Genomic DNA, 125,252 nt, shown 5'->3' with positions numbered 1-125,252 from the left:
AATCTCTTTTTCAACACTCATGCCTCTTTTTTGTATCCTTGAACCATGGAGCAGATCCTGTGAATCTGGAGAAACTGGCTGATTGGTAAAGCCTGCTTTAGTCTTCTGGGGATAGAGATGCCAGACTGTGGAAAGGAGAGGAGAGATATTAGAGCACAGGAAGAGGGAGGGAAGAAGAGAAAGATGCCAGACCATGGGAGAGGAGAGGAGAAAGATGCCAGACCATAGGAGGTGGAAAGGGGGGAAGACATAGATGTCTGAGTACGAGAGATAGAGGTGCATAAGAATGGATAGATGGGAAGGGAAGACATGGAAAAGTAGATAGATTTTGAGAAGAAAGCAGAAAAATGTAAGAAAGTTGAATGTTAAAAGTTAATGCTAAAGATGGATGTAGGGCAGAAAGTGAAGAAGGAGAGAAAAACAGGTTTAATTTTGTGGTTAACCGTTATGTGTTGTTAATAAGATTATATTGTGTGTATATATGAAAAATGAATGGAAAAATAGTATTACAATTAGTACTATTATGGGGCGTGGTCTGGAGCAGAGCTTTTGGTACCCCCCAAACAAAAAAGCGTTCCGCTGCCTTTGGGCTCGGATTGTTGTGATGATTTTTTTCGGTTCCCAAATTTGAGTGCCATTTACTGACTCTAGTCCATACTGCCTCTGATAGAATTACCCAAAGAGAACATAACAGATTTTCCTGGCACTCCTTAGGGAACTTGTTGGATTTTGTAACGCTTGAACCTGGCTGAAACCTGTCTAGTTTGGAGTTGACTTTGAAGTGTTTGCATGTCCCTGCTCGTGACAGCCACAGAGCTGCCTCCGCATACAGCAGCAGGTCATGCCTAGTAATGTCAACAAATAAGAGAACAGACAAAGATTTACATCAGCTTATAAAGTTTAATGATACATCAATAGTCCAAGTATTGCCCTCTGGTTAATCTAGAATTACAAATGCATCATGCTATCTTGGGTGATTTACAAATCCATTTCACTCATGACCTTGAGTTGCCAATTTACCCATCACATAATTTTTGAATCTGCTGATTGCCTTTCCAGTTAATGGATGGTATGATTTTACTTAATACATTTATAAATTCACAGTATTAGAATTTTATACAAATATAGTACCAAAAGTACAAAAATAAGTGCTTTCTGCACATTTTAATACTGCTGCTATCTCTTTTCTTTTGCACCTAGGCTAGCTTACATTGCATTAAAAACCTTTAAGAGGCATTGAGGGCCTGATTCTCAAAATGGCGTCCCGAATGTAGGCGGCAGTAGGCCGTCTAACACACCAATTGGGATGCATGTTTTTTTAAAAATATCGATGTGGTGAATGACACCTACAGTGTAGGCATCTGACCTCCGCCTACGGAAACACATAGGCACGCTTGTGAATTCCTAAGGTCAGCATAGGCATGGCTTATATCGGAAGTGGCCTTAGGCGTCTCTAGGTGTGCCTAGGTGCTTCCATAGGCGTGATTTACACACCTTAAATATATGCCTGTAAACAAAAAAATAGATGCGATTCTGGACGCGGCATCAACCGGTGACTGACATGCAGTAGGTGCACGTTTTGCAGATACCTACTGCGGCAGGTGCCATTTCCAAAATCAGGCCCTCTGTGTCTTCTTTTAGTTGGAACCAGTGGTGTAATAAGGGTGAGCGGTGCCCGGGGCGGTGGCACCCCTCCCCCGCCCTCTACCCCACCACCCCTTGCCACGCATGCGCTCCCTTCCCTTTCCCTGTGCCGTTTTGAACTCTCTGGCATGAGTAGCATGCCCACGGTGGTGTTGGTGCGGGTCCCAGAAGTGACGTCAGAGAGAGCGCCAATGTCAACGTGAGCAGCATATTCACACTGGGGAAGTAAAGAAGGTACAGGGGAAGGCAAGGGATGCACAGCAAGGAGATGAACGGGAGGGGAAGGGGGGAGAGAGAGGAGAAAGGGTGCTGCACCCGTAGGAAGATTGTACCCGTGGCGGACCGCCCCCCCCCCTTACTACAACACTGGCTTGAACGTATACAAATAATTTATCTTTGGCAATATTTAAAGACAGTTTTCATGTTTAGTATGTGTGCCAAAGAGGGGTTTCAAACAGGAGGGCAAACGGAGATAAATACATCAAATACACTGTAAAGAGACAGGTTAGAGTAGAATAGCTGCTGTTTTGTCTGAAGCTGTGCAAACCTGGGTGCAGAACAAGGAAAATATCCAGAGTCGCCTCACACCTCAGCAGGTGTAAAGTCACTCTCCCATGAGCCTTGGGTTCCGTGGCTCTAATTCCCTCGACTGCTCTGCTTCAACAAAACATCACCCGGAGGTTAATGAAACCAGCGGCACTCTGCTTTCAAGCGGCCTCTGTTGGTGTTAGCCCTTGCTTGTGTCTTTCACGACACGCGCGACCACGGAAGTTTAGCGGTCACAGATGGCCACAGTAATGAAACTTCACAAATGAAATAAGAACAACCCAAAATGTCTGGGCTCAGAACACTGCCTCTAAAACTTCTCTACAAAATACTGCTATGGACATCAAAGCTTTATACATATAAGGCACTACCATCTGTATGTATTGTTCTAGCTCTACAACAATCAAAGCACGCAAGGCAAGACAATAGGGGTGGGGGGGGGAACAAAGACAAAATCATTTTAAGCGATAGTCTATTTTGCTAAGCTATAAAAGATTAAAAATTGAAGACTGTTCTCATTCTGTCAATTGTGTCATGTCCTGTAAGACAGTTAATGAATTACCTCTATATTCTAGTTTAATGTACGCAGCACAACTTTATACCATAAGGATGTGTTTGGTTGTTGAGCCATAATATTAACACTAATATATGCTCTGTCTTAAATCAGGTGTCAGAATTCCTGATCATGTTTTAACAAGCATAAAGTCTTCTTTTAGGCCTTACTGGCTTTCATTTATTTTCTTTAAAAAAAAAAAAAATCATAGCTGGTAATAGGTTTTATAGGGTCACAACACATTTATCCCTATAATTCAGAACCATACATCTTCAATGTATCTTCTTACAGCAGATAAGACAAATAAGGAAGCACTTGCCTTTCTGACTAATATAAAGTTTACAGAGCTACTTGCAGTTACTAGTACCTCAAATGATGTTATTCAGCCTCGGAACTAGAAATATTAATGCTGACTCTAAAACATCTTTTTCTATTTGTTGGCCATTTTAGTTTAGGTCAATATGGTTATGTACTGGTGGGCTGAGAATGATTGGGGCCTCTGGGCATTAAGGGTCATGGGCCCTTAACCACCTATCAAAAGTGATTAAATTAAATGGAAGCTAGGGGATAGTGGGCCCCTATTGCTATGGTCCCTCAGGTGCTGCCCTATTATCCCAATCAGTCTGCCTCAGGCTCAGTTTTCCATCCCAATTTCCAGAAAAATCTTCACATATCCCCTCTTATAAACTCAAAGAAAGCTCTCTCTGTATCCCCCCTTTTCCCTGAAAAGCTCTATCCACATCCTCTTCCCATCTCAACCCATGGAAAGGTCCTCCTGGTTGCATCACTCTCCTAGTCCTGGGGCTTTCCATTTCTCACTGTCCCTAGATCCTCCTAATACTCTTCTTGCATTCTTCCACTCTCCCAATAATTATACTTTTCTCATTATTCATAATCCCCCTCCCAAACTCTCCCTGTGTTCTTTTTGACCCCCTTAGAAATCTGTGGCCACATCATTTTCCCTTCCCCAATTCCTCATGATCCTTTCTGCTCTACGGTCCTTATATATCCTGCCTTACCTGTTATCACTGCTGATTAAGAGATGCAGTATTTAATAAAACATTAACTTCCTATACATGACACTAGTCTCACTGTGTGACCCACAAGGATTCTGTGGACTTTTGAGAGTCCTACCACACAACTGGGCCTGTGCAGAGGAAATTGATGTGCTATTATGAGCTGCCTTCTTGTTATGGTGGCTATGGGGGGTGGGGGTGGGGGTGGGGGGGAGGTTGGTTTATACAGAAACAACAAGAATGAAGGGGATAAGTGCACAGTTTGTTTAGTGATCACCCAGCCTTGGTAACCAGGACTTGATACATCTTTAGTACTACTATGGCTCTTGTAAAATATTTCCACTTCCTATATTTGCAAAAAATGAATATGATCCACAATGGAGATCGCTCTGAGGAAAGGGATGTTACCAGTGGTGTGCCTCAAAGTTCTGTTCTTGGGCTTGCTCTTTTTAACATTTTTATAAGCGATATTGCTGAAGGGTTGTCGTGTAAGATTGCCTCTTTGTGGATGATACCAAAATCTGCAGTAGACACCCAAAATGGTGTGAATAACATGAAGACCTGGTGAAGCTTGAAGAATGGTCTGAAATGTGGCAGTTAAAATTTAATGCTAAGAAATGCAAGGTCATGCATTTGGGCTACAAAAAAACCGAGGGAACGGTACAGTTTAAAGGGTGAAGAACTTATGTGCACAACAGAAGAGCGGGACTTTGGTGTGATCTTAAGGTGGCCAAACAGGTTGAAAAGGTGATGGCGAAAGCTAAAAGGATGTTAGGGTACATAGGGAGGGGTATGGCCAGTAGGAAAAAGGAGGTATTGATGCCCCTGTTTAAGACTTTGGTGAGACCTTATTTAGAATATTGTATACAATTCTGGAGGCTGCATCTTCAAAAAGATATAAAAAGGATGGAGTTGGTCCAGAGGAAGGCTACTAAAATGGTGTGTAGTCTTCATGATGGCATATGGGTAAAGATTTAAATATCTCAATCTGTATACGTTGGAGGAAAGGTGGGAGAGAGAAGATATGATAGAGACGTTTAAATACTTACATAATGTAAATATGCATGACTCGAGTCTCTTTCATTTGATAGGAAGCTCTGGAATGAGAGGGTATAGGATGAAGTTAAGAGGTGATAGGCTCAGAAGGAATCTAAGGAAATACTTTTTTACAGAAAGGGTGGTAGATGCGTGGAACAGTCTCCTGGAAGAGGTGGTGGAGACAGAGACTGTGTCTGAATTCAAGAGGGCCTGGGATTGGTACGTGGGATCTCTCGGAGATAGAAAGAGAGAATGGTTACTGCGGATGGGCAGACTAGATGGGCCATTTGGCCTTTATCTGCCATCATGTTTCTATGACAATGAAACAATAGGAAAAGAATACAAATGTCTGCTGGTACTGTCTTTGTACCAAGCACTATATATAATAATAGACATAGTTTTTCTCAGTCCTTTAAGAGGCTAGTGAAAACTCTACTTTCTTCCAATAAAGTAACCACACCTATGTGAACTTTAACAGCTCATGATGAGAAAGCTCCACAGTATTTTTGGCCCACTGTTTAGACAATGTCTGACTTTTAATTATAAGGAACTGGGACTACGTCATTGACGTCAGTCCATGGATACTTCCCTCTACTAAAACCAAAGAGTGTGACACTGTAAGTTGATGAAAGTCACCTTCTTACATTTTATACTCTTGAAGAATGAGGCTTATGACATCTGGATGATTTAACACTGTACTGCACAAATATTTTTTACTCTGAGGTCTTTTCCCTCCAGTTTATGAATATTTTGTGATTTATTGCACATAGTCTTTAGTTTTAGTAGAGAGAAGTACTGTATGTGTGTTTAAAGGTTTTCTGACCTAGATAAGTTGTTATTGACGTCAGTGCCATGATACCATTAACACACCTTACAGTGACACACTGCTGGCTTTTAGGGGTAAAAGTAGGCAAGAGTTTGTGAAAAGTTTAACATGGGACTGTTTCCTGATTACTTCATAAAGCCCCCCCCCCCCACTTTTACAAAACCGTAGTGTGGTTTTTAGCGCTGGCTGCGGTGGTAACAGCTCTTCATAGAAATTCTAAGAGCGTCAGAGCTCTTACCATTGAGACTAGCACTAAAAACCATGCTATGATTCTGTAAAAGGGAGGGGGGGGGGTACGGGGGAGTATATTAAAGTCTTGCTCTTGAGTTCATCAACTAGATATTTAAATAAATTGAGCATTATCAAGAGTCATCAAGCGCTGCTCTTAATAGTTCCACTTTTTAGTACAGATTATTCTTTGTAAACGCACAAAATATTTCATACCTGAGAACTTTTTAATCTTTTTTTTTGAAAGCTAACAGGTCAGCTTTTGTTTGTTTTCTAAAACATAGATTCCTATCTGATTAGTTTTATCTTTGGTATACATCTACATTCCCATCTACTTATCAATCTAAAATGGCTTACTCTCTATAATTACCCTTACCTCTAATTTTAGCATAGAGATTAGTTCAAAATAATAAGATAACCCATCTGTGTTATAAGTGTGTTTTGAGATCTAATTGACTAAACAATGGCTTATTGTATGTAAGTCTTTAAAATGGCCCATATCCATCTCCACGTGCGGTAACAGCAAAGGCAGGGTAGGCCTCGTAAGTTGCATAAGCTGCTATATCTTGCCCCAATGTCACAGCTTGTTTCAGTTGAGTAGCTGTCACACCTGCAGCCGCATTTGTAATGGCATAGCCTGTAGGACAGGGTTGGAAAGAGAAACATTGATAAAGCATCAGCACCAGCATATCTTGTCATATGATTCAACCTCTTCTAAACCATAATATATATATTGAGGAGGTCAGTTTTGAAGACTTGCAAAGCATTTGCATATATAGGTAGCTTAATAATAATAATAATTTTATTTTTTTCTATACCGCCATAATATTGCGACTTCTAGACGGTTCACAGTGAAGAGAGCTGTACAATCAGCGAATTACAGTGTTCAAATAGGAAAGATGTCACTGAGCAGTCATTGATTACAGAGTACAAATTAGTAAATGCCAGTTTTTTAATGCCACTATTTACATATGCAATTTTTGCAGGATGCACAGATTCAAAGGGGCTTCTTCTGGAAAGTCCAAACAATTATGCATGTGTTCCCAATTTATGTGTAAATACATTTTTTTTTTTAAAGTTCCCTGTCAGCTTTTACACCTTCTATGAGGCACATGTAAGTGACAGTATACTTTTCCCTCCATATTTGCGGGGTTAGGGGCAGAGCCAACCCGCAAATATGGAAAAATCGTGAATAACTTTTAGGGCTGACGCTGACCCACCCTTGCCTCCTGGACCTCTCTATACCTTACCTGGTGGTCTAGGAGTGAAGTGGGTCTGGAGCGATCTTCCTACGCTCCTGCCCCCCGCAGAGCTGTCAACAAAAATGGCTGCTGTGAGTTACCATGGTCTCACGAGACTACATTGGGAACTCATGACAGCCATCTTTGTTGATGGCTCTGCAGGGACAGGAGCGTAGGAAGATCACTCCTGTCCCGCTTCACCGCTATTCCACCAGGTACGGCGTGGAGAGGTCCAGGAGGCGGGGATGGGTCAGGGTTTAGAAACTCATGAATAACTGAAGTTGCAAATCTTAAACATGAGAATATGGCGGGAGAAGTGTAATATGCTTATTTTGGCCAAGGCTTTACCAGAGTGATTGAGTGGGAAATTGTGCTTGACCATACCTGTAAAATGTGGAAAATTGCCTTAGAGCATGGTTCTTAAAGGGAAAGGGACTTGGGAGTTCTGATTGACAAGTCGATGAAGCCGTCCAATCAATGTGCGGCGGCGGCAAAAAGGGCGAACAGAATGCTAGGAATGATAAAGAAGGGGATCATGAACAGATTGGAGAAGGTTATCATGCCGCTGTACCGGGCCATGGTGTGCCCTCACCTGGAGTACTGTGTACAGCACTGGTTGCCGTACATGAAGAAGGACACAGCACTACTCGAAAGGGTCCAGAGAAGAGCGACTAAGATGGTTAAGGGGTTGGAGGAGCTGCCGTACAGCGAAAGATTAGAGAAACTGGGTCTCTTCTCCCTCGAACAGAGGAGATTGAGAGGGGACATGATTGAAACATTCGAGGTACTGAAGGGGATAGACTTAGTAGATAAGGACAGGTTGTTCACCATCTCCAAGGTAGGGAGAATAAGAGGGCACTCTCTAAAGTTGAAAGGGGATAGATTCCGTACAAACGTAAGGAAGTTCTTCATCACCCAGAGAGTGGTAGAAAACTGGAACGCTCTCCTGGAGTCTGTCATAGGGGAAAACACCCTCCAGGGATTCAAGATAAAGTTAGACAAGTGTCTGCTGAACAAGGACATACGCTGGTAGGGCTAGTCTCAGTTAGGGCGCTGGTCTTTGACCAAAGGGCTGCCATGTGAGCGGACTGCTGGGCATGATGGATCACTGGTCTGACCCAGCAGCGGCATTTCTTATGTTCTTATGGGTGTTTTACTGTAAGGGCTGGTACATACATGTGTAAGTATCAAAACATTGGCATGCACATGTGTAAGTGCAGAGCTTGCACATACAGGGTAATTTTATAGTCAAGTTTGTGCATGTATAATGACTCTTACAAAATAGCACCAGGCCTAAAACTATACACAATTTTATACAAATTGGGATTTTCTTTTTCAGTTTTAAGGGAAGTCAGTTTTGGGAGGGAGGGGTAGATTTTTGAACATAATTCAATTGCTTTATCTGGACCGAATGGCAGTTTTGTTAGTCAGTGGAGCAGTATCTGAGTATTTCCTTCTGGCCAGAGACACCCATTAGGGTACCCTCTTTCACTGCTTTATATTGTATTTGGAGCCACTCCTTCACTCGCTAAGGCATAATGAGGCTATTGCAGACCTCACATTTAGAAGAGAGTCTATCAGGGGTATGGTACTTGTGGATGACATATTGATATTAACCCAGCCCTAGTTATCTTGACCTTGGGCACTAGATAAGGTTGAGAATTTTGGGACAGTGGCTGGGTTGAAAATGAATGAACACGTTGGAAGCTATGGCCTTGGAAGGATCTCAGCCAAATGACTAGGGCATTGAGATGGGTGGATGCCCAACTGCATTAGTTGGAAATATATCTTATTACTAAGAAAGAAGTTCTCTATGGTGTTAATATCAATAGAATGCTTAATAAGTCAGTTGATACTCTCCAGCTTTGGGTTGGGTTACTACTTACTACCAATATATAAAATGGCAGTGTTCCCACTTATTACCATTATATAAAATGTTACCACTTATTATTATTATGTCAGTTGATACTCTCTAGCTTTGGGTTGGGTTACCACTTATTACCATTATATAAAATGGTAGTGCTCCCACAAGATAGCACTATGTTCTTCAGGTAATGTCCATGGTTTGCATAGATTTAATATGCTGCATTGTATAGGGTCCACTATAAATGCGCCTGTTTAGCTTTCAAAATCCTACATGTTATCCTCCATCCTCTTATCCCTCTTTCTTGGAATTCCTCAAACTCTAATACCACCAGATCCTCCCACAAATTAAAACTATCCTTCCCCTCGCTAAAAGGCATATCCCACACAGGAAAGCTAGGGACCTCCCTCCACTTCAAAATCACTGAGCTCTTCCCTCCCCTCTTCGGAACTTGAGCTCCCTCCAAGTTTTCCGCAAACATTTGAAAACCTGGCTTTTCACAAAAAAATGTAAATCTCCCTCCAATTTAGGAATCAAGGAAACTCTTATAATCTTCTTCACTCTTCTATCTCTAACCCTCTGTTGTAGTTCCTTCCTATTTCTTCCACTGTAAACCGCGCCGAGCTCTACGAACATGGAGATGATGCGGTATACAAACCTAAGGATTAGATTAGATATAAAGCCCTGGATATCTTTAATTCCAGTTATTGTATCCAGGTAGAAAAGTGGGGCTTTCCCTTGACATATACTGAATTGGCATACAGGATTTGCCTTTTACACCCCAAGTCCGTTAGAACAACAGCTAGTGCAGCCTATGAATTTAGCCTTGTATTGCATGCAGTGGGGGCATGATTAGGTACTTTATTAGTTCATCATAGCTTAATATGCTCCTTGCACCAAATGTATTTAGTTGATGCATTTTTGTTCGCATCTTCGGAATGTGTATCACAAAGTCTTTCTTTCTTTGCTTGTCCTTCGGTGAAAGGTTACTCACACAAAACATATGTTAGCAGGCAACTTGCTTACCAAGCAGCTCTTTGGGACCCTGAATTCCACCCCCTGCTTGTTAATTCTATTGCTTATATGCACTTTAGAAGGTTATTAAAAACTGAATTGAAAATTATGTAATTTCGCTGATATTGGTCAGTTTTTAATTTTTGTATATCGCATTGAGTTGAAAGGTACTGTGATTCAGAAATGCATTTTTATGTATGTTATGTTGTATAGGAAATTAAAACTAAGTTATTGGGTTACTACTCTGTTCCACAAACAGGAAATGTGGATTTTGTTCTATGACTGGATATGGGAGGGGTATGTTATTGGTTGGTATAAGGAATGCTCATAGTGAGACATGTAATAACTGAAGAAAGGGTTTGTAAATTTGAAGTTGAGATAGCTCAGAGAGAGAGTGACTCGGGTGGGGGGAGGGGGAACTTTCTTATTTCCAAATTACACATGATGTCAGTTCAGTGGGCAAAAATAACTTGATTTTGGAAATATTTCATGACATTTTATTTTTTAGAATGAAAAAGGCATGCTAGACTCACTCTGCCAATATTCAAAATGAGTTAACCGGCCAGAAATGGTCGCTGACTGGTTAACTCACTTGGATGTGGCAATCTGGTCATTTTCAGAGACACTTACCTGGTCATTTTCATTGAAAATGACTGGTTAGCATTGAACTTAAAGCTAGGGATATTCTGGGAGTGTTTTTATATAGTTCACTACTCTGAGGGATCTGTTCTAGGTCCAACTGTAATATTTTTCTTATGCCTCTCATTTGTCTACTGAACTAGGGGAAGAGTCCAATTAGGTCCTGATATTCAGCCACTTTAGCACATGAATAGGATCGCATAAGTAGCTGTCCTATTTTTATATGCTAACCATGGCTGGTTAAGTCTAAATATTAACTTAACTGGTCATTTGCTAGCTGGCTTAAAAAACAAACAAACCGGAAATACAATGCCAAAGCCCAAGCAGGGCCTGGAATTGAATTAATGGTTTTAACACCAGTGGCAGACTAAGTGTTTGTCCAAGTGGTCTAACTCCCTGTAGAATCTGACGGCCCTGAGCTTCTAATTAGCCATCTAGGTGTCACTCACTGCAACTCCTTCTTCTCTTGGTAAGCAGAGGCTCTATAAACATTGCCTTTGCAACATCCCCATTCTTGGACAACACCAGGAGTCAGTCATCCACTAAGCACCATTTATAGAATCGCACTGGTAGGCATTGAATCTATAGGCGCACTGCCATTTAGGCCAGGGTTTTCTTGGCCTAAATGAATGCACCTAAGTCAAACCACGCCCAAATTCTGCCCTGAATCTGTCCCAAATCCACCCCTAACCACGCCTACTTGCTGGTAGGTGCCTCAGAGTAGATGCCTACCTCGAAGACTGACCAAGAAGCCTTCTACATGGAAATTGATGTAGAGAACATCTGAGTCCTAGAAGGCACTGTTATTATCCCAAAGATAAATCCAAGGCAGTGGCATATAACAGGTCTCCAGTGCTCAGTGTTTACATTAATGCCTCACACAATATACAATTTCACATAGGCTTTGTGCTTTTGGGTTTTGACTTTCCAGCTCCTCCTTTTCCAGTGCATCCCTCAGGTTGGTGCCTCCTGACTCCCCTGGTTGGTACACCATTGATCAAACGTTCTCAGTAAATTCCTTTAAAATTTAATTTTACATAATTTGCTTATTTTAATTTTAAAAATTTTGAGGTTTTTTGCTTCCTATGCATTAAGGCCATACAAATGCCTCTGGCTATAATTAAAACAAATAGTGTCCTTATAAAGTAGGCAAAATGTTAGGCTTCTTCTTTCAACAATGCAAATAAACAAAGAAAACAATGGCAAAAGGAATATGTCTGATCTAATCTACCCAGTTTATTTCTTGATGCTGTAGACCCCCCTCTTATTGCTGATTTTGCCATCAAGGTAGGACCATGCTCATTGTACATCCTCTACTCATATAATCCTGTACTAAATAATGTGTAATGGGGATCATTTCATTTGCCCAAGATACACAGGCCATAGCCAATTTTTTAAAAATATATTAATGACAAATTTTTGGTCATGAATTTTTGAAAGTACTAAATTTGGTTAAATAAAGCCTTTACTTAAGTTTAATTCTGTTAAGGGTAGGGTTACCAGAGGTCCAGGAAAACCCAGACATGTCCTCTTTTTAGAGGACTGTCCTGGTGCCTGGAGGGATTTCCAAAACCTTGCAGTTTGTTCAGGTTTTGGAAGTCCCCGAGTTCGGAGGCCAGCTGCGCATGCACGTACGTATGTCGATATGATGACATCATATGCATTCACACCTGCATGTGACATCATCATGTCGATGTCTGCGCATGTGCAGAGGGCCTCCAGACATGGCCCTGAGCTTAGAGAAGGAGACCAGAGGTTTGTGTGGGGGCAGGGCTGGGTAGAATGGGGCAGGGCCAGGTGACCTCTTTTTTTAAGAGGAAATCTGGCAAACCTAGTTAAGAGTAAGTATAAATGTTAAACCCATTCATCAAAAGATTTCCTTAAGGATCCATGACCGTCACATACCTGTAAAGGCAGGTGCAGTAGGAGGCTCTGTACCCTCTACAGGAATGCCCTGAAGAGTCTGAAGAGTGTATTCTGCTGCATATGTTTTGGCCTCATCAGTGGTAGCACATAGTTTTGGAGGTGTAAAAGGATGACTGTGAACAAAAATAGACATTTCTTTTATATCAGCACTGAAATTTTGATAATAAACATATCTCACTTGCTTGGAAAAACATGAGATTGCTATTTTTGGTTGACTAGGGGTTCCTTTTACAAAGCTACAAATGGTGACATTTTTCTTTTTTGGTTTACCTGAGCTGGACTGTTTGTGGGGACAATGTCAAGGTTTCCAAACCCCAATTGTTTGGACTTTTTATGGGGTGGGGCACTAGTTTGTGTCCTGAAGAAAAGGACTGTGGTTTTTTTCTCCTCTCTCCTTATGATTTGTACACTGCTGTTTGCTGGCTGCAAGAGTTTCTGTTTTTACCTTGCAGTGAGGATTGTGTAAGGAGCTGAGTCTTGCCTTGATGATGGAGAGGTTTGCCACTATCTGGGTGGGCATTTTAGAGCTGATTACTGAGCTGCAACTTAAAGCAAACCTTAGGCAATTCACTCGGCCCCAGCACTGGTTTTCTTTTCCCTAGCTGTAGGCTTCTGTGTGTTCAGGTAGTTTTGGAGGGCCTGGACTACTAAAGCATATAAGGACTTACCTGGAGTCTGCATTAGGTAGGCTTGGTGCAAAGAACTCTAAAAACTGTTTAGAAAAGTAAAGTTTTTCTTTTTGCAGGAAAATCCTGAGAGCTTCACAGGATTTTTCCTTATTGTTTGTTTTGCTACATCTGAGTGCATTGAAGTGCTTTGGTCACATTCTGACATTAAAACCCTATTGGATTGCTTGCAGTGAGAACTTTATGGTTTGTGTTTTGTTTGTTTTATAACCTGCAAGGCTAACTCCCTTTTGAGTAGCACGCCTGAGTTCAGTGCTTGCTGTGGCCACCCGGGGCACTGTTGTCCTGTTCCTGGGAACCCCGGTGGCTACAAGGTGCCCCCATCCCCCCACAAAGATGGTGCCTGGGGCGAAACTCCCCCTACACTTTACTACGCCACTAGCTGCAATACCGATCAGTGGTACATTGAATGCAAAGAAGTCCACTCTATTCCCATGGGCTTCTTTACATTCAGCATGCTAGTACTCTGTAGTGCAGCTTTGTAAGAGGAGCACTATATATATTAGCAGGTCCATTCAAGATTGGCTAATGCAACATTTCTTATCTTCATCTAAATGCTGTACTGAGTGTACACCATTTAATTATTTATTTATTTTTAGCATTTATATACCACTTATAGCCTAAATGGTTTACATTCAAGTACTGAATCTGTCTTGGTATGGCTCATAATCTGACTAATGTACCTGAGACAATAGAGTGTTAAGTGACTTGCTCAGGGTCACAAAGAGCAGCGCTGAGCTTGAACTTACAGTCTCAGGGCACTGAGGCTGCAGCCCTAACCGCTAGGCCACTTCTCCACTTGCTCTGTCACACTTGCCTTCTCTTTACCTGGATACGCAGGAACCAGAATATCGAAAGGTATAAGGAGTTTTCATTCGTAGTTTCATAGGTACTTTTATTCACAATGGCCTGGATTCTATAACCAGAAAAAACAAGGAAGGCAACCAAGTCACATCAGGGTCTGTGAGGGGGAAGCTCAAAGTGTCTAACTTGGCTCACAACTTACAAACCAAATATAATATAATATGTCAAAGAACATGTCACATTATATGATGCTATAGGGCGCTCTCAGTGTGAACCCTCAGTGATAGGAGCTCAGCTCCGACACTTCACTTCTGGGTCAAGGCCATAAGCCTCCACCCGCACACCATCATCGAGCGCCCTGTGTGTGCAGAAATCAAACCAATCAACAATCAAAGTGAGTAAATGAAACTCAACACAAACAACCTGAGCGACCCCCACACAAACCCTGCCAGCCAAACCCCCTCAAAAAACTCACACAAAATCACAAACAAAGTCAAAAACCATACCAAAAAGTGAAAATCATATCCAAAAGAAACAATACTTATCCAAAACTGTCACACAATGGAAAAACCGCGCCAGAAGGAAAGGTTCAACCGCGCTGGTTTCGGGAGGAGCCCTTCTTCAGGAACCTGACCTCCAACAGAACACAAGCAGAGAGGAAGGCTGGAGGGCTCCTATCACTGAGGGTTCACACTGAGAGCGCCCTATAGCATCATATAATGTGACATGTTCTTTGACATATTACATTATATTTGGTTTGTAAGTTGTGAGCCAAGTTAGACACTTTGAGCTTCCCCCTCACAGACCCTGATGTGACTTGGTTGCCTTCCTTGTTTTTTCTAGTTTAGGATTGTTTGGCAAATTAGGAGTGTGTTGTTGTGGATTAAATAACTGGCACGGTGTCAATCACGCGACAGTGCTGAGTACAGAATCGCATCTCTGGCAGAGGTGGGCACCAGAAATGTGGCCTACATTTCTGGCACCTACCTATGACATGAATCACACTTATGGAGGTGCTTTAGGCTGCCTAATGCCACTTCTGGCATTAGCCATGCTCTTGGTGGCATTCAACGACCTAAAGTGCCTCCTTAGGTGTGATTCTGGCACCATAAAACTCAGTTAAAAACCTTGTTTGAACATAATTTTTTACTGAGTTTGGGTGCATACTGGCACCTAAAAAAAACAGCTCCTGTTCAAGAATCCAGGCCAATAGGCCCAATATGTGAGAGAAAGAAACTCTGTGTTGCTTGTTGCAGACATGAGTGGGAAGGGAGAAAGACAGTTGACTGCTTGAGAGAGATAAGATGGTAAATGGCTTTCTGCAGCATATGCAGGGAATAACATCAGTGGAACTAAATTTTGGGTGGGAATGGGTGGGACAGAGAATGTAAGTAAAGAGAGAGACCATATAAGGGTAAAATAAAATAAGAGACAGGGTCATTCTGGGAGGGGAAGAATTGGAGTAGTGGGAGATATAAATAGGGGAGGAGAGAACGGATGTTTAGGAGAAAGATGATAGGATGCGAGTCACCCCTACCCTAACCAATGGACACGTGGACAGGAGGGGTTAGAATGGGAAAATAAACTATATAATATGAAGGAAAAACATGCTGGGGTGTGCCTACTTGTTAGACACCCAGGGGCTCATAATAATAATAATAAAAAAAAACAACAACCATCTAAAAAGTGGCCTAAATTGGTACTTGGATGATCAAAAAGCCAGATAAATGCCTAGAGTGAAAAGAGGTATTTTTAGAGGAGGGGAAAAGGTGGGAGGTGGGTGGGAGGTAGGCCGACCTAGACTTAGCTGTACAGCAGGTATAACCAAAAGTTTTAACAGGTTGCCTAGTCGGCACTTATACATTTTGACTTAGACCAAGTCAAAACAGGTATAAGTGCCGAAAAGGGGCTGCTGAGCTGATCGCGGCTGCCGTGCCCACCCCCCACTGCAATGATTACAGCAGGAGAGATGCCTCATCTCCCTTGCCGCGATCCTCCCCCCGAAGTGCCGCGGGCGACCCCCCCACCCCTTAATCCGATACGGGCAGGAGGGATTCCAGGCCCTCCTGCCCACGACTCATCCCACAACCCCACAACCACCCCCAGAACCCCCGATCGACCCCCCCAATCTGCGACCCCGTAACACGTCACCCCCAACACCCCTCTTACCTAAAATCAGTTGGGTGGATGGATGGATTCCAACTGCCGTCCGCCCGGCAGTCCCACCATTCATCCTGAGGCCCTGCCCACAGAGGGGGCTTAGGCGACTGGGCCAACCAGAATTTAGCCAACCAGAATTGGCCCAGTTGCCTTAGGCCCCTCCTGTGGGTGGGGCCTTAGGCACATGGGCTGGGTTGGTCCCCTGTGCCTAAGGCCCCGCCCACAGGAGGGCCTAAGGCAACTGGGCCAATTCATAAAAATATCTGAGGACCCAATTCATAATTCACCTTTCTTTTCAAATAATGAATTCAGAACTATGTTAGCAAAAATGATTTTACAGATAAATATACCAATATTTATTAAAATATGTGCTTGGGAGTGGTCCTTTGGTTAAGTGATGATACTATGCATTGCAATGGGGAAGACCTGGGTTTGATTCCTAGACTCGGCTTTCATTCCCTAGGCTGCTGGATCTGAATAGACAGAATTCATCACCCAGGAATGGAGTAAGTCAAAGCCACCGTGGAATAGTGACACCTACTGGCTAGAACTAGGATGCAGGGAAATCGGGTTCTGGAAAGCATTGCAGTCTATGATTGTCAGCTGAGGGCTGTGACTGCAATGGCTGAGCTAAGGAAGGTTATAAAATAGGGGAACTATTTTGGATAATTAAAAATGAAAACTCATGGCATTGTTACCTAAAATATGCTGGTTCTGACTGAGCTGGAGGAGCAGGAGGAAACTGCTTAGCTAAATATGTCTATATAGCTATACAGGAATACTACTGTAAGATGGTAGATATTTTTTTATTTGAAAACATTTGTGATTGATTTTCAGTAATGTACTGCAGATTTTGCCCTAACATATCATTTCTGGTTAACAAGCTGGAAGAATTCACACAAAAAGCTTGAAGATTTCTCTAATAAAAGATAAAGACCTGAATTTCCATGGAAATAGATGAGGAAGAAATCTACAGTATCTTATTCACAGATGCTTTGGATAAATTGACATATCTGTAATGTAGGATTATTTCATAAAGTCAAACAGTTACATACATAGTGGGATTCTGGCTGGTGAGAGCTGGGATAGTGATTTTGTATAGAAATAGCTGTCGTTGGTCTTGACCAATGGCAGAGTGAAGCTGGTACACAGGTTGTCCCCAGTTATTTTTCTGACAGATGTCTTCTAAGACCTTAAAAGGAAAAAAAGTGAATTATTCCATTTAGCGTTGTATTTGTTATTGTTTTAACCTGCTGATGACTTTAACTTCTGACAATGAGCGCGTGAGACTAGTGTCAAGTGAATGATTTAATCTAACTTTGTCTTTAACCATCAACAGATATTTAAATTTCATCGAAAATGATCATTCAGTTGCCAACTTTATGCTTATTGTACCTCCACTGATTACACTTATTTTACTTCCAGAATACTGCAATCTTTGTATCTTTTATTGTAGCTGATATGACCAAATTTCTTACCTGTAGCAGGTGTTCTTCATGGACATCAGGGTACAAGTCCTCACAACATAGGTAATGTCACCGATGGAGCCGAGCACAGAAAATGCTACTTGAGCTTAGAGGATCTAGAAACTTTTGAGTAGGTTTACTGCTTCTGGACTACTGCTGTGACGGTGCACACCGACAGAAGATCCTACCATATCAAGGTAGAGATGCAAAGAAAACAGAGAAGGCGACAAGTGGTGCTCAATATTTATATTGTAGTCAAGACTCGACATGTATGTGTTTCAGCTAGAGGGCCTGCCTCAGGAGTCCTGATCTTCAGTCGCAGTTTAACTCCTCCTGGCCAGGCTGCTTTACTGTGCTGTGGGTCTTTTGAGACAGACGCTACATTAAGAGGGAGGGAAGCTTGAAGTGAGAGCAAGATTCAAGTTTTATAATAATTTGTTATACTGCCTATAGTAACTTCTAGGCAGTTTACAATAATAAAATTGTAAAAAAATTGAAAACGAACATTAAGACTTGCAGGACGGACAAACAGACAGAACATTGCTTGCGTCACATACATTTGATTACTACTGCAATTCTCTTTACCATGGTAAAACTCAAAAAGAAATCCGTAGATTACAACTGATCCAAAATACCACAATGAAGCTCATAAGGCCAAAAAATATGATCACGTTACTCCACTTTTTCGAGTTGTTACACTGGTTACCAGTCTCTCACCGAACTACATATAAAATTCTCCTTCTAACTTTTAAAATCAAGACCTCTCACCTCCCTATCTTTCTAGATAAATATCTCATTCCACATACCCCTCCCAGGGTCCTTAGATCTACGAATCAAAACTTATTGACAGTACCTTCAATCAAGGACCTATATTATACTAGAAATTCCATTATCTCAGTAATTGCACCCTCGCTCTGGAATGCAATGCCATTTTATCTTCGCAATGAAAATTCCCTAAATAAATTTAAAACAAATTTCCAAACATTTCTCTTTAAAGATGCCTACCAATAAGTGTGTGTGTGTGTGGGGGGGGGGGGAGAACTTAAGAAATGACATCCCTGTTTCCCTCTCGTTACTCCCCATCCCTCTACCCTTCCTTTTATTTTTATTTATCATTGTAATTAAAATTTCCCTATACCCCAAAACCTCTCGTTTCTAATCAGTCCTAATTCGTCATAGTTTTAGGTTTACCCTGTTTTTATTTTATCTCACCTAATTCAAAAATTATATTAGACCTTTCTAATTTTTAATATTGGAAACCGCCCAGATACATGTGATGGTCATTATATCAAGCCATGAATAAACTTGAAACTATTTCTGAATAGGAGAGGAAGACATTTAAGGTTAATGCACTAGGGAAGGGGAAGATTTCATTTGTGTTGAAGAGATGGAGATGAAATGATGCTTATATATCGAAATGATGCATATAAATCGAACGCATCCTTGAATAGAAAGGTCTTCAGATTTGATTTAAATCTGTCCATAGAAGATTCTTCACAGAGATGGGAAGGCATTGAGTTCCATAATTGTGCGGCTGTAACTGAAAATATGAAGGAACGTGTAGTATCATAAATTATTTGTTGTGGTGAGGATGTTACTAAAAGATTCTGATTTTGCGATCTAAGTGTTCTTGAAGGTGTATATGGGATTAGCAATCTGTTAATAAATTCTGTCTGTTTGGAGATCTTTGCCTTAAAGGCTAATAATAGGATTTTATAGATTATTCTATAGGAGACAGGTAACCAGTAAGATTTTATTAGTTGTGGGGTTACATGGTCATATTTTTTTGATTTTGTTAGAAGTTTTATTGTCGTGTTTTGTATTATTTGTAGTCTTCTTAATTCCTTTTGGGTTATCTATCATAATAAAACCCTTAGCACGCATGCACACTTCAAACTCCGTGATCCCTGCCTCCATGATCCGTGCTTCCATGTCACACTGTTTTCTTTGCTACTGCTCCAAACGTATCAAAAGCGACTTTGTAGCTCTGGGAGAGAAGGCAAAGCAGACAGGTGCGCAGGTGGTATTCTCGTCCATCCTCCCTGTTGAGGGTAAAGGTCAGGGGAGAGAAGCTTGCATCTTGGAGATGAATGTGTGGCTACATGGATGGTGTCGTCGAGAGCGTTTTGGCTTCCTGGACCATGAGATGATTTTCCAAGGGCTACTGAGCAGGGATGGTGTGTATCTATCAAAGAAGGGAAGAAGTGTCTTTGGCATCAGGCTGGCTAATATACTGAAGAGGGCTTTAAACTAGAAGTGATGGGACAGGGTGATCAAAGCCTGGGTGAGTATAAGCCCTCAGACAAGTAAATCACTGAATACCTCTACACCAGGGGTGTCAAAGTCCCTCCTCGAAGGCTGCAATCTAGTCGGGTTTTCAGGATTTCCCCAATGAATATGCATGAGATCTATTTGCATGCACTGCTTTCATTGTATGCTAATAAATCTCATGTATATTCATTGGGAAAATCCTGAAAACCCAACTGGATTGCGGACCTCGAGGAGGGACTTTGACACGCCTGCTCTACACGGATGGGAAAAGGGGGCAATGTCTGAAAAGCAGCATATGCTAATGCTCGACGTAATGGGAAACAAGATTCTGGATCTAAAAACTGTGATGGAAGAAGATGAGTTGGATATATTGGTGATCACAGAGACGTGGTTCACGGAGTACCATGATTGCGATGTAGTGATACCGGGCTATAATCTGTTCAGGAAAGACAGGGTAGGAAGAAAAGAAGGAAGAGTAGCATTATATGTTAAAGATCATATTAAAGCCACACAATTGCAGGATCTGCAGGGCAAGGAAGAGGCACTGTGGATCAATTTGGAAAGAGGGAATGGTGATTATATTTGCATAGGTGTGATTATACAGGCCTCATTCACAGATGGAAGAAGTGGACAGAGATTTAATAGTAGACATTCAGAATATATCTAAAAAACGGGGAAGTTTTACTAATTGGCGATTTTAACATGCCTTATATTGATTGGAGTATCCCTATTGCGAGGTCTTCTAGAAGCAGGGAGATCCTGGATTCTCTACAAGGAGAACTCTTCCAGCACTTGGTAATGGAACCCACGTGGGAAGGGGTCCTACAATGGGTGATCATCTGGCATCCAGTGATCACTGCATGGTACGGTTTAATATTAAGATAAGATAGGTAAGATAAGTATAGGTCTCATTCAAAAGCAAAGGTTCTAGACTTTTAAAAAACTAACTTGGTTTGGATGGGAGATTATGTCAAGGAATTGTTTGAATGGGAACGTCTGGAAAAAGTGGAAATGCAGTGGGCAAAACTGAAAGGAGTAATTGTAAGAGCGACAAACCTTTTTGTGAGGCAGGTACGTAAAAGTAAGAGGAAAAGAAGGCCGCTTTGATTCTCAAAAATACTAGCTGAGAAGGTAAGAAATAAGAGCGTAGCTTTTATAAGCTATAAAAAATCACATAAAGAGGAAGACAGGCAAAAATGTCTGGAAAAGTTAAGAGAGGCTGGTTGTGTAGTCGGGAAAGCAAGGATGCAAATGGAAGAAAAAAATAGCTGACATGGCAAAACAGGGAGACAAGACATTTTTTAGATATAGTAGTGATAGGAAGAAGTGCAAAAGTGGCATTGTGAGACTCAAAGGTGAAGGGGAGAAATATATAGAAGCTGATAAAGAAAAGGCTGAATTGTTTAACAAATATTTCTGTTCCTTTGTTCACGGCTGAAGCGCCGAGAGCAGGACCACAGAAGACAAACTAGCTAAAATAAAAGTAGACAAAGCGATGTGGCCTCCACTGATGGGTCATTCTATGAATTTACTATCCTTTCCATGAAGTATTTCTTCAGGTTACTTCTGAATCTATCCCCTTTCACTTTCATCCTATGCCCCCTCATTCCAGAGCATCCTTTGACTCGCTTCCTCTGCATTTATGCCACATAGATATCGGTAAGCGATAAAGTCTTTAAAACTTAAAGATCTACAATATGGACTCCATTTTAGGTCGGTTCCTCTTTAAAGTCTGGTGATTGTGTCTCATCTGTATGTTTGGATAAGAAGAAGGTTCCCGATGGGATATGTGAATAGCTCTAAACCCCTTCTGGGACCGATTGTTTTTTATCACTTGAATGTAGAAGTACATGGATGGTGAGAGACATTGAAAGTATGAATTTTGATTTATGTTTTTCCAGTTCCCCTCAACCCTGAAGAAAATTTCTTTTTGAAACATGCATGTCGGGAGAGGTGGCATTGATGAAATTTGAGACTCTACTGTTAAGCTAAGTAGCTATATTTATTACGAATAACAGATGAATAAAAGTCAAAAGGCAATGATAAATGTAATGATAGATGAAATGAAATTAAATCAAGAATGAAGCATGAACTAGTGAAGCCATGACCTTTTTTTAAAGAAAATTAATAAAAGATTGGACTGAGGAAGACTTTTTTTGTAGCTAGTAGTATGTAATGCCTAGCTGCATTCTGAAGGTCCATACAAAAAAATATATACAGTATAAGAAAAATCTCTTACTTATGTGTGGCCGCTGTCAATGAGCGGGTAGCACATAGCTTTACATAAAAAGAAATAATAAGATTTCAGGATATAGAGTTAGTGCTGATAAGTGTGGACATAGAAATTTAAAAATCTTTATCTCCCCTCTCCTGTCTTTTCTCCAAAGTATATATAGTGAGATCTTGAAGTTTGGCCTCATATGCTTTACGCATTAACAATTTTAGTAGCCGTCATCTGGGTATTAACATACCTAACATTTAGGCACTCGCATGCTAGTCATAAAGCTGGTAGAAGAGTGAGGGCCTGATTTCTCTAAATGGTGCCTAAATTAGGAGGGCCCAGATTCTGTAACTGGCACCTATGTTGGTGGCCACCTTAAAAGCGTCCACAGATCACATATCAATCACTCAAAGAGTGCTGGTTATAGAATCAGGTCTGATGCAGCCAAGATAGGCAGCTGAAATGTAGGCCCGGAAACCCCTGGCCTACATTTCAGCTGCCTATCTATACTGCTGTAGGATCCTAAAGCCAGCCCGCAGCAGCTATAAGCTGATCGCGGCAGGGGCAGTTATCCATGATTAGCTGAGCCGGCAGGGCTCCAGTCCTGCTGGCTCAGCTGATCAGGGGAAACCTCTGCTGCCACCTTCCGGTGAGCGGCTGCAGGAGGGATACCCACTCCCTCATAGAAACATAGAAATAGATGGCAGATAAGGGCCACGGCCACCCCACCCCAATGACCACTCCCCAATGCCCACCCCAATGACCCTCCCCTACCTTTCTCTGTGAATAGATCCCACGTGTCTATCCCATTTGGCCTTAAAATCAAGCACGCTGCTGGCCTCAATAACCTGAAGTGGAAGACTATTCCAGTGATCAACCACCTTTTCAGTGAAAAAGAATTTCCTGGTGTCCACGTGCAGTTTCCCGCCCCTGATTTTCCACGGATGCCCCTTTGTTGCCGCGGGACCCTTGAAAAAGAAGATATCTTCTTCCACCTCGATGCGGCCCTCCTGCTGGAACCACCAACCCTCCCCCTCAAAGTCCCACAGCAGAAGAGATGCCCACTCCCTCCTGCCGCGCTACTTGCGCTTCTATATGTGAGACAGCAGTCCGTTCTGAATCTTTGTACCTTTCGCATGAGTTTTTTTCACCTATTCCTGTGTGTTCCCTGAGGCAGGATCAAAACGTGCACGTCGGAACCCGCAAGCTGCAAGTTAAGTTTGCTCAGTTCTTTGACTAAAAAGCCTAGTAAACATAGTGCTGAACGTTAGCATTTTTTCATAACACAAAAAGCATATATGGAATGATATAACGTTTCTGTTTACTTTCCATGCGATGACTGGGCTGTGAGGTGGTTTTTCTGGGGCTCGCCCCAATTTTCCCCTCCTTGATTCTGAGCAAGTTTTTGTGAACTGAGTTATATCATCTATATTACTCTTTGAACAGGTCTATAGAGTGATTTTTTCTTTTCAATACATGCACCTTTTCACTCTTGTTACATTGGTTGTAACTTGTCCCCCTCTTCATATTTGACTACACTCCCTCCTGCTGGCAGGACCCCCCAAACCCATGACCCCACCAACCGCCAATTCCCCTGAAGCCTCCACCCCGACCGGCCTGCCTCTTCACAATGGAGGGTTTTCCCCTTCCTGGTACATCCTGGGATGCACTGGAGAGGAGCCTAAAGCCCTTCCCATAGGACGGGCCTTAGGCATCGGGGCCAATTAGGGCCTTAGACACCCTTCCAGGTGCATCCTGGGATACACTGAGAGGGGCCAAGACTCCTATTGGCCTCTCAGTGTATCCTAGGATGCACCAGGAAGGGGATCTAAGATTCTGATTGGCCCTGGTGCCTAAGGCTCCGTCTATGGGATGGGCTTTAGGTGGCTGGGCCAATCAGGGCCTTAGGCCCCTCCCTGGTAGGTCCCATGATGCACCTCAAGGCAACAGCAATGGAGACATACAAATTGGATGACAATAGATACATTTAAAATACTTTATTCCAGAAACCAATGGATGGCATTTAAAAACTTGGCACAATTCATGTTTTGACTCTAAGGCCTGAATCAGGAGTCAAAATGCTGTACTGGTCTCTCAAGATTATGTTGTGTCAGAATATAAAATGAAATCATTCAAAATGCTAACAGCAATCCATGCTGGATCTGTTTTGAACATGAAAAAGAACTGCCGTGGCTAACAGTCAAAATTCCGACACGGACTCACTAAACACTCAATAGTTCTTGTGAAGAGGGATGCACTGGGAAGGGGAAGGCTTAGGTTGGGGTGGGCTTAGGGATGCCAAGTTGGGGGCTTTGAGGGTATGGGTGGTTGGGGGGGTCATGAGTTCATGGGTCCTGCTAGAAGGAGGGAATAGGTATCCCTCCTGCCTATGTCAGGCGGTCCTTTGATGCAGCCACCTGGGACCCTCCTACCTGCTGGCAGAACAAGTATGGACCAAAGTTCCTGTTGTGAAGGGCTGCAAGAACAGAGACAGAATAGCAGCCAATGGTGTGGAACTGATTAGCACGTTTTGATTTGCTGGGAAATATAAACCTGAACTTTTAGGATAATAAGTTCCTGCTATAAACTGAGGGAACTGACTAGCTATGTGAATGGTGATAAGTTATATTTTGTGCAAGTTTTTCTTTTGTGAAGATAATATGAAGAGAAATAAAACATTTTGGTTTTGGGGAACTAGAAAAGTCTCAGAGATTGTTTGTGTTTAAAACCCTGTGTCACCCCTGGAGAGATGGACAGTGCGCATGTGGTTGGAGTTCATGCTTGCCCTTGTGGCGGGTCCTGACCACACCACAATATTAAGCAGGTAACTATGTAAAAGCCTGTTTTATTGGTATAGGATGGATTTATCTGTGGAAATACTTTTGAGAAAAAACGTCCGAATTCAAACATCTAAATTAGACTCATCTGCCAGCCACCTTCTTTTTGCCCCCTGCACACATGACATGAGGATACAAAGCTTTCTCATATCAGACATACCTGGTATGCAAGTTTAATCCCATGAGGTTTCAATGTGACAGGATTCATTGGAGTGAGCTCCATCCCAGGCAAAATATCATAGAGTTTGTCCTCTCCTCTCTTGTCTCCTTTGATCTGGAAGCCTGGATAGCCTCGCCCCAGGCCAGTGAAAGCCAGGTATCCACGTCCTCCTAGTCCTCTAACTCCTGCAGCCCCTACAGGTACACTCATGTAAATTTCTAGGAATGTAAGAAGGCAATTACACTGAATAAAATCATAGGAAAATCACCCTGATTATTCTTGTAATGAAAAAGTTAGCCCCACTTATTCTGAACTGTGTAAGGAGCATGGGAATAAACAATGGCTGTAAGAATGAGTTACTAATACCTTCTGCTCATTGCAAAGAACCACTGAGCCAGGTTTCTTAAAATGTTCTAATCTGATTAGAAACCACAGCCCCTATTGAATTAGCTGGGAGCCTCTTGGCATGATTTCCTGACTTAGACAACCTACGTATTGTGTGCTTTGAAGATGTCCAAACTAGTAATGGTGATGCAAATTGCTTATCTCGTCATTGGATTCAAATCACCTAGTCTTCCCTTTGCAAGCCCACCAGATATGCGACAGTCTTTCTTTTTTTGGTGTTTTCTTTATGGAATGCTCTTCAAGTGGATATTAGAGCAGACAGTTCCTTTAAGAAATTTAAGAAAACACTTTAAGAAAACACTCAAAAAATATTTATTTGAAGAGGCTTATTGCTGTTAGCATGGTGTTTTTATGATATCTGAAGTTGTTGTTGATAGGCACATGCAACAGTTTTATAATTTATAATTTTTGATGTTTAATTTGTAATCTTTAGTTTTTAATTTTGAATTATTAAATGGCTCTCTGGTATGATTTTTATATCTTTCCTTTGTAATTTTTGCATTCTTCTCCATTTTCTAGATTGTAAATCATAGAAACAAAGAAACATGATGGCAGATAAGAATTCTATGAACGTCGGAGTTTTTACTGCAGCAACCGGAAATTATAAACCTTAATACGGCTTGATAAAAGGGTGCCTTAATAAGCTATAAATTATGATGGAAAGAGGAGGCCCTAAGCTTTTTGGCTATATTTTTGTTTCCCAGTTAACATGGATTCTGGAGTGTTTTATCTTTTGGGGGGGCTAAAATGGAATTAGTTCTTTAATAACTATTCCCTTGTTTGGTACTTGAATTTTGCTATGTACAGGAATTAAACTGGTGTTTTAAGTGAAAGAAAAATCATAGTAACATAGTACATGATGGCAGATAAAGGCTTGAATGGTCAATCCAGTCTGCCCATTAGTAATTCTCATTAAAAATACATGATTAAATTAACTTGTCTCTTCTTTGATATTTCTGGGCTGTCTGGGCCATAGACTAAAGTCCACCTGGTATTGTCCTAGGTTCCAACTGCTGAAGTTGCCATCTAAGCTCTCTCCAAACTATCCAACCATCCCCTTGTTTGCAGGATATCTACTGTAAAGTCTGGCCAGTAACATCCTCATGTTCCAAGTTAGTGGAGTTCCCATTGATGCCTTCCCCAGGCCATCCTACACCGAATCACCTTGTATGGTCACAAACCGTACAAGTCTGTCCAATACTGGTCTTAGTTCTTTAATTTAAACTATTTGTTTTCTAATTAGAGATCCTTAGAAAGACTTTTCTGGCATATGCTCATCTTTTAGTCTTTTAGGAAACTTTATTTCACTCAGGCAATAGATTTTGACTAAAAGACACCCCTAAAAGCATAAGTCCATTATGACTGTAGAGACAAACTCTACTTTTTAGGGAAAGTTACACAGGGCTGTTAGATCTTGTCTCTCAGGGACCCAGAATAGTATATGTGAGAAAGTCTGAAAGGACAAAATATAGGAGGAATTCCTCTAAATCCCTAAGTTTGAAAATAAATGTTTTAAAAAATTTCAGTCTGCTGCCTTCTTCCTATAAACTGTTTGTGAGAAGCCATCAAAGTTACCCATCTCCTTGGTTTATTCCAGTCAGTGTGAGACTCGCCTTTCCATTACAGTCATGCTTAGATTACCTTTGATTTTTTTGCTTTGTTCTCCAAGCCTGATTTGTATGTCATGAAACCAGTTCTGGGTATCTTAAAATTGCAGCGATTACATTTTACCCCGGGTATATTCCCAAATGTTTACTTTTTCATATTAGAACTGGCTCCATTTACAAATGTTTTGTTGTAAAACTGTAGTTTTCCTGTCGAATATGTGTATTAGTTGATGAATACTTACAGTATAATAATAATAATACAAATACCATGATCCTGTGAGGGACATTAGAAGTCAGTGACTTGGAAAACACTTGGATAAAGTATCATCTTATGTTTTTATTAACCTCTGTTTCTGTGTATTGTATTGCTCTGCCAAGTATGTGGACAATCTCAAGTCTCATTCACAATCATCATTTACCATTTACTTCTGTGGAAATATGCAAACTATAAGTGAAATTTATCAGCCAGATCCATTAGTGTTGCCATGCAATGACAGCTTTGTTTTGAAAATGGAAGTGGCGTTTCTGTACTGATTATTCCAAATGTCCCGGGGGAGGGGGGATTATCAAGCCCTGTTTCAGGTTTCCTTCATTCTATAAGCCCTTAATGTGATTTAAAAGACCCTAATACAGCCAGATTTAATTTTCTGCTGCAATATTTAAGCTGCTGTGAGTTACATAGTACTTAGATGCAAAACATGCATGACGCAACTTGGCGGTGAAATACTGTAAGTCACGTTACACCTATAAAATCATGGACCTTCAGTCCATCTCAATATTGCGATGCTTATGCTCTTACAGTAAGTTCTTACATGGGAGTCTTCACCCATGTTCTGCCCATGCTCTGCCTTTGTGTATGTCCTCTTGCATTCATCTTTATGTAAGACAGGACTGCTGAAGCCCTCCTCCCCTCATCTGAAGCCCTGCCTACCTTCTAGCCCCTATGATGCAAATACCGCTCCATCCCCCACATATGCAAAACTCCTAAAGGGGTTACCTGTAATGTAATTGTTGGTTCAGGGGTTCCTCGGGTAGGAGCAATGTCCAGTTGTTCCTGTCTAGTCTGGTATGAGAACTGACAGCAGCCATTCAGTGAGTGGCTCGGGGCCAAGCAGGAGTGCGAAAAGCTTGCTCCTGCCTTGTGCACCGCTAGCCACAAGAGATGAAGAGACAGCCACCAGCGAGGGAGGGGCAGGAACATGGAAAGCTCCTGCTGATATAGTGCTAGACCACTGGAATTTAAAAAAAAGGTACTTGGGGGGGGGGCTGGCTGTCTGCCTACCTGCCTACCGGGGCTGGGGGACGGGGGCTGCCTGCCTATCTACATACCACTAGACCTGCCCTGTGCTCTGTACCTTGTCCCAGCCTACCACTAGACCACCAGAGGGTGGACAGGATACAGGGCAGGGTGGTGGAACAGGGTATAGAGCCTTTCAGGGAGAGTGGCTGACTGCATAGCCTAGTAGGGAAGGGGGGACAGGGTGCAGAGCCTGACAGGGAGTGAGGAGGACTGGGTGCAGAGCCTGGTATATTTTATTAAATAGTACAGAATGATTCAGAATGGATTTTTTAAATCTTGTTTTTCTCCTCTAAACCTAGGTGTGTCTTATGGTCAGGTGCGTCTTATAGTGCGAAAAATACGGTAATCACAAACTAAAAATAGAAATTTGTAGATAAAAGTTAAACTGAACAATCAAGAAGTCAGACTCTGTATACAATGTAATACCACAGAAACAGTGACAGATGTCCCCTAATACTGTGTAAAGTATAATTATAAAGATAGTAGATGAAAATTGAACCTTTCATTTTAATAGGCTGGTGTTTTTTGAAGTTTGTGCAGCTCCTTCTAACTATTCTTAGAGTAATCAATTACATTCTGCAGTGATATCCTTTTTAACGCTAGCTTTTCTGTATGAATACACAGGCAATGGTTCTGCCAGCAGGAACAAAATCAGGTTTGCCTAATAAAGCATCTTGGATGTGTTACTGTCACGAAGGGAAGTCACATGTGATACACGACAGACATAAGAACCAGTTGTATGGGTGCCAATGGTTGCTGACCCACCCTCAATATTGAGCAAGTTCCTTCACTGTGTCTGGCACCCCCATTCATTGGTGCCTATAATCACATAATGGTCAGTTGCCAGTTTCAGATTCACTAATTGAGAACAGGCTTTTGAAGACACCTGTGATATAAGGGAAAAAACTTACCAAGACCAGTTTTGTTTTATATTTTGTTTAGTTACTAGTTTACTGGTTTTACTTTATGTTTTTAGCCTTGTTACTATCCCCTTATGCTATACCCTTTTAATGTTTTGTAAATCGTCAAGAAGTTTGATTTGGCGGTATAACAAATTTTTTATAAACTTGGAAACTTGATTTATTCCTCTAACAAACCAATTTTAGGGATCATGAGACAATGGCACATTCTCGCACTTTTTTTAGTCAAATGAGGCCATGTGCCTCATTATAGGTTGTAATCCTTTCCTAATACATTCTGTAATAAGGAACCAGTTTTAATATGAATACTTGAGAAGTAATACATAAAATAGATTCTCTCATTTGAGCAATTTCCCCAGACTTGATGACAAAATTATTACAAAAAATAATCATTGAAATGTCATACGACAGCTTTAATTTGATAGAAGTCTGTGCTTCAATAGCATTTTAGGATTACCTCTAATAGAGGGAGGTCGTATTATTCCTCTATGGCTGACGGATCCCTTCATGGTTGGAAACGGGAGGCTTGGAATAGCAGCATAGGCCTGAGGAGCATAGAACACGGGAGCACCAAGGTATGTTGTTGCTGGGTCATACATGTGGCCAAACGTGTAAGCATATTCTCCTTGCATCACTGTGCCTCGTCCACCTGTACCTCTAGTGTATCTAATGTAATTGTCCTTATCCACCGGTTTAGCAAATGTAACTTCGATTGGTGAACCATCTATTACCTTGAAAAATAAGTAAACCAATATGAAAAAAAAAAAGTAAAACATGAACCACATATCTAAGCATTCAAAAACTAAATAGATGTACCTTATTGTCACGCATATACCGTGCACCCGTGTAAAACGCGCACACGGGTATAGCGTGCGGGAAACCAAAATTTATGTAAACAAATTAATATATAGTGCGCACATGCGTATACCGCGCATGCTGCTCCTTGAATTAAAACCTCCTTCTGCCGTCCCGACTCTCCTCTCGCAGCTCTGCCCCGAATCGCGGCCCTGCTCCTGCCTTGACGTCCCGACTCTCCTCTCGCCGCCCTGCCCTCTGCCCCGACTCTGCCTATCCCCCCTTAAAGGTCTGCCTGTCCCCCTTGAAATCCTGTCCCCATCCTGAAAGCCTGATGCCCCCTCCCGAAGGACCGCTGCCCCCCCCCCACCCTGAGGGACCGCTCACACCCCCACCCTGAAGGACCGCTCGCACCCCCCCGACGTCCGATTCATCCCCAGCCCCCCCCCCCGCACGGAGAAGCAGCCTACCGTTGGTTCCCGATGCCAGTGAGCCCTGCTGCTTCCTTTGCCGGTGGTCCCGCCCCTTCTCTGACATCAGAGGAAGCAGTGCAGGGCTCAGAGAAGGGGCAGGACCGCCGGCAGAGGAAGCAGCAGGGCTCACTGGCATCAGGAACCAACAGTAAGCTGCTTCTCCGTGCGGGGGTGGGGGGGCTTGGGGATGAATCGGACGTCGGGGTGGTGCGAGCGGTCCTTCAGGGTGGGGGTGCGAGCGGTCCTTCAGGGTGGGGCATCAGGCTTTCAGGGCTGGGGGATGAATCGGACGTCAGGGGGGAACTATGTAAAAAAAAAATTGTACAAAGCGCTCACACATATAACGCGCATGGTTATGCTCGGTTTGTAAAATCGTGTATAACGTGTGCGTTATATGCATGAAAATATGGTAGATAGGTTAAGAATAAGAATTAAAATTAGAAAGAATAGTAATTGAGCAAATGAAGATACGTTGAGCCTCTCCTGCCCAGTTAAATCACTTACCCCTCCTTTTATAATACCACGATAGCGGTTTTTAGCGCAGGCCGGCACGCTGAATGCTCTGCGCTGCTCCCAACACTCATAGGAACTCTATGAGTGTTGGGAGCAGTGCAGAGCATTCAGCGCGCTGGCCTACGCTAAAAACCGCTATTGCGGTTTTGTAAAAAAAGGGGGGGGGTTATTTATCTACTCCCTCATTTTTAAGCATAGAAATGTCTTTGAATATTAGCCTCCTAATGTCTTCTGCTTCTTGGACCTAGGAAATCCAAAAGAGATGATTCTATAGACGGTGCCTAAATTGGCTGGTGCCTAAAAAAACTGGTGCCAGCCGTGTGTCAATCACACAGGTGCCGTTTACAGAATTGCTGCTAGCGGTGCCTATGTAAAAACTTAAGGCGCCTAAGTTTTAGGAGAATTGCGCTTTGCAGTGTCTAAGTCACTCATGCTCTGCCCATAGAAATTCCCACTTAGGCATTGGGCACCGCTAAGCACCATGTGATAGGCACCTATCTTTTTTTGGAATCAGATAGGTGCCTATTGCACAATTAATAATATTTTACCATTTATTTAGGCTATTAAGGGTATTTGGCCAATTAAGTTAGGCCAATTAAGTTAGAATCAGCCCCAAAGTGCTTCATTATACACTTAGGGGCAAATTCTATAAACTGCATCCTGATTGTAGGCGGCAGTAGGTGTTGTTTTGTTTTAAAAAAATCAAAACAACACCCCAAGGCAGGCAACCTTAATTGTAGGCATTTTCGCGAACCTAGGGAGACACTTAGGCCCTCTTTTACTAAGGTGCGCTAAGCGTTTTAGCGCGTGCGCTAACCGCTAATGTGTCTTTAGCATACCTTAGTAAAAGAGGGGGTTAGGGCTGCCTAAACTCACCCAAGGCTAGAAGTGGGCATGACCTACAGGATTTGGCCAATTGGAGTTTTAGGCCACTCCCAGTGCATCCCAGAATTCACTATGAGGGAAGCCTAAGATTCCAGTTGGCCCAGGTGCCTAAGGTCTGCAGGGGGGATGCATCGGGAGGTGACGGCAGGATGAATTGGGCATTCCTCCTGCCACGTCTGTGTCGAGAGGGTTCACTGTTAAGTTAAGAGTTGATAGACTCAGGAGTAATGTAAGAAAATACTTCTTCACAGAAAGGGTGGTAGAGGCGTGGAATAGTCTTCTGATGGAGGTAGTGGAAATGAAGCCTGTATCTGAATTCAAGATAGCATGGAACAGGCATGTGGGATCTCTTAGGGAGAGGAGGAGATAGCAGATGTTGTGGATGGGCAGATTGGATGGGCCATTTGGCCTTTATCTGCCGTCATGTTTCGATGTTTCTAACAGCTCATTGGCCTCAACTGTCTGGCTGTGAAATGGAGGAATGAAGTCTATCATTTTCTATGGTGAAAGCCTCTTCAGGGAAGGCAAATATATTTTTCTTCATTTGAAAAATAAAAACAAACACAAATTAATCTGAAAATAGAGACTGCTGGCTTTAGAAAAGATACCCTCGTTAATTTTAGAAAATATTGTCATACAAACACCATATGCAAGCACCAACAGTGAGTGCATTAGCCACTTTCACTCACTGCTAGCATTTTATGAATGACAGCATGAGCTACTTCTTGGTTCATAATTGAACAGGTCACTCATAATTTGCAGAAATCAAATGATGCATCATCCACAGTTAGAATGGCCAGTGTCTTGTCTGGCTGGCTAAAGGAAAATGTAGATGGTCTCTTTTGAACATAAAAATGATGTTAAAAAAAAAAAAAAGAAAGAAAATTAAAAATACATATGCTTCCCCGGGTGAATTGAATTTGACAAATTTCCTTGAGAATTCATTGGAAATTATCACAGAGAGAGCCACCTTAATTGTGACATTGGCCTTAGAATTTGACCGCGATCTAATTCTGCGTTCTTATTACAGGCACATGAATGATACCTTCATTGGCTCAACAATTAGGTTGTTTCCTGATATGTCTAAAGAGACACAAAAATGAAGAAAATACATTTTGGTCTACAGACCATGGATCATGGCACTAGGTGCTTCTTTCATTTTGAAATTTCCCTCGAAATGTTGTGTCTCATTTTCTTTTTTTTTGAGCCTAAGTAATTACTGGAATTCATTGTGGATAAAGAAGGATGGGGGGAGTAGTTATTGGTTCATTGGCTGTACCATCAATCTAACTGACTGGCTGTTTGGGATTTAAAACAACTTCTCCTATTCTGTCCTATTAATCATTTACTTATATCTAGATTATTATTCTTTGTTCTTGGATCTTAATTATGTGGACTAAATAACTAAATAATTTTCCTTTGTATTATTCTATAAGTTATTAATTGTCTGTTTAATTTGTATCTAATCCTCATGCAAGTGATTTAACTTGTATAATTATTATTATAATTCGCAATAAATAAAATAATTAAAAAAATAGAAATGCCTTAAAAGCAATTATTTTGACGTTAACGTATTTTGCTAGTGGTCCATGAAAACATTTCTAAATGTTTAGCAATGCCTTGGTAGATAAGAGAGCCATTATTAGCTGCATAATTCTTTGTTCATCTAAATAGCAGGTACATGCCACCCATTAAAAGTTAACCAATGAAGAAAAGCCCAGACCAATCTTGTTTATCAATAAAATTACCTTTCCATTTAAAGCATTCATGGCATCAACTGCATCTTCTCGACTATTAAAATGGACAAATGCATAATCTCTGATTTTCTTCACTCGTTCAACTGCAGCTAAAAAATACAGTGAAAAATATGGATTTCAAAAAGATTTTATTGTTACAGAGTGAGGTTACTCCACCGTGTTCAAGAAAAAAACATTGCAGGAATCTGAAACAGTGATATATTCAATATTTTGGATTTTTCATCTTTTTGCGCCCTGAAAGTTAGAAAGCAATTGAACAGAAAGTAACTAACACACAGTACTTGTAGACCAGTGGTCTCAAACCCGCGGCCCACAGGCCGCATGCTGCCCTCCAGGTGCTATTTTGCGGCCCGCAGTCTGGACACGATGATCAACTGCTCCCTTGCTGCAGCTGATTGTTCCGGTCAAAGCTGCGGCCGGCGGTGGCTCCTCGCACCATCCACACCAGCATTTCTCTTCCCCCTTTCCTTCCTTGTGGAGCAGCAGCGTGTCTGGCCGGCTCCCTTGTTCAGTCGATCTTTCCGTTCAAAGCTGCGGGTGGTGGCTCCTCGTGCTATCCATTCCTGCATCGGAAGCCTCTCTGATGTCACAACATTAGAGAGGCTTCTGATGCAGGCGCGGATCTCGCGAGGAGCTGCCAACCGCGGCTATGAACGGAACGATTGACTGAGCAAGGGAGCTGGCTAGATACGCTGCTGCTCCACAAGGAAGGGGAGGGGAAAGAGAAATGCTTCTGCTGCATAGGAAAGGGGGACCCTAGGGAAATTCTGCTGCTACTGCTGCTGCACAGGAAAAGGGAGAGGGAGGGAAAGGGGAAGAGAAATGCCTCTGCTGCACAGGAAAGGGGGAAGGGAAATGCTGCTTCTGTTGCTGCTGCACCCAATTGGGGAAAGAGAGGGAAGGAAATAGAAGGAAGACAAGGGAGAGGATAGGAACAAGTTCATGGGAGGGAGGGAAGGAAAGGAGATACCAGACCGGGGAGGGAGAGATGCCAGGGCATGGGGGGGAGGGAAGGAGACAGATGCCAGACCAGGGGAAAGGAAGGAGGGAGGGAGAGAAAGGAAGGAAAGAGATGTCAGACCATGGAAATAGGACGGAAGAAGAGAGAGATAGGAAGGGAAGGTAAGACATGGAAACTTAGATTTTGAAGAGAAAGCACAAAAATTGAATATTAAGTTAATGCCAAAGATGGATGCAAGGCAGAAAGTGAAGATGGAGAGAAAAACAGTCAAAGGACAAGAAGGCCCTGGAAACATAGTTAAAAGCACAGAAAAATAAAGTCACCAGCCTGCAAAGGTAGGGAAAATGATTTTATTTTCAATATAATGATTGAAATGTGTCAGTTTTGAGAAAGAAAGATATTAAACTTTAAATGTGAGGGCTGCAGAAAAAATAGAGTACTTGGAGGGCCGCAGAAAAAATAGTTAATGTCTTATTAAAGAAATCACAATTTTGCATAAGGTAAAATTCTTTATAGTTTACTAGTCTTTAGGCCCGTTACATTAACGGGTGCTAGAATAGATGTGTGTCTTTGTGTTTCTTTTTTTCATTTTCTCTCCTTGGCTGCTTTCTGTCTGTCTTTCTTTCTGTCTCTCTCCCTCCTGCTGTCTGTCTTTCTTTCTGCGTCTCTCTTTCCTCGACTGTCCAGCCCTTCTCCCTTCATTTTACCTTCCCCCTGCCCAGCAGCACCTGTTCTTTGCTTCCCCTGTTCAGCAGTAGGGCTCCCTTCCTGTTACCCCCCCAGCCTGTTACATTAATGGGTGCTAGAGTAATGTCTGTCTGTCTGTTGTTGTTTTTTTATTTGTCTCTCTCTCCTTGGACGCTGTTTGTAATTCTTTCTGTCTTTCTCCCTGGCCCCCTGTCTGTCTATCTTTATTTCTAACTCTATCCTCTTCCCTCACATGTGCCCATTTTTCTTTCTCCTCCCCACTTCTGTTCAAGTCTGCTCCCCTTATCCCTCAGACTTCCATTCAGCAGCTGTCCCTCCTCTCCCCCACACTTTCATTCATTGTCTGTCTCCCTCTCTCTACCCCTTCTATCTACTCTATCTACTATTCACCTCTGTCTTGCCTCTTCCATTCACTGCCCTCTCTTCTCTTTCCATCCAGTGTCTGCCCTCTCTCTCTCTCTCCGTTTCATATGGCATCTCCTCTTTCCTTTGCCCCTTCCTTTTCCCTTGGTCTGGCATACCTTCCTCCTTCCATGCCCTGCCATCTCTTCTTCCCTTCCCCTCTGTTACCTTAGAAGAGTAATAAATCTTGTTTCATTGTGCTCTGGCTTGCCTCAGACCTGCAATTACCTCAAGGTGACATCACATGCTGCCGGTTACTTCAACAGCGATAGTGCAAGGTGCTTGCTTGGATTAGTAAGAAGCCAGGCCTTAACCGCAGCTGGCAGTGCTGATGGGGGTGGAGGGTTTTCAAAGGTTCAGTGGCGGCGGTGCTGGGGGGTTTTGAAAAGCCGTCGGTCGTGAAGTATGCCGCCTGCATACTTCATGGCCGTCGGCTTTTCACAACTTTAAAACTTAGCGGCGTAGTCTTTTGACTTCCCTACCTGCCTTCCTGCGTTCTGGCCGTCTCCCGCCGGCTCCTCTCACGACCGCCGCCTGCATCGGAAGCCTTCTCCAACGCAGGTGTGTCTCACCCTTACCGCGCTATCTGCCTGCCCCGGAAGTGTTATTTTTAGTTGTTTCCTTCTGCCTCCGGCTGGCCGGACCCTTCCCTTCATGCTGGGGTGGAGTTTGTTTCGGCAACAGATCTTTGGCGCTGCAGTGGAGGCACGCTGGCCTGCTCTGGTGTTGGCCGGCTAGTGCAATTGCTGATGGAGTCTTCTGCTCATCCCTGGTGACATAGTAAGCGCGCATGCGCACTCGTGCCGCCGCAACAGATCAGGGAACACGCGGCACGAGCGCGCATGCGCGCTTAGCGTTTTATTATATATGATTACCTTGTAGTTCAAGGCAGATTACATAAGAGGTTATCTGGACATTTCCAGAAGTGGTACAGAGTTGAGCGGGTTACTTCGGGGTGGGGAGGGGGGTTGAAATGCTTCCTGGGGTGCTGATTTGTCTAGATGGGTTTCATGAATAGCAAGGTTTTTATTTATTTTCTGAAAGTTTTGTAGTCTGGTGTCATGATCAGTAGATTGGATAGTTGGCAGTCTAGTTTCGCTGCCTGCGTGGCCAGAAGGCCATCGTACATTTTTGTGCGTTTGATGCCTCTGATTGGGGGGTGCGTGAATGGTGTCTAGGTTCTCCTGTGCCTGGTTGTGGTAGTTCGGATAAGGCGGTTGTTCAAGTAGGTTGGGCTGTCTCTATTCATGGCTTTAAATAGAAGACAGTTAAATTTGAATAGTATATATCTTAGAGTCATGTAAGAAACAGTAATATGGCATCTACATGTGTAAATATGGATTTGAGATTTTGCTCTCTCCTTTTTACAGTAGCAGCTGAAGGTGAGTTACATTTAGGTACAGTAAGGTTTTTTCTGACCCTAGAGATCTTACGGTCTAAGAACATAAGATTTGCCACTGCTGGGTTAGACCAGTGGTCCATCGTGCCCAGCAGTCTACTCATGCGGCGGCCCTTAGGTCAAAGACCAGTGCCCTATTTGAGTCTAGCCTTACTTGTGTATGTTCTGTTCCAGTGGGAACTTATCCAACCTTGTCTTGAATCCCTGGAGGGTGCTTTCCCCTATAACAGCCTCCGGAAGAGCATTCCAGATTTCTACCACTCTCTGGGTGAAGAAGAACTTTCTTATGTTTGTACGGAATCTTTTCCCTTCTAACTTTAGCGAGTGCCCTCTCGTTCTCTTCACCTTGGAGAGGGTGAACAATCTCTCTTTCCCTTCAATATCTTGAATGTTTCGATCATGTCCCCTCTTAGTCTTCTCTTTTCAAGGGAGAAGAGGCCCAATTTCTCTAGCCTCCCTAGTCCCTTAACCATTTTTGTCGCTCTTCTCTGGACCCTTTCAAGTAGTACTATGTCCTTTTTCATGTACGGCTACCATTGTTGGACACAGTATTTCAGGTGGGGGCATACCATGGCCTGGTATAATGGCATGATAACCTTTTCAGATCTGTTTGTGATCCCCTTCTTAATCATTCCTAGCATTCTGTTTGCCCTTTTTGCCGGATATCCTGTATTCGTGCATATGATTTTTGTTACCGACATGCATCACCTTGCACTTATCCACCTAGAACCTCATTTGCCATTTCGTGGCCCATTCCTCAAGTTGTGGTAGGCTTAAAGCACTTATTGCTTGATACACTCGGATATCCTGTGGTAAAATCCCAATGTGTATGCACAAACCACACACACATAAAAAAAAAAATCCTGAATTTTTCTTGGAGGCATATCTGGGGGCATAGAGTGAGCAAGACAGTATGAATCAGTTAGCGCAGCTACATTAACACTCAATAACTGATTAGCATGTGAGCCAGTATTGCCTACAAACTGGGTGACGGTAAGGGCTCGCACACTAATTTCTGTTAATGGTTGTGCACTAATAGCATAATTAGCACATGACCGTTAAATGGATAATTGGTTATTTTTTAGCTGCAGTAAAAATGGCCTTTACATGCAGAAAAGACCCGTGTTAGGGCACGCTGAGGCCAATTTTTTTTTTTTTTTAACCTCAGTTTAGTAAAAGGACTCTTAAGTTTGTACCTGGTTTATTTGTTTGTACCTGGCATAAAAGACATACATGTGTAAATACCAATTTTATGATGCAGTATTTACATGTGCAGATGCTCCAAGACACGGATTTTGAGGGGGCGTGTTGTGGAGGTAGTCTGAGCAATCCCAAAAACTATACCCTTGGAATATATTCCAGCTAATTTTCCTTTCATTATCATGGCAAAATCTAATAAACTGTAGTCTATAGCAATCAAATAGTATCAATTAATTGCTATTTATGATTGTGAGCCTTCGGGACAGATAGGGTAGTTTTTCTCAAGTACCTAATTTCATTTTAGTTTGATACTTTGTAAACCATTTAGGTCAGTAAAATGCAGGAGCGATATATCAAATCTTAAATAAGCATAAATACCTGCAGTATATTCAGATCTCAAGGGGTGTGATCCTGACATAGTTTGGATCGACACTATTACGAGGACTGTTAAAAACGTTCCAGGACTGATTTTATAAAAATTTATTAAACAATCTTACAACGCATTCCATTGGGTCCCCCTTCAAAATACTCCCCTTCCCTACGTATACACTTTTCCCAATGTCATTTCCACTTCTGGAAACAGTCCTTAAACGCATCTTCAGGAATCGCCAAAAGTTGCTGTGCTGAATTTTGCTTTATGTCTTCAATGGTGTAGAATCATTTTCCTTTCAGTGTGGATTTAAGTTTAGGAAACAAGAAGTCAGCAGGGGCCAATTCAGGAGAGTAAAGTGGTTGGGGAAGAACTGCCATTGCGGTTTTTGTGCAAAATGTGCAAATTTTGATGCATTCAAAACACCTTCTATGACTCATGACATGTTCCCCACAAGCCACTTTCAACCTTTCATAAGTTTCTATATTGGTCTTACCCAATTTAAAACAGAACTTTATGCTGTATTGCTACTCATGAAGGTCACATATGATGAAAAATAGCCAGTCACAAAAACATACTTACAAAAACTGCAGTAGCTTGGAAATGAAAACATATATCCAGAAACGGAAAAAAGGAGGTTGCTCGCCTAGCACATCTCAAAAGAATTTCCCATTGGCGCACAATTCAAACTGTCCTGGAACTTTTTGAACAGACCTTGTATGTAAAGAAAATACACATATATTTCATATAATTTTCCTGTTGGTATTTACATCTGCTTAGGGTCCTCATAATTGTAAGTCAATTGCAATTTTGAACTTGAAGATGAAATGAAGCAGGTGCTTCCAAGGGAAGAATGGAGTAAATGAAGAAATAATTAAAAGAAGATGGAGAAAAAGAAATACATGGAAGGAATCTTAGAAGATTGTTGGGAAAAAATAGGAAGTTTTGGTTAAATAGGACCTTTGGGAAGGTGGAAATTAGATATATGCATTAAAACTCTTGGAAAAGAACAGAATAACAACTTATGCTTTCATTGAAGAATAGTTGCTATTTTAATACATTTTAAATGTAGATGTTGTACCTGGCTTGATGTTATTGAATTCATTCTCAATTGTCTCTTCTGTGGTTGTCAGCATAAGGTTTCGCACATATAGGATCTTAACAGATGACATCGTATCTTCGTCGACTTCAACTTCAGGCTCTGCCCAGTCTACTGCAATTGGATGTCCCCATAACTGAATTCTTCCTATCAAATATGTTTAGAAATGCCAAGTTATTGGTGAGAATTGTTTTATGTTATTTATCTCTTCACTCACATTCACTGGATAATAGAGATGCGCCTTCGTCTGAAATAACACAGGAAATAGGAACACACAGCACATTTTTGTGTGGTTTAATTTTAGTGCATCTATAATGAAACAAATGAATTCTCATGCCTCATATTTACAAAATTGCAGACTCAGTCAAAAAATACTGGAGGGGTAATAAACTCTAAATAGATACCATAGAGTGACTAAAGGAAACAATTTGAAAAAAGAGAAAAAGTCACTGCTTGAAAAATTCACTGTATAAAGATCTAATCATAGGTCTTTGTGCACTAAATCCTAATGCACAGTCTGGTACAAAGAACTCTGCTCAGAGATATGAAGGCATAGTGTTCCGCCTCACCCACCAATCATTGCAGTGTTCAGTGCATAATTGATGTATCCAATTTTTTAAAGTGCTAAACTGTTGTGTTGCTAGCTGCTAAAGCTATGCTTAATTCTTAATAGCAATAGCAAAAATCAAAGAAATTTTGCACTTATCTTTGAAAAATAGCTGGTTCCGACGTGGCACTGTTTCGAGTCTGCGTCAGGGAACCGACACAACAACTAAAGTTATAGACTGGAGGTATAAGCTCTGAAACCAAAAAATATAAAGACATGCTTAATAAATATGCAAGGTGTCTATATATAACATTTCTTAAAAGCTCACTTAACACCATAAAAGCTTATGCATGGTTCTGTCTAGATAGGAGTGCTCACCATAGAATAAGAATTATAAATTTCTGAAGGTATACACAACCCGATTTCTTCCCGGTGTACAAACAGACGACTGAACGCCAAGAGAACAATTTAAAGAGCTGTGTTCGCGCCAAAAATAGCGTGATGATGTCATCGCGCAAAAAATTACACTAGAACTGTCCCGCTTAATGAGATGAAAAAAAAGAGTCAAAAATCAAACAAAAACGCCAATTCCAACGCAAATCTACACTAACTAGCTATCCTGCTCTGTGTATACATGTGCAGATTTGCGTTGGAATTGGCGTTTTTGTTTGATTTTTTTTCATCTCATTAAGCGGGACAGTTCTAGTGTAATTTTTTGCGCGATGACGTCATCATGCTATTTTTGGCGCGAACACAGCTCTTTAAATTGTTCTCTTGGCGTTCAGTCGTCTGTTTATACACCGGGAAGAAATCGGGTTGTGTATACCTTCAGAAATTTATAATTCTTATTCTATGGTGAGCACTCCTATCTAGACAGAACCATGCATAAGCTTTTATGGTGTTAAGTAAGCTTTTAAGAAATGTTATATATAGACACCTTGCATATTTATTAAGCATGTCTTTATATTTTTTGGTTTCAGAGCTTATACCTCCAGTCTATAACTTTAGTTGTTGTGTCGGTTCTCTGACGCAGACTCGAAACAGTGCCACGTCGGAACCAGCTATTTTTCAAAGATAAGTGCAAAATTTCTTTGATTTTTGCTATTGCTATTAAGAATTAAGCATAGCTTTAGCAGCTAGCAACACAACAGTTTAGCACTTTAAAAAATTGGATACATCAATTATGCACTGAACACTGCAATGATTGGTGGGTGAGGCGGAACACTATGCCTTCATATCTCTGAGCAGAGTTCTTTGTACCAGACTGTGCATTAGGATTTAGTGCGCAAAGACCTATGATTAGATCTTTATACAGTGAATTTTTCAAGCAGTGACTTTTTCTCTTTTTTCATATTTACAAAAGTCTTCCTTGAGGAGATGGAGATATGGAAGGCAAGCCTAGGGAGAACCAACTGCCACCTGACTCGGGTCAACCTGCATCATTTTGAAGTATTGCACTGGAGATTTCATTTTCTTCCTTTTGACTTGGCAAGTGAAGAAACATAGAGATGGAGGGGACTGAGGGTGGTGGCAGTGATAGGAGACAATACTAGGGGAAAGGAAGCTTTAGGAAAAGTGTAGGAATTCTTTAATTCATTTTAGGTGTGCCAGGAAATAATTATCTTTTAAAGTTGAGAAGGGACTGTAACAAGTAAAAGACTAATAATAGAACAGGTTCTTGGAGGCTGTAAAAGGGTGACTTGCAATTTATTATTAGAAGTTTATTATTAAGACTTGTTATCTGTCATATCAAGGAGATACCTGAGCAGCTACAATTCTAATGGATAACAGAGAGAGAGAGAGGGTGTATAGGTAGAAATGATAGCAGATGGGATGGGAAGAATTTGGATCTATATAATTTGACAGAAAAGAGTAAAGAGGGTTAGCTAAGGATAGGAAGGCTACATCTCTTTTTTAAAATAAATCTTTATTAATTTTCAAGTAGTAACAGTGCAATACATATGAATCTGAACATATAACAAATCAAGAAAAGCACTTTGAACTTACAGATATTCGAAAGTAATCTTTCCTCCCCCCCTTTACTTAATCAATAATATATATGCAATTATTCTTCCAATAACCCACTCTTATTTAAAGTAGTACTACATTCCCACACTGGATGTGTAAGGAAATCAGACAAAAATTAAAGAGAAATGACAACTATATAGAAGCAATAAAAGATGCCAATGGGCTCCACATCAAGTTAAATACATTACTATGCCCCAACATCTCAGCATTCATTTTTTCATATTTGTAGCTGGAGCATAAGTTCACCCACCAAAAAGGAAATTTAAGGTGATCTCGAAATCATTCTGTAGGCCCTTTAATGCTGGGAGAAGTAATGCAGTTCAGGTACGAAAAAAGGCCTCTTCAAAGAGAGAGGTTTTAAGATGAGTTTTGAATTTCTGTAAGCAAGTTAACAGATGCAAATGGAGAGTTCCAAAGGGTAGGACAGACAAAAGAAAAAAATTGAGTTACGGGTAGTCACATGTGATTTGCCTAAATGATGGAACTACCAGAAGATACTATTGTGAGGAATGAAGGGAGCTAGAGGGCTGGTAAGGTGTCAGGAGCCTTGCCAGAAAGAGTGGAAAGCCTGTGGTTTGAGTCTTAAAAACAAGATCAGGATCTTATATGGAATTCTGTGTGAAATAGGAAGCCAATGCACATGCTTTAATAAGGGGGTGACATGGAGGTGCATTTAGATAAGATGTCTAAATCCAAGCAGAAAACACACAAAAATCCAGTACCAAACATACCCCTTTTCAAAACTGCAAAACGCCAATCTTGTTTTTTCAAAAATGGATGTATTTGTGCTGTGTGCGCCTATCTTTTAGAACCATTTTCATAAAAAAACATGTAAGAAGTGATATAAAATTTATTTATTCAGTTTTCTATACTGTTCTCCCAAGGGAGCTCGGAACGGTTTACATAATTTTATTCAGGTACTCATGCATTTTTTCCCTGTCTGTCTCAGTGGGCTCACAATCTATCTAATGTACCTGGGGCAATGAATGGGGTGATTAAGTGACTTGCCTAGGGTCACAAGAAGCACTGTGGGTTTGAACCCACAACCTCAGGGTGTTGAGACTATAGCTTTAACCACTGCACCACTCTAGAAATCAAGATGTAGTAAAAGTGAGCCAAATATAGGACAATCAAGCCATTGTGACATCACTGATGAGGTTGGCTCTTAGGCACTGGTGGAACGAGGCATTGTGATCTCACAATACCAGCTCTGGTTATCAGAGGCTGAAACTTTTCACACTGTTTATTTATTCCATTTCTATACTGTTCTCCCAAGGGAGCTCAAAACTGTTTACATGAATTTATTCAGGTACTCAAGCATTTTTCTCCTGTCTGTATCGGGGCAAATGGGGAGGATTAAGTGACTTGCCCAGGGTCACATGGAGCAGTGTGGGTTAGAACCTCAGGGTGCTGAGGCTGTAGCTTTAACTACTGCGTCACACTGCACCAGGGCAGTTGCCTATAAAGATTTATGACATCAGATTCAGCCTTGATTCAAAAAAAAAAACACCTGAAAATATTAAAGGAGCAGAAGGAAAGCACCTGGTGGATAAGAAGAAAAACACACCTGGTAAAAGTTTTCTCCTTGCCATTGCTGCGGCTCGGTGACTTTCATACTCCACAAAGGCAAAGCCTCGATTCTTTGACTTATCCGATGCACTGGGGTATACGATGACATCAAGAACTCCATCCGTGACTTTCCTCATCTCTGCTATAATTTCTTCTCTCTTCTTTGACTTGGGTATCCCGCCAACAAATAGACGACAATTATCAACGCTGGCACAAACCCCCAGAAGCCTACCATTTCTGTGAGCAAACAGTTTTGTTTAGAATGGAATCAGCTTAGCTCGCTAAGAAGTGACCAACTATAAGAAAATGCAAGGGGGGAGGGGGTCAATATCCAGCAGCTCAATGCGCTATCTTTATTTGGTTAACTTTACGTGTAGATGCAACAGCATTCAAGTGCTGCTGAATAGGACCTAAAAAAGTTAACTGAATAAAGGTATCTGGCTAAATGTAGGATAGCTTATGCTAGCAACCAGATTTGTCTGGCTAAACTCTAAGGCAGTAGTTCCCAACCCTGTCCTGGAGGACCACCAGGCCAATCGGGTTTTCAGACTAGCCCTAATGAATATGCATGAGAGAGATTTGCATATAATGGAAGTGAACGGCATGCAAATCTACTCCATGCATATTCATTAGGGATAGCCTGAAAACCCGATTGGCTTGGTGGTCCTCCAGGACAGGGTTAGGAACCACTGCTCTAAGGGGCTAATTTTATAACTGTGTACCTCTATGGCAGGGCTAGGGAACTCCGGTCCTCGAGAGCCGTATTCCAGTCGGGTTTTCAGGATTTCCTCAATGAATATGCATGAGATCTATTTGCATGCACTGCTTTCAATGCATATTCATTGGGGAAATCCTGAAAACCCGACTGGAATACGGCTCTCGAGGACTGGAGTTCCCTACCCCTGCTCTATGGATAGGCACCCAGAGCGCACCTTATTATTGTATATTCTGTAGAGAAAAGTAGACGCCTACCAGGGTAACCTGGAATATATGCATTTGTAAACTTATACCAGCCATAGAGCTGGTATAAATGTGTGAATCTATTCTGTAGATTTGCATCTAGGGGGCAATTCTATAAATTAGCACCAAACATTGAATGCCACAAAATGCTACACTTAGGGCTAATTACCTAATGGTACTTAGGCGTTCCAAAATATACGTATGACCTCATATACCAATTCAAAGCAGCTGTTAAGTGTGCCATACAGTATGTGCAACTGATAGTATTTTATAAGTTGTGGCGACACACTCATGCTTCATCCATGTGAACAACCCCCCCTTGCAGTTAAATGCTAAGGGACTTACATGCCAATTTTATAGAACGCTTAACATTTGTGCATGGCATTTAGCAATTTTTGGCACACATTTGATAGGTAAGTGCCAATATTCTATAAACTTGGTGTGCAATTGGTATGTACATTTAGAATCCCCCTTCCCCATTTGCACACATATTTCCTTAAATTCTATAAAAAGTGCTAAAAATCAATACCCACAGACAATAGCACAATTCAAAAATGCTATTCATAAATATGTTCAAATGATTCACTACTTTGTTTTATGTGTTCATAGATCAGTGTGTTACAAGAGGATAACCATGCAGTCAACAGACTAGTGGTTAACTTCAGAATTCTAATCACAGCACCAAAATGTCTAAATATTTCAAAACCTCAAAGTAATTTTTCAGAATAATGCTTAAAATGCACTTACCTTATAATAAAAGGTGAACCTCGGCCTCAACACAGGCTGTTTCACAGAGCTGCTTCGGGGATGCCTGCCGGCTCAGCTGATCTGCTGCAATCAGCTGGGCATTTGTGGCAAGGGAACCCCCTACACGTATGGCAAAATAGGCAGGAAGGATGCCCATTACCTCCTGCCACAGGACCATCCATGAAGCGGTGACACCCCCCCCCCCAAAGCAGCCCAGCAGGAGGGATGCCCACTCCCTCTTGCTGCCACCCTTGCCTCCTGTTGAAGACCGACAGGAGGGATGCCCACTCCCTCCTACTTCCAACTCCCCCTAACCCCCCTGAAGTACCCATCAGGAGGGATGCCCACTCCCTCCTGCTGCTACCCCTTGGAACCCCTGCCATCCTACCAAAGCAGCCTGGTAGGATGGATGCCCACTTCCTCCTGCCGCCACTCCACAAACCGCCCAGAACCCCCAACACCTCATGAACTTTACTCCCCACACTCCTGATTTGTCCCTGATTCCCCCCCCCCCCCACCCTCCTGTACCTCTTAGAAGAAAGTCCAGCCAGAGTAATGCTTACTATCTCTTGCCGGCATGCCTGCCACTGCAAAATGGTGGGTCTTTCCCTTCCTGGGGCATTCTGGGATGCACCAGGGAGAGGCCTAAGGTCCTGATTGGCTCAGATGCCTAAGGTCCCTCTCATAGCAGGGGCATTAGGCACCTGGACCAATAAGAGTCTTAGGCCTCATTCCCGGTGCATCCTGGGAGTGACCTTAGGTATCTGGCTAATTGGAGTCTTAAGCCACTCCCAGTGCATCCCAGGATGCACCAGGAAGGAGGCCTATGATTCTGAAGGGGCCTTAGGCATCTGAGCCAGTCAGGGCCTTGGGACCCTCCCTGGTGCATCCCAGAATATACCAGGAAGATCCACCATTTTGCAGTGGTTGGGTGGCCAGAGGAAATAAGCATCCCTCTGGTCAGACTTTCTTCTACGAGTTATGGGAGTGGGGGTGGGGGGGTGTCAGGGTTGACAGGAGTGCGGGGTGGGAGTCTGCAGGTTTGGGGTGGTATTGGGGTTAAGATTCACGGGGTGTCGGAGGTTCGGGGGTGTCGGGGGGTTTGGGGGGGTCAGCGACAGGAGGGAGTGGGCATCTCTCTTGCCTGGCTGCTTTGGGGGAGGGGTGTATCAGGGGTTCTGGGCGTTGGCAGCAGGAGAGAATGGGCATCCCTCCTGCTGATTTCAATGTATGTGTCGGGGGTCCCCTTCCACAGCCGCTCAGCTGATCACAGAAGGGGTATTTTCCCCCCATCAGCTGAGCCAGCAGGCCTCCTTGAATCATGGCTGATTGGGGATTCCCTTGCCGTGATCAGCTGATGTGTAAGGGATACCTCGATCAGGCAAGTGTGATTCTCCAACCCAGGGGTAGGCAACTCCGGTCCTCGAGGGCCAGAATCCAATCAGGTTTTCAGGATTTCCCCAATGAATATGCATTGAAAGCAGTACATGCAAATAGATCTCATGCATATTCATTGGGGAAATCCTGAAAACCCGATTGGATTCCGGCCCTCAAGGACCAGAGTTGCCCATGTCTGCTCTAATCAGTACCGGTGACATGGGTGCCAGTTAAAGAATCAGGGGTTAGGTGGGGGTTAGGCATCTATCCGTTAGGTCAGACGCGATTCTGTATAGGATGCTTCTCAGCCGCTTCTTAGGCGGGTATTGAGACCGGCATCCTATGCAGAATCTGTCCTAGGTGTTATTGTATAAATGGCGCTGGAGGTCACGTGACGCTATGAGCGAGTGAGGACGTGTTCCCGCTCAGCTCCAAGACCCCATCTCTACCCTCGCGTTTGCCGCCGATATTTGGACCGCACACGGACACTACCTGCCTAGCAACGGGCGCCTGACTGCATGGAACGTTATTTAACACGTTCCCAAGAAGCGGCGCGCATGAAACCAGCGCGCAAAGACAAGGAGCGTGCAAGCCCCGGGGCGGACAAGATGGCGGCCGCATCCGGAACGGCGGTCACAGAATTTTCGGCTGGGGCACTACTGGAATTAAAGGCGGCGGTGGCACAGGTTCTGGCCCCCCAGATGGAAGCGCTAACATCTCAAATGACCAGACTCGAGCAGCTAATGTCTGACACGACGGCCAGAACGTCCGAATTGGAACACTGAGTTTCAGCAGCAGAAGACACCCTAAACTCACATGAACTAGATCTCTCGGCCCTGCAAGAAACGGTTCAACTACAAGCAGCTAAAATAGATGATTTAGAGAACCGTTCGCGCCGAGGGAATCTGCGTTTTATGGGTGTGCCTGAAATAATACCGGACAACCAACTAACTGCTGAGCTGGAGGGCTGGCTGGAGCTGGAATTTCCAGACACTGAATCCCTGGGCCCGCTGTGCCTAGAACGGGCACACCGCCTGGGCCCACGGCCGACCAAGGATTCGAGGCCTCGGGTGGTGATCGTAAAAATCCTCAACTACAGACACAAACTGGAGATCCTGCGACAGTATCGAGCTAAACGTGACACCGTGAAGTTTAGAGATTCTGCAATCCGAATAAGCCAGGATTATTCAGCAGCTCTCACTGAACGCAGGAAAGCCTTCTACCCACTGTGTTCTAAGCTGGAAGAAAACAAGCACCGTTTTCAATTCATCTATCCAGCGGTCCTAAAGATACATCATGAGGGCTCATGGCACGTGTTCACCGAGGCCTTGGCAGCCGCAGACTACATAAACAAGTCTATTCCACCCACATCCGAGCCGCCATAGGCACAGATGAAGAGGTGACGTGATCCACACCAGAAGGCGGATCCTGCTATCGTAATGTTGAATATTACGGAACTGTTATTAGGTTGAAATGATAGGGGCACTGTTAATTTATTGTTTACAAGGGTGGGGATGGGGTCTTGTGAGGCGCCATTCTCGGACCTACCACATATTCCTTCGGGGATATGGTTATCGGAATTTCTGGGGGTAAGGGGGGGAGGGTGATGAAGTGTGGGGAACAGCCTACTGATTGGTTATTGGGGATGTTGCTTATTCATATCTGCCTGATTATTAGCTGCTACGGGGACATAATGGTTCACCTGGGTGAGGCTGGGCACCTGGGTGTTGATCACTTGCGGCTGGACGGTTCAGGCTGTTGGTGCTTTGACCCTGGGTGACCACTCTCTCCGTATCCTGTCATGGAATGTGTCTGGGATAACATCACCAATTAAGCGTACAAAGCTCTTGAGACAGATAAAACATCATAGGGCTGATTTAGCATGCCTCCAGGAGACTAAATTGACCCGGGAAGAACACCAAAAACTACAAAGAGGATGGGTGGGATCAGTTTATTCAGCTTCATCTTCTGGGAAAAGAGCCGGGACATGTCTGCTAATACGCAAGGGATTACACTGCTCAGTGACGTCACTTGCTGAAGATCTTGAGGGTAGATATTTACTCTTAAAGATATCTATGCAGGGCACAGATTTCCGGCTGCTGATTGTCTATGGGCCAAACACGTACTCCCAAGTATTTTTTGATAAATTAGTATCCCTGGGTTTGCAAGACACCACCCTGCCTTTGATAATAGCTGGGGACCTTAATCAAGTGCTAGACACTTCCTTAGATCGTTCCGGTCCCCAAACGTTGACGGTGCCAAATTTAAACAAAGGTATCCCTTTCCTCTGTCAATCATTGGGTTTGGTAGATCCATGGAGACTTCTCCACCCAACAGATCGCGACTACACACACCAATCTCGGGCACACGGATCATTCTCGCGTATAGACTATACGCTAGTTCCGGAACCCTGGTTTGGTCGAGTCACAGAATCTACTATAGGCCCTATGGAGGTATCAGATCACTGTCCAGTTTGGATAGACCTGGCTTGGGGACAGCCTCCTCATGGAGCTAGCCGGTGGAGATTCCCATCCTATCTTCAAGAGGACCCTGACTTTGGGGCCCACCTTCGAACACGTTGGGAGGATTTCTTGACAAATAACGCACAACATCGTACCGAACCGGGTCTATTCTGGGATACTGCAAAATCAGTTCTCAGGGGGGAAATCATCGCTTACGTAGTGGCAAGGAATAAACGCATAGCGGCTGGTATTATAAGCTTGGAAAGAAAATGCACAGCCTTGAAGGCGGACTTTATAAGTACACCAACCGCTGCTTTGAGGGAAGAGCTCCATGTAGCCCAAGTAGCTCTCAATACATTAATACATGACCGTACCAAACGCTCTATTATTTACCGCAAATACAAATTTCATAGGTACGGAAACAAACCAGGCCGGATGCTTGCATCAATAACTAAGAACTGGCAGGACTCCAGATATATTCCCCAAATTAAACATGGTCCCACTACCTATCACACCGCACCAAAAGACATTGCGGATGCATTTTACCAACACTTTTCGACATTCTATGCGATTCCCAGACCATACACTGGCCCTGATGTTCTAGATTATCTAACCGATGCTGGCCTGCCTAGATTTACTGAACATCAACGAGAAACTCTAAATAGACCCCTGCAGGGCCAGGAGATACAAAAAGCCATTAAGACCCTGCGTTCCTGCACTGCCCCAGGCCCTGACGGGTTTTCGGCAGAATTTTACAAGATGATGTCACCCCAGCTCTGTGAGTCACTGATGTCTTACTATGAGGAGGTGACGGAGACTGGAGCTTTCCCGGCCTACGCTAATTCTGCCACTATTACACTGATCCCTAAACCGAATAAACCCAGGGAGGAGGTTGACTCCTACAGACCTATATCCCTACTTAATGTGGACATAAAAATCTTATCCCGTTTGTTGGCAAACCGTTTGACTCCGCTTTTATCACACATCATATCATATGCACAGGTGGGCTTTGTTCAGGGTCGCCACTCTGTCCTCAACGTGAGACGCACCCTTTTGGCTATGGCTAGGGCGCAAGAATCGCGCGTTGGGGGCATTTTGGTGAGCCGGGATGCGGCCAAAGCATTCGATCAGGTCCTGTGGCCCTATTTGTTTTCGGTTCTTGAATATGTAGGTATAGGCGGGCATTTTCTAGCCGCATTGCGAGCTTTATACACATCCCCCACGGCGTCCATACTGGTAAACGGAATCCATACACCATCCTTTGAGGTAGGCAGGGGGGCACGCCAGGGTTGCCCATTGTCACCATTACTATTCATACTATATCTGGAACCCCTCCTCAGAACAATACAAAGAGACGATGTTTTGGTCGGATTAATGGAGGGAACATCCCAATTACGGGTGTTGGCATTCGCTGACGATATTTTGCTGACCCTGGCTTGCCCCCAGCAATCCTTGACTAGAGCCCTCGAGCTGTTGGATGAGTTCCATTTATTCTCTGGCCTAACCTTAAACAAACAAAAATCCTTAGTCATGCCTTTGCAAGATGACGTCCGTACTTCCTGGCAGGGGCCCTTTCAATTGGAATGGGCCACGAAATCTTTACGTTACCTGGGGATTTGGATTCCGCAGGACTTAACTCAATTGTATAAGCTCAATGTTCTCCCCCGACTCCAACAAACGGGACAGAGACTTCGAGCCTGGCGCTCTTACCCTTTATCTTTATCAGGGCGAATAGCCCTGTATAATATGATGATTATCCCCCAAAGGTTGTATTTATTACAGACATTACCCTTGCTGTTACAACACCGTCACCTTAGTGTGCTTCACAAGTCGTTAAATGGGTATCTGTGGGGTGGCAGGCGTTCGCGTATACCCCTCCGTACACTATTTCTTCCTGTATCACAGGGAGGCTTAGGACTCTTACATCTGGGGAGAATGAATATGGCATGCCAACTTCGTCATCTTAATGATTGGCTATGTGGGACTTCCCATTTTTCGGTGGTCGAGGTTGAATGCCTTGCATTTACCCCCTATCATTGCAGCTATTTACTACATGCTTCCACACTGCCTATGCGTACTCAACATTATGGGGATTTCTTGCTGGTTCCGTTGAGGAAAACCTGGAAGAAACTGTGCAAACATCTGCACATTAGACCAGACGTGACACCTTATTTACCAATACATGGCAACGTTGCCTTTGCTCCTGGAATAGGTCTCAGGGCCCCTACTAGATGGGCCCGAGGGGGGGTGTTTTATCTGTCTCAGATTTTAAACGCGGATGGAACCCTTTATTCATTTCAGAAATTGTTAGATGCTCAAATCCTTTCTGCTAATGACTGGCTGAGTTATGGGCAATTGTCTTACTATGTGAATTCCTTACCTAGACAGGCATTGTCGGACATTGTTCAAGATACGTTATCTGAGGCCCTCTGCCTAACAGCTCAAGACCCCACCCCACTCAGTGTTTACCATCGTTATCTGCAGGGGTTGGCTGGAGACCTGGACTATAGAACCTTGGCTGAATCCTGGTCCTTGGACCTACAAACCACAATCACAGAGTCCATGATACAGAGGAGCTTTAAATTGAGATCAAACATCCTGGTAGCAGCAACAGAGAGGGAACGATATTATAAGTTTTTGGTTCGTGCCTATATGGCACCCATAAGAGCATATCAAGCCCACATCAGTGCTTCAGCAAGATGCCCCAGATGCGCGGCTGCCAAAGCTACTCTTGGACACATGTTTTTGCTATGCCCAGGTATTCAAGCCTACTGGCGGCACATAGGGCTCACAATACAGTCTCTATGGAATTGCTCCTGGACACAGACGTCGACTTTTCTCTTTACATTGAAATTCTCATTGGACCCGGCTAAGCCAGGGGTGAAGGCATTTGTACAAAGGGCTATTCTGGTGGGCATAAAGACTATTTTACAATGCTGGTTGTCCCCGCATACGCCTTCTGTTTCGCAGTGGCGGACTCAGATGATTTATTGGGCTGGTTATGAAAGACAAGATGTTCTAGATATACATTCTAAGAAAGGGGTTCAATTTCTGCGATGTTGGAGACCTTTTTGTTCAACATTGTCTCCCGTAGCAAAAGCTAGATTATTGGAGTGAACTTACTCAGGCGAGTTTAACAGTGGCTGTTCCCTTTGGGGGGGGGGGAATGGGAGGGGAGGTCATTCTTTTGTGTATTGCACTATGTTATGACTTGTATCTCATGTTTGTTGTTTATCGAAAATAATAAAACAAATTTAAACATAAATGGCGCTTAACTTTTCTGGTTGTTTATAGTATAGCGCTATTTTTTTTTTTGCACCAATTTTTTAGGCAGCATTTATAGAATTCAGTCCATAGTGCACACTATTAATGACAACCATTTAAAAACAAAAAATGAATATGACAATGAGAAATTTCTAGCTGCCCATCCTTAGACACAAGCACCTGGCAAGATTCCAAAAATAGTTTCCAATCTGCTTACCCACAGGGATGAGCAGTGTATTTCCCCAAGCCTACTGTACATTAGTAAGTTTATGGACCTTTCTTCCAGGAATTTAGCTGTTAATTGCTTTCATCAGCAACAAATTCCAGGCAATAATTATCTATTGAGTGAAAAAGTACTTTCTCTGATTTATTTTCAATGTATTACTTAGAAGCATGGAGGAAATTTTTGATATAATGTCTAAATTCAAGTTTAGATGTTTTGCGGAACATGCACAAAAATCCAGTAGCAAACATTGGATTGAATTAGATTGGATTAGTTACTTTATATACCACTTATCACATCCTTTTGTTTCTAAAATGGCCATTTGTTAGATGTGTTTGTCCTCAGTGTACCTATCTTCTAGAACCATTTTCAAAACAACACGTCCAAAAGAAAATCACACTGGGATCTAGGAGAGGTCAGCATTTTTAGTATACTGGCCACATAGATATCCCAGCAGAGCAGTGGGACACCCTAGAGCAGGGATCTCAAAGTCCCTCCTTGAGGGCCGCAATCCATTCGGGTTTTCAGGATTTCCCCAATGAATATGCATTGCAAGCAGTGCATGCACATAGATCAAGCATATTCATTGGGAAATCCTGAAAATCCAACTAGATTGCGGCCCTCAAGGAGGGACTTTGAGACCCCTGCCCTAGAGGGCGCTGCAAAGTCTCAGGTACACCTCTCACCATAACCCCCTTATATTGTATGGTGAGCCCTCCAAAGCCCAACCAAAACCTACTGGTCTCAGCTGTACACCATACCTATAGCCTTTTTGCTTGTAGGTGTCACCTATATGATGGTACAATGGGATTAGGTTGGGTGGTGAATGGGTGCAAGTAAATTGTGGAGTACCCCCAGGGATCGGCATTATCTGCTGTATTGTTTAATATCTATTTGCTTCCACTGTGTTGAGAGATACAGGCTCTGGGGGTTAACTATAAGCTGTACACCGATGATATCCAGTTCTTGGTCCCGGTAGAGAATATAATGCAATCTGCAATCACATGGTTAGAAAAATGTTTTGGTGTAATCAAAGAATGGATGGACACTAATTATTTGAAATTGAATATGAGTAAAACCGAGATACACTATAGGTCGCCAAAACAAGTTGAGCTATTTCCATCTGTATTAATTAAGTCTAGACAATACAATTGTTTCGGTATCCAATGAATGCAAATATCTAGGAGTGATTTTGGATTCCACTTTGTCTTTTAAGCCACAGATAAGAGCAGTGGTATCTAAAGCCTTCTTCAAACTTAGGCTACATTGTAAATTAAGAGATTTTTGGCCAGTATAGGCTTCTGTATAGTAATAAGTGAAATTCAGATTCCTACAATTGAGTATTGTAACGCCTTTTACTTAGGATTATTGAAAAATGTAATTCAAGCTTTGCAATTGATACAAAATGCAGCGGAAAGATTAATTATGGGGGCCTCAAGATTTGACCACATTATACCAGTTGTAGTTAAGCTGGTTACCAGTAGCTGCTCGAATTGAGTTTAAAGTACTTTGTATGATTTATAAGCTGAGACAGAGTAAGCAGCAAGCAGGGATGAATAAAAGGACCCCTGAGTATCTTAATTAAAAATTCAGCCCGCGACTTAGCCTATGTTTTAGATTTCTGCCCATTATGTGACTGAGTTTGACACCCCTGATGTAGGCACACCTGACCTAGCTTGATAAAGACATGGGGGAAGCCACTGCTTCCCCTGTATCAGTAGCATGGAATATTGCTACTCCTTGGGTTTTGGCCAGGTACTAATGACCTGGATTGGCCACCATGAGAATGGGCTACTGGGCTTGATGGACCATTGGTCTGACCCAGAAAGGCTATTCTTATGTTCTTATCTTTCTCGCCGATATTTGCAAAGTCGAACATTGCGCTTTGGTGAACAGCATTGCTTGGAGATTCCATCTCTGAAGCAGGTGAGATTAGTGTGTCATCGTCACTCAATGATTGCAGCGCAAGGCTCCCAGTGGTGGTTCGTCTTGCTGCTTGAAGTCAAAGAGGCTTCATCTTTATTCAATTTTAGGAAACTGATTAAGACAGTATTTATTTGAGTGATACCACTCGTGTAAATGGGAATGATGAGCTTGAAGTAATGCTGGTTTTATGTATGAAACTGATTTTAGGTTTATCTTTTATGCCATACTGATTTTAGGATTATTTGTTATGTTATAATGGTTGTATGTCTACTGAGATGTTATTGATTGTAATTGTCTATGTTACGAATAATTGGAAAAATTGGGATAAGCTGAATTATAGCTTTTGGTAGAACTCTTTGTATCACATATTCAAAATGGAAAGGATAATTGCCATGCAGCAGGGAAATTTTAAGAAATTTCAGGTTATTTGGGAGCCATTAACAAGATACTGTAAAGATTGAAATTACTGCATAGAATAAATATTAATTTTTTCCCTTTTGTTCATACATATCCAGGGTGAGTGGGGGGATGAGAATATTTTATGATTTCTTTTGCTTATGAATAACTGTTGGGTATAGGAGGGAGAGTGTAGCGCAGTGGTTAAAAGCTACAGCCTCAGCACCCTGAGGTTGTGGGTTCAAACCCACGCTGCTCCTTGTGACCTAGGGCAAGTCACTTAATCCCCCCATTGCCCCAGGTATGTTAGATAGATTGTGAGCTCGCCGGGACAGAGAGGGAAAACTGCTCGAGTACCTGAATAAATGCATGTAAACCGTTCTGAGCTCCCCTGGGAGAGCGGTATAGAAAATTGAATTAAAAAAAAAAAAAATATATATATATATAAGGGAGGGAGGATATTTGATGCGAGTTAGAATTTGATGATATATTAAGTGATGTTAAAGTATAAATGATTGTATTATATGTTACACTTATTGTGAGTTTTAAAAATGAATAAAGATTAACAAAAAAAATTGTCTATGTTTGAATTGTGCATGTTTTCTGTAACTTGCTCATAATTTTCTTGATGTGCGAGTAAGAAATTTTTAAAGTAAATAAATAAAAATTAGATGCTTGAGAAAATTAAAAAGAGCAGTAGTAACAGAAGATGGGAAGAAGCTAGGTAGAAGAAAATAAGCATGAGCATTGGACTAGTTTTTGAAACTTTTATACTGAATCACAGGAAGAGTAGGACCGAAAAAGCCAAGCTGAATAGTATGGTGAGAAAGCAAGACAGTTCAGCAGTGGAGTAGTAAGGAGGGGGCGAGGGGGGCGGTCTGCCCTGGTGCCATCTTCCTCGGGGTGCTGGCACCTCTCCTCCTCTCCACTCCCCTCTTCCCCTACCACGCACGGCCCTTCCCTTCCCCCATACCTTTAAAAATTATTGCACGCGTCGGCTTTGGCGCTTTTTCTGATGTCACTTCCCGGACCCACGCCTAGGATGTGACATAAGAACATAAGAACATAAGAACTGCCATCTCCGGATCAGACCCATGGTCCATCGAGTCCGGCGATCCGCACACGCGGAGGCCTAGTCAGGTATACACCTGATGTAGTTTTAGTCACCCATATCCCTCTATGCCTCTCGTAAGGAGATGTGCATCTAATTTGCCTTTGAATCCTAGCACAGTGGATTCCTTAATAACCTCCTTTGGGAGAGCATTCCAGGCGTCTACCACTCGCTGTGTAAAGCAGAACTTCCTGGCATTTGTCCTGGACTTGTCCCCCCTTAGCTTCAAACCATGTCCTCTTGTCCGTGTCGTGTTTGACAATGTAAATAATTTATTTTCCTGCTCTATTTTATCGATGCCTTTCAGCATTTTGAACGTCTCGATCATGTCCCCTCGCAGCCTCCTCTTCTCAAGGGAGAACAGTCCCAGTTTCTTGAGTCGTTCCTCATATTCCAAGTTCTCCATACCTCTTATTAGCTTCGTTGCTCGTCTCTGCACCCTCTCCAGCAGTTTTATATCCTTCTTTAGGTGGGGAGACCAATGTTGGACACAGTATTCCAAGTGTGGTCTGACCATTGCTCTATAAAGCGGCATTATGACTTTCTCCGATCTATTCGTGATTCCTTTCTTTATCATGCCTAACATTCTGTTTGCTTTCTTTGCCGCTGCCGCGCATTGTGCCGACGGCTTCAGGGTCCTATCAGAGAGAAGGCTGAAGCTGGCGTGGGCAGTAAGTTGGTGGCTGTTCACGCCCAAGTTAAAAAGGTATGGGGAAAGGATGTGTTTGCGTGGTGGGGGAAGAGGGCAGGGGAGGAGCGCCACCACCCCTGGCGCTGCTCACTCTCTCTACGTTACTGCAGTTCAGTGTGAAAAATCAGCAGGAGAGGGAGCAAGTTTCTTAGATATAGATATCTTGAAGGCAGTTGTGCATGATATAAGGAACTTGAATAACAGAGTGCTAGTGAGGAGGAAAAAATAAGCTCTTGGCCCTCACCATCTCTAAAATTGCAAAGAAAAGCCTATTTTACATTTAAACATGTGAATCTTCATGAGCTAATCGGCACTATATTTTAGAATTCTATATCATTGGCAGAAGAATGTTAACATGGTTGGTTACGCTGAAGAGCGGCATTTATATATTCATAGTTTTCAAACTCTCGGGAATATAGAAATCACACTTACCTGATTTCATAATTATTAAGTTGCTTGATGGCACTTTTGGCCTCCTGTTTATTACCGAATGTTACAAATGCATATCCTCTGTTATTGCCATTGAAGTCCATCATCATTCTCATTTCATAGATTTTCCCAATCTGTAAAATATAGGGATAATGACCCAAAGAACAGGATGTGTGTTCACTTTGAAACGATGCTTAGGGTTTCCATATCAGACCTGAGTCGTTCCTTATTGTGTGTTGTGCATTGTTCTGCTATCAAGGGTAGGGAACTCCGGTCCTTGACAGCCGTATTCCAGTTGGGTTTTCAGGATTTCCCCAATGAATATGCATTGAAAGCAGTGCATGCAAATAGATCTCATGCATATTCATTGGGGAAATCCTGAAAACCCGACTGGAATATGGCTCTCGAGGACCAGAGTTCCCTACCCCTGTGCTATAGGATGCTGTCGGTGCTTCTGAAGTGCACTTCATTATTCACTAGATTTTCTAACTTAGATTTATTTTCTGACCCATGAACCAATTGAAAATAAATAAAAAAGACAAAGTGCTTAAGAGATACTTCTGCCTGAATCAACAAGGTAAATGACCCACGTTAATATTATCTGATATAGTAAAACAGCAATTATATGTACCACAAGAACTTTACAGAACATTTGTCAGGGAGCGCAGTGATTTACACTGGATGATAGAAAAGTGCCTTTGCACCTCTTCATATCCCTCATATATCATAGTAAATAGCACAGTTTTTGGTGGAAATGGCTTTTATGTTTTTTTTGACATGTACAGTTAACTTCAGTAGCCTTAGCTTACCCCCTTTCTATAATTCAGATAAATTGTTGAAACCATGTCCTTACTGTATATCAAGGTAAATCCAGTTATGTGGTGGTGCCTGTGTGGGCTCATGTTGAAGCACTACAGAAATACTAGACATTGCAATGGTAACAAGGTGTCATCATAGCTTATTATAATAAAAGGATACTTGACACCTTGTGGTCGCAGCTGGTACTGCAGCCTCAGAGCATTCCCTAGATAGGCATCTTGAGTACAGTATTTGCACTAGTTGCAGAAGAAGAGGGAACAGTAATGTGGGATGGGGGAATGATGAGGACAATTTGCAGAAGCACCGGGCATTATGAAATAAAAGAGTCCATATCATGATCAAGGTGTACCTGTGCTATCGTAGATGGGGAGCAAACTTGATGGAACAGGTTTGCTGGTAATAGAACAGTGATGGCAGTGCTACTAACACACTGCTCCTGCTACTGGAATCTCTCTCTCCTGTGTAGGTTCAATAATCAGCAATTTCAATCACATCATGTACCTATCTGATCTGTGAAACACATGAGAGAGATGGTCCAGAGGAAGAAGGAGTAGATGAGAAGTGCCCAATTGCCAGTTTTATTCTTTTGCCTAGTGGATCAGGCCAAGAAAGTGAGAGAGATAAATGACCTTGTTAGGTAGGAGAAACAGGAGAGGGCTGATTTGAAGCTACAAGGAAAGGAGAATAGGAACTTAAGGACTGTATAGATTCGAAGACTAGATGAGAAAATAGGTTGGGAATGAGAATGGTGTTTCTGGCATTGGATGGATAGTAGAAGCAAAAGAAACTTGGGGATAGGGGACATAGATTTAGAAAAGTGAGGACTCAGGGCCAGATTCTCAAAACTTAAGGTTGCCTTTAATGTGGTCGCTAAACCGGTTCCAGCCGATTTAGCTTACATGCGTTTTAGCGGTGGATTATAGCGTCATTGCATCACGTCCGCACATGCGTAGATGCCATCTGGGGCGGGGCTTGTGGCGGAACAGGGCATGATAAAGGGAGAACTGATTGGTCCTGGGGGTGTAGCCATGGGTCCGGATTTTCCTAATATTAATACTTATATGCATAAGCTCATAAATGCAATGGGATGTACAGCAGAGGTGTAGCTAGCCTTCTGATTTTAACTGGGCTCAGAGGTAGACCGAGGGAGCAATGTATTCCTTCCCCCATACCAAAGCACCTATCAGTCAAAAAAATTCCCTGCTGAGCTATTCCCCCCCACCCCTGCCCACATACACTTTGTGCTGCAGCAAATAACCTAGAAGTCAGTGGGGTGCCTCGGCCACCTCTGGGACTCCCTGAGCACGCTCAGTTCTTGCATGCAGGTGCAGGTTCTTGCATGGAAGTGCAGATTTGGAGAGGGCCTGAACTCAAATTGGGGGTCCTAGACCAGAGGAGTAATAAGGGAGGAGGCAGAGGGCACCCCGCCCCGGGTGCTGTCTTCACAGGAAGTGCCAGCACCTCTCCTCCTCTCCGGACCCCATGGCATGAGCAGCATCTGGAATATGGGTACCTAATTCTATTATAGAAGTATAATCCAGTATAGGCACACCTTAAATTTACTCACCCTTGAAGGAACAGTGGAAAACAATTCTTCAATTCTGGGGACTTAGAAAATATTCAGGGGACTTAGAAAATATTCAGGGGTCTTAGAAAAAATTCTGAATAAAATTCAGGGGACTTAGAAAAAATTCAGGGGTCAGAAAAAATTCTGAATAAAATTCAGGGGTCTTAGAAACAAATTCTGGGGACTTAGAAAATATTCAGGGGACTTAGAAAATATTCTAAATAAAAAATTCAGGGGTCTTAGAAGAAATTCTGAATAAAATTCAGGGGACTTAGAAAAAATTCAGGGGTCTTAGAAAAAATTCTGAATAAAATTCAGGGGTCTTAGAAACAAATTCTGGGGACTTAGAAAATATTCAGGGGACTTAGAAAATATTCTGAATAAAAAATTCAGGGGTCTTAGAAGAAATTCTGGGGACTTAGGAAATATTCAGGGGACTTAGTAAATATTCTGAATAAAATTCAGGGGACTTAGAAAAAATTCAGAGGTCTTAGAAAAAATTCTGAATAAAATTCAGGGGTCTTAGAAAAAAATTCAGGGGTCTTAGAAAAAATATACTGGAAAAAATTCAGGGGACTTAGAAACAAATTCTGGGGACTTAGGAAATATTCAGGGGACTTAGTAAATATTCTGAATAAAATTCAGGGGACTTAGAAAAAATTCAGGGGTCAGAAAAAATTCTGAATAAAATTCAGGGGTCTTAGAAAAAATTCAGGGGTCTTAGAAAATATTCAGGGGATTTAGAAAATATGCTGAATAAAATTCAGGGGACTTAGAAAAAATTAGTCAGCAAGATTAGTTAGCGAGTGGGAAGCTGAGACAATGTTTACTGGCTTGTAATTTCCCTTGACTTAAATTTAGATTATACATTTACTCACCTTTTCCAAGTTGTAGATGAAGGTGAGTTACAAGCAAATACACCCTTTTGGATTTTGCCTAATGATTGCAGAGTTTAGCTCCTCAAAGTCATTCAAGAAATGTATACAGTTAGTCCAATGACATTTTTTTGCTTATAGACCTTCATTTCAGCACATTCAAGTGGACTAACATGGCACCCGTACTATTTTAGAACTTAATCAAGTGGATGCTGATCACCTTCAATCACTCTTGAAACTATCAAACTCAGCATTGATAACTGTGAATCAAAGTTTTTAATGATGGCCGTTATATTCTAAATATGTGTATTGTGCTGTATGCACTTAAATGAAAGAAAAAGGGACCTCAGAGAACCGTCCTGCAGACTAAACTTCTTTGTCTTTCAGTGCTAGGTCCCAAAAATCCTTTATTTTTTAAATTTTGCTTAACTCATATTTAAACTTCATTCAGAAAGTACCTAACTTATAAATCAAAAGTTTCATTTAAAGAATTACTTAACTTTTAAGTCAGAAGTGATTTCAGAGGGGAGCAGGGCTGGTGCGAGCAGCAGGCCGGGAGAAGTTGCTTGTGCTGGTGAAAATTTAAAAAGGGGAGAGCGCGAGCATGGCGTGGGAGGCAAAGAGGTGCCGGTGCCCCCACCAAAACAGCGCCTGGGGAGGTCAGCCACTCCTGCCCCTCCCGCCCCTTACTACGTCACTGAGTCTTTGTGACTTTGGCCTCTTGGGGGTTATAGAGTAATACCTAGTGGATAAAAATACTTTACTTTTTCACATAAAGGTATAAGTTCATCCTCAAAAAGATCACGGGGTAATTTGCCAATGAAAATTTCAGAGCCCCTCTCGGGAGGTGGAGCATCCCAGTCTGGAGGAGGACCTCCATACTTCCTCTGTCCATTTTCCTGAATGAAAACACAAAAAACTAATAATATTGACAAATGAGGGGGAGGGTCACATTATAAAGTCATTTTCACAAGATTGCGGCTGTATATGCACATAAATAGTCTGCTGGAAAATTTGCACCGAAGAGGTGGTTTTTGTCCTTCTGTTGGAAAATACTGACTGGAATAAAAATACACATATTTTCGTGATGCTACATACTTTACTGGTAGATGTATACATGGGGTAAATTCTATATATGGTTCCTAAAAAAATCAGTGCCAAAAAAATTGCTATTCCATATACTGCACTTAAAATTATGCATAGTTTAGAGAATGCTGTTACACCTGGGATCTATGCCTAATTTGGGGCGCTGTCATTTGCACCAATGACAATGTGGCACAAATGCCCACACCTAAAGTTAATGTATCACCAGGCACCGTTAATGCAAATCTTGTTTGAAGTATATATTCATACAACCAATACTACAACCTTAAGAAGTTATCTTACTGTTGTGATTAACTTCAATCTATTCAATTCAATATCATTCATAGGTCCTCAGCGGGCCACCACATACTCAAACATTTTCATTGTATGTTCCGACGTAATGGTGGAGTGAGCTGAACGAGTGTGTGAGTGAATTCTACTGTTATATACTTTTATGGTTAAATAGGTTAAAAGTTTTATAGGGAAGAATATATGCTGGGTTATGTCACTTTTACACATTATATATTTATGTAGGAGAGGGAGCCTTGATAAAGCCCTGGGAATTGACCGGGCGAAACATGTTGGCGACATCTGTTCCCTCCTGACTAACGTCGAACATATTAAGCTAAGTATTCTTAGCATATATTTAAAATCCATTTATACAAAGAAAATTAAAAAATTAGAAATGAGTATATGGTCCGATGAGGATTTGGAGCGTAAAGCCACATACAATGAAAATGTTTGAGTATGTGGTGGCCCGCTGAGGACCTATGAATGATATTGAATTGAATAGATTGAAGTAAATCACAACAGTAAGATAACTTCTTAAGGTTGTAGTATTGGTCACACCTAAAGTTAGGCACAAATGCCCTTATTCTATAACTGCATACTTAAAGGAATGCCCCTGAGCCATCCGTGACCCATCCATTTTTGCACCATTCAGGGTCATGTGCAAAAGTGGGGCCACTTGAGAGGAAATTTTGGGAAGCATTGCTTTATAAAATAGGTATCTATTTGACCTGCCAACCTAAATCACCTGCTATAAAGTTACTCTCCCAGTCACCGCAATGGCACTATCATTTTAGTTTAGATCTGTAATTAAGCTGTGATATACTGAAATGACTAACGTTTCTGCCAGATAATATTAACCCTGCCAAAATTATGTGTATCAAATAGCAGGTACAAATTAATTCAAATAGATTTATTGCTGTCATTTTTAAATTAAAATATGCGCATACTTTCTCTTTGAAAATCCAGCAAAAGCTCTACAGTGAAAAGTCTATGGGCCTCTTCTATCAAACTGCGCTAGCAGTTTTTAGGGCAGAGTGCCGCGCTGAATGGTCCGCGTTGCTCCCAACGCTCATAGGAATTCTGAGTATCCGGAGCAGCACGGGACATTCAGCGTGGCTCACCGCACTACAAACTGCTAGCGCAGTTTGAAAGAAGAGGCCCTATGTGTAGTTTTCATTACCACTATGGAGAAGAGGTTTAGGTAATATTGAACGTGGAGGGGCATTTTCGATAGGATGTCTAAGTCTGAGTTTGGACATTTTGGGAAAGACGTCCAGAAATCCAGTAGAGAAAACATCTATTCTCAAAACTGCAAGATGTCTTTTTTTTTTAAATGACCTATGTAGGCCTTTTGGTCTTTAGTACGTCTATCTTTTTTGGTCATTCTCAATTGTAAAGATGTCCACAACGCACAAAAGCAAGTTTTTTTGGATGTTCATGCAAATATTATTCTTAGGAAACTGTTTACAAACAGCTGAGCATTCCTTAGCACAGAAGGATGACTGCAGAGAATGTCATATTAAAAGTCCCAGGTACAGATATCACTTTAACTTGCTTCTATTGTAGGGTGAAACCTCCAAAACACATTCAAAACTTACTGTACTCGCCTGTATTCCACAACAATAGCCTTTATGCCTGCAGGTGTCATCTCAATGTAGGTACATTAGGTTTTGGAGGGCTCACCATACAATATAAGCAAGTTAAAGGGTTCATAGACAACCCCGCGAAAGACAAAGGCGCGCGCCGACAACTGAACGCAAGACGGAGGCGTGCGCTGAAGAAAATTACAGTTTTTAGGGGCTCCGACGGGGTTTTTTGTTGGGGAGCCCCCCCAGTTTACTTAATAGAGATCGCGCCGGCGTTGTGGGGGGTTTGGGGGGTTGTAACCCCCCACATTTTACTGTAAACTTAACTTTTTCCCTAAAAACAGGGAAAAAGTGAAGTTTTCAGTAAAATGTGGGGGGTTACAACCCCCTAAACCCCCCACAACACCCCCACAACGCGGTGCGATCTCTATTAAGTAAAGTGGGGGGGGGGGTTCCCCCCCCACACCCCCCTGTTGGAGCCCTAAAAACAGTAATTTTCTGCGGCGCGCACCTCCGCGCTGCGCTCAATTGTCTGCGCATGCATTTGTCCCGGTGCGCTTTTGACCTGACACCAAGTTAAAGTGACATCTGCATCTAGATCTTTTAATGAGAAATCCACTGCAGTAACCCTTCGAATGCCCTTCTGCTCTCTCAGCTCAAATGTCTCTGTTAACATCTGAAGCTGCTTGGGCTGAGAACTTTTCAAGAACCCCCTCGTAATACAAGCTAGAATGTAGGGGTTTTTTTTAAACATCTTTGGGCGGGATGGGGGGGTCAGTGACCACTGGGGGATTAATAGGAAGTCATCCCTCCAGTGGTCCTCTTGTTAGTTTGGGAATCTTTTTAGCATTTAGATGCTTTTCAAATAGGTCTAACTCCAAAAGTCCTAAAAAAAAAAAGCCCATGCAACAGTGCCGATAGACAAATCCCCAAGCGCACACAGAGAATTGCCCCACCAATTTAAATAAATGGCGCTTATTGCCTTTATCGTTTATTTAAATTGGTGGGACAATTCTCCGGCTGCTGTGTGTGTGTTTGGAGATTTGTCTATTGGCACTGCTGCCTGTTCTTCTGGCTTTTAAGCATCCTGTTGCAGCATTTTTTGAGATTTAACTTTTGTTAAGAAAAAGCCCAGGACATTATGGGCTCCTTTTACTAAGCTGCGCTAGCGGTTTTAGCGTGCGCTTATCACGCGCCGTATTGCCGCACGTGCTAGACACTAACACCAGCATTGAGCTGGTTTTAGTTCTTGGTGCGTAGCGTGGGGTTAGCACGTGCGGCAATGCAGCGCACGCTAAAAATGCTAGTGCACCTTAGTAAAAGGAGCTCGATGTTACAGGTTTGATTATGTCTGATGAGCATCTAAATCCTAAGCCCACCCTAAGCCTGCACATAACACATCTCTAACATGCCCCCTTAAGATTTGGACATACTAGAGACAAAACAACCAGAAAGATATCTAGAAAATCTGATCTGAGAATGCCCACTTGGACGTTTTTGACTAGTAAGATGTCCAAGTGCTGGTTTATGCTGTCTTTTGGACGTCTTTTTTGAAAATGTCCCTAATAGTAACACAGTAGATGACAGCTGATAAGGACCTGAACAGTCCATCCAGTCTGCCCAACAGTCACACTCATTATCAATTCATGATTAAACCAACAATGAAAGTGGTATAATGAATGTTATATAAAATATTTAATCATTGTATTTTTTTGGCATTTCTGAGATATAGACTATGGAAGTCCACCCAGCACTGTCCTTAGGTTTCAACTACTAGAGCTATCATTGAAGCCCACTCCAACCTATCTCAATCTCTTGTTAGGGTTACCAGTTGTCTGGGTTTCCTCGGACAGGTTTTCTTTGGAAGGAGTAGGGGCGGCTTTTTAATTTTAAAACTTCTGTCCAGGGAAACTGGACATCTAGTACCCCCTAAGCAGCTCACACACCAGTCCTCCTCCCCCCCCTCCCCCCGGAACCTATCTGGAGCTGTCCCTCCCCCCACTCACAGGATCTGGTGCTTGCTCACACGGCGTTGCTATAACTCTTTGGGCCATCAGCAGCGTGACTGAAGTAAACATGCTGCCTTCAATGACCCGGAAGCTCCTCCTCTGCTACTGCATCCTATCCCTGCATAGGCAGAAAGCAGTAGCAGAAAGAAAGCTTCTTGGTCACCGAAGGCAGTGTTTACTTCAGTCGTGCTGCCAATGGCCCGAACTTACAGCAGCACCGGCTGAGTAAGCACTGGATCCCAAGGGGATGGGGCAGAGGGGATAGCATGGGGAGGGTAAGAGAGATACTGGATTGTTGGGATGGGAAGAAAAGGGAAGGAAAGATGCCAGATCTCCAGGGGAGGGAATAGAAAGGCCAGGTTAGACCATGGGAGGGGGGGTGGGGAAGGGAAGGAGAGAGATGTCAGGCCACTGGACAGGGAAGGGGGGAGGGGAGAAGAGAGAGAGATATCAAACTAGGGAAAGGTAAGTAGAGGGAGGGATTCCAGACTAAGGCAGGAGGAGGGGAAGGGAAATGCTAGACCACAAATGGGGGAAGATGCTAGACTACAAATGGGGGAAGAAGGAAAGGAAAGAGGAGAGAGAGATGCCAGACTGTAGGAAGGAGAGGATAAAGATCCCAGACCATAGGAGGGAGAAAGGGGGAAGACAGATGGAGAGGGAAAGAGAGGGAGGAGATAGTATACAGGGATAGAGGGGACGGGGAGAGAGGGAAGACATTGTGCACAAGGATTGGAGGGGTGAGGAAGGGAAGAGAGATGGAAGAAATGCTGTTTATGGATAGATGGGAATGGGGACAAGAAAGAGGGAGGAGATGGTACACATGGATGGTGGCATGGATAGATGGGAAGGGAAGACATGGAAAAGTAGATAGATATGAGGAGGAAGCAGAAAAATGGAAGAAAGTCGAATATTAAAAGTTAATGCCAAAGATGGATGTAGGGTAGAAAGTGAAGGAGAGAAAACAGCAAATGGATAAGAAGGCCCTGGAAACAGTTAAGAGCACAGACAGAAGGAAGTTTAACCAGAGACTGGGAAAAGATGAGTAGAAAAATAAAATCACTAGACAACAAAGGTAGGAAAAGTGATTTTATTTTCAATTTAGTGATTGAAATGTGTCTGTTTTCAGAATTTACATCTGCTGTCTATATTTTGCACTGTTCAGGAAGAAATGTATTTCTTTCTTTTTCTCTGGTGTTGTACTTCATGCAGAGTCTGGAATCTTAGGGTTTCGTTTGTGGTCCTGTATTTGCTTAGGATTTATCTATGTTCTGCACATGTGACCAAGGCAGTGGTGTAGTGAGGGTGACGGGCGCCTGGGGCGAGATTTGCATACAATGGAGGCAATGTATGCAAATTAATCTCATGCATATTCAATGTGGATTTCCTGAAAACCTGACTGGCAAGGGTGGACTTGAGAAACACTGATATAAGGGACACAGACCATAGACATCTTCCTGGTACTAGCCTTATTTCTTCACAGCTGGAGTCACCATTTAAGTACTACTCAATGAATCAGCAGTAATGTAAGTTTTGTTTTATATACCACCCTTTTTCTAATTAGGTGTCCTCTGTGTTCATCGCATACCTGTTTGAATACTGTCAACATATTTGGCTCCACCATCTTCCTTGGGAAGGCATTATGGGGCTGATTTTATAAATGGGCATCCTGATTATAGGTAATGGTAGGTGTCCTACCGCTGTGTGGCTGCCAATCGTGACGCACATTTTTAGAAAAAACCTAACTGAGGCAGGCGGATAAGGCATTTTCGCAGGTCTAGGAAAACACACAGGGATACCTAAGCTTGCCCAAGGCTATGCATGGTTTCACCTGAAAGTGGCCTTGGACAAGTTTAAGTGGACCTAGGTGTCTCCCTAGAGCCGCAACAGATGTCTGAAATGTAGGTTAGCAAAATGCTGGCCTACATTTCAAATAGATGCGGCCGCTGAGCATCTAGGCCAACCAGAGTCTTAGGCCACACCCTGGTGCATCCCAGAATGCATAGGGAAGGGGAAGACCCGCCATTTTGGAGTAACAGGCTGGACAGTTAGGATGCACTACAAGCATAACAACACACAGTTTCCAAGAATGGAAAACGACTTAACATATATAGTGCAACTAACAAGCATCATACTTCATCCAAAAAGAGCACAAAAGCCACATCTGACTAACATGAAAATCACAGAAAAAGAGAAAATAACAGAAAAAAGCATAGAAGCATAGAAAATAATCTCACTGTCAACTTTCTTTAAAAGTTTTTATTTCAACTGGGATTTATTAAAATAACTAACATTATTGCTGCCAGACAATATAGCGCAATAAGGAATGCTTTCTGATCGTAGTGGCATGACCTAGCTTGCTGGGATGAGAGTTGTAGCCTGATGGCCTGAATTTTTGAAAACAAACAAGGCGCTATCTTGGTGGTAATGGTCCACTAGGGTAAGTGCCTGGAAAATCTAGAGTGTGACTAAGTTAAGCTCTAACATTAAAAGAACTGGCTTAAAAGGTTATAATAGGAGAATGCATCCAATGACAGGCTGCTATATGAGCTAGAATATGACCTGAAAGGGAGAACTGGCTTCACTTGATCCCAGTTCTTAGATTCTAGCTGATAAGAGCCTCCTATCTTATTTTATTACATAAATGTTGATATGCAATGGCTATGATACCACATGCAATGTTGAAGCAATAGCTCTCAGGTTCAGTGGAGCTATCATGTCATTAGTGTTATGCACAGATAACGTTTATGATTATGTAATTATTCTGTCACTGCAGAAGTCACTAAAATACAGGTCCTGTGAAAGGGGGAAAAAAAAGAATAATAAAGGTGATGGAAGGTGAGAGAGGAGGAGAGACATATATGCTAACAGAGCAATTATATAACCCAGCGCTTAGAGACACTTGAACTTGCCATTCCCATATGTCAAAAGTGTCATTAATTGACAGGTGCCTAAGTGCCATAGTGCCTCCTATTGGTTTTAAAAGTATTTCCCTGTAACTTCATTGAGGCCCAAATTTTGTAACCAGTGCCTAAAGCTAGGCACCTATTTCAGAGGCGCCAACTAGATAGGCGCCTATCTAAATTGAATATCAAGCTCAATTAAGCTTTTTAATCAGCACTGATTGAAACAGGCGCCTATCAAGAAAATGCCATTCTGTAACAAGGTGCCTCTAAAAATTTAGGCGGCCTTCAAAAAAACAGGCGCTACGTATGTTAGGCGTGGGTGTGGCTACGTGTTAGGTGCCTTCTTACAAAATCACTGCTCTTAAGCGCTCACATGGGCGCCTAACTTTTAGTTGTGCCTATAGCTGGCCTATTTAATGGGTGCCTCCAAAATAGGTGTCACTCAGAGTGATTCACTAAACAGCACCCAATTTTACTTGAATCGCGCTGAACAGTACCTAACTTTTGGGCACTTCTTATAGAATTTGCCCTTGAGTGTCCCCTAGTCCTTTTAATTTTTGATGGAGTAAAAAAATCGATCCACTTGTACCCGCTCAACTTGTAGATCCATTCGACTTGTAGACTTCAATCATATCTTCCCTCAGCCATCTCTTTTCCAAGCTGAAGAGCCCTAACCTCTTTAGTCTTTCCACATACGAGAAGAGTTCCATTTCTTTTATCATCTTGGTCACTTTTCTCTGAACCTTTTCTAGTTCTGCCATATTTTTTAGATAAAGTTACCAGAATTGAATGCAATGCTCAAAGTGAGGTTGCACCATAGAATGATACAGGTGTTTATGTTTATTGAGAACTTCTATACTGTTACGGAATGATAAATCGATCCACTTGTACCCATTCTACTCCACTCAGGATTTTGTAGACTTCAATCATATCTCCCCTCAACAGTCTCTTTTCCAAGCTGAAGAGCCTTAACCTTTTTAGTCTTTCCTCATCTGAGAGGAGTTCCATTCCCTTTATCATTTTGGTCACTCTTCTTTGAACCTTTTCTAGTGCCGCTTTATCTTTTTTGAGATAAGGAGACCAGACTTGAACGCAATACTCCAGGTGTGGTCGCACCATGGAGCGATACAGTGGCATTATAATATTCTTACTCTTGTTAACCATCCCTTTTAAAATAATTCCTAGCATCTTGTTTGCCTTTTTTTGGCCACCGCTGCACATAGGGCAGAAGGTTTCATTGAATTGTCTATGATGATACCCAGATCCTTTTCTTGGGCACTAACCCACAAGGTGGACCCTAGAATCCGGTAACTGTGATTTGGGTTATTCTTCCCAATGTGCATCACTTTGCATTTGTCCACATTAAATTTCATCTGCTACTTGGACACCCAGTCTTCCAATTTCTTAAGGTCTGCCTGAAATTTTTCACAATCCGCATGCATTTTAACAATTTTGAACAGTTTAGTATCATCTGCAAATTTTATCACCTCACTCGTTGTGTAAGAGGTGCAGGTAAATAAGAGCGGTAAAAGGCTTTGATCCTGCAGGGGAAACGCCCGCAACACAGCTCCCCAGCTCGCGCTCCATTCCTTCCCTCTTTGTGGGTTCTGCGGCTCTAGCCCACCCACCTCACTCACAGGTCTTGCGGCTCTAGCCTACCCCTTGCTCATGGGTCCGGTGGGTCCAGTCGGCTTCCCTCCCCCCTGCTGCTGCATATACTTTGAAGAAAAACAAGCCGATCAACGGTGCTCGTGGTTACGGCCTTCCCTCTGCCGGGTTGGGAATAAATTTTTACCCGTATCATTCTTTATTGTAAACTTTTATGAGAAGAAAGGCCTTTCTTTTGCCTCTAGCTGTCCAAAACAAAGCATCTAATTACCAAAACTCTGAAATTAACATGCCACCAATCAGCATAGATATGTGATTCCAGATCCAGTTACAAAAGCATTCCATTCTAGCTTATGGTTTAAACCCTGCAGCTCCACTATTCCCAAACAGAAAATCCACTGGTCTCACGCATGGCAGCCATTTTTGTTGAAGGCTCTGCATGGGGCAAGAGCATTGCTCCTGCCCCGCTTCACCGCTAGACCGCCAGGTAAGGTGTGGAGAGGTCCGGGAGGCAGGAGGGAGTCGGGGGTGGGTCAAAGTCGGCCCTAAAAGTTATTTATGATTTTTCCATATTCGCATGCCGGCTCTGCCCCTAACCCCCGTGAATATGGAAGGAGAAGTGTATACAGTTTACAGGTTAAATTTGTCAAAGTTACAGTATCATATAGTTCCAAATAACTCCAACTATATCCTATCAATGGCAGTGAGTGCCAGATGAGAGAATTAGGGAGTAAGCTTGAGGAATGCCACTTAGACCCTGATTCTATAAAGTCTGCCTAAAGTTAGGCGCTGATATAGGCACCGATTCTATAAAATGTAGGCACCCATGATAGAATTATGCATAGCATTGTCTGTGTGCTTAGAACATAAGAACATAAGAATTGCCACTGCTGGGTCAGACCAGTGGTTCATCATGCCCAGCAGTCCGCACACGTGGTAGCCCCCAGGTCAAAGACCAGTACCCTAACTGAGACTAGCCCTACCAGCGCACTTTTTGTTAAGCAGGACCCTGGAGGGTGTTTTCCCCCACAACAGATTCTGGAAGAGCGTTCCAGTTTTCCACCACTCTCTGGGTGAAGAAGAACTTCCTTACGTTCGTCCGGAATCTATCCCCTTAGGCAGCGTTCAGCATTCTAACATTTAGGCTTCCCCAATTTATGCCAGGGATTTCTATGCCTAAAGTTAGGCACCAGTATTAGAGCCTAACGGCACCTGATTCACAAAGAAATACCTAACTGAAAAACACACCTGTGATTTAACCCTAACCACGCCCACTTTTAGTGTAGGCACTTTGGGCTAGGCGCTTACTTTTTATGGAATCGAGTTTTGAGAGTTATGCGCCCAACTTTCAATTAAGTTCAATTAAAGTAGATTGTGAGGTGTTGAGTGACAATATAGGCACTGATTAAGCCTATTGTTCCATTAAATTATGCACTATCGGTGCCTAACTTTAGGCAGACTTTATAGAATCAGGGCCTTAGGCAGCAATTCTATAAACTGGCACTTCATTCTTGGCCAGTGGTACTGCCACGGTGGGCCTCAGGGGCCTGGGCCTCCCAAGTCAGGCTCAGGCCCCCTTCAACAGTATGGCAACTAGTATTGGGCTGGCAGGGGTGCTCAAGCCCTACCAGTCAGTGTTCCCCTGCTGGAGCCCAGCTGCGTTGCCTGAGCAGCAGGAAGTCGACAGGGTGCGCTGGCAGCTAATGTATCACTTCCACACATGCTCAGTTCACATATGAACTGAGATGCATAGAAGTGCTGTGTGTTAGAGCCCAGAGCAGCCTGATGACTTTTGCTACTCTGGTAGGGAAACTCTTCAGCTGGTAAGGCATGGGCATCCTCGCTAGCAAAGGTATGATGGGAGGTGGGGTTTTGGCAATGGTGGCGATAGTGGAAGTGTGTGTGTGTAGGGGGGGGGAGGGGTCAGCAATGGTAGCAGCAATAGAGGCAGCCTGGAGGGAGACTGAAAGGAAATGTTTGGTCTTCTCAGTCTATCCTCAAGTCTCCCAAAAATAACCTTTTGGCTATGCCACTGGTCTAAGCAACCTGATGCCTTGCACATAGTGTCAATTCTGGAATGGCATCTTGGCACCAAGATTCCATTATAGAATAATGGTATAAGTCTGTATTTCAAATTTCCACCCAAAAGTTTCAGATTTATTTGGCAACCTGTGGTCAGTCTGCAGAGTAAGTTCAGGTAAGATCACAGTATTATGGGGTGGAGAGCATCAAATACACTGTAATGGCCTACAATATGCTATAGCCTAGTTTCTTGACTCCTCCAAGCAGAAGCTAGAAAACATTTTCTCTCAGTCCAGTGTGGGTCTAGCTATAGAATGTTATATTTTTAGTGAAGCTATAATATATCCTGTCAAAAAACACAAGCATAGATACCAGTGTAGAAATGCACTTACTTATTTTTTTATAGCTCTACATTCACAGTAAATTCCTACCTGTATCAAACTATATCCTGTGCGCTGAATCAATGCACGGAGTGCGGCTTCTTTCTGAGTGCCGGCCAATCCATCCGTGGATTTTTGATTTGATTCCATTGTGAGTGATTATCAGCAAAAAATCAGGTTAATTAGGGGTGCTCACTGCAATCAAATTTAAGATAAATTAATGAAAATTAATATTGCTGAAGAAAACCTGGCAGTTTTCTTGAGGGTAGTTGTAATAATTGTTCTTGTGGTCAAAAAATGTGGATCATTTGTGAAAATGTAATAAGCTTTGTTGAAAGAAAACCCTGTATCTATTTATCTAAATTCCCATTAACCAGTATAGCTTTCAATCTATTTGGGGGGGGAGATTTAGCTCATGCCTTAGTAGTTCAATGTGAATTGCATTCAGACATACTAGCTATATTTATTTATTTATATACCACTTATAGCCTAAGTGGTTTACATTCAGGTACTCAAGCATTTTTCCTGATCTGTCCTGGTTGGCTCACACTCTACCTAATGTACCTGGGGTAATGGGGGATTAAGTGACTTGCCCAGGGTCACAAGTAGCAGTATGGGATTTGAACCCACAACCTCAGGGTGCTGAGGCTGTAATATCTCTGCTACTGGACAGCTTACAACAAAGTGGCCCTTTTACTAAATTATAGCATGCATTAACAGAATTAGTGCGTTTCTAAGAAGCTCATAGGTATAAAAAGGTACTTTTACTAAGCTGCAGTAGAAAGTGACCTTAGCATGCTCCCATGCAGGTGTTTCTTGCACTCTAAGGCCATTTTTTACCATAGCAGTAAAATGGCTGATATCCCATTTTAATTTTTATTGGCTATGTGGTAATTCTGTGCTTATCATTCCCCCCCCCCCATATTCAAAGCAATTTAAGCTGCCAAAAATGGCCGCTGACCAGTTAAATAGTGTTTAAGTGGCTAATCGCAAATATTCAGCATGAGATAGCCAGTTATCTTCACTGAATATTTGCAGTTAGTGGCTAAAACATACCCAGCTATAATGCACGATAACCACCAATATTGAGCACTGACCAGTCAGGTTTAACGGCCAAATCGAGTCGCATAAATAGCAGACTTATCTTTGGCTGCTGTTAACACAACCGGCCAGTACTAAATATTGACTTAGCTGGTTAACATCGGCCAAAAACAACCCAGATATTTAATGTTGGTCATCGGGAATGGCCTAGCATTGAATATTCAGGCTTATTGCTGACCACTGGACTTAGTTGGTCTGTCTCCTGTGGTATAAATATCGGCCCCTTAGTGTGAAGCAATGTGGATGCGCTAACTCACAGGTGTCAAAGTCGGTCCTCGAGGGCCAGAATCCAGTCGGGTTTTCAGGATATCCCCAATGAATCTGCATGAGATCTATTTGCATGCACTGCTTTCAATGCATATTCATTGGGGAAATCCTGAAAACCCGACTGGATTCCGGCCCTCGAGGAGGGACTTTGACACCCCTGCGCTAACTGATTGGCATGGTAATGCCCACTCTCCCTCCCAGATATGCCCCGCTGCAAAAAAAAAAAAAGAAGAAGAAATAGTGTAGCACATGATAGTGCTCACATAGCAAGCATGCACTATTATTTACTACAGCTTAGTAAAAGGACCTCAAAATGGGCCTCTTAGAATTTAGATTGCACTAATTGCATTAATGCAGGCTAAGCTTTAATAAAGGAGCCCCTAAATTGTACCCGAGCCAATGGAGTGTGAAATGGCTCTGGGTTCCCTGGTTCTTAATCCACTGTCAATCTATTTGTGTGAATGAAACAATTACTTTATAGAATTCGGGAGATTCAGAGCTCTAGATGGAACATTCTCTATTTAAACTATTTGTTCTATTTTCAACAGGACCAGCAGTTCCACTATTCTAGTAACTAGAAAAAAAAAAGCTTTTTAAATCCATAAGTTATACAAAAACTTACAATATGACACCATCAGACAGGGTTTTAGAAATTCTGTAATGCGCAAGACCTTTTGAACTTATAATCTTTGTACACTTTTTGGGGGCAAGAAATGTTGCCAGATTCTTTGGATGACCTTGTGCTTGCAGAAATGCAATCTATAAATCCAATAGAGAAATTAGATTTCATGTATTTCATTCATTGCTTGTTTATCATTAAATTGTCCAGCAAGTAACAATGAATAAATGATCGAGGTCAGAAAAACCTTTGTAAATCCAAATGGATTCTTTACTAGCTAATAAATGGGATGATACAGGAAAAATATAACAAATGCGACAGTAGTGTCTTCAGAATAAAAATGTGCTGGCTCAGTGGTAGAACTGTATGTTGTCAGGCAGTAAGTCAAGTCTTCTGCTCTGTAAGTCAGCTGGAGCTGGGGGGTGGGGGTGGGGGGGGGGCCTGTGCAGGCAGAATCCACAAACCCTGGGTAGGTGTCATCTCAGCTATCGCTCAACAGTGACATCTACTGACCAGACTTAGGCACTTGCCCTAGATGGAGACATAGGGCTCCTTTTACGCAACACGGAAAATACTAACGCCAGCTCTATGGAGGCGTTAGAGTCTAGCGCACGCTAAAACCACTAGCGCACCATCATAAAAGGAGCCCATAGTCTATGGCTCCTGGAGACCGGACAAGTACTGAAAATTATTCTACAACAAATGGAAAATCCTGGGTTGCTTTAGTTTATCTGGAAGCTAAAATAAACATGAAGAAACTGCTTGGCAAATATAACATTTTATAAAGGAGATGCTACCAAGTATTAGATTAATCTTTTGGAAGCTATTAAGTAAAACAAAGAAAATAAGATTACTTAAAGCACTGTTCTGCAAACATTTTGCAGCCGCAGCACACTGACCTCGGGACCGTGGCTGGAGGGCATCAAATAAATGCATGGACGTCGACATTATGATGTCGTCACACTGACATCTGCGCATGCACAGAGGCCCTCCAAACAGGGCCATGAGCCTGCAATTGCTACGCCAGTGGAGCGGGGGGGGTGGGGGGGGGTGGGGGAGGAGGGGGAATTACTGTAGGAGGAGAGGATAGGTGCCAGCAAGGAGGAGAGGCACTAGCGCCGGCTGACTGCCTACCGGTGCCTCTCCTCCCTGTCGGCATCTCGCAGCACACCTGGAATCTCATGTGGCACTAATGTTCCATGGCACACAGTTTGCGATACACTGACTTAGGGCTCCCTTTACAAAGCCGCACTAGGGCCTTAACGCACGGAATAGCACGCGCTAAATTGCCGTACGTGCTAGCCACTACCGCCTCCTTTTGAGCAGGCGGTAGATTTCTGGCTAGCACGCGCTAATCCGGTGCGTGCGATAAAACCGCTAGCGCAGCTTTGTAAAAGGACCCCTTAAAGTAACCCACTTACTGAATTTTGGGCAAATTTAAGCAGGACACATAAAAATCCTCTCTTCCTTTGGCTAAAAAATGTTCACTTCTTTCATTTTCCCCTAGAAACATAGGGCTTCTTTTACTAAGCTGCATTAGGGCTTTAATGCGTGGAAAAGCATGCGCTACAGTGCCGTGCACACTAGACGCTAATGCCAGCATTGAGCTGGCATTAGTTCTAGCCGTGTAGCGCGGGGTTAGGGTGCTCTTATCTGCGTGCGCTAAAAATGCTAGCGCACCTTAGTAAAAGGAGCCCATAGAAACATGATGACAGATAAAAGCCAAATGGTCCATCCAGTCTGCCCTTCTGCAGCATCCCCTATCTTTTTCTCTCCCTATGAGATTCCACGAGCCTATCCCAAACTTTCTTAAATTCAGACACAGTCCTCATCTCCACCACCTCCACTGGGAGACTATTCCACACATGCCAAGTTTATCCAAGTTTACTTACAGTTTGATATACCGACCATCTAACAAATATCTGGATGGTTTACAATTGTTAAAATTAGAGTTTTTTTTAAAAAAGGTAATAATGATAATAAAAATAGGGTAACATAAAAACCAGACAAAGACAAAGATACGGACAAAGTTGGTACAATAGGCACTGGGGGAGGGGAAGATTCAAAATTACATCGAAGTCAAAATAAAAATAAAAGGGAAGTAGGAAGGGGAAGGGAGAGAATGAAGAGGGGAGGGGGGTCACTTCTTAAAAGCGGTTGTTTTTAAACAATTAAAAATAGGAAGAAAAAGGATCTTATCCAGAATTTTGGTATGCATCTTGAAATATCTTGTTTATGTTTCTTGAATGACTATAGTATTCTTTTAAGAATAATTTTGAGAATCTAGTTTGAAGATAATGACCAGCACACATCTTCAATTTTTCAAATCTGTTGCTACATGCTCTCTTTTCCTCAGCATCATGGAATGTGAAATCATATGGACTAAAGGACAAGATATAGGACAGGGTTTATTTGATTTGTTAGTTATATATATGGTGCACTGTCCTTTATCAAGCACATTAGAGTGGTTCATATCAGCATATAATCACCTGTCAATTCACAAAACAGATATGGAAGAGCACACCCATTCAGATAACAATCAAATCACGTGTGTGTTTTTTGAGGGGGGAGGACAGTGCTAAAATGATACAATTAAAATAGAGTCCCAGCATAAGCTAACTTCGGGCACATGTGAGACACAAGTTAATAATCTTTGAAATACTTCAGCTTCATAAGAACTTAAGAATAGCCTTACTGGATCAGACCAATGGTCCATCAAGTCTAGTAGCCCGTTCTCACGGTGGCCAATCCAGGTTACTAGTACCTGGCCAAAAGCCAAGGTGTAGCAATAGTCCATGCTACTGATCCAGGGCAAGCAGTGGCTTCCCCCGTGTCTTTCTCAATACCAGACTATGGACTTTTCCTCCAGGAACTTGTCCAAACCTTTCTTAAAACCAGCTACACTATCTGCTCTTACCACATCTTTGGCTTAACACATCCTCTGGCTTCCATCAGTTTTCAACAACTTCCTACCAGTCTACAATGGTGTGTGTAAAGCCAGGTTTTCAAACCATTTTTAAATGTGGTGCATTTATTCTATATTTATAGCTACTGTACAGAAGAGACCAATGAGTACATTGAAATCTAATTTTCATAGCAGAAAGTATAGTCAAGATATTACCCTAGGAAGATTTCAGGGCATGAGATGAACAGAAAGGGATAAGAGAGGCAAGGTAAACTGGAATACTTATAAAGAAGACACAATACATAAATAATAGTAGTTTAAATAGAATTCTGAGAACAATTGGTAGCCAATGGTGTATGCATAGAATGGGTATAAGATGATCTGATCTTTTGACAGAATACAGGACCTTAACTGTGTATTCCAAACAAACAGTAAGCATTTCAGTTTGCTAACTGGTAGATGAGCAAAGGGTGCATTACAGTAGTCCAAGCTATTAATATTCAGAGCATGAGCAAGATGCACAGAGATCTATAGCCCAACAGCTGTCTAAGGGCATGAATCATGAGTAAAAAGAAAAAAAAGCAAAATCTCTATTATATTGGAAAAATGAGTGCCAAAAGTTAATTATTATCCAGTATGATTCCAAGCATAGAGACAAAATTCAAATTTCAAGTTTCAATTTTTATTAAAATTTGTTATCCCACTTATCAATTTTCTAAGCAGCTTACAATAGTAAAATTATAAAATTGGGGTGCTGGCAAACAATATTTACTAGGAGACAGTACAAGACATTTTTTTTTCCTAATATAAATAGATTCCATGAGGTAGGTGGGAGGAAATACAATGATTAATAGGAAAGGAAACACGGATAGGTAAAAAAAATAGAGAACACATCTGTAATGGGAGATTGATTCTGAGGGTTATAATTTATAGGCTGAATGAATCTAAAGTTTTTAGATTAGATTTAAATCTATCAATGGAACTTTCTTCACGCAGGTGGATAGGCATTGAATTCCATAATTGTGGGGCTGTAATTGAGAATATCTGTTGGGGTGATGGTATTACTAAGAGATGGTTTTGTGATTTGAGTGTTCTGGAAGGTGTGTAGGGGATGAGCAGTCTTTCTATGAAATCTGTCTTATGAGATATTTTGGTCTTAAACGTCAGTAATAAGATTTTGTAAATTATTCTATACGAGATTGGCAGCCAGTGAAACTTGATCAGTAATGGTGTTACCTGGTCATATTTTTTTTTAAATTTTGTTAGACATTTAATAGCCATGTTTTGAATTATTTGTAATCTTCTTAATTCTTTTTGGGTAATTCCTTTATAAAGAGCATTACAGTAATCTAATCTTGATATGATTAGGGAGTGTAATAAGATATTCAGGGAAGAAGGTTCTAATAGATTTGATATGGATCAAATCATTCATAGTTGATGAAAACAATTTTGCACAACAGAGCTAATCTGGTTATGATAACTTAATTTTTCATCAAATGTATTTATATGGTATGCACCATTTGTAATGGTGTTGATTTGAGATAGACCAGGGTTGGAATGGGGTGGCTGTCTTTGCATAGAAATAGCATTGTTTTGAATTTGGATGTGTTGAGCGCAAGCATATTGTCATTTAGCCATTGGCTAATATGTTCTAGTTTCTGATTAATGTTTTGAATCGTGTTTAAATCTTTGGGATCTACAGGGTGGAGCTGTATGTCATCAGCGTAAGCAAAACCAACTAGAATGGAAGAGATGGATAATACGGCAGATGACCTAGCCAATTAGATGCACTCTGATTTAGAGGGATTTGACATTGGATTATGATTTCAAATATATTTATTGAATTTGAAATCATAATCCAATGTCAAATCTTCATCAAGACAATGATTAAAGTTTGCAAGAAGACCTGGTCAAAGGATACTACTACATCAAGTTTCAAGTTTATTAAAAATTTGATTAATCGCTTATCATAATTTCTAGGCAATGTACAATAAAATAAGGGGGAAGACATGAATATCACCTACATGAATACAAACCCCAAAATCTGTATCAAAGTGGCCAAAGGTGCCATGAATATATTACAGAGTAATTAGACAAGTAATAGGGTCTAATTTTTTTTTTCATTAAGGGCCATGCTATTTCTCCTCATTCTTGTGGTACTACCTCCTGTGATAGAATCAAGATAGTCATTTGAGTTATATAGGTGTAATGTCCACCAGAGACAACATTTTCTCAAGCAATAGCAAAGGTGAGTTGTGTGAAGGCTGAAAAAATGTTTCTTGCCTGAGTGATTGAAGTGACTGAACATTATCTATTGATGTACGTGTTTCCACATGCATCGTTCCTTGAACAATTTTTTTTTTTTAATGTGCGTCCCGATTGGCTGCCAGGTGGAGGTAGGACACATACCGCTGCTTGCAATTGGGATGCGCATTTTGAGAATCAAACCCTAAGACTCATAATCAAGCCCTAAGGATCATAATCAAACCTTAAACACATCTAAAAACCTGCCCACGATAGGTTGTCCAAGTGCCGATAATCAAACCAACTTTCTGGACTTGTCCAGGGATTTTTTATGCCTCTGAATGCTGCTGTGCACCCAGAGCTCAAAGAGGCATATCTGGAGGAGTGGTTAGGGCAGGATATCAGGCAACCTAGACTCCGTTGTCCTGTAGTGATAATCAAATATTTTACTAGACATCTGGATGAAACTTTAACGTTGTGAGTTAGACGATGTAAAAACAGAAATAAGTACCAAAAAGGTATCCAAAGTGACCAGATAACCACTGCAGAGACAAAGTAAAGACCCCCATATACTTCCCCAGTATTCACTGACCCTCTCACACCCCCACAAAGATCAGAATAAAAAAGTACATACCTTTCTCCAGAACAACAACTCCTGGTATAGGAACGCCTAGTAGAGATGCTCCTAAGTGTCTTAAATAGCCTGGGGGATGGGCTAGTGAACCATAGAGAGGAGAACCCAGATCCATAAGCCACTCAAACCACTACATTTATGGTGGAACATGTTCGCCCACCAAACCCCCCAAAACCCTACTCTGCTGCTAGATAGGTGTCACCTGCAGCCATAAGGGCTATTGGGGTTGTAGACAGGTTGCCATTACAAGATTTGCCCCTCTCACATCCAAATGGTCTTGTTCTGGGTGTTTGGGACTTGGACAAAATTTGGGTTGAAAATGTTGTATAAAGATAGACGTCCTGGTGGTTGGATGAACAATAGCCTGGACATCCAGATAGATGATTTCCAAAATATTCTGGCCATATTTTTCGAAAATGGCCATTTTCTCATTGCCGACTTTGGGCGGCTAACACCATCCGCCCAAATCGGACTTAGACGTATGTTTTGATTATGCCCCTCCACGTGTATTCAACATCACTATCTGGATGGAATACAAATGGATAATTCTGGCAACTGGCAACTGTACTTAAAGAAACAATATTCAGCTGTACATATAGCCAGTGGTGGTTTAATTCAGGACAGCTCTGGACAGTGCTATTGAAAAGTCACAAATAGGGGACTGCATTTATCAGCCACTGCTATACATATAAGATCTTTTGAATACTTTTTATAAAATCCTCCGTAAAAAAATGAATGTTAAACCTTTCAATGAATGGGACTTTCTTATCTGGTTTGCGAGCCTGTTTTGAAATCAAGAGCGGGCGGTTTATATTTCAGTTTTCAGAAAATGGAAAGCTTATGCAAGAAGATCCTTGCATCTTTCATTTGAGGTTTGACAGTAGGATTTCAAAGAGCCAAGCAGAAATCCCCGTAGGGTGCCGACCAAGCTACTAGATGATTGCAACATGATAGAGTTGTCAAACAACGGAAGGGTGAACAGCTCATTAAAGATGATTCAAAGAGGGCTCTTTACCTGTGCTAGTCACGGTTCATAGTCAGTGGCGCGCAAGACACCAGCGCGCCGACAATCGAGCACTGACAATTTGGCGCAAAAAAGAAGCGTGCCACGGGAAAACTTAACTGTATAGTGGTCGCGCTGCTGTTGGGGGGGTTTGGGGGGTTCCGATTTTTTTCAGAAACAGTTCCGTTTTCTCTATAATATGGGGGGGTTTTACCCCCCACTCCCCCCAACGGCAGCGTGAACACTATGCAGTAAAGTGGGGGGTTCCCCCCTGCACCCCTCATCAGAGCTCTTTAAAACTAAGTTTTCCCGCGGCACGCTTCTTTCTTGTGCTGAATTGTCAGCGCTCGATTGTTGGCGTGCTGGTGTCTGGCGTGCGATTATCCCGTCACCGCTAGTCACAATACTTACAGATGATAAAATTAAAACTTCATATTGAGGTAGTAAAAGACATTAGAATGTAAAAACTACGTACGCTGCTGTGCATTGAAAATATGATGATGCTGTTGACCAGTAAGTTAATATAAAGAGTTTAATAATAGGCTATTAAAAATGCATGTATATTTTATCAAGCAGAGACTGCCTAAATATTCTTATATGTACATTAAATTCATTGTGTGCATAAACACGGGCTCAGTAGGGTGTCCAAGGTAATTAAATCTTCTTTACCTTACAGAAGTACAGTTGTGCACACAATAAATCTTCACTTTCAGCATGGTGCCAGATTCATGGTTCAATTGTAAATACAGATACAGTATGCCATCCCTGGAAAGAGCGAGCAGGTTAAGCTGCGCAGAGCTGCTGAATGTAGGGCAATGCCACTGAATAATGGTGCTAACCATTTTGAAAGTGGACAAGAGAGGGGCGTTCTGAGGGTGGAATCTGAGAGGAGTCAGCAGCTATGCAGGTACTGGCCTGCACCTGTATAACATAGAAACATAGAAACATAGAAATTGACGGCAGAAAAGGGCCATAGCCCATCGAGTCTGCCCATACCAATGACCCACTCCCTGATTCTTACTCTCCTAGAGATCCTACATGAATATCCCATTTTCTCTTGAAATCTAATACGCTGCTGGCCTCAATCACCCGCTGAGGCAGCTCGTTCCAATGATCGACCACCCTTTCGGTGAAGAAGTACTTCCTAGCATCACCCCGAAATTTCCCTCCCCTGATTTTCAGCGAGTGTCCTCTGGTTACCGAGGGTCCTGTAAGACTGAAGATATCATCTTTCACCTCTATACGCCCAGTAATATACTTAAAGGTCTCAATCATGTCCCCTCTGTCTCTTCGCTCCTCCAGCGAGTACATCCGCAGTTTCTTTAACCTTTCTTCATACGTGAGATCCCTGAGCCCCAAGACCATTCTGGTAGCCATTCGCTGAACCGACTCAATTCTCAACACATCTTTTCGGTAGTGTGGTCTCCAGAATTGAACACAATACTCGAGATGAGGTCTCACCATGGATCTGTACAGTGGCATTATGACCTCAGGTTTTCTGCTGACAAAACCCCTACGGATACAGCCCATCATTTGTCTTGCCTTAGACGAAGCCTTCTCTACTATAACTGCCAGAAGCTGATCCTTCCTCCCACTCCCCTGACATCACTCATTGGGGCAGGAGTAAATTCCATTCAATTCTGTCCCTTGCAGCTTCTGATAGAAAATGGCCGCTGTGATCTCTAACAGTAGGCTTGTACTACCACTAAGAGGTCAGTCTCTAGCTCAGGGTTAGGCAACCACAGTCCTTGGGTGCCACAACTCAGCTGGGTTTTCAAGATTTCCAAAATGAATATGCATGAGATTTATATGCATGTACTACTTCCAGTGTATGCAAATAGATCTCATGCATATTCATTGTGAACATCTTGAAAACCTGATTGGGTTGTGACCCTTGAGGCCTGTGGTTGACCACCCCTGCTCTAGTTGAATATCAGTGTCCATACACTGCCAGCCCAGTGAGGTCTATACAGGGCAGATATAGGACATGCACCGTGTATTTATCACACTGCATTTGCACTTACCACACATGAGATTTTGCACTAAATGTGAAATAAGTGCAAAACATACCCCACTTTAGTAAAAGGGTCCCATAATTATTAATCCATCATAAATCTTTACTTTAAACGAAAGCTGTAAAACACACAGTGCAAACCATTCAAAACCTAAATGTAAGATGATAAAGCCTTGATCAGTCATAAATTAAACAATAGTTCACATTTGGTTCATTAAGGGGTCCTTTTACTAAAGTTCATTAAATAGTTAGCATTCAAGTTAGAGCATAATTGCTACCATACAAGTACACTATTTCTGTGGTGGTTTAGCAGTAAGTGCATGCTAATTCATGCTTTAAGTGCATTATATGTTATGGGGTGGGTATTGAATGGTTATGGGTAGAGAATGAGCATACGTGGAGGGGCATTTTTGATAGGATGTCTAAGTCCAACTTTGGATGTTTCCTGAAAGATGTCTAAAGTTAGAGGTGGAGAAATGGTCATTTTCGAAACTGGCAACACCACAAGACATCCAATATTTTTTCTCTTTTTTTTTTTTTAATTGCCTACTTAGATGTTTTGGCCACCAGGATGTCCAACTATGTTCACCATTTTTGACCACAAAACTGTCCCAGTTCAAAATATCCTAATCCAGACATTTGGATGTGGGAGGGGCCAGCATTGTAATAGACTGGCCACATAGACATGCCAGTAGAGCAGTGGGGCATCTTAGAGGACACTGCTGTGAACTTCACATAAAAGGTGTCAAAGGTACATCTCACTCCTAACCCCCTTCTAATGTACGGTGAGCCTTCCAAAACTCCCTCAAAACCTATTATACCCACCTGTCTACTCCACTAATAGCCTTTAGGGCTGAAGGTTGCACCTATATGGCAGTATAGTATGATTTCGGTGGGCTCACACTTTCTACCATAAATGTAGTGGTTAGAGTGGTTTATGGGCCTGGGTCCTCCTCTCTATGGCTCACTAGACCACTCACCAGGCTACTTAAGACATCTGTGTGCTGCTCTACTAGGCTTTCCCATACCAGGTACTGCTGTCCTAGAGACAGATATGTACTGTTTTATTCAGATTTTTGGAGGGTTGGAGGGGGTCAGTGACCACTGGGGGAGGTGTGGGGTGTCATAACTTAATCCCTCCAGTGATCATCTGGTCAGTTTGTGTACTTTTTTGGCGCTTTTAAAACAGGATTAGCTCACAATGTCTAAATTCTGTCCAGGAGGTCTTGGGACAGGTATGATAATTACCACAAGATGTCCAAGTCTAAGCCCACCCAAAGCCCTCCCATAACACAACACCCCCCTCCCACCCCGTTTAGTTTTGCATGCACAGTGGCTAGGATGCCTCACGAGATGTCCAGAAAAACGATTTTGAAAATTGGCCGTTTTGGTGAGAAAAACATCCAATTTATGCTGTGTTTTGGACGTTGTTAGTGTTTTCAAAATGTCCCTAATAGAATACTACAGTTAGCATAGGGTACATACCATTCACTGTCACATGTGCAGTTAGTATAGGTTCACTTAACCTTTTCTGAATAAGAGGCGCTAAAGGTGTCTGTGCTAATCAGCCTTTCTGCACCAGAATTGCTGAAAACAATTGCCATGCTGCCTTTGTACTTAGTGGGCATTACGTTTTTCTGGCAAGGCGCAATGGATCCCTTTTACAAAGCCACAGTATCAGTGCTGCTGCGGTAAATGCACCAAGCCCATAGGGACGGGGTGGGCTTAGGTGCATTTACTTCAGCTTTGTCAAAGGGGCCCAATAAGTGCAAACTTAATGCACTTTAGTAAAAGATTCCTTAAAGTGCCTTGAAAAGGTTTGTGCAAAATCAATATAATGTGTATTAACCTATAAATTAATGTGCATGCAAGTTGATTTCTGTGCATTAAAATCATAATGGAAACATGATTGCAGATAAGGCAAATGGCCCATCCAGTCTGCCCACTATCTTCTCCTCTCCCTAAGAGATCTCACATGTCTGTCCCACACATTCTTGAATTCAGACACAGTCTTTGTCTCCACCACCTCTACTGGGAGAATATTCCATGCATCTACCACCCTTTCTATAAAGAAGTATTTCCATAGATTACTCCTGAGCCTATCACCCCTTAACTTCATCCTATGCCCTCTCCTTCCAGAGTTTTCCTTCATTTGAAAAAGACTCACCTCCTGTACCTTAACAGAGATATTTAAACATCTATTTATTTATTTATTCAATTTTCTATACCATTCTCCCAGGGGAGCTCAGAACGGGTTACATGAATTTATTCAGATACTCAAGCATTTTTCCCTGTCTGTCCTGGTGGGCTCACAATCTATCTAATGTACCTGGGGCAATGGGGGGATTAAGTGACTTGCCCAGGGTCACAAGGAGCAGTGTGGGCTTGAACCCACATAACCACAGATAACCAATTTTGTAGCAGTTCTCTGGACCAACTCTATCCTATTAATATTTATTTGTAAATGTTTTATTAATATGAATAAGAAATGAAAGAAAACAACAACAAAAATCAGATAGAAATGCCAGTTTTTACAAAAACAAAGTACTATTTTATTCCCTTTAAACATTCCTCCTAAACAATTTCATGGTACTTTGGAAAGGTTTGTTATAGAAGTCTGGATTTTTAATTGTTAACAAAATCTGAGGGGTTCTTTTACAAAGCTGCAGTAGAATGTGGCCTTAGTGCAATAAAGCCATTGGTGTTGCTGCTGGAAACTAGCCAATTTGCTATTCTCTGGCTGCATGCTAATCCCGAATCAAATTGACTAAACTAAGCACTTTAGTAAATTTGGTAAGATTGATGGGCTTCCTGTAGTGTTTGCCAGTGGAGACCGAGCAGCATCTCTTTCCCTAGTGATCATGGAAGGACTATGGTTTGATCCACAGTGCCCCTACTTTCCAGGCCTTTTATTCAGTTTCTTTTCTCAAGTTTTTCCTAGCAGTCGTCTAATTTCACGTAACCTTGGCAGATTGTCTCAGCCCTAGGCTTGCACCTTTGAATGTCTGGACTTGCTTAATGTATTTTAAAGAGCCAAATCTGAATGTCAGTTGAAGCTACACTATGGCAAATGGTTAGTTTCCTTTTGCATCTATGACCACTCCTGGCATAGAGAACTGTGCCCATAAGGGCAGGGCATAAAGAATGTTAACATTCAGCTGTCTGGATACATCAGTTTAATGTTCAACCATAGCCGTCCAGGACAAGTGTTTTTGTAGGGTGGTGAGATGGAAAGAGAATAGTTGGGCTCTGGAACGCATTGCCAGAGGTTATGGTAGGAGCGGATAGCATAGCTGGTTTTTAGAAAGGTTTGGACAAGTTCCTAGAGGAAAAGTCCATAGTCTGTTATTGAGAAAAACATGGGGGAAGCCACTGCTTGCCCTGAATCGGTAGCATGGAATATTGCTACTCCTTGGGTTTTGGCCAGGTACTAGGGACCAGGATTGGCCACTGTGAGAATGGGCTACTGGACTTGATGGACCATTGGTCTGACCCAGTAAAGCTATTTTTATGTTCTTATGTTTTTGCTACTGGGGAGGGGCGGGGGAGAAGCAGTCTGTTCTGGGTGCTCCAAGGCCTGGCGTCATGAACTTCTTCGGGCAGCAACAGCATTTACAATTCGCTGCTGTTGCCGGCTTCAGGCCTTCCTCTTGGCTGGGTCATGCCTACTTTCTGATTCCATAAAGGCAGGACCCGCCAGAGAAAAAGACCCAAAGCTGGCAACAGCTGCGAATTGTGAATGCTGCAGCCTGAAGAATTTCATGACGCCAGGCTGTGGAGCACCCGCTTAGGAGCTTCACTGCTGACCGGGAACAGGGTGACAGAAGGAGGAAAGGGAGCAGAGGGGGAGAGAATTGTTGCACCCAACTGGAGGGAAAAAGAGAGGCAGAGGGAAGATGAAGAAAGGAGGGAGGGAAAGGAAGGAATGAAAGGAGATGCCAGGGCATGGAGGGATGGGAGGGAGGAAGGAAGAGATGCCAGGACATGGAAGGAAGGAGCAAGGTATGCCAGACCAAGGGAAAAGGAAGGGGATAAGGAAGGAGGAGATGTCAGAGCATGGAGGGGGAGGGAGAGATGGAAGTAAAGGAAAGGAGAGAGATGCCAGGGAATCAGGGAAGGAGACAGAGATGCCAGACTGTGGGTTGGGAAGGAAAGAGAGAGATGCCAGAGCATAGGGGAGGGGGTGGTGACAGAGAGAGAAAAATGAAGAGGTGGCAGAGCTGAAATGAATCATGTACAAAGGAGAGAAGGGGCACAGGATAGACAGTTTATGAAAGGAGCATAGAAAGAGGGAAGATGGTATATGGAATGGGGAGAGGGCGGGCAGTGGATGTAAGGGGCTGATGCTGCATGGAAGACAGAGAGAGGACAGATGCTGGCTAAAAAGAAGAGAGTGAAGACAAGATGATTAAAGCGGAAACAAGAAAAGGTAGAAAAATATTTTCTGTTGCTTTAGAATAAAATAGTATTGTAGTTGTATTGATAAAACTTTTATACACAGAAAATAAGGTAATCTTTTTATGAGACTAATTTTAATACATTTTTTACTAACTTTTAGAGACCAAAACGCCCTTTCTCAGGTCAGGACAGTATATAATGTAGCAGCAGTATACTATATTGACCTGATGAAGGAGGCTATGGCCTCTGAAAGTTAATTGAAAAATGGATTAGTCCAATAAAATGGTATATTCATATTTTCAATTTTTGTTTTATTTCTTTTTAATTTGTAAAGTGGTGATTGTTTGTCAGTTTCTTCAAATGTACATCTACTATATTTATATTTTGCAGAGTATTAGGGGGTTATGTGTCATTGTTTCTGTGGTTTTTCACTGGTTTGGATTCTTGATGGTTCCGTTTAAACTTTAGCTACATATTTCTATTTTTAGTTTGTGATTACTTATTCTATATTGGGTGAGGGTGTGTCTATGTTCTGTGTGTATGAAAGACATGATTTTCTGTTAGGATTGACTGTGTAGGATTGATCTGTATTAGTTTGGCTTGTTTAGTTTTACAATGGGTTTATTGACGTACTACTCACTGCATTATGTAAGATGCTGCCTTTTCCTAGGTACACTCTTGTGTGACGTGTGGATTGTTACTAAAAATCATGTTTTTCATACAGATTGGAGGGGTGTCATAAAATGATGGGGCCCAGGTGTCACATATGCTAGGTACGCCATTGCTCTTCCCATCACTGTTTCATCTCTCCTTTCAACCACTATGTTATTCAAGTCTGTTAATGAAGCTATCTCTTCCTATAATACTATTCTCTCCTCTGCTCTAGATACCCTCGCCCCTCCCACTCCATGCTTTGTAAGATGTGCCAAACCCCAGCCCTGGCTGACCTCTAAAATTTGCTACTTAACGTTTTTCTACTTGATCTGCTGAACATCTATGGCTCAAATCAAGTACTCATGCTGACTTCCTGCATTTCATATTCCTACTGACCTCCTTCCAGTTTATTCTTTCACTTGCCAAGACTACTACTAAGTCTCTTGGCTCCAACCCTCGCTGTCTCTTTGCCACTCTGAAGTCTCTACTCAATGTGGCCTCACTTCCACCCTCATCCCTTCACTTTCTTCCAAGACTATGGTTGAGTACTTCCACAATAAGGTTCACAAAATTAACCTTGAGTTCTCAACCAGGTCAACTCCACCTCTCCTTCCTTCAACCCTTTGCATTTTTATTGCGTTTCTGAAATCACTGAAGAGGAAACTGCATATTTTCATTCCTCCTCCGAACTCACTACCTCTTCCTCTGAATCAATTCCTACCCATCTACTCAGTTCTATTTCTCCTTCTGTTATCCCTTCTGTCATATTCTCAGTCTTTCTCTATTCACTTCAACTGTTCCTGATGCCTTCAACCATGCCATAGTTATACCACTCCTCAAAAAGACCTTCACTAGACCCTACCTACCCTTACAGGTATTGCCCTATCTCCCCTTGTTATCCACATTACTTCATTGTGCTGTTCACAACGTTGTCTTGACTTTTTTTCCATCTCAAGCTATTCTTGAACCACTTCAATCAGGCTTTTGTCCTCTACATTGTACAGAAACTGCCCTTGCTAAAGTGATTTGTTCCTGGCCAGATCCAAAGGCCTATCCTCATCTTTCTTGATTTCTTTGCTGCTTTTGACACTGACTACTCCTTGATTATTCTGTCCTCACTTGGATTTTAGGGTTCTGTTATTCTTGGTTTTCTTTCTATCTCTCCCATCGCACCTTTAGTATGTTCTGGTGGATCCTTCTCCACTGCTATCCTACTACCAGTACTCTGTCTTGGGACCTTTTCTATTTTCCATCTATACTCTTTCCCTTGGTGCTCTGATCTCCTCACAAGGTTTTCAGAATCACCTTCATGCTGATGACTCCCAGATCTATCTCTACAGGAATCCAGGCCCAAGCCTTAGTCTGCCTGTCTAGCATTGCTGCTGGATGTCTCACTGCTTTTTAAAACTGAATATGCCCATGACTAAGCTTCTTATCTTTCCTCCTACACCCACTTCTCCTCTTCCCCCCAGGGGATCCAAAAACGGGACGGTCCCATTCAAAATGGGACGTATGGTCAGCTTAAGCATGCCTTAAGCATGCCTCAGGTGGTACTGCAGAAATAACTTGTAATACTGTGCATTCACAGTGTGTCTCTCACAAACTGGTTGCCACACAAGACACCTGGGAGACTACTTTGAAGGATTTAAATAGCTTGTACTTGTACTTTGTTTTACACAGTATGCCATAATAAAATGATGATTTGAAGTTTCAAGTTTATTGGCTTTTAATATACCGACCATCAACAAATATCTGGCCGGTTTACAATAAAAATTTGAAAAGAAAAATTAAATAAATAAATAAATATAAAATAATCAAAGTGTACACTGAAGACAGACTTGAAAGTGAGGGAAAATGGGAAGGATGGGGGGAAAGTTACATGTTAAAAGAAGAAAGGAGAAAGAGGGAAGAGGGTAAAACAAATAGAGTGGGATCGCTTTATAAAAGCGGTTGGTTGAAAAAAAAAAACAAAATAAAAAAAATAAAAAATTGGTATATAAAGGACAAAATCTAAACACAGGAAATGTCATATTTTCTGCTTCTCCCCTACCAGAGACTGCTGCACTCATCTCATCTGGTAGCAAATTAAGAAGTACATGTCACACACTTTTAGTAGAGAAAAAAAAATAGTTGCCATGGCTTACGAGGGGGCCGCTGAAAAGTTCTCAGCCCAACCAACAAAGCTGGGGCAGTCTCCATTGAGGGCTACTACTACTACTACTGCTATTAATTATTTCTATAGTGCTTCCAGATGCATGCAGCGCTGTACAGAGTCACAAAGAGTAAGAAAACAGTCCCCGGAGGGCAAGAGTCCCAGGCCTGCCCTCCGGGGACTGTTTTCTTACTCTTTGTGACTCTGTACAGTGCTGCATGCATCTGGAAGCACTACTCCGGTGTTATGGAAGCGGGCTTTAAATTTATGTCCTAGTTTGGAGTCGGAGGACACAAACCCGAGTACTTGATTTTTCTCAGATGGAGGCCGCGTCCTCTCTATGCTATCTCCCGGAGTGTCTGCACGGGTGGGTGTTCGTGTGTGCTGGGTGTGGTGGCTGTTTGGGGGTATGCTTGTGGGATGTTTATTGTATGATTGTTGTGGCTTGAAGCCGGGTGTTAGGGACTTGTTTGTGTTTGTTGGGGGGTTTTGTATATTAATACAAAATGCCAATTGTGTTGGGCATCCAGCCACCTGGTTTTGATACTGTGAGCTATTTGATGTCACCGTTATCAATTGCTGTTTCACTACTTGTTCTGTTTTCTATGCTCTCTTCACTACTGGTTGTATGTTCACTTCGCAATTGCTAAGATGGGGTTGAGTAGAGGGGTGGGAATAGGGTATGAGGGGCATGTAGTAGGCTTGGCTGAAGACAGAAGTTGTGCAGTTTCTTCCTCTGTGATTACAAAGAAGGCAGAAAAGTCACCAGTAGTTGATGGAGGGACAAATGGGCGGGACCAGACAGGAGAAGCTTCCTGAGCTGTTTGGGTGAAGGATGAAGGGCAGGTGTGAGATTGAAGTTCAGGAGAATGGATGACGGGTAGGGGAGAAGGATGTGACTTTTTTTATTCCACATTTTTCTGACAGAATGAAAAAAGTGGAAAATCACTGGACTTGTTATATAGCCCTTGGAGTCTGCCCCAACATTGTTGGCTGGGCTGAGAACTTTTCAGCGGCCCCCTTGTATGAATCATCGACTCTTGGTAGCATACATAGATTACTGCAAAGAAAAAGTAATATATTACAGACACTAGTTACTTGTTTAATGAAAGTAATATGTTTCTTTTAGTTACTTTTTAATTCTTGGATATAAACAGTTGTTTTGATATAATAAAATTAATTCTAGTAAATGGAAATCCATCCATTAGCAACAAAAACATCTGAACAAAAAAATGCTCATGTTTCTCAAATGTAGGGAAAATACTGGCATATGAGCAGTGCAGAAATCAATCAGACACTATCTATATTCAGCAGTACTCGGTGTAGCAGAATCAGGCAGCAACTTCTGGTATCAATGTGAGGAAAGGAACAAAACTTGTTTCAATCAAAATGGTTGATTATAATTACAGGATTTCTTGTTTTTGAAGTGTCATTTAGAAATTGGTCCAATGACAAGGCATTGTTTTTGAAGCATAACACTTATTGTTTTAATTGGAGATAAAAGGTTTGGTAATTGACTGCATCATTTAAGATCAATTAAAATCTAATTTAAAAAAATGTAGGCACTTGCAAGCACCTAGAGATGATGACGTCCAACTCCTATCCATAGAGGTGCCTACCAGCACCTAAGTCTAAACCCTGGCCTACATTTCCGGCATCTACTTTCAACATGGCCAAGGTTCTTTAAACAGCAGCATCACGTCACACTGACATACGATCGGTGCCACTTTTCTAAGCAGCCGCTACTAAAGGCGCCATTTAGAGAATCTGGCCCCAAGTGAATTGCAAAGAATAGCGATATGGCTTTAGCATTTTTCTGAAATTGTAGTAAGTGGGGAGCTGACACAAATATAGAGGTAGGCTAGTCCACACTTTGGGACCCTGAAATTCAAAGGTAGATTCGAGTAACTTTTTCCTTTGAACATGTTGGGGAGAAGGGACGATCAGCTTGCGGCATTGTGTTGTTGTTCAGTTAAGAAAGGAGTGGGTAACTTTAATATCCAATACTAGGCAATGTGTGGCGGCGGCAAAAAGGGTGAACAGAATGCTAGGATTGATTAAGAAGGGGATCACAAATAGATCAGAGAAGGTAATCGTGCTGCCGTACTGGGCTATGGTACGCCCCCACCTGGAATACTGTGTCCAGCACTGGTCATCGTACGTGAAGAAGGACACAGTACTACTCGAAAGGGTCCAGAGAAGAGCGACTAAAATGGTAAAGGGGCTGGAGAAGTTGCCGTACAGTGAGAGATTAGAGAAACTGAGCCTCTTCTCCCTTGAAAAGAGGAGACTGAGAGGGGACATGATCGAAACCTTCAAGATAATGAAGGGAATAGACTTAGTAGATAAAGACAGGTTGTTCACCCTCTCCGAGGTAGGGAGAACGAGAGGGCACTCTCTAAAGTTAAAAGGGGATAGATTCTGTACAAACGTAAGGAAGTTCTTCTTCACCCAGAGAGTGGTAGAAATCTCGAATGCTCTTCCGGAGGCTGTTATAGGGGAAAACACCCTCCAGGGATTCAAGACAAAGTTAGACAAGTTCCTGCTGAACCAGAACGTACGCAGGTAAGGCTAGACTCGGTTAGGGCACTGGTCTTTGACTTAGGGGCCGCCACGGGAGCGGACGGCTGGGCACAATGGACCACTTGTCTGACCCAGCAGCAGCAATTCTTATGTTCTTATGACAACTTCACTGTCATCATTGCTTCAAAAAGAAATTCTTTGCATGTCATCTTCATTCTGTTGCCTTTAACCCTTTCAGGACCAAGGGACATATTTGTCCCATAACTTTAAAATCCTATAAATTTTGATTGGGATAGTCTACAGTTCTAAATTTGATATGTACGGATTCCATATGATACTGCCTTTATGTAAACAAACTGGTTCCGACATTCATTCATTAGCGTCGTTGCTAGATTGACGAGAAGATTCACTTGCCACACTGTCCATAAGCCAGAAGTGTGATTTTTAAAAATAAAAATAATGATATTTCACAAAAAAAATCAATTTTTTGGCATCTGCAAGTCCTTTTTACCATAAAAATGTCGTCAAAACCACAAAAATTGGCCTACGATCCTTATGGTCCTGAAAGGGTTAACCTAATAAAGATGAAACTGTAGCAGCATATCTGCAGCCAGAATAAAATCTTTACGGTCAAGATAATAGCTAAAATGCTCGTCGAGCCCACATTAAAGTGCACGAACCAAAGGTGAGGCATTTTTAACATCTGTTTCAAGTTGGGTCTGTGACACTTTGATGTCATGTTTAAAACCAATGGTTGATTTTATTTCTTGACTGGCACAGACACCACTCTCAGGTTTGTAACTTACCAGACACAACTTGCACCTAACATAAATATTGTTATCTTTTTCACGTGCTAAAACAAATATGACATAAACAAAGTGCTTAAATGTAGGTGACCCAGTCATGTTTATCACCTCTCGCTGCACCCTTGAACAATTTCACTCAGAAAGAAGTTTGCCAGAAACTGGCAGCAGTCCAATTATGGGCCTAATGATGCAAAAAACATTGGATAGATATTACTAGTAAATGACTAGATATTATGGGGAAAATTCAATATAAGGTGCATAAAAAATTGGTGTGGAGAAAAAACACACCGCTTAGCGATATTCTATCACTATGAGGGAAGGACTCTGGGGCTGGCCAGGGGAAGGCCTGATGTAATCACTGCCGGCAATAGCTACAAGTTTGTAAACTCACAGCTAAGGGGAGAGGAGAAAGCTAGGGAGGCAATACCAGACTTCTGGGGAATTAAGACTGATTCAAGTTGGGGTGGCAAGGCGATTTTGGGGGGTGACACTTGCCACCCCATAGCGATGCCTATGCACTGCACATACTTATATGAGCTTATACTGCCGCTATTTTCTAAAAAGCCTTTTGCACATGTATAACACCTGGAACAGCTTTTATTAATTTTTTTCCTCTATCCATTGTTTTTAAAACTATATCCGCTTAGTGATGTGTTTAGTAACTTCCTGCCATCCTCTGCTTCAGTTAGTGAGACATTATTTCTGCTTTGGTAAGATAATCTTATATTTGTTGTATATCGTTGCAGGTGAATTTTGTCAAAATGATGGTAAATAAATACATAATGTAATAAAGTGCTGCCAGACAGTGGCTTAGTAAGTGTATATGTGTGTGGCGGGGTCTGCCCCGGGTAACATCTTGGTGAAGTTGCAGGTACCCCACCTCCTCTCCTTCCCTGATCCCCCCCCCCACCCACTGCTGCACGTACATGCCACTTCCCTTTCCTGTGCCCCTGGCGCAAGCAAAAAACCCCAACCTGCTGTCGCACCAATATTGGCTCTTCCTCTGATGTCACTTCCTGGACCCATGCCTAGGAAATGACATCAGAGGAACAACCGACACTGGCGCGACAGCAGGTTGGGTGTTGCTTCTTGCGCTAGGAACGTTACAGAGGTACGAGGGAAGGTAAGCAGCGCACATGTGGTAGGAGGGGGTGGGGAAGGAGCGTGTGGAGGTAGGGGAGTGGAGAAGAGGGCTGGGGAAGAGCGCCACCACCCCGGGCACCTCTCGCCCTCGCTTCACCACTGCTGACAGAAAAGCCTTTTGGAGCATCACTGTATACTATATTTCCCAATCTCAATCTCCAGAATAATGATTCAAAAACTAGAAGAGGAGAATGACCATCTCTGATTCTCAGCCCCCTCCCCCATATTCCTTATGATGTAGACCATCAACCATTTTAGTTGCCTTCCGCTGGACTGACTCTATCCTGTTTATATCTTTTTGAAGGTGCAGTCTGCAGAATTGTACACAATATTCTAAATGAGGTCTCCCCAGAGTCTTATACAGGGGCATCCTTCTAGCTTTTGCTGTCACCTTTTCAAGCTGTTTGGCCACCTTAAGATCATCACTTACTATCATACCCAAACCCCGCTCCTCTTTTGTGCACAAACATTTTTTACCCCATAAACTGTACTGTTCCATCAGTCCAGAGGCAGGTTACTGAAATGATGCATGGTCTTCATCATAAGGCATATGGGGACAGACTTAAAGATCTCAATATGTATACTTTGAAGGAAAGGTGGGAGAGGGGAGATATGATAGAGACGTTTAAATACCTATGTGGCGTAAATGCACATGAGTTGAATCTCTTTCATTTGAAAGGAAATTCTGCAATGAGAGGGCATAGGATGAAGTTAAGAGGTACTTTATTACGGAAAGGGTGGTAGATGCGTGGAACAGTCTCTTCCAGAAGAGGTGGTGGAAACAGAGACAGTGACTGAATTCAAGAGGGCCTGGGATAAGCACATGGGATCTCTCAGAGAAAGAGATAATGGTTACTGCGGATTGTCAGACTAGATAGGCCATTTGGCCTTTATCTGCTGTCATGTTTCTATGACTTCATCCTGTTTATAATTATTTATTTATTTATTTATTCATTCAATTTTATAGCCCGTCCTCCCAAAGGAGCCCAGAACGTGTTACAATACCTTTATATCTTTTTGAAGGTGCAGTCTTCAGAATTGTACACAATATTCTAAATGAGGTCTCCCCAGAGTCTTATACAAGGGTATCAATACCTCCTTTTTCTTACTGGCCATACCTCTTCCTATGTGCCCTAGCATTCTTCTAGCTTTTGTCATCACCTATTCAACTTTTTTGGCCACCTTAATATCATCATATACAATCACATCTGAGTTCCGCTCTTCTGCCATGCACATAAATTCTTTACTCCCTAAACTGTACTGTTCTTTCAGGTTTTTGCAGCCAAAAAGCATGACCTTGCATTTCTTAGCATTAAATCTTAGCTGCCAAATGTCAGACTATTCCTCAAGCTTCACTAGATCCTTCCTCATGTTTTCCACACCATCAGGTTTGTCTACTCTATTGCAGATGTTGGTATCATCCGCAAAGAGGCACATCTTACCAGTTAGTCCTTCAGCAATATCGCTTATAAAAATGTTACAAAGAACAGGCCCAAGAACCGAACCTTGAGGTACACCACTGGTAACATCCCTTTCCTCAGAGTGATTTCAATTGATCAGAACCCTCTGTTTTCTTCCACTCAACCAGTTCCTGTCACAGTCCATTACTTTGGGACCCATATCAAGGGCACTCAGTTTAATAATTAACACCTATGTGGAACACTACATCTAGTGCTCTCCATCTATCCAATTCACTGGTCACCTAGTCAAAGAAATGGATCCGATTTGTCTAAGACCTGCCTCTAGTGAATCCAAGTTGCCACTGCCACTTGATTCCAGAAACTGTACTATTCTCTGTTTTAAAAACATTTCCATTAATTTACTTACCACAGAAGTCAGACTTACCGACCTGTTGTTCTCTACTTCTTCCATACTTCTACTATTGTTCAGAGGGACCACATCTGCCCTTCTCCAATCCTCTGGTACCACTCCCGACTCTAGAGAAGCATTGAAAAGGTCAGCGAGAGGAGCTGCCAGAACTTCCCTAAGTTCCCTAAGTATCCTCGGATGTACACCATCCTTCCTCATTGCGTTATCCACCTATAATTTAGCGAACTTCTCACGAACACAATCCTCTGAAAATCGATCAGGGTTTACCACACCTCCAGCCCTATCTGCTTTTGCATTTTGCGGTCCCGATCTTGGCACTTCTGTTATGAACACAAGCAGAAATATTTGTTATGCAATTCAGCCTTATCTTTATCAGCTTCTCCAGACTGGTCAAAGGACAGGGAAAGCCTACTGGTGATGAGTCCGAATGAAATACCATAGGTGAACTATCATTGGGTCAAAGGAAGAGGAGCAGTGTGGAAGAGAGCAGAAAAGCTTGGGTAGTTCCTAAAGCTCAATTTTGAGGGGATCAACCAGCTAAGAGCCCCTCTCCTTCCACCCCTGAAGCCCACTTGAGAAGAGGGAAAGTGAATTGTGCTCGGAAATCTGTTTCAGGATCTACTGAGTAAAGGATATTAAGCACATTAAGAAAACTCTCTGCTTTGTCCCACTACCCTTCAATTAACTTTCAGACCCCTAGTTCCCCCAGTCACCCCAATTATCTGATAATTATAAACAAACAAAGATTGATCAACTCAGCACTACTTCTCCCATATTTGGCAATCAACTTTTAAATACTATAGTTAAATACTTGCATATAATATATGTAAACCACTTTGGTTGTACCCACAGAAAGGTGGTATTTCAAATTCATGATCCTTTACCTTTTAAGCTATGTTTCATATATTCAGCATATACTGTATATATAATGAAGGCAATTTCCAAAAGTCATTCTGATATGATAACCGTTCACCTTCCCTGTGCACTCAGAAAACTAAGGTCTCAAAGAAAAGTCTTCCCATCACCTCCTCAGACCCACTATAGGGAGAAAAGGAGAGAGTTTCTATCACCGTCCATTGCTGCTTATGTGTGCTCAGCATAAATTTAGGTGGAATGAACCAATAGCTGACAATAAATTAAATATGTAGCTGTTTGGCTCAAAGCATTCAGATGTGGTGAAAAATTGACATCTAAGCTTTTGCTCTTCACCTGGGGTTCAGTGCATTTGAAGATTGTGAAATGCCAGTCAACGATGAATGCAGTGAATTTAATAGAATAGAGAATCTACGTGTTATATTACAAGAGTGTATGAGCCTGTCAAAGAGTAGAATAAAAGTGTACACAGAGATGATGAGAGAGGGTCCTTTTTCTCTGTACCAGAAACATAGAAACTTAGAAACATGATGGCAGATAAAGGCCAAATGGCCCATCCAGTCTGCCCATCCACAGTAACCATTATCTCTTTCTCTGAGAGATCCCATGTGCCTACTCCAGGTTTTCTTGAATTCAGACACAGTCTCTTTCTCCACCACCTCTTCTGGGAGACTGTTCCACGCATCTAACACCCTTTCTGTAAAAAAGTATTTCCTTAGATTACTCCAGAGCCTATCACCTCTTAACTTCATCCTATGCCCTCTCATTCCAGAGCTTCCTTTCAAATGAAAGAGATTCAACTCATGCACATTTATGCCACATAGGTAATTAAACGTCTCTTTCATATCTCCCCTTTCCCAACTTTCTTCTAAAGCAGTGTATTGCATGTGTGCTTTGGCACACTAGTGTACCTCCTGAGATTTCAGATGTGCCGTGGCACACTGGGAAGGAGGAGAGGCGCTGGCATCGGCTGACTGCCTAAAGGATGTGCCTCTTATAGCTAGAGGCATGTTCTGTAGACAATCAGTCGGTACCAGTGCCTCTCCTCTCCGGCCCTCTTCCCTGCTAGCACCCCCCACTGGCGTCTCGGGCCCGTCTGAAGGGCTTTCACACATGTGTGGATGTTGACGTGATGACATCACACATATGCATGACATCATCATGGTGATGCCCGCTCCCTTCCAGGTGCCTTGAGCTGTGACCACTACCTTTAGTGTGCCGCAGCGCGAGAAAGTTTGCGGGACACTGTTCTAAAGTATACTAAGTTTGTCCCCATACTCCTTATGACGAAGACTACTCACCATTTTAGTAGCCTTCCTCTGGACCAACTCCATCCTTTTTATATCTTTTTGAAGGTGCGGCCTCTGTCTCTGAGGTAAAGGTTTTTCAAAATAGTGACCACCTGCTCAATAGCTGTATTGCTTCAAATCCTGTTCTTAGTTCTCTTTCTTGTTTTGTTCTAATGTATTGTAGTTCTTAGATTTCTTTCACACCATTTAAGATTGAAAAGTGTTCACTTTTCAGTACTAGCACTCCCTGTCTCAGAAATCTCGTATGAACATAAGAATAGCCATATCAGGTCAGACCAATGGTCCACCTAGCCCAATTTCCTGCTTTCAACGGTGGCCAATCCAGGTAACAAGTACTTGGCGGAATCCCAATAGACCAAGAGAACACAAAGAAAGGGATATCAAAGAGTGCAAAGCCAAACGGCGTGCAAACAAGAAAGAAGCACGTTGGCCTGAAGAACAGTGAGCAGAATATTCTTTAGATAGAGAATCCTACACTACCCATGTTTCAGCAAGAAGCCTGCATCAGGGGTCTGTAAAGCAATGCGTTCGTTTAGTACATGCGGCATATCATGAGTAGCAAAGTCTCATGGAATGGAATATCCCAATATGGAATGCAATATCGCATATAAGCAACACTAAACATGCTGAAATCCTCTCTTCAATTGTTTAACCTGCCTGCAAGGGATTTTAATAAGTATCAACCCAGCAGCTACCCGATATACTGAGATTCACAACGGAGAGAACTGTAACATGGAATCTGTTAAAAATGTTCAACAGTGTCTCAGTAGGCATGAAATAAAATCCAGGATTAAAATAGATGAATGAAATGATTGCTTTTTTTTTTTCCCCATTTTGTTGTATGTGACAACTGAATTATCTGACTATACATTCATATTTTCCTGGTACTGCAACCTTACAATTCAGCTTTCATCCCTGGCGCAGTTGCATTAATTATTCCCTAGTATCCTGTTTGGCTTTAGTTTGATCTTGTGAGGATCCATGTTTGTATGGCTTCTTTCTGTCCTCCCAGAAAGGTTTTCCTTCATCTGGCAGTACTGCTCTCCAGAGAAGCCTAGTTACTGTTTCCATGAATAAGATAACATACTGATGTTTATTCTGTGTTGATCAATATTGTCTTGCTCGAGTTTATTGACTGAGGCTTGAAAGCTTGAAATCCATATGGTAATGAGCACCAACTCTGTCTGTCTCTACCTATCTCTAAGCAGAAGTAGAACTTTTGAATGGAACCAGCAAATATGACTGCATTCACTGTTTTTGTCATTATTAATAAATAAATCTGAGTTAGGTAGGGTTAAGTGTGTCTGTGTGAGGCTCTGAATATTCATTCGCTGCTTCATAGCCTGTTTAAATTCTACACACTTCAAAGTTTGTTTTCAAATGTGGATCTAAATCAGGGGTCTCAAAGTCCCTCCTCGAGGGCCGCAATCCAGTTGGGTTTTCAGGATTTCCCCAATGAATATGCATGAGATCTATGTGCATGCATTGCTTTCAGTGCATATTCATTGGGGAAATCCTGAAAACCCGACTGGATTGCGGCCTTCGAGGAGGGACTTTGAGATCCCTGATCTAAATGAATGTAAATTGATCATTTTTGAATACAGGTAGGCACATACCATAAAATGTATACAGTATTTTATTATAAGAGTACAAGGCTCCATTCCCATCAAATACTTTAATATAAAACAAGAAAAATCAGAATTCATACAGTCAAACCTAAAGTGAATATAATTAAAAAGAAAACAAACAGAAATATAGCTAATGACATCTAAATACTTTTCCACCCTAAACATGCCTACTTTGAACCTAGATTGGCACATATCTTATGTAGAATTGCATCTAAGAAGATAGGTGCCTATCAGCCAATTAATTTTTATTTTTTTCAATTATGAGCTTATTAAAGCTCATAATTGAAGCCAATATACTAATTAAGTTAGGCACCTTTTATAGAATTTCCGTCTTAGAGGATGATTCTATACAATTAGGCGACTCTTAGGCACGTGGAACTTACTAGGCAAAATACCCTTAATAGACTCAGTAATTGCTAAAAAATGTAATTGTGTGATAGGTGTCTATCCGATTCTATATATAAAATAGGTGCCTAAGTGGGCATTTTTATGGGCAGAGTTTGAATTAGGCATCGCTAAGCAGGATTCTCCAAAAGCTTAGACACCTGAAATGTAGGCCTTTAAAACTATCACCTACATTTCAGGCACCTAAGTTTTTACATAGGTGTCGCTAGCCGTGATTCTGTAAAAGGCAACTAAAGCGTGATTGACAAAAGACCGGTGCCTATATTTTACTTAGTAAAAGAGGGTGGTAAGTATTTAGCCCTAGATGGAAACTACCGGTACATTGTTTAATTTGATTTTTTTTTTTAACCAAACTTTTCAAACCACTCTCATATAACAGTGCACACAAATTCTAGGAATGCCGCTGACCCGTACAGGCCCCTCCCATGGCCATGTCCCATTTTTGGATCCATATGTAAAATTAAAGCGTGCATCTTTATAGAATACTGACTACAAAGAAGCACATGTAAATTAAAGTAAGTAGCAATTACACCAATAATTAACACCCAATTATTGGCACGAACTGGTGCATCGTTCAATTAAATTGTTATGCAGATTGAGCATGCACCCAAATTTGAGCAAGCAATTTTGAGTGCCTGTATATATATATATATATATATATATATAAATTTATATACTGCATAAAAACTATACGGTTTTACAAAATTACATGCATACAAATTTGGACTAAATTCTTTAAATAGTGGCCAAATTTGGGCAACAAAAGAAAAGCAGGCCATATGAAAAACACAGTCTCTATTTGCTACTTTTAACTCCTAGTCTAAACAAAGTTGCCCGATATGACCATGTTTCAGCAAAGAGATGCCTCGGGGATGGAAAAATACCAATTGGTGTGAAATCTGAAGCCTCACCAAACTGATAAAAATAATGGGGCTGATTCTATAAAGGGCGCCTAACTTAATTGGCATGGGGGAGTGTGGCACAGTGGTTAAAGCTACAGCCTCAGCACCTTGGGGTTGTGGGTTCAAACCCAAGCTGCTCCTTGTGACCCTGGGAGAGTCGCCTAATCCTCCCATTGCCCCAGGTACATTAGATAGAGTGTGAACCCACCAGGACAGACAGGGAAAAATGCTTGAGTACCTGAATAAATTCATATAAACCGTTCTGGACTTTCCTGGGAGAATAATATAGAAAATTGAATAAATAAATAAAAATACCCTTAATAGGTTTAATAATTGTTTGGGCAATAGGCACCTATCCAATTCTACAAAAGATAGGCACCTATCGCGTGGTGCTTAATGCCTAAGTGGGCATTTCTGTGGGTGGAGCATGCCATAGGTGCCGCCGAGTGCAATTCTCCAAGAATGTAGGCGCCTGAAATGGAGGCCTTGAAAACCCTCGCCTACATTTCAGCTGCCTACATTTTAACATAGGCGCCGCTAGCCATGATTCTGTAAATGGCGCCAAAGTGTGATTGACATGTGGCAGGCGCCTTTTATTTAGGTGTCCATCGACTTAGGCGCCGTTTATAGAATCAGCCCCTGTGTTTCTAACCTGAGTTAACTTGTGCGGGCGAAAGGCTGTCCTGACTTTATCTGCCAAACTCATCGTGCACAGATCTGGATATCTGCTGAGATGTGGTTAGCTTCCAGATTGCTGCACTAACCTGGACACTCGAAGCTAGAGGCCAAACGTGCCCCGCCATTGAATATCTAGGGTTAACTAAGCCCACAGCTGTGAGTCACTCAAAAAATATACTGAAAGGGTAACTAACTCAACCACTAGATGAATACAGTAGAGTGACTGAAGGAAAATATTTGGAAAAAGAAAAAAAGTCACTACTTGAAAAGGTCACTTCATAAAGATATAGTCATGAACCTTTATGCATATTCTTGTACAAAGAACTCTGCTCAGAGATATGAAGTAGAGAATGACACGGTGACAAAATTCATCACCGTTCCCGTCCCCGCGGATAACCGCGGGAAATAATCCAATGTCATTTTCTAGTGTCTATTTCAACCTCAGTCCTTCTACACCAGCATTCTTCAAAGCAAAGCTTGAGGATCAGTGGTTGTGCCCAATTATACTCTGATTCTTCCCTCTCTCCTTAAAGAATGACATAAAGATGGTTTCCCGCAGTTATCCGCAGGGACGGGAACGGTGAGGAATTTTGTCACCGTGTCATTCTCTAATATGAAGGCATAGTGTTCCGCCTCACCCACCAATCATTGCAGTGTTCAATACATACAGATTTCTCCAGGTTTAAATACTAAGCTGTTGTGTTGCTAGCTGCTAGAGCTATTCTTAATTCTTAATAGCAATAGCAAAAATCAAAGAAGTAATTCACTTATCTTTGAAAAAATAGCTGGTTCCGACGTGCCACGTTTCGAATCTGCGTCAGGGAACCGACACAACATATAAAGTTGGACTGGAGGTGCAAACTCACTAAATAAGGTCTATAATTTTCTGAGAATATCAAAAACCCGATTTCTTCCTGGTGTACACAGCTGTGAGTGGCTTACAAGCTGCATACTTCCATAGGATGACGGGGGTTTGTGAAATCCTCTCCAGTAGGGTTACCATATGGCTCCAGAAAAAGGAGGACGGATTGAGACATCCGGGTTTTACTTCCATTGAAAGCTATATAGTAACCCTAGGTAAGCTGATAAAAATGGCAGAAAAGATCTGAAGAACATAAAACCACAGGAATACAAGATAATTTCTGGTGGAATTCATTATGTCAGGTACATAAAATGGAGAGATTTATTGCAGTACAGCGTGGTTCTTTCAGGAAATTTCAGGATGTGTGGGAACCATTTACAAAGTATTGTATTGATTAGATGGCATATTATTTTAATATTTTTTTCCCCTTAAATTTACAAGTTGGATTGGAGGGGGGGGGAGGGAAGGGTAATTTTATTTTATATATGGTATAAGGTTTTGTTTCTAGGATAAGAAAGGGTGGGAGGGGTGGGAGATAAGAGCATATGATTTGTACCATTGAAGATTGTTAAGTGACATAATTATTATTAATTTGTTTGAATATATTGTTGCACTTATTGTAAATTTGAAAATGAATAAAGAATTGGAAAAAAAAAAAAGAAATCCAAGATAAATTTCCTAAACTGAAAGTTGGGCTATTTTAAACAACTTGTTTGTTTTGAGTTTGGATCCCCTCTGCTTCTGACTGTCTGGGTAACTTTTTTGTACTTTCTGCTTGCCTGCTCTGATATCATGTGGCCCATTAGTCTTGAATATGTCAATGAGTAATGTCATCAATATTTATCATTCAGTTAGACAATGCTAGTAGATGCTCATTTTAAGCTCTTTGAAAATGATACATTAGGTATAAAGACTTTTTAGTCACTCCATGTATTTTAAACATCTGAAAAAGCCCAAATACGCTGCTAAGAAAATTGTGCACAAAATACTTCTGGCATATCTGATAGAAGAGGCTCAATTTTTTAAAAATAAATTGGGAGGCCTTCATGTGTTTCTGTAGTCCCCCCGCTCCTCGTTCGTTGAAGATGCCTCCTTGTAACCTGCTAGTAGCTGACAGTGATATGAAACTTTCACCTCTCCTTTTGGAGAAAGGGTCACAACCAAGTCAGCAATTTAAAGACTCTAGCTGCAGAGCATACCACGCCTCATATGGTATAATTTACATATGACAACAATTAGAGCTCCTCGAAAATTATCTGCTCCTAATACCTCCACCCCCAGTTAATTGCACGAGCTTTGTAAGGAATGCGCACCTCAAAAGAGTAAGGTAGAATACCTGCGCGCAATGGGTGAATCTGAGAAAGAAGCTTGATGAAGCATTATTACAATTCTCCCTTTTTGGTACTGTTTTAAACTTCTCATTTAGCATAAAGCATTCACTTTCACTGGATATCTCTTTGTCTGATTTCTGATAGTTTTACCAATCAAACTATGCCACTGGACAGCTCTCATTTGACATCATAGCTCATTGCTGAGAAAATGTTTGTTTAAAAATAATTTTGTAAAAGAAAATGGACTTTTTCTTTTTTTTACTATGCATTGTAACCTACGTTCTTTCTAGCATAAAATAACGAGTCAAATCATTAAAATCAAGTACTGTAAGCTTCTCTAAAGAATGAAATTATGAAAAGAAATGCACAAATATCAGATAAATATATTTTTCAAACCGAGGCGTACCTGAGCAATTTCAGAGATCCCCAACCAGGAAAGTCCTCTTTGATTATGGCGAATTTGCAACGTGTCACTCTGGTTATTCTCTAATCATCATTTCAAACTCCAAAGGTTCAGTGGCCCCAGGTTGGTTTACAATCCTTGTGGGTTAAACGTTAACTCACTCTATCTCCCAGCTCCATGCAGCCCTTTGACCAGATAATTGGGTTACAGCTCAGACTGCATCAAGGCAAACTGTATTTGTTTACAAAATGTACACGGATACAGAGATATTTAGGATTTTCACCGATGAGGTATAGAAATAATATTTATAAAACATTCTGGTTGCAAACTGTTCTTACTGCCGCCAACATGTTGTTTACATGTTGGCCCATGACCAAATCCTTTAAAGCATGTGTTATTTTTTACTGTCACTTTTTCTTTCATTTCCTCTGTATTCTTGAGAATCTAGCATTCTTTCAAAAATGAGAAAAACTAATTTTGAAGCTATTGGTTGAGTTACAGCCTTATTTGTATATTTTTTGATCCTCAGTAGAGAATGACACGGGGACTCAATTTCCCTGTCCTATCCCAGCCAGTTTTGTCCCTGCCCCATTCCTGTAAGCTCTGCTGTAACCGCACAAGCCTCAAACTTATGATTTTAAAGTGTTTGAGGCTTGTGCAGATGAGGACGGAGCTTGCAGGAATGGGGCAGGGATAGGAAAAAAAAAACTTGCGGGGATGGGATGGGAAAATGAGTTTCCGCAGGGACGGGGAAAAATTTGTCCCCTTATCATTCTCTAATCCTCAGGTCTAAACACCTTGAACTAGATTCTAATAATGGTGCAGAAAATTTGGCACCAATAAAATTTGGCATTCAACTCTGTCCTATAAAGGGTGCTTTGGAATGAGCAACCTTTATAGTATAGTAAACTCTTAGTTAACTGGCACCCATGGGGGTTGATGGATGCCGGATAAATGTAGTTTCTGGTTGCTTGAGAGTTACTATTAAAAATAGGTCTAACTAATACAACTATGTCATACCATAAACTGTTCCAAACCATTGGACCTGGTAGGCAAAGCATGGGCGTTCTCGGGTGTGGCATGCCAAGTTTACACTTAAATTTTATTTTCATTTTTATTTAAAGTATTATAATGTTTTTTGGGTTGTTTTTGGTTTTTTTTTGCTGGTTGCTTGAGTTCCAGTTAACAGAGTCTACTGTATAGTTGAGCACCAATTTCAGCACTCAGCTTTGGGTGCCAGGGTGTCCTCTCAAATGCACAAATGACAATAGCGCCCTGACAAATGTGCCCAGACAATTGTGCACAAGACAAATGCACGCACTGAATGAGAGGTAACTCGTGAAATGCACCCCGATGGTGGATACTATTTTGTCTTTTTGAGGGTTACAAAGTAACCCTCTTTTTTGAGGGGGGTGGGGGGACCCCCCACCACCACTACACTTAAAAAGATTTACTTGGTATCTAGTGTTAGGGTAAGGTTTACATCATGATTATGTGAACCCTTTACATAAGTGGATATCTGGAAGGTCCTGATTTGATCAGACTCCTCAGGCCCTATCCCTTGGGAGGGGCATGAGGCGCCTCAGGTGCCTCAAGCCTCTCCCAAGGGATGGGGCTTGAGGAGTCTGAGCAAATCAGGGCCTTCCAGACATCCCCGTATGGCAGAGTCACTCATGGGGCGCAATTGACGGGGCACAATCGTCGTGCATGCACTTGTCCGTGCACGCAATTGTCAGGGCACATTTGTCGGAGCTCAATTATCATGCGCGGATTTGTCAGTGTAATGGGTGCCAGGACTTATGCCAGCTAAAACCTGACGTAAATCCTGGCAGACAAACTGGGTGTAGATCGCTGCTATTCGGTAACACTTTGTATATTTTGTGAATGCCCCAATCTGGTTGTGCCCCTACCATGGCCACACCCCTTTTGAGTTGTGCATAGTCCAATTTAGGTGCCCATTGTTACAGAATATGTAGCCAGATTGGCAGCAAAATCATAATTAGTGCCAATTTATTACTCTCTATACCCCCCTCTATACCACCCCCCTCATCAGACATGTTCTTCCTCTCTGTACCCTTCTCAACTGCCAGCTCCCATCTCCATCCCTTCTACCTTGCTGCACCGCATGCTTGGAACAACCTGCCTGGCTTGTTACGTCAGGCTACGTCTCTGGCAATAATCAAAGCCAGACTTAAAACCTACTTATTTGAAGCTGTGTTTAAACACTGACCCAACCAACATATCTGTCTGTCATTCCCTTAATAGTCCACTACCACCTTTTAGCCCCCTCTGTGTGTCTGTCATAATTAGATTGTAAGCTCTTCAGAGCAGTGACCGTCTCTTGCATGTACAATGTACAGTGCTGTGTGCGCCTGGTAGCGCTATAGAAATAATAAATTGATGTTGTAGTGTTTGATATCTCCAATAATTAAGTCACTGGAGTCCATTAACAAATTATTATGGGCACCGATCTCGGAGCTCCATCCAATTTTGAGTGCTCAAATTTGGGTGACTTTTTAGAATCCAGGGACTTGTGTCACTGCAAACTCTCTTTTATAGGGGCCTCTGAACCTTAAATAATCAATTTTAATTAATGCGGGCATTCACAGTCACTCCCCTATTCCCCAATCAAAATGATAGACACAGAACTTGTGGCAAAAAACAGGACCACAGCTTTAGTAGTCAAACTTTCCACTGATAAAGAATAACAATTATCCGGATTTTACTTCCCTTGAAAGCAATGGAAGTATGGAGGTCTGATAGAGGTCTGATGGAAAGCAATGGAAGTAAAAACCAGATGTCTCAATCTGTCCTCTTTTTTTCTGGAACCATATGGCAACCCTAAGTCAACTCCCTAGTGATAGCATTACAAAGCCATAGGTCCTCCCGAGCTAAATACAAAGGCATACAACCTCTGTAGCCTGTAACAATCTTTCTCTGGCTCAGGCTCAGTACACCTGGCCATTCAGGTTTTCAGGATATCTACAATGCATATGCATGAAATAGATTTGCATTTGCTACCTCCTTGACATGTACAGTAAATCCTATCTCATGCATATGCAATGTGGATATCATGAAAACCTGACTGGCTGGGTTTGCCCCAATAATTTATCTATTTACCGTTCTTATGTACCACTTCTATTCAAAGTGTCTTATATTCAGGTACTCTATCATGTCAAAGAAATCTCTTAGGAAGTGAGAGAATTTAGGACCCAATGGGACTTTTGGGATCTTTCTCCAACCTAATCAATTGGATAACAACAGAGAAATAAATGATTGTGAATAGGGAAGTGTAAAAATATGGCAGCAGTAATAGCTGACAAGAAGCATTTTAAATCCAATATCATAAGAAAGTAACTGTCAACCTATACTTCTATTTGTTGAATATGATGGAAGTATATACAATCCCTTCTCTTTAATTCATAGTTTGCCAAGTGTTGTCCATCATGATATTCTAATTTTTCAACTTTCTGAGTTAGGCATTAACTCCACAGTCCACAGGCGTTCATGAAATATAAAAAAACCCAAGAAGAGGAGAGCAGAAAGGACTACAGGGTGAAACTGAAAGAAGCCAAGAGAGAGATACGTTTGGCGAAGGCACAGGCGGAAGAACAAATGGCTAAAAATGTAAAAAAGGGAGATAAAAAATTTTTCAGATATATTAGTGAAAGGAGGAAGATGAAAAATGGAATTGCTAGGCTAAAAGATGCTGGGAACAAATATGTGGAGAGTGATGAGGAGAAAGCAAATGTGCTAAACAAATACTTCTGTTCTGTGTTCACAGAAGAAAATCCTGGAGAAGGACCGAGATTGTCCGGCAAAGTTACACGAGAAAATGGAGTAGATTCTGCGCCGTTCACGGAGGAGGGTGTTTATGAGCAACTTGAAAAACTGAAGGTGGACAAAGCGATGGGACCAGACGGGATCCATCCCAGGATACTAAGGGAACTCAGAGAGGTTCTGGCGAGTCCTATTAAAGACTTGTTCAACAAATCTCTGGAGACGGGAGTGATTCCTGGGGATTGGAGGAGAGCGGATGTGGTCCCTATTCATAAAAGTGGTCACAGGGATGAAGCAGGAAACTACAGGCCGGTGAGCCTCACTTCAGTTGTTGGAAAAATAATGGAAGTGTTGCTGAAAGAAAGGATAGTGTATTTCCTTGAATCTAATGGGTTACAGGATCCGAGGCAACATGGCTTTACAAAAGGTAAATCGTGCCAAACGAACCTGATTGAATTTTTTGATTGGGTGACCAGAGAGCTGGATCGAGGACATATGCTAGATGTAATTTATTTGGATTTCAGCAAAGCCTTTGATACAGTTCCTCATAGGAGGCTGTTGAACAAAGTTGAAGGGCTAAAGTTAGGACCCAAAGTGGTGAACTGGGTCAGAAACTGGCTGTCGGACAGACGCCAGAGGGTGGTGGTTAATGGAAGTCGCTCGAAGGAAGGAAAGGTGACTAGTGGAGTCCCTCAGGGTTCGGTGCTGGGGCCAATCCTGTTCAATATGTATGTAAGTGACATTGCTGAAGGGTTAGAAGGAAAAGTGTGCCTTTTTGCAGATGATACCAAGATTTGTAACAGAGTAGACACCGAAGAGGGAGTGGAAAATATGAAAAAGGATCTGCAAAAGTTAGAGGAATGGTCTAATGCCTGGCAACTAAAATTCAATGCAAAGAAATGCAGAGTAATGCATTTGGGGATTAATAATAGGAAGGAACCGTATATGCTGGGAGGAGAGAAGCTGATATGCACGGACGGGGAGAGGGACCTCGGGGTGATAGTGTCCGAAGATCTAAAGGCGAAAAAACAGTGTGACAAGGCAGTGGCTGCTGCCAGAAGGATTCTGGGCTGTATAAAGAGAGGCGTAGTCAGTAGAAGAAAGAAGGTGTTGATGCCCCTGTACAGGTCATTGGTGAGGCCCCACTTGGAGTATTGTGTTCAGTTTTGGAGACCGTATCTGGCGAAAGACGTAAGAAAACTTGAGGCGGTCCAGAGGAGGGCGACGAAAATGATAGGAGGCTTGCACCAGAAGACATATGAGGAGAGACTGGAAGCCCTGAATATGTATACCCTAGAGGAAAGGAGAGACAGGGGAGATATGATTCAGACGTTCAAATACTTAAAGGGTATTAACGTAGAACAAAATCTTTTCCAGAGAAAGGAAAATGGTAAAACCAGAGGACATAATTTGAGGTTGAGGGGTGGTAGATTCAGGGGCAATGTTAGGAAATTCTACTTTACGGAGATGGTGGTGGATGCCTGGAATGCGCTCCCGGGAGAGGTGGTGGAGAGTAAAACTGTGACTGAGTTCAAAGAAGCGTGGGATGAACACAGAAGATTTAGAATCAGAAAATAATATTAAAGATTGAACTAGGCCAGTTACTGGGCAGACTTGTACGGTCTGTGTCTGTGTATGGCCGTTTGGAGGAGGATGGGCAGGGGAGGGCTTCAATGGCTGGGAGGGTGTAGATGGGCTGGAGTAAGTCTTAACAGAGATTTCGGCAGTTGGAACCCAAGCACAGTACCGGGTAAAGCTTTGGATTCTCGCCCAGAAATAGCTAAGAAGAAAAAAAAAAAAAATTTTTTAAATTGAATCAGGTTGGGCAGACTGGATGGACCATTCGGGTCTTTATCTGCCGTCATCTACTATGTTACTATGTTACTATGTCTTAGACTGGTTCTCGAAATTCTTACGTTCCCACTCTTACACTGTTAACATGAATGGCACCTCATCCTCTCCTTAGAAACCGATATGTGGAGTCCCGCAGGGTTCACCTCTATCCCCTATTCTTTTCAACATCTATATGTCCTCTCTGAAACTCCTCCATCTATCCCCCCTGGAATCACTATACACTTATGCTGATGACATCCTTGTCCGCCTCGAGACCGACTCGAACCTCACTAACCTCTCTGAGAACATATCCTCATGTATAACGAACCTCCAATCCTGGGCCCTCACCATACAAATGAAACTAAACGAGTCCTAAACAAAACTACTTTGGCTCGGCCCAAAATTAGATCAGCTACCCACCCTCATTCCGCTGTCCTATGGCACCACACTGCAGCTTGAGTTCTCAAGCAAAGTTCTGGGCATCATCATTAACAGCCTTCACATGCTGAGGAAAGTGAGATCTTGCTTCCATCATCAACACTTTGCTGTCCTCGAACAATCCATCATCCTTTCCAGACTGGACTATTGTAACTCCATCTACTTAAGCCTAACAAAGAAAAGCCTTCAAACACTTCAGTGGATTCAGAATATTGTGGCTAAGCTAATCTTCACAAAAAGTAAATTTGACCATGTCTCCCTGCTCCTGTCCAAGTTTCATTGGCTTCCAATAATCTCCAGGGTTCACTTTAAATGCGCCTGCCTAACTTTCAAGATCCTACACGGCATCCTTCCTCCCCTTATTCCACTATCTTGGAATTCCTCGAATCCTAATACCACCAGATCCACCCATAAATTCAAACTATCCTTCCCCTCATTAAAAGGCATATCCCATGCAGGACAACTAGAGACATCCCTCTCCTTCAGAATCACAGAGCTCTGGAATAACCTTACTACCCCACTTTCGGAATTTGGGCTCCCTCCAACTTTTCCGAAAACATCCGAAAACTTGGCTGTTCTCAAAAATGTAATACTTCCTCCCTCTTTGGTATACTAAGTCCCTCTAAACATTCTTTATACTAAGTCCTGTAACCCTTCATTGGAGTTCCTTCTCTATACCAGTTCCTGTAAACTGTGCCGAGCTCTATGATTGTGGAGAGGATGCAGTGTACAAACTTAAGGTTTAGTTTAGTTTAGCTAGTTTTTTTATACGACATTCATGCGTATTTTGATAGGATTAAGGCATATCTCTAAGTCAGTAATTCCTGTTCTGGGGTGGGGTGGGAGCGCCAAGGATATCATGAAACTGATTTGCATATGCTGCCTTCTTGGCATGCAAATCTCATGCATGTTCATTGTGGATAGCCTGAAAACCTGACAGGCTAGGGTTCCCCCGGGCAGGTTTAGAAACCCATGCTAGGGTTACCAGATGCCTGGATTTTTCCAGACAGCTTTTCAAAACTTTGACCGGGTTTTGAAAAGCCTTCTCAAATCGTGTCGGGCCGGGAGGAAGTCCGTGCATGTGCGGATGCCACGCGATGACATTACATGCACGCACACGCGATGTCATTGCATGGCATCTGCGCATGCGTGAACATCCTCCCTGCCCGACAAGAGCAGGCAGCGGGGGCGGGGCTAGGGCAGGACTGGGAGCAGGATTAGGTGGGGATGTGCTGAACTGGGTGGTCCTGGGTCGGGTCCGGATTTTCCGATTGTAAATTCTGGCAATCCTAACCTATGCTCTGTACCCTTTAAGACAAAATCCTTTAAGAATCTCTGTCCTACTATCAGGAAATAACTGCCTTCAGGAGGTTGTGATATTTGACTAATCTAAAAGAAAGGGAAACTGAATTTTTATATTGAATTAAGCCGGTTCATAGTCATTTGCGCGCAAAACTTCAGCGCGCTGATATTACAGTGCCGACAATTCGGCGCAAGACACCAGCACGCTGCCTAAAAAGTGACTTTTAAAGAGCTCTGATGCGGGGTGTGAGTGGGGAACCCCCACAGTTTACTTCATACTCTTCGCACTGCCGTTGGGGGGGAGGTTGGGGGGGTTGGAACCTTCCATTATAGCGTAAATTTAACTTTTTCCTGAATTTTTAGGAAAAAGTTAAGTTTTCTCTATAATGTGGGGGATTGCACCCCCCCCAAACCCCCCCACACCTCCCCAATGGCAGTGCGGACAGTCTGAAGTAAAGTGGGGGTGGTTCTCCCCCATGCCCCCCGTCAGAGCTCTTTAAAAATCACTTTATAGGCAGCGCACTGGTGTGTTGCGCCAAATTGTTGGCGCTGCAATGTCGGTGCGCTGAAGTCTCGGGCGCTTTTGTCCCATCACCATTAAGCCAGATATGCAGAGCCATACTACAGTACACCACTCTAGTCCAGAACAGAAACTAACCTTCTGTTTGATTGACTTTAATATGCAAAACAATACATTTGTTTTGTTCATAGACATTTTTATTTTAATCTCAGAGGCAAAACTACAGTAGTTGGTTAAGGCAAATGCAAATTTCATTTCCTGCCCATCTTATTACATAGAAACATAGAAACATAGAAATTGACGGCAGAAAAGGGCTACAGCCCATCGAGTCTGCCCATACCAATGACCCACTCCCTGATTCTTACTCTCCTAGAGATCCCACATGAATATTCCATTTTCTCTTGAAATCTAACACGCTGCTGGCCTCAATCACCCTCTGAGGCAGCTCGTTCCAATGATCTACCACCCTTTCAGTGAAGAAGCACTTTCTCGCATCACCCTGAAATTTCCCTCCCCTGATTTTCAGCGAGTGTCCTCTGGTTACTGAGGGCCCTATAAGACTGAAGATATCATCTTTCACCTCTATACGCCCAGTAATATACTTAAAGGTCTCAATCATGTCCCCTCTCTCTCTTCGCTCCTCCAGTGAGTACATCCGCAGTTTTTTTAACCTTTCTTCATACGTGAGTTCCCTGAGCCCCAAAACCATCCTGGTAGCCATTCGCTGAACCGACTCAATTCTCAACACATCTTTTCGGTAGTGTGGTCTCCAGAATTGAACACAATACTCGAGATGAGGTCTCACCATGGATCTGTACAGCGGCATTATGACTTCAGGTTTTCTGCTGACAAAACCCCTACGGATACAGCCCATCATTTGTCTTGCCTTGGACGATGCCTTCTCTACTTGATTGGCAGCCTTCATATCGTCGCTAATGATCACTCCTAAATCACGTTCCACCGTGGTCCTGGACAAGGTTTCACCATTTAGTGTGTAAGTTCTGTGTGGATTTTTTTTGCCTAGGTGCATTAGTTTACATTTTTTAGCATTGAAGCCCAGCTGCCAAGTTGATGACCACTGTTCAAGCTGTCTTAGGTCCTGCGTCATAAATATTATTGTTGTAATCTTCCATGAGCTTTGGTTTTATCCACTGAATAAGAATTGGTTATCTTTTCTTCACTGTTCCAGTAATTAGCATTAAATTTGGAAAATGAGATTTCTCTGAGGGGAATATTAACTACTAAGCAGTTTGGCTCGTGATGTAGCTCACTACATTCAAGTTTTCTCAGGTCTAACTTGATTAAGTACAATTGTTTGACATTTAATAAGTTCATGGGTACATTCCAGTTTGTTTCAAAACAAGCAGTGGTGAAATAATTGTTTGAGTGTCTGGAAACAGGTCATATAGGGTCAGACCAGGGCAGGGATCTCAAAGTCCCTCCTTGAGGGCCACAATCCAGTCGGGTTTTCAGGATTTCCCCAATGAATATGCATTGAAAGCAGTGCATGCACATAGATCTCATGCATATTCATTGGGGAAATCCTGAAAACCCGACTGGATTGCGGCCCTCAAGGAGGGACTTTGGATCCTGTACCTGTCAGAACCCCAAATAGTAGCTACTGATCCCAGGGCAAGCAGTAGTTTCCCCTGTGCCTATTTCAATAATAGACTATGGACATTTCTTCCAGGAACTTGCACAAACCTTTTTTAAACCCGTCTTCATTAACCGCTGTTACCATATCCTCTGGCAACAAGTTCCAGACCTTAACTATTTGTTGAGTGAAAAAAATATTTCCTCCTATTTGTTTTAAAGGTAACTTCATTAACCCCCTGTTTTACTAAGGTGTGCTAAGCGTTATAGCGCGCATTTAGCATGCACTAAATCTATGCACATGCTAACCACTAATGCGTCCGTAGACTGACATGCACACATTAGCGTTTAGCGCGTGGTTAGCGTGCACAAAAAAGCATAGCGCACCTTAGTAAAAGGAGCCCTAAGTGTCCCCTAGTTTTAGAAATTTTTGAAAGAGTAAAAAAATCTATTCACTTTTACCCATTCTGCACAACTCAGGATTTTGTAGGCCTCAATCATATCTCCCCTTAACTGTCTCTTTTCTGAGCTGAAGAGCCCTAATGCTGTAGCAAACCAATACAGAAAAACAAACTCTGATGTCATCAGATATGTAAAAGCGTGCTCCCTCATCACAATGCAGTAGGTGAACTTTAAGTGTTAACTAGAGAATACAGTCTGTTCTAGATTCAAGCCTTCTTTGAACTTTGACAAAATGGGATGAGGTCATTTTAACACAGCAGGGTACATCTCTAGCCCTTAAGGGCCAGAGACACGTCTGGTTTATAGTAGGGTTATCATATGGCTCCAGAAAAAAGAGGATGGATTGAGACATCTGGTTTTACTTCCATTGAAAGAAATGGAACTAAAACCCAGATGTCTCAATACATCCTACTCCTTTTTCTTGAGCTATATGGTAACCCTAGTTTTTAGGATACTGATGATATATTTTCCATATATATGGCCTCCTCAGGACTCTTGCTCAATCTATATTTATTTACTATACCTGTTGCATGCTTGGTCGTAGTAACATTCCAAGCAAGGCCTAATGTACAAAACTCCCCTGATAGGAATTAGAAAAATGCACTTAATAACACACAAATGAACAAAGGGAGAAATTCTGTATAGGATGCTGGTCTCAGCAGCTGCCTAAGAAGTGGCTGAGAATCGCAGACTGGTGTCCAATATAGAATTGCATCTGCCCTAATGGACAGATGCCTAACCCCGCCTAACCAGCCAATTCTGTAACTAGTGCCCTTGTCACAGGTGCTGTGATCAGCTGAGTGGCTGTGGCAGGGAATTCCCCCCCCCCCGAATTCCTCTGGTAGGAGAGATGCCCACTCCCTCCCACTGGAACCCCCAAATCCCCCGAGAATTCTCCCAGAGGATGGATGCCCACTCCCTTCTGCCGGAACTCCCATGAGAATTCCCCTGGCAGGAGCAATGCTCATTCCCTCCTGTTGGAACCCCCAACTCCCCCCTCCCGCAAAGAGTCCTGGCAGGAGGGATGCCCATTCCCTCCCGCTGGACCCCTCCTGAACTTTTGACACCTCCAACCAGCAATACCCCCCTCCAGACCCTCCCACACTCCCCCAAGTTTCTAGCCCCCCCAAGCCCCTCCATCCACTGTACAACTTTGTAGAAAGTCTGGCCGGAAGGATGCTTATACCCTCCAGCCGGCAGGCCCGCCACACCAAAATGGCAGGCCTTCCCCTTCCTGGTGCATTCTGGGATGCACCGGGGAAGGGCCTAAAGCTCTGATTGGCCCAGATGCCTAAGACCCCTTCCCATAGAGGGGCTTTAGGCACCTGGGCCAATCTGAGTCTTAGGCCACTCCCAGTGCATCCTGGAATGCACTGGGTAGGCCCACCATTTTGGTGTGGTGGGTCTTCAGCATCTGAGCCAGCAGAGCCTTAGGGCTCCTTTTACTAAGCTGCATTATGGCATTAACACACGGAATAGCATGCTCTAGACCTTAACACCAGCTTTGAGCTGACATTAGTTCTAGCCATGTAACATGCGGTATAGCGCGTGGTAATATCCTGCGTGCGCTAAAAATGCTAGCACACCTTAGTAAAAGGAGCCCTTAGACTTTTCCTCAGTGCATCCCAGAATGCTCCGGGAAGGGAAAGGCCCACTATTTTGGTGTGGTAGGCCTGCCAGCTGGAGGGTGTATGCAGCCCTCTGGACAGGGAGGGGGAGGTTTGGGGACTTTGGGGTGTGGAGTCTAGAAGCTAGGGGAGTGTATGGGGGGAGGTCTGGAGGGGTGTCACCAGTTGGGGGTATGGAGAGGCGGGTGTTGCTGGTTGGGGAGTTTGGAAGGTTTCTGGTGGGAGAGAGTGGGCATCCCTCCTACCAGGGGAAATCTCAGGAGCTTCATGGGTTCCGACAGGAAGAAGTGGGCATCCCTCCTTCCGGGGGAATTCTCGTGAGTTTTGGGGGTTCTGGCAGGATGGGGTGGGCATCTCTCCTGCCGGGGGACTTCATTGGGGGGGTTCTTGCCACAGCCACTGAGCTGATCATGGCAGGGGGATTTCCTTGCTGCAATCAGATCAGTGGCCATGTCTATTTGAATTGTAGGTCAGCATTTTGCTGGCCTATATTTCAGGCATCTGTCACTGCCCTAGGGAGATGCATAGGGCCCCTTAATCTCACCCAAGGCCACTTTCGGGAGAAACCATACCCACGCCCAGCCATGGGAGAGCTTTAGTGTCCTGACGTGTCTCCCTCAACTGCAATAAACACCTACAGTGTAGGCAGCCTGCTTCAGGGTTGTTGTTTTTTTTAAGAAAACGTGTGTCCTGATTGGCTGGTTAGACAGCAGTAGGACGCCTACCACCGCCTACAATTGGGACGCCATTTATAGAATCTGCCCCCCAAAATATTCAGTATACATTTATAAAAGGGAGGGGAGGGAGGCCTAATGGTTAGAGCTGCTGCCTCAGCACTATGAGGTTGCGAGTTCGATCCTAGCCAGTTCCTTGTGATTCTGGGCAGGTCACTTAACACTCCATTGCCCCAGTTTGATTGTGAGCCTACTGGGACAGATTGGGAAAATATGTAAGAGTGCATGATTACTATTCAATGCATTGTAAACCGCTTTGGGTGAATCTGTTCATGAAAAGGCAGTCAATAAATCTCAATAAATAAATTAATAAAGACAGCCCACTGAGCATGTTGACTCATGCTGATAAGACACTATAGTATGGTCTAATTCAGGGGGTGGGAAGATGAGTCATGTGCATGGATTGGAAACCAATCACCTGCCCCTTTCTTTCTGCTGCCTGGATGTAGAACTGGATAGGTTCCAACTGTGAAATAAGCTCTGGCACAGAGACAGATGAACTAGAGCAAGAGGAAAACAAAGTGCTTGCTTATTCAAGGGGGTAAAGCAGAAGAGAGGTATGGCCTAGAGGTGAAAGCCAGGCTGAGAAGCAGGGTTTAAATCCTGATGTTCCCTTTGACCTAGGGTAAGTTACTACACAGCAGGGAAAGTACCTTCTTTACCTGAAGTTGCAACAAAACAACAAAAATAATCAAAGGCATGGGACGGTTCTATGAAGTTTACATAAGAGGCAAGAACTGACCAGAGTCAGTGAGGTACAATAAGACTCGAGAAGGAGATTAGCAGTGGAGTTACAAAGGTGGTTGGCAGTATATATTTCCCTATGAAGAAAGGCTAAAGCGGCTAGGGCTCTTCAGCGTGGAGAGAGATGGCTCAGGGGAGATATGATAGAGGTGGTGTACCTCAAGGTTCTGTTCATGGGCCTCTTCTTCTTAACATTTTTATAAGCGATATTACTGAAGGGCTGTCAGGAAAGATTTGTCTCTGTGGATGATACCAAAATCTGAAATAGGGTAGACACCCCGGATGGTGTGAATAACATGAAGAAAGACCTAGCAAAGCTTGAAGAATGGTCTGAAATTTGACAGCTAAAATTTAATGCTAAGAAATACAAGGTCAAGCATTTGAGCTGCAAAATCTCGAAGGAATGGTACAGTTTGGGGCGGGAAGAAGTTATGTGCATGACAGAAGTGTGGGACTTGGGTGTGATTGTATGTGATGATCTTAAGGTGGCCAAATAGGTTGAAAAGGTGTTGGCGAAAGCTAGAAGGATTCTAGGGTGCATAGGAAGAGGTATGGCCGGTAGGAAAAAGGAGGTATTGATGCCCCTGTATAAAACTCTGGGGCGACCTCATTTAGAATATTGTGTACAATTCTGGAGACTGCACCTTCAAAAAATATAAAAAGGATGGAGTCATTCCAGAGGAAGGCTACTAAAATAGTGCATGGCCTTCATCATAAGGCGTATGGGGACAGACTTAAAGATTCACAGCGACAGCACACCCCACTTATTATGGTTCAATTGAAGGATGGCAAGAAGGCCTTCAAAGCCATTTATATCAATACACAAAATAAGTGTGAATTCCTCTAATGGCCTCCTTTTTTAAATGTAGCTTATTTGTTTATTGCTGTTTTTCTTTCTGTTACTTTTCAAAAATAAAAACCAAAACAGCAGTACGTGTTTTTCTTTTACTTATCCTTTTAATGCAGTATCTCGCTGTGGTTTAATGCAGTATCTCGCTGTGGTTGTTTCCAGTTTGCCCCACTTCATCATCTTCTGCATCCTTTTAGTGACAGACTTAAAGATCTCAATATGTATACTTTGGAGGAAAGGCGGCAAAGGGAGATATGATAGACACTTTGATGGGTGGGGATGTCAGGGGTTCCCTGCCACTGCGGTTGCCACTGAGCTGATTGTGGCAAGGAGATTCCCTTGCTGCAATCAGCTGAGTGGCAACATGATTCTCTAAGCAGCACCTGCGGTTAGAGAATGGGCGGGGGGGGGGGGGTTAGGTGTCTGTCCGTTAGGACAGATGCGATTCTGTATAGGATGCCCGTGTGCGATTCTCAAAAGCCACTTAGGTGGCTGCTGAGACTGGGCATCCTGTGCATAATAAGATCCTTAGTCACTAAATTGCAGAGACAGGCCCAAGATATGGAGAGAATTGGTTGAGAAAATACAGTTTACTCAATTAACTTTGATGAAAAATAATATGAATATCCATCAGAAATGAGAAATGTTGGAAAATTATGAACGCAGATTGGATTCTCCAAGCTCTCACTCTGCTCCTCAAGACTTGCACTTTGAACAGCTCCAACAAAAGTATCCATTGGAGTGACAAAGAATTACTTGTTCATATAATGCACACTATTTTTTTAAAAATGTACGCGTTTTATTATTTTTTTCAAGTATTTCTTTACAATCCTTCAATATAGTCTCCCTGCTTTGCAATGATCGAGTCCCAACATCTGGGAAGCTTCATTATTCCATCCAAGACACCATTTTTGTTCAGTTGCCAAATGGCTCGGGTACCGGCGGAAAAAAGTTCTTCCAGAGATGCAAAATGATGTCCACGCATAGGTTGTTTCAACTGTGGAAAAAGGTCGAAGTCTGGTGGACTCATGTCTGGACTATAGGGATCATGAGGTAGCACCTCCCAGCCGTATTCGCATAGTTTTTCAATGATGACATTCCCTAGGTGCGGGCCGAGCGTTGTCATGAAGAATGAGTGGCCCAGCCAAGAACTGAGGTCAGGTTTTGTGCATTTTTTGCAAAAAATCACGATAATACACTGCTGTGACACTTCTTCCACATGGAACTTTGTCTGTGATGATGATGCCTTCATGATCATAAGCAAAAATCATCATTTGTTTGTCTTTTAATTGAGCTCATTGAAATTTTTTGGGTCGTGGGGAAGATGGAGCTCTCCATTCGTCATTGAAAAACTACGCGAGTACGGCTGGGAGGTGTTACCTCATGCTTTGGTAACTGGTGGTATCGTCTCAACTGGAATCTAAGTTTTCCTTTAAATATTTCTTAAGCATCTCCATAGATGGCAAAATTGGAGACTGGGAAATTTAAAAACCTCAGAGCCATTCATAATTTTCCAACATTTCTCATTTCTGATGGATAGTCATATTATTTTTCATCAAAGTTAATTGAGTAAACTGTATTTTCTCAACAATTCTCTCCATATCTTGGGCTGTCTCTGCAATTTAGTGACTAAGGATCTGATTATGTATAGGATGCCCAGTCTCAGCAGCCGCCTAAGTGGCTTTTGAGAATCGCACACGGGCATCCTATACAGAATCGCATTTGTCCTAACGGACGGACACCTAACCCCATCTTACCCCACCTAACCCCCCCCCATCCCGCCCATTCTCTAACCGCAGGTGCTGGTTAGAGAATCGTGTTGCTGCTCAGCTGATTGCAGCAAGGGAATCTCCTTGCCACAATCAGTTCAGTGGAAACCACAGCTCAGTGATTTTCTCTCTCTTCATGAAGAAACTAGGTAAAGTCAAGGCAAAAGATCTATGGTTAGCCCTGAACTGTAGAGTGTTGTGATAACAGGCTAAAGCTCTCTCTTCAGCAAGTAGGAAGGGCATGCATGTGCTTCCAAGCCCAAACTTGCAAAATCTCACACTGAAATTAATCTTATTTCATAAATGTTATCATTTTCTCATTCAACTAAACTAAAGTAAAACTTAACCTGATATACCGGGTCTTCAACCAAAGGAAGCTTGACGCGGTTAACAATAAATAAAAAAAATAAAGTAAACTGAAATACAAGAGAGTTAGTTTTCAAAATGTTTAGCGAATAAAGAAGTTTACGGAAGAGTTGGAAGGAACTGAGACACCTCAAAATTAGGGGAAGTTCATCCATAATTGGAGAAGTTTAAACGCCAGAGAGCTGCTAAATGTTTGTGCTGTAGAAATTGAGGGATAGTAGGAGAGCAGCGTCTCCCTCCCCTTCATTACCCTCCATCCTGTGTCTAACATCTATCCCTCCTTCTTACTCCTGCCACTGCCACTATTGTTCTACCTTTTTTTGAACCTGGACTGAAGTTGAAAGCAGACTCAGTGCTGACATGGGACTTTTAAATATAGGCCCACACTCAAGCTTCTGCTGTGTCCTGCCCCCAAGCACCCCCCCCCCCCAACAGCTCATGACTGCCAAAGGTATCTTGTACGGTACTGGCATAAGGCACTCAAGCTAACATGCTTTGTCAGTTCTAAAATAATTATGAATAAACTATTATACCAGAGTTTCTTTGTGTGTGTGTGTGTTCAATAAATTTTTATTTAGAATTTTCAAATAATAACAAATGATAAACAAAATAGATTACAAAAGCAGTTCTTAAAACAATATCTTTTACATTAAAAACAAACAAACCAATATACTTATAGTGTTGGCTCTAAAGCCAACCTGTATTAACACAAGAAACTAACAGCATGGATGTACATTACCATTTAGATAAATAATAATAATATTCATTTTAAATGTGATATGTCGCTATATTTTATGAGAGGATACCAATTTTTTAAAAAATATACAAGCAACCCTTTTTTTTCTGCAAACACTCTTTCATATTTGGCAGTTAGACTTACTAGATTCCACCATTCCATGTATTCAGTATTTGAAAAGTCCTTCCGATGAGTACAAATTATTTTAATAGCTAAGTTAAGTAGAATTCGTAATAATTTGGACTGTTCATCTGTAATTGATGCTTTTATGGAAAGACTTCCCACCATGATGATATTTATGGTCAATGACTCATGAATATTAATCAAAGAGCAAATGGAAACCCAAACTCTTTGCCAATACTGTATATTTGTAATAAATCACATTGATAAAGTAAGTGAACCAGTGTACCTGTCTCCTTATTGCAAAACCAGCATTTATCTGACTCATTAGATCTCATTTTGCTCAGTTTGTAAGGAGTCCATACTGCTTTATGTAGAGTGGAACATATAGATTGAATAATGGTGGAAGATGTCAGAGTTTTATGTACAAATAGCCAAATTTGCTCCCTTTGTTTATCATATATTTCCATCTTGAGTTCATAGGCCCATGTAGACTCAGTGCCAATAGATCTACTGAATTTGTTGTCACGTAACACTTGATACCAGGCTGATGCCGCTCCTTTCTTTAAAAAGATTTTATTAATGTAATCCAATAAGCTTGTTGTTTTACTAATAAGCTGAGAGGCTTTGACAAAGGATCTTAAACAATGTTGGAGTTATATCCATTAAAAAAAATTGATTGTAAGGTACATGATATTTATTCTGAATTTCGGAAAAAGTTATCCATTCATTGTCAGATGTTAATTGCTGAAGAGTCCAAATATCAGCAGCTTGCCACAAGTTCCAGCTGATGACTTTATCTTCAATTTTGAACCTGACATTATTCCAAATAATGTGTTGTATTGGACCACGCCACTGGAAGTGAGGAATCTATTGCTTTGACTGCAATAGAGGCACTACAAAGTAATCTATCTTTACCTCCTGGTACTTGGTTATTGAATAAAAGTAAAAAATTGATAGGATAATTGCTCCCATTGTGAACAATAATGGATCCAGCTAGGATGATCAGATGGAAAATTACCAATGAGGAAGCATCTAGAAACCAGTTTAACAATATAAGCGGTATGATAATCCCGAAAACTAGGAAAATTGACTCCTCCAGCCTCTTTCTTAGCTTTAAGTTTTTTAAGAGCACTACATGGAGGCTTGTTGCTCCAAACAAAAATTGTAAAAATGTGTTTCATCCCAACAAGAATCCAAGTTTCGGCATACATGTATGCCTTCTTCAGGGGACACTGCTAATATTCTTTCCTATAGGCTAACCAGACCAGTCTAGAACTTGTGGGTACTGTGTCCACTAATCAGAGGATGGAAACACAGAAATCAAATAGTTTATGTGATTCATCCCTTAATGGCACTGTGCATAGTCAGATGTTCAGTATTCCAAATGTAAAAGCTGTGACACCACTTTTGACTGAGTTGTCAACACAATAAATAAAGCATTTTACAGTTTCAGAATTGCCTCAGATTCACCTGTTGGCCAAGCTGCTGGCGAAACCGTCCTTATTGACGTAGGCTGAGGTGGCTGCATCTGAGGCCAGCTGTGAAGCTGAAGCCGCATGTTTTATTCAGGCTGCAGGAAGTGGGGGCAAAGTGGAGTGTATAGTTTTTCTGACAATGGAATGATGAACTTGTTTGTTCACCCTGAATAAGAATGTGACAAAGAATCAGGACCCTGAGAGCAGTCTTTTGGTTAGGTCAAGTACTGGCCCTCTAGGGCTATACAGTGTCATGGACCTTTCTAGAAGGGAGTAGGACTCATTGCCTTAGTAGTGGATCATGGGAGACCTTACTGCATAGACATAGGGTCCTCTCTGTTACTCAGTGACAGTATATTTTTTTTATTGAAAAAAACATAAATATTACAGAGCTTATATGAATCCATCCAGTGAGAAAGCTATCCTTTTTGAGATTGGATAGAAAGATTTTATACAAGAGGCTGCTGAAAAGTTCTCATACCAACCAAAAAGAGAATGATGTGGAGTCATGAAACCTACAAGTCTCCCACCACGAAACATTACATTTTTTTTCTTAAAATTTCTCAAAATGGTAATTTTATCTTGTTCAAAAAAGAAACCAGAAGGGTTGAATGTGCAGAAATGTCATCTTGGGTAGTTTCTAAAAATTCTGCCAAGTTAGCCATAACATTTTCTCCATCAGATAGCTTATCTACCATTCTTCCGTTCCCCCGCCCCCCAGTCTGTACTCAATTTTTGAGGTACACAGGAACTTTTGAGGTAAATATACAGCCAATTATTGGCATTAATTGGCTCATTATTTAATTAAATTGTACGTGCAATTTTGAGCACCATTTAGGGCTCCTTTTACTAAGGAGTGCTAGCCATTTTAGCACCCGCTAAATATTAGTGCGTGCTAAACGCTAATATGTCCATAGACTATAATGGATGTGTTGGCATTTAGCACGTACTAAAATGACTAGCGCCTTAGTATAAAGACCCTTTAGAGATTTAGAGGTAAATATCTTAGAAGAGAAAAAAAATATCTTTGATTCATATTTCAGTAGATATGAGCACGTTCAAGGTATTTGGATGCTGCATGGGTTTTGGGGTGGAAGACATATTTAGGCAACTGTCTATGTTGCTCCATTAGCCTGGCATTGGCGTAGCCAAAATACAAATGGAATTATTTAAACATGTTCACAGTGAAATGTGAATTGTTACTATTATTAGTAATAGTGAATTAGCCTTTAATAGGAAAATATGACTAATCAACTCCCGGTTGACTGCTTTGGCTGCCGTATAAAAATCCATCCTGCACATTCTATTCTACTGATGTAACAAAAAATATGATTTAAGACAGAAATGGGAACACTACAATTTTGTTCTGAAGGCAGGAATGTGAGATAAGTCTGTAATTTTTTT

General features: G+C 42.2%; 1 protein-coding gene across 2 annotated transcripts; it reads right to left on the bottom strand.

The window, feature by feature from the left end:
• Positions 1 to 5,011: 5,011 nt before the first annotated feature.
• A1CF (APOBEC1 complementation factor) lies at positions 5,012 to 105,534 on the bottom strand. 2 transcript variants are annotated; one of them, XM_033943518.1, is made up of 12 exons: positions 105,499 to 105,534; positions 72,862 to 73,005; positions 61,690 to 61,824; positions 57,668 to 57,798; positions 44,077 to 44,315; positions 39,917 to 40,081; positions 33,787 to 33,884; positions 29,830 to 30,103; positions 25,141 to 25,358; positions 17,241 to 17,377; positions 12,515 to 12,648; positions 5,012 to 6,488 (listed from the first exon to the last, which is right to left on the bottom strand). In XM_033943518.1, exons 2-12 carry the CDS (start codon positions 72,958 to 72,960, stop codon positions 6,337 to 6,339), a joined length of 1,782 nt encoding a protein of 593 aa, XP_033799409.1. In that variant the 5' UTR covers positions 72,961 to 73,005; positions 105,499 to 105,534; the 3' UTR covers positions 5,012 to 6,336. The 2 variants fall into 2 exon arrangements, with proteins under 2 accessions (XP_033799409.1, XP_033799410.1); XM_033943519.1 differs by having other exon boundaries at positions 25,141 to 25,334.
• Positions 105,535 to 125,252: the final 19,718 nt, after the last annotated feature.

This window comes from Geotrypetes seraphini, chromosome 4, assembly GCF_902459505.1.
Source record: "Geotrypetes seraphini chromosome 4, aGeoSer1.1, whole genome shotgun sequence".
NCBI classification, from domain to species: Eukaryota; Metazoa; Chordata; class Amphibia; order Gymnophiona; family Dermophiidae; genus Geotrypetes; species Geotrypetes seraphini.
Note: the sequence above shows the minus strand (reverse complement) of the source record. Positions and strands in the feature narration are given on the sequence as shown.

What these genes read in the sequence shown, in the direction of transcription:
- A1CF (XM_033943518.1), bottom strand. Translation starts at nt 72,960, where the DNA reads ATGGAATCAAATCAAAAATCCACGGATGGATTGGCCGGCACTCAGAAA. An exon ending in CTTAATAATTATGAAATCAG is followed by an intron (nt 44,316 to 57,667) that starts GTAAGTGTGATT and finishes GTTTGCTCACAG; the next exon opens with AAATGGTAGGCTTCTGGGGG. An exon ending in TGAATGCTTTAAATGGAAAG is followed by an intron (nt 30,104 to 33,786) that starts GTAATTTTATTG and finishes TTATTTTTCAAG; the next exon opens with GTAATAGATGGTTCACCAAT.